At 50.7% G+C, this 144179-nt stretch overlaps 1 protein-coding gene across 1 annotated transcript; it reads right to left on the bottom strand.

Moving 5' to 3' along the window:
* Positions 1 to 36489: 36489 nt before the first annotated feature.
* IGSF3 (immunoglobulin superfamily member 3) lies at positions 36490 to 82185 on the bottom strand. The gene is made up of 11 exons (XM_069760420.1): positions 81969 to 82185; positions 79483 to 79621; positions 57235 to 57612; positions 49553 to 49960; positions 48979 to 49368; positions 46726 to 47127; positions 45478 to 45882; positions 40370 to 40771; positions 38949 to 39359; positions 38454 to 38846; positions 36490 to 37592 (listed from the first exon to the last, which is right to left on the bottom strand). The coding sequence occupies exons 2-11, from the start codon at positions 79529 to 79531 to the stop codon at positions 37342 to 37344; spliced, it is 3489 nt and encodes a 1162-aa protein (XP_069616521.1). The 5' UTR covers positions 79532 to 79621; positions 81969 to 82185; the 3' UTR covers positions 36490 to 37341.
* Between the last annotated feature and the right edge of the window lie 61994 nt (positions 82186 to 144179).

Below are 144179 nucleotides of genomic sequence, written 5' to 3'. Positions count from 1 at the left end.
GTGCAGAGGGCGGGGATAGGCGGGGTTAAGCAATGTATCTAGTATTCAGTCCTTCTGGTTGGCTCTGACATCATCTGATGGATCCTCCTTCCTCCACGTCACTTTAAGTTGCCATTTCTCCAGAAACGATACTTGGCTTCTGGAATGTGTAACTTGTTCCTTCAGCCGAGTGAAAGTGGGGCAAAGGTGAATACTGGCAGCCATCTTAAATACAGTTAAATTTGCATTGGCAAGTATGAAGGGAAAAACTTATTGTTTCACAGCATAAGAATACATAAAAGTACAAAAGAGTATAAAGATATATATTTTTACCTTGACAATCCCCCCTAAACACTAAGTTTTTCCCTAACAAGAAAGATCCTTTGAGACTGTCCATGTGATGGGGAAAGGGGAGGTGGATTTCTTCATCCAGACACCTCAGAAGCTCTCCCCTTGTGAGAGGCCTCCAGGCAGCTGAACCCTTCACTAGCTTCACATGGAGTTCTCCCGCTGTCCCTAAACTAAATCTCTTAGCAACATCTGAGAGTAAAGGGGTTTTGTCTAACATCTTGAGGGGGACATACTTAGGGATCTCCCCTGGATCAGTGCCATCGCACTCTGGTGGGTCTACTTCTTGGTTGAGGAAGGTGCCAGTCGGAGTTGCCTCAGTAATAACCTTTTTATACAGGGGAATAACACAACAGAGGATTATCGATCCAACTACAAGGAGAGCAATCAGTACTAGACAAGCTTGTTGAAGGAATCCTTTGAGTCCATCCAACCAACCGGAAAAGAAAGATGTGTCTACTCCAACATTAGTCTTTAATTCTGCTGCTAACCCATTTAACTTTTTAAGGGCTATCATGGTCTTTCCATTTACCCCAGAGTTCTGAGGGATATAGGTACAACATTCCTCTCCCACCATCCCACAGACTCCTCCTTTTTCTGGTATATTCATCAGGTGTCTCTGGATCCCAAGGTAAAATCTTGAACTGCACGGCTAGTTTAACAAGGGTACATTGACCTATCCAGGCATTAGGCAACCTAGGATGGAGCTTACCATCTCCACATAACCAATAAATATCGTACATATACTGTGTATGATTAACTAGCAAGTCAGTATCCAGGGAACTGTTCTCTTTGCAGAAACCTGTCTCGAAGACCCCTACTGGTGTACCTGTAGTGTCGTGGGAATTATAGCAGGTATAATTATCAGCTAATACGGTTATCCCCCCTGGGACCTTTAGTTTAGGTGCTTCATGAATTAGTGGGACATAATCTGAGCAATCAGTGGGCTTTAAACCCTTCAACAGATTCATAACGCAGGCAGTAGTATTAAGTATATCCAATATATCCCAAATTTGATCATCTGGATAATCTGTGGCCCTAACCAATTTATCCCACATTTATATAACTGACAATTTTATTGGCTATACCCATCTGTACTACTAATCTTTCATGATATTGTACAAACTTATTATTCAAGGATATTGGGGAAGTTAGACTGTCCCATGCAGTTACCAATATTATTATTATATGGAAATACGAAAAACTAAAACATTATGTCCCCTTATTTGCCACTAGTCTGTTTGACCAGCTTGCAGTGCGATACATGGATCCATGTCGGCCTTCCTTCCAGCTTTACTGACATAGGAGTAATGAGGAGGACTTGGTAGGGACCGTCATACAAGGGTTCTAGTCCGTGTCTTCTGACATAGCTTTTCACGACCATAAAACCACCAGACTTCAAATTGTGACCAATATCGGTTTCTGCTGAATCTGGAAGGGAAGAAGAAACTAAAACATGGGTGTTAGCAATATTTTTTACTAAACTGAATAACATATTGAACAGCACGGTCAGTTTCCTCTATAACTACTGAGACTGAAAATTTGCAACTGAGAACCTAGCACCAAACAATATCTCCTATGCGGACAGGCCATGTTTTGCAATAGGGGTAGTACGAATATATAAGAGCCCTGGCCATGGAGCCATAGTCTCCTGCATCATTTTGGTCAATTGTCCCTTCAGTGTGCCGTTCAGCCTCTTAACTTTCCCACTGGATTGTGGAGAGTATGGAGGGCTACAGTGGATCCAAGCATTGTCAGAACCTCCTGATACACATGAGAAGAAAAGTCCGGGCCTTGGTCACTTTCAGCAACTTCTGGAACACCATATCTGCATATAACTTCCATCACCAGTTTCTTTGCTGTGATCTTTGCAGTCACGTTGGTAACGGGGAATACTTCTGGCCAACTGGAGAACATATCGACAACCACCAGACAATATTCATACCTTCAGACTTAGGCAACGTGATGTGGTCCACCTGGAGCTTTTGGAAAGGATAGTCGGGCTTAGCAAGGTGCTTCGGGGGTACACGTTGAAGTTGACTGGGATTGCAGGTCTGACAGATACCTCGATGTGTGGGCCCATGCGCCCACGTGACAATAGCAGGGTACATCCACTTAGGGAGACACACAAGTTGGTCCTTTTTCCAGCGACCATTGTCCATACATGCTCCATCAGCTTTCCACTGCTTCACTTCTTCCTTTGGAGATATTCTCTGCATCGTCATTAAGCGGTCTTGCGGGGTCCGGCAGAAAACCTCAGTCTGTCGTAGATCATCAGGTTCCTGTAGAGTCAGTGTTTCTTGCAACTGTTTACGCTGAGAGCGTGTGGTCACCATAGCTGGTATGGTCTGTTCAACAGGCAGAAGAGCAGCGGCTTTTGCTTGCATATCCGCAAAGGCGTTACCACCAGTCTGTGGTCTGTTCCATGGTACCGTGCTCCTTAACTTTGATAATGGCCACCTGAGTAGGTAATTCGATTGAGTCCATGAGGGCTTTAACAGCTTCAACATTCTTCACTGAGTCCCGGCGGTAGTAACAAATCCTCAATTGGCTCATAGGGCTCCGAAATCATGAGCAATACCAAATGCATACTGTGAGTCCGTGTATTTATTAGCCCGCCTGTCTTTGGCCAGAACACATGCAGTAGACAGATCCTGACGTTCTGCTTCTTGTCCTGACAGGGAGGGAGTGAGTGCAGCTCCGGGCAATACAGTATCTTCTGTAGTAACAGCGTATTCTGTGTGGAGTCTGCCAAAATCATCAGCATATCTTGAACAGTCTTTCAGGGCCTTGTAGAGAAATTGCATTATGCGGGGTGCGTCCGGTATTCACTGACAACAATAAGTACACAGTCCTAGGAAACGTTGGAGCTCAGTCTCATCCTTTGTAGCTGACGGCTATTTCTTTTTTTCTTCTGTGAGGTGTCTGGCACCCTGAAGGAGACAGTGACCCAAAAATATCACTTGACCAAGGCAGAACCGAAGTTTCGAGGCCGAAACCCGACAGTTCAGATCTGCCAGATACTTGTGAAAACTAACAGTGGCAACAATGGCTTCCTGCTCTGTCTGTGCACACAACAAAAAAACAAAAAAAATTACCCACATACTGAAGCAGCGTGACATAAGGATATTCTAACTGCCAGGGTTAGAGACACTATCCCCCCTATTTTTTTTTTTTTTCTACAGGCATTATTGGGGGTGGATCTGGGCCTATCAGGGCCAGCATAACCGTGGAAAGGGCATGTAAGATATACATCTCATTATACTCATCTACATAGGGGTTATATAACGTAAGGACCATCTGACCATCATCTTGGCTCACCAACTCTCTAGGTCTGCTCAGGTGCACTTATACGTCCATCATATTGTCTTTGTCTGTAAAATGGAAAAGGTTTGTTCTCAGGGTCAGCCAATTATTTTAGCGTAGCTAGCTAGTCAGAGGGCTTCCAGGGATAATACTCCTGTATCTGTCTTACACTACCTGATGTGGTTGGTTCTCTGGTGGTGGGGGTGACTAGAAACAAAATTGGGGGTGACATGACATGCTGGTCTACAGCTCCTTCCAAAAGGATTACTGTCAGCTTACTCCCAAAAGTTAATGTCCCCACTACCCACAATCCTGTGTCAGCTTCTTATATCACTACATGTGATCTTATCTGGACAGGAATCAGTGTAATTCACTTAGGTTGGGTTGCAGCACAGATTATACAAGTATTTCTCCAGTCTGGGTTTGTCTGACCGCAATATTTACAAGTCCATCTGTCTTGTCTTGGTCTGAGAATTAACATGGCGAGAGAGATTTCCAGACACAGGGTTAAAATGGATATTGGAATATGAGACTGGATTTGTGTAAGGGAGGGGGGCTGGAGTCTTTCTCTTGGGCCACTGATAAGGAATGGAGCTGCGAGCTGTGTCCTTGCAGCTGTGGCGGGGGGAGGGAGACTAGAGAGCGAGTAAAGATCGCTGCAGCTGCTGATACAGACTGGGTTAAGTTCTTCTGAAAACTTTGGCCCCCCTTTCTCTGGCCCGCAGCACAAAGAGGAAAAATCAAAAAAACAATTCGCGCAAGGGTTCACCCCTCCCATCGGCTATAAACACAGAGATAAGAATTTACAGCATTCCTCAACACAAAAGAAGAAAAACAACAACGCAGCTATTTGACTCCCCCCTCCCATCGGGTGTTTTCACAGATCTACACAGAGTAACGGATTACAGCAGTTCTCAGACTCAATTAATTTCTACAAAACCTTCACATAATTCATATACCAAAACACCTTAGAAAAACCAATGATTGAGGTATTTTATAGCCAAACACGGGCTCTGCATCCTCTCATCCTCCCTCTCCATCAACCTCTTTCCATCCCTCATTCTTTAAACCTCGCGCAACTCGCAGATGAGCTTGCGCTTGTTCTAACAGTCCTTTATCTTTCAATATTCTTGACTGCCTTCTTGCCCTCCCGTGACTCTACTATTGTCTTGACTTCCACAGCATCCTCACTTAACTCGTGGGGCACGGACTTCTTCTGCCATAAGAGACGCAACATGACTCACAGAATACTATGCCCTGCTGCAGCCCAGGATCGCTGACAGCGATAACAACACTGGTTTCCCATCGAAAAAAAACACGGAGCCTCTCGTTCGACGTGCTGTCCCTAACCCCTGAACACCAGTGATTAACAGTCTACCCTGTCACGATATTCTAACCAGTCAGGAGGCGGTCTCCTAGTGAGAGCCCTCCACAGTAAAACAGGTGCTCCCCTCTCGGGACGTCTTAATTACCTAGTTGGTACAATATCACAGAGGCTGCGTCTCCTATCCCTTTCTCAAAGCCGCCCCCAATCCACAACTTCTTCAATCTTTCACTCTATCACTACTAGGCAACAGTCACGGGTAGGGTGGTTGAATGGAGTACAATGACCGGTGGTGGAGGTGTGGTGTACACGAGGACGCGCAGAGTGCGACGTCTCTCAGTTGCTGGTTCGAAGCGTGGCACGGGATCACGCTCGGTCTCACCACTCGACCGGTCACTCCCCAGACCCAAGGAGACCACAGACTAACCAATAATGGCTGAAACACTAGCAAGTGTGACACATACATAGTATGTGATCTCCACTTACCGTGTTTAGAGGGTGATCAGTCCTCGAGGTCAGCCACTACGGGTGTCGTCCACGGACGTCCAGGCATGGGTCCAGGGGGTCTCGGTTCGCCGGCCACGCCCCACGTTGGTTGCGCCAAATTGTCGGGGTCGTCACGACAATACCCTTCATCCACCAGTCATTCCAAATCAGAATAAAAGCATGTTGGTACCGGATAAGAATGAGTCAGACACAATGCTGGTTCAAACTCATTGCATGCTCGTGTGTAACGTCACAGCAACAACTGAACTTTATTTCCTGATACACATTACATGATCTATTGGGGGAAGGTGTGCAGAGGGCGGGGATAGGCGCGGTTAAGCAATGTATCTAGTATTCAGTCCTTCTGGTTGGCTCTGACATCATCTGATGGATCCTCCTTCCTCCACGTCACTTTAAGTTTCCATTTCTCCAGAAACGATACTTGGCTTCTGGAATGTGTAACTTGTTCCTTCAGCCGAGTGAAAGTGGGGCAAAGGTGAATACTGGCAGCCATCTTAAATACAGTTAAATTTGCATTGGCAAGTATGAAGGGAAAAACTTATTGTTTCACAGCATAAGAATACATAAAAGTACAAAAGAGTATAAAGATATATATTTTTACCTTGAAATATATACTCTGAGTAGCCCTCGTCATATCATTACCGAGTGGTGGTTGTGGTCCTGATTGTTTGCCTCTTAGAGGTTTTTTCCTCTTTTTTGTCCATTCCTTGTCATTGTTATTGTGCCATATTTTATGGACATACACTATTTGGCATCTTACATCAAGCATTCGCATATTTTGTAGTGTAACAAGATTGGACCTCATTTAAGTGCTGGGTATTTCTTTGTGGACATATTATTGCATCCAGTATACCCGTATTTGGGTTAAGGTATTTTATTGTACAATACCTGGAGTATACGTTTTCTCTATCACAGCATCTTATTTTGCTACACTGGTATGGTACGGTGCTAGTACACATTTTTTCGTTGTTTATATTTTTTTGCTTAGGTTACTTTTTCTATTTTGTTTTGTTTTTTGCTCTCTTACGGGTATCAGTGGTGTTTGTGGGACAAATTTCTTTGTCTATCCCGAATTATAGGGATTATTTAGGGACCCTAGGGCTAGCCGTCGCTGAGTGGGGGCGCCTACCGCAGAAAATTGGGGTGCCTACCTCCACTGTCAGGCAGGTGACTAGCATAGATACTATGAGCAGGGCTCACTAGCCTTTCTTTGATTATAGGTCCTTATAGGGCTTGTAAGGGCTAGCCGTCGAGGAGTGGGGGCGCCTACCGCAGTAAAGTAGGGTGCCAACCTCCACTGTCAGGCAGGGTTCATTGTAGCTCGATTTAGGGTCCACTAGGTACATTTAATAATGTTTTATTTGTATTGTGGATAAATATAGTCTTTTTAACCCCTTTCTGCCATTAGACGTACTATTCCGTCCATGTGGGGTGGGCTTTACTTCCAAAGGACGGAATAGTACGTCATAGGCGATCGGCCGCGCTCACGGGGGGAACGCGGCCGATCACGGCCGGGTGTCAGCTGCTTATCGCAGCTGACATCCGGCACTATGTGCCAGGAGCAGTCACGGACCGCCCCCGGCACATTAACCCCCGGCACACCGCGATCAAACATGATCGCGATGTGCCGGCGGTGCAGGGAAGCATCGCGCAGGGAGGGGGCTCCCTGCGTGCTTCCCTGAGACCCCCGCAGCAACGCGATGTGATCGCGTTGCTGCGAGGGTCTCCGTACCTCCCTCCTGCAGCAAGTCCCGGATCCAAGATGGCTGCGGATCCGGGTCCTGCAGGGATGGAGGTGGCTTCACAGAGCCTGCTCAGAGCAGGCACTTGGTAACGCTGCAGCGCTGTTTGACAGATTGGTGATCTGTCAGAGTGCTGTGCAAACTGGCAGATCACCGATCTGTATTGTCCCCCCCTGGGACAAAGTAAAAAAGTAAAAAAAAAATTTTACAAGTGTGTAAAAAAAAAAAAAAAAAAAATCCTAAATAATGAAAAAAATATATATATATTATTCCCATAAATACATTTCTTTATCTAAATAAAAAAAACAAAACAATAAAAGTACACATATTTAGTATCGCCGCGTCCGTAACGACCCGACCTATAAAACTGGCCCACTAGTTAACCCCTTCAGTAAACACCGTAAGAAAAAAAATAAAAAAACGAGGCAAAAAACCGCTTTATTATCATACCGCCGAACAAAAAGTGGAATAACACGCGATCAAAAAGACAGATATAAATAACCATGGTACCGCTGAAAGCGTCATCTTGTCCCGCAAAAAACGAGCCGCCATACAGCAACATCAGCAAGAAAAAAAAAAATTATAGTCCTCAGAATAAAGGGATGCAAAAACAATTATTTTTTCTATAAAATAGTTTTTATCATATAAAAGCGCCAAAACATTAAAAAAATGATATAAATGAGGTGTCGCTGTAATCGTACTGACCCGAAGAATAAAACTGCTTGATCAATTTTACCAAACGCGGAACGGTATAAACGCCTCCCCCAAAAGAAATTCATGAATAGCTGGTTTTTGCTAATTCTGCCTCACAAAAATCGGAATAAAAAGCGATCAAAAAATGTCACGTGCCCGAAAGTGTTACCAATAAAAACGTCAACTCGTCCCGCAAAAAACAAGACCTCACATGACTCTGTGGACTCAAATATGGAAAAATTATAGCTCTCAAAATGTGGTAACGCAAAAAATATTTTTTGCAATAAAAAGCATCTTTCAGTGAGTGACGGCTGCCAATCATAAAAATCCGCTAAAAAACCCGCTATAAAAGTAAATCAAACCCCCCTTCATTACCCCCTTAGTTAGGGAAAAATAAAAAAATTTTAAAAAATGTATTTATTTCTATTTTCCCATTAGGGTTAGGGCTAAGGTTAGGGTTAGGGCTAGGGTTAGAGCTAGGGTTAGGGCTAGGGTTAGGGCTAGGGTTAGGGTTAGGGTTAGGACTAGGGTTAGGGTTAGGGCTAGGGTTAGGGCTAGGGTTAGGGCTAGGGTTAGGACTAGGGCTAGGGTTATGGTTAGGGCTAGGGTTATGGCTAGGGTTAGGGCTAGGGTTAAGGCTACAGTTAGGGTTAAGGCTACAGTTAGGGTTGGGGCTAAAGTTAGGGTTAGGGTTTGGATTACATTTGCGGTTGGGAATAGGGTTGGGATTAGGGTTAGGGGTGTGTCTGGGTTAGAGGTGTGGTTAGGGTTACCGTTGGGATTAGGGTTAGAGGTGTGTCAGGGTTAAAGGTGTGGTTAGGATTACCGTTGGAATTAGGGTTAGGGGTGTGTTTGGATTAGGGTTTCAGTTATAATTGGGGGTTTCCACTGTTTAGGCACATCAGGGGCTCTCCAAACGCGACATGGCATCCGATCTCAATTCCAGCCAATTCTGCGTTGAAAATGTAAAACAGTGCTTCTTCCCTTCTGAGCTCTCCCGTGTGCCCAAACAGGAGTTTACCCCAACATATGGGGTATCCACGTACTCAGGACAAATAGGACAACAACTGTTGGGGTCCAATTTCTCCTGTTACCCTTGGGAAAATACAAAACTGGGGGCTAAAAAATAAGTTTTGTGGGAAAAAAAAGATTTTTTAATTTTCACGGCTCTGCGTTATAAACTGTAGTGAAACACTTGGGGGCTCAAAGTTCTCACAACACATCTAGATAAGTTCGTGGGGGGGTCTAGTTTCCAATATGGGGTCACTTGTGGGGGGTTTCTACTGTTTAGGTACATTAGCGGCTCTGCAAACGCAATGTGACGCCTGCAGACCATTCCATCTAAGTCTGTATTCCAAATGGCGCTCCTTCCCTTCCGAGCCCTCCCATGCGCCCAAACGCTGGTTCTCCCCCACATATAGGGTATCAGCGCACTCAGGACAAATTGGGCAACAAATTTTGGGGTCCAATTTCTCCTGTTACCCTCGGGAAAATACAAAACTGGGGGCTAAAAAAATAATATTTGTGGGGAAAAAATTTTGTTTTATTTTTGCGGCTCTGCATTATAAACTTCTGTGAAGCTCTTGGTGGGTCAAAGTGCTCACCACACATCTAGATAAGTTCCTTAGGGGGTCTACTTTCCAAAATGGTGTCACTTGTGGGGGGTTTTAATGTTTAGGCACATCAGTGGCTCTCCAAACGCAACATGGCGTCTTATCTCAATTCCTGTGAATTTTGCATTGAAAAGTCAAACGGCGCTCCTTCCCTTCCGAGCTCTCCCATGCGCCCAAACAGTGGTTTACCCTCACATATGAGGTATCAGCGTACTCAGGACAAATTGTACAACAACTTTTTGGTTCCAATTTCTTCTCTTACCATTGGGAAAATAAAAAATTGGGGGTGAAAAGATCATTTTTTTTTCACAAAAATTATTTTTTATTTTAAACCTGGGGGCTAAAAAATAATTTTTGTGGGAAAATTTTTATTTTTTTATTTTTACAGTTCTGCATTATAAACTTCTGTGAAGCACTTGGTGGGTCAAAGTGCTCACCACACCTCTAGATAAGTTCCTTAGGGGGTCTACTTTCCAAAATGGTGTCACTTGTGGGGGGTTTCAATGTTTAGGCACATCAGTGGCTCTCCAAACGCAACATGGCCCCCCATCTCAATTCCAGTCAATTTTGCATTAAAAAGTCAAATGGCGCTCCTTCGCTTCCAAGCTCTGTCATGCGCCCAAACAGTGGTTTACCTCCACTTATGGGGTATCGGCGTACTCAGGACAAATTGGACAACAAGGTTTGGGGTACATTTTCTCCTGTAACTCTTAGCAAAATAAAACAAATTGGAGCTGAAATAAATTTTTTGTGAAAAAAAGTTAAATGTTCATTTTTATTTAAACATTCAAAAAATTCCTGTGAAACACCTGAAGGGTTAATAAACTTCTTGAATACGGTTTTGAGCACTTTGAGGGGTGCAGTTTTTAGAATGGTGTCACACTTGGGTATTTTCTATCATGTAGACCTCTCAAAATGACTTCAAATGAGATGTGGTCCCTAAAAAAATGGTGTTGTAAAAATGAGAAATTGCTGGTCAACTTTTAACCCTTATAACTCCCTAACAAAAAAAAATGTTGGTTCCAAAATTGTGCTGATGTAATGTAGACATGTGGGAAATGTTACTTATTAAGTATTTTGTGTGACATATCTCTGTGATTTAATTGCATAAAAATTCAAAGTTGGAAAATTGAAGCGTTCCAGAGTTATAACCTCATAAAGGGACAGTGGTCAGAATTGTAAAAATTGGCCCGGTCCATAACGTGCAAACCACCCTTGGGGGTAAAGGGGTTAATCATATTAATAAAAGTTATTTTTTAGGTTAGGGATCTCTGTTTTTTCTTGTTTGGTGTATATTATTTTCTGGGATTCCGTATCATTGTGATTTGGTTTTTTGAAACCTATAGAAAACCAAATCCGCTGTGCCCATGGTGCAGAAAATACCGCGTGGAAACGCTGCGTTGTATTTTCCGCAGTATGTCAATTCTTTGTGCGGATTCTGCAGCGTTTTACACCTTTTCCTCAATAGTAATCAGCAGGTAAAATCCGCACAAAAAAACACTGGAAATCCGCGGTAAATCCGCAGGTAAAACGTAGTGCGTTTTACATGCAGATTTTTCAAAAACTGCGGAAAAATCCTCACACAAATCCGCAACGTGAGCACATAGCCTTAGGGTTAGAATTAGAGTTAGGGTTGGAATTTGGGATAGGGTTGGAAATAGGGTTAGGGGTGTGTTGGGGTTAGGGTTAGGCTTGTGGTTAGGGTTGGGATTAGGGTTAGGGGTGTGTTGGGGTTAGGGTTGTGGTTAGGGGTGTGTTGGAGTTAGGGTTGTGATTAGGGTTATGGCTAGAGTTGGGATTAGGGTAGGGGTGTGTTGGGGTTAGGGTTGTGATTAGGGTTATGGCTAGAGTTGGGATTAGGGTAGGGGTGTGTTGGGGTTAGTGTTGGAGTGAGAATTGAGGGGTTTCCTCTGTTTAGGCACATCATGGATCTCCAAACGCGACATGGTGCCACTATTGATTCCAGCTAATCTTGCGTTTAAAAAATCAAATGGTGCTCCCTTCCTTTTGAGCCCCGACAGTGGTTTACCGAAAAATATGAGGCACAAGCGTACTCAGGAAAAATTGCACAACAACTTTGGGGTTCTAATTTCTCCTGTAAGGCTACTTTCACACTAGCGTTAACTGCAATCCGTCACAATGCGTCGTTTTGCAGAAAAAACGCATCCTGCAAAAGTGCTTGCAGGATGCGTTTTTTCCCCATAGACTTGTATTGACGCATTGCGACGGATTGCCACACGTTGCATACGTCGTGCGACGGATGCGTCGTGCTTTGGCGGACCGTCGGGAGCAAAAAACGCTACATGTAACAATTTTTGCTCCTGACGGACCGCTTTTTCCGACCGCGCATGCGCGTCCGGAACTCCGCCCCCACCTTCCCGCACCTCACAATGGGGCAGCGGATGCGCCGGAGATATGCATCCGCTGCCTCCGTTGTGCAGTGCGTTAAACGCTAGCGTCGGAATCTCTGCCCGACACATTGCGACGGGGAGATACCGACGCTAGTGTGAAAGTAGCCTAAGGGTATGTGCACACGATGCAGATTTAGTGCAGAATTGGTGCAGAACTGCAGCAGATTTTTCTGCTGCAGAAACGCTGCAAAACTGCACTGTGATTTACAGTACAATGTAAATCAATGTGAAAAAAAAAGCTGTGCACATGGTGCAGAAAAATCTGCGCAGAAACGCTGCAGATTTCAAAGAAGTGCACGTCGCTTCTTTTGTGCAGTTCTGCAGCGTTTCTGCGCAGATTTTTCTGCACCATGTGCACAGATTTTTTTTTCACATTGATTTACATTGTACTGCACAGAAACTGCACAGAAACTGCATTAAATCTGCAGATGCAGATTTAGTGCAGAAAATTCTGCACCACATTTCCTACGTGTGCACATAGCCTTACCCTTAAAATAATAATATTTTGAGGAAAGAAATATGATTTTTTATTTTCACGGCTCTGTGTTATAAACTTCTGTGAAGCATTTGGGGGTTCAAAGTGCTCACCACACATCTAGATAAGTTCCTTGGGGGGGTGTAGTTTCCAAAATGGGGTCACATGTGGGGGGTTTCTACTGTTTAGGCACACCAGGGGCTCTGCAAACGCAACGTGACACCCACAGAGCATTCCATCAACGTCTGCTTTTCAAAACGTCACTACTTCCCTTCCGAGCCCTGACGTGCACCAGGGCCGCCACCAGGGCATGACAGCCATCACTACAGTATGGGGCCCGGTGGTCAGAGGCAAAAGGGGGGGCCCGAACACGCTGGCAGGTCAATCCGCTCGGGCTCGGGCCCCCTCCTCTTTGTTTCTGTTCATCGGGCCCCTGGGCATTTTAATCTGTGTTCTGCTTCTGCCGAACGCCCGATGCATAACAACACTGTGGCATTTAAAGATACACCTACAGTGTTGTTTAATGCATCGGGCGGACGAAAATGGGTGCTGTACCTTTAAGTTGAGACCGGCGGTGCATCATGGTCCTGAAGTCACGCTGCTCTGCTCGCATTTCCTCATTCATTCTGAGCACTGAGCAGAGCAGCGTGCGGTGTGCCAGATGTCGTCGGATAAAGTAGGAGGAGGAGGGGGAGGCAGCGGGCTGTCAGGCAGGCAGAGTGCACTGCGGCCAGTCTCTCTGAGTCTCATGAGCAGATGAGGCTTCAGGTGGCTGCGCCTGGCAGTGGGTGGCTGATGAGGGAAGGCGAGTGGGGGCTGCATCCTACAGGGTTCAGTGGGAGAATAGTGGGGAGTGGGACTGTCAGCCCCCACTAGCCCCCCCCCTGGGCCCTGCATCCCCCACTAGCCTCCCCCCTGGGCCCTGCATCCCCCACTAGCCTCCCCCCTGGGCCCTGCATCCCCCACTAGCCTCCCCCCTGGGCCCTGCAGCCCCCAGTCCCCACCAGTCTCCCCTCAGGGCCCTGCAGCCCCCACTAGCCTCCCCCCTGGACCATGCAACCTCCAGTCCCCACCAGCCTCCCCTCTGGGCCCTGCAGCCCCCACTAGCCTCCCTCCTGGGCCCTGCAGCCCCCACTAGCCGCTGCCTCCCCCTGGACCATGCAACCTCCAGTCCCCACCAGCCTCCCCTCTGGGCCCTGCAGCCCCCAGTCCCACTAGCCTCCCCCTGGACCATGCAGCCCCCTGCCCCCACCAGTCTCCCCTCGGGGTCCTGCAGCCCCCACTAGCCTCCCCACTGGGCCCTGCAGCCCCCACTAGCCACTGCCTCCCCCTGGACCCTGCAGCCCCCACTAGCCGCTGCCTCCCCCTGGACCCTGCAGCCCGCCAGTTCCCACTAGCCTCCCCCTGGACCATGCAGTCCCACAGTCCCCACTATCCTCCCCCTTTGCCCTGCAGCCCTCTAGCCTTGCCTGGGCCCTGTTGGATGTGGCAGCTAGTCATGGACTGGAGCCACATCCAACAGGGGCCAGGGCGAGGCTAGTGGAAACTGGGGGCCACGTCCAACAGAGTGAGGGGAGGCTAGTAGGGTAAGGGTGCTAAGGGGAGTGTGCATCCAGCAGGTGGAGATTGCTAGGGGGAGTCTGCGTCCTGCAGGGGGAATCTGTTGCGGGGAGTCTGCGTCCCATTGGTGGAGGCTGCTAGGGTGAATCTGCATTCCGCAGGAGGAATCTGCTGTGGGGAGGCTGTGGAGATGGCGAGGACAGCCAGGGCTAGTCGACGATGCGTTTCAAGAGGGTGCCAACCTCTGCGAACAGGTAGCAAACAAGAATAGTTGACAATTGTAAAGAGTTGTGGAATTAATGGTGCTATAAAAGTAAGTAAAATAAATAATAATAATTTTATTTATATAGCGCCAACATATTCCGCAGCGCTTTACAAATTATAGAGGGGACTTGTACAGACAATAGACATTACAGCATAACAGAAATACAGTTCAAAACAGATACCAGGAGGAGTGAGGGCCCTGCTGCTCGCAAGCTACAAACTATGAGGAAAAGGGGAGACACGAGAGGTGGATGGTAACAATTGCTTTAGTTATTCGGACCAGCCATAGCGTAAGGCTCAGGTGTTCATGTAAAGCTGCATGAACCAGTTACCTGCCTAAGTATGTAGCAGTACAGACACAGAGGGCTAATACTGCATAAAGTGTATGAGAACATGATGCGAGGAACCTGATTATGGTTTGTTTTTTGAATGGGCCACACAGGGATAGTTGGGTTAATGCATTGAGGCGGTAGGCCAGTCTGAACAAATGTGTTTTTTAGGGCACGCTTAAAACTGTGGGGATTGGGGATTAATCGTATTAACCTGGGTAGTAAATAAATGGGGTGATCTCCCCTTTACTGTTGACTACTTTTTATTTTTCATACGATCACTTTGAGTTAAGTTTTGAGGTGTATTTATGTTCTACGCTTTATAGATTTTTAATAAATACCAATAAAGATATTTTTTAGTTTTGCATAATAAGTGATTATATATGCAATAATATACACTGTTTCCATTTATTTGGTGGGCAGGCTGAGGCGACCATTAGATTCTTCTTGACTGGGTGGTGCGCGCTGTGGCCACATCGGCTGTGTGAGTAAATAACAAGTCCATGTATTCGTTTGTCCACCATTTCAGTATGTGATTGTATGATACAATCATTCCTTCCCCCTTTCACTCCCCAACAGCAATGTATATTTGTTACTGGATGATCCTGACCTGCTGCAAAACCTAATGACCAATTACAATATCAGGCAGCAGCTCAGGATCATCCAGTAACTTATAACTTTTGGTTGGGAAGTGGGGTGGAGAATAATTCATGCAAGTGAGTATATATGATTGGGAAGCATCTTTATTATTATGGCAGCGTAATGTTCGAAAGGGGAAAGTCGGTGTGCGCTCACACAGCAGTGCATGGATCGGGCGCCGATGTCCTGACCAGCATCCTCATACATGCTGTGAGGCTGCTGAGCTCAGGTCAGGAGACCCGCGGCCTGTCCCAAGTGCAGACCGATATTCACCAACGGTTCCTCTAGTCAGATTCCTCTAGTTAGATCAAGAGTCTACCTTGTCGTGGTTGTGGCGGCTTAAAAACATCTTTTGGTCAAAACAAAAGCTGATGGCTATGTATATGATATGGTGTTAATGTGTGATTGGTGAGGACGTGGTGCAGAAGTGGAGTTTTCCCAAGAGTGGGCGGAGGGACTGTGGAAGGTTCGATGGGTGGAGGTGGAACTGGGGGTGGAGCCTGGGCGGAGTTTGAGGGGGGGCCCCGAAATTTTGACAGTATGGGGCCCTGAAATCCCTAGTGGCAGCCCTGACGTGCACCCAAATAGTGGTTTACCCCCCACATATGGGGTATCAGCGTACTCAGGAGAAACTGGACAACAACTTTTGGGGTCCAATTTCTCCTGTTACTCTTGTGAAAATAAAAAATTGTGGGCTTAAAATAATTTTTGAGGAAAGAAAAATGATTTTTTTTATTTGCACGGCTCTGCGTTATAAACTTCTGTGAATCACTTGGAGGTTCAAAGTTCTCACCACACATCTAGATAAGTTCCTTGGGAGGTTTAGTTTCCAAAATGGGGTCACATGTGGGGGAGCTCCAATGTTTAGGCACACAGGGGCTCTCCAAACGCGACATGGCGTCCGCTAACGATTGGAGCTAATTTTTCATTTAAAAAGTCAAATGGCGCTCCTTCCCTTCGGAGCTCTGCTGTGCGCCCAAACAGTGGTTTCTGACCACATACAAGGTATCAATGTACTTAGGAGAAATTGCCCAACACATTTTAGGATCCATTTTATCCTGTTGCCCATGTAAAAATGAAAAAATTGAGGCTAAAATACATTTTTTGTGGAAAAAAAGTGCTCACTGTGCATCTAGATAAGTTCCTTGGGGGGTCTAGTTTCCAAAATGGGGTCACTTGTGTGGGAGCTCCAATGTTTAGGCACACAGGGGCTCTCCAAACGCAACATGGTGTCCGCTAAAGATTGGAGCCAATTTTTCATTTAAAAAGTAAAATGGCGCGCCTTCCCTTCCGAGCCCTGTCGTGCGCCCAAACAGTGGTTCCCCCCCACATATGGGGTATCGGAGTACTCAGGACAAATTGTACAATAACGTTCGGGGTCCACTTTCTCCTTTTACCCTTGGGAAAATAAAAAAATGTTGCTAAAAATCATTTTTGTGACCATGAAGTTAAATGTTCATTTTTTCCTTCCATGTTGCTTCTGCTGCTGTGAAGCACCTGAAGGGTTAATAAACTTCTTGAATATGGTTTTGAGTACCTTGAGGGGTGCAGTTTTTAGAATGGTGTCACTTTTGGGTATTTTCAGCCATATAGACCCCTCAAACTAACTTTAAACGTGAGGTGGTCCCTAAAAAATTGGTTTTGTAAATTTTGTTGTAAAATTAGAAATCGCTGGTCAAATTTTAACCCTTATAACTTCCTAGCAAAAAAAAATTTTGGTTCCAAAATTGTGCTGATGTAAAGTATACATGTGGGAAATGTTATTTATTAACTATTTTGTGTCACATATCTCTCTGGTTTAACAGAATGAAAATTCAAAATGTGAAAATTGCGAAATTTTCTTTTATTTAATAGATTTTTATTGAAAGCGAACATGAACAATACATTTTATGCATTTTCCAGTATATTACAAAATTTTAACATTTTCCAAACCCCCAACAATCCCAACAAATCCGAGACCTCCCCCTCCCCTGACAGCTCCTTCCCAGTTATACTTTTGTTACCAGTATTGATGGCTCTTTGAGCCATTTGACTCACTTATGTCCGCTTGTTCCTTTGGCACTCTCTTCCTTTCAGAGGCCCTCATCCTCCCATTTCCCATAACTACTCATCCCAGCTCGAGCCACGGAGACCACATTTTTTCAAACGTTTCTATTTTCCCACGTCTTTTGTAGACCCCTTTTCCAGATTGAGACCATGTTTAACATATTTCAGAAATTCCCCCCTTGTAGGCGGCACCTCCTTGATCCAGTTCCTTGCTATTACCTTCCTTGCCATATATAATAGCCTAGCTATTGCTATCTTCCAGGTGTTATCCACTCTAATTTCCTCTACATATCCCAGTAGACACACTATCGGATCTCTCGGCACTCTGCATTTATACGCCCCTTCCACACGGCTCATTACCACCAACCAGAAAGCAACCAGTCTTGGACATGTCCACATCATGTGATATATTCCTGCATTCTCAGTCCTACATCTCGGCATTCAGAGTCAGCACGCAACCTCGCTCTGCACAACACTTCCGGTGATTTATAGACTCTGTGCAAGATGTACAGCTGCGATAGTCTATACGGCTCGCTTAGTGACACTCGTGGAACCCACTTCAGCACCGACTCCCAGGTTTCATCCTCCATTGGGCCTAAATCTCTTTCCCATTTCGCTCTCGCTTTTAAGGGGAAGTCTAGCAAATATGCATGCAGAAGGTCCTTATAAAGGGTGGTAATGACTCCCCTTGTGGACCCTTCCCCACACACGTATTCCAGAACTATGTCCTCCTGGATCTCAATACCACCGCCCTTGTTTTGAGCTTTAAAAGCATGTTTCATCTGAGCATATTGATACTCCCCAGTCGGTCTCAATCCAAACTCCCCTGCAGCTGCGAAAAGGACTTTAACCCTCGTTGTTGAACTATCTGAGCCACCAAGTGGATTCCTTTGGCCTGCCACTCCGCCAGCACTCCAAGGGCCTCAAACTCTACCAAATTATTATTAAGCCATATCGGTGTAAATTTAGTCAGTCCCGTAACCCCCCGAATCTGTCGCAGTCTGGTCCATAATTTATGTATCAAAAACATAGTTGGGTACAATTTCCCCAAAACTCCCAAGGATCCATCCTCCAGACACTGCGCCACCGGTCGTCGGTTTGTCATCCCCTCCATCAAGTGCTGTACCGCACTGGTAGACGCCTCCCGCGCCCAGCCCTTCAAATGCTGGCTCTGGGCTGCAAGAAAATATAGCTCAGGATTGGGTAAAGCCAATCCTCCATCATCCTTGGGTCGCTGAAGCGTCTCCAGGCGAATACGTGGGTACCGCCTCCCCCATATCATAATAATAATCATATCATAATCATAATAATAATAATAATATCAGGCTTCTAAAAAGAGCATCAATCTGCCGGAATTTCCCCCGTGGAATCCAAACTGGCGCATTATGTAGGACGTAAAGTATTTTGGGCAACAGAACCATTTTAATGAGATTAACCCTACCCACCACCGATAGGTGCAATTTATTCCACGCATCTACTTTTGCTTTAAGGGCGCCCATGAGAGGAGTCAAATTCCTATACAAAAACTCTGTAACTGGCATCGAGATCCATATTCCCAGGTATTTGAAAAGGGATGCCACCTTAAGCCGCCCCTCTCCCAATGGCTCACTTCTGCTCTCCTCCACCCCATCCACCTCAAAGAGGACCGATTTATCCCAATTTATCCTCACTCCCGACAAGCCTCCAAATTTCCCAATGATCTCGATAGCCCCTTTCAAGGCGTCATCCGGATCCGCCAGGAACAGTAAGATGTCGTCTGCATATAACGCAATCTTCTCCTCAACACTCCCATATCTGAACCCAGGGACCTCATCCGACTGTCGGATCTTGGCGGCCAGTGGCTCCACAGCTAGGGCAAACAAGGGGCGACAGTGGGCACCCCTGCCTCGTACCTCTGGCCAGCTTTATAGGCTGAGAAAGTTCCCCATTCACTCTAATTCTAGCTGTTGGTAGTGAATATAACAGTTGAGTCCACGCCACAAATTGCGGTCCAATACCCATACACTTCAACACCCGCCATAGATATCCCCACTCCACACTGTCAAACGCCTTATGGGCATCCAGGGATGCAATGACCCTTCGGCCACAGTTGTCAGACTTCAGCTGTAGGTTCATATGCAGCCTCCGCAGATTAACCGCTGTAGACTTGTCAGGCATAAAACCAGACTGATCCGGATGCACAAGGTTAGCAATGACGCTGGACAAACGGGCAGCCAACACCTTGGCCAAGAGTTTGACATCGATGGTTAACAGAGAGATTAGCCGATATGACTCAGGTTTCCCCAGATCCTTATCCTCCTTCGGAATAACCACTATAGTGGCCTCCCTCATAGATGCTGGGAGATACCCTTTACATCCAGCCTCCTCCAGTACTAACTTTAATCTGGGAATCAGCACTTCCTCCAAACTTTTATAGATTTCGGCTGGTAACCCATCAACCCCAGGTGCCTTCCCATTGGCCATAGACTTCAGCGCTCGACTCAGTTCCTCCTCGGTGATAGGGGCATCGAGGCTCACCCTATCCTCCTCACTCAATTTCGGAAGACCCAGACTCTCAAGGAAAGTCTCCGTATCTCCGACTGACTCATTGACCCTGGAGGAATATAAGTCCGTGTAAAAGTCCGCAAAGACCTTTATAATTTCAGGTGTTTCAGATACCCTTCTCCCCCCATCTGAAACCAACGAGTGCACATACGAGGTACTACGCTGAGCCGCGACTACCACCGATAGCATGTGTCCCACTGTTTCTCCCTCCTGAAAATAAGTCACCCTTTGAAACTCCCGCTTCCTTTCAGCTTTTCCCAGCAGAATCTTCTCCATATGAGTTTGCGCTGTTCTCAACCTTTTCTCTGCCTCGGAAGTCCTCAGCACTACCATCTCATCCTCTGCGGCTTTCAGCTCCTCCATCGCCACTCTCTCCGCCTCCCTTGTCCTCCTCTTACACCTACTAATGTCTCTAAATAGTAACCCTCTCAGGTACGCTTTCATTGCATCCCAAACAGTTAGAGCATCTGTACTCCCATCATTTAAAGCAAAGAATTCCGTCACCTCCTTCCCTATACCGTCCAAGTCAATGCTCTGTAACCAGTTAGGATAGATCTTCCATTCTCTCCCGCTTGCGGTCCGTGTCCCCAATAACCTAACCTCCACCTCAATTGGACTGTGATCCGAAAGGGCCCTCGACAGATAACGCACCTCTCCCACCATTGTGTCCATCAGACAGTTACCCAGCGCCATATCAATTCTGGATAACGTAGCATGAGCCGGCGAGTAGCACGAGTACCCTCTCTCCCCAACATGTCTAACTCTCCATAGATCAATCATGCCTATTTCACGCACATAGGTACCAAATGTTGTAGTGTGCCCCTCCGACCTATTCTGGGTGTTCTTATTTTTATCCCAAAAGTCATCGCATATATTGTTCAAATCCCCAATAATTAAGAGTGGTAGTGGTTCCCATCGTTCCACCTTCTCCAACACCTCCCTGATCTTCTTACTTGAATATGGAGGTGGAATATACATTGCCGCAACACACAATCTCACTCCATACAATATACATTGTATCACCACATACTGACCCTCAGCATCCACGCATACCTTCACCTCTTCATACTGCACTCCCATCGGCACCAACACTGACACACCTCTTGAGTACGTCGAAAAGGTAGAATGATACCCCTTCTGTATCCATCGTCTATTCAGTACGTCCACTTTCTCCTGTATCAAGTGCGTCTCTAACAAGCATATCATAGAGGCCCGTTGATCCTTCGCATACTGCAAACTCGCAGCTCTTCTAGACTTATCCGCCAGACCTCTCACATTCCAACTCAATATCTTAAAGCGGTCCCCTATTATGTGACTCATCATCTTTAGTTATGTCGTTACTCTCGGTTCTGAGCTGTCTAACTTCCCTCCCCACCCCCCCTCCCCCACACCCCCCAATACTATACATTCTGCCTCTTATCAAGAGTGGGGCACCATCACCCATTGCGAACACTCTTATTAACATAACCTTCTCCTTCCACCTCCCGCTACCGTTTATAATAGAATTTGGCGCAATTCTTAGAAGAACAAAATAATTCAACCTGTATTACATTACAACTACAAGAAACTAAATAAACTTTTTAGTACGCTGCACCCCCTTCCTCCCTCGTACTTCTCCGCCGTATCAGCACTCCCAGTGCATTCCCTGAATAATACCCAGCTCCACCCTCCAACCTTCACATTTCAATTACCAATGTACTGTCAGTCAAACTCTTTTTCTCCTTTTTGAGAGAAGTAAAATACCTCCCGACTAACCCACCCCACATTTTCAATCTCCTTTCCCTTTAAGCCTTTTAGCATTGATATCTATCCACTGGGTAGCGTCCTCCGGCGTCTGGAAAAAATGAATCTTATCCAACGCTACCACTCTCAGTCGTGCCGGAAACATCATGGAGTATTGCACTCCCAGTTCTCTCAGCCGTCTCTTGACACCCGTCCGTTGTTTCTGTACCAGGGCGGAATAGTCAGGGTAAATAGCAATTCTTTGACCTCCAATTGTCAGATCCGTCATGTCTCTAGCCTTCCTCAGGATAATGTCTCTGTAGTTTAGGATTTTGGCAAGCATGGTACGGGGATTTGCTCCAGGGACAGGTGGTTTCGGTGGGACCCTGTGGGCTCTTTCTACCGCAAATACTTTTGTCAGCACTGCATCACCAAAAGTCTCAAGGAGCCAGCTTTCAATATACTCCGTGGGATTCCTCCCCTCAGTTTTTTCAGGGACACCCACTATACGAATGTTATTTCTTCTGGACCTATTCTCCAGATCCTCATTTTTTGCAGCCAGCTCCGATATTGTTTGAGCAAACTTCCTCTCCGCTTTCTGCAGCTGCACTATATGGTCTTCTGCCGTGCTCACTCTTTCCTCTACAGCCCCCACACGTTTGTCAATCTTCTGCAGGGCTGCATTTATCTGGGCTGTATCCCCCTTGACCTCCTGTATCTGCTGGGTCAAGGATTGTTTGCATGATGATACCAGTGCAAAGACATCTCTAAGGGTGGGCTCTGCTCCTGACTCCTTATCTTCAGATCCCCCTACTACCACCGCCATGTCACCATCCCTGCTCCCCTGTTGTACCTCCTGCTCCTCTGCTGGGCTTTCCTCCTCTCCTTCTGTGTCTATGTCTGCTCCGGCGTCCTCCTCTGCTTTTCCTGTGTTCCCTGCGGCCTCCACTCTAGCAAACTGCTGGAGCTTTGCCGCCGCCGCCATTCTCTTCTGGCATGCCGCGTTGTCCTTCTCCGCCTTCTCCCTGGCGTCGGTGCCATCTTGGCCGGTCCCAGCCTCGCCGGCTCCTGCATCTCTTTGCCTCCTTCTGGTCATATTTGTTGACCTCGGGGCCGCCTCTATTCACCGCCGCACTCCCGGGACTCTCCTGCAGCCGGTAAGCGCCTCGAATCGCCGCTTAGCTGCGGCTTATCAGGATAAATTCAGCGTTAGCAGCGGGAGCGCTCTGTCACACGTCCGCTCACATGGACGTTCAGGCCACGCCCCCAAATTGCGAAATTTTCAAAATTTTAGCCAAATTTCCGATTTTTTCACAAATAAATGCAAAAATTATCGACCTAAATTTACTACTATTATGAAGCCCAATATGTCACGAAAAACAATCTCAGAACCGCTAGGATCCGTTGAAGTGTTCCTGAGTTATTACCTCATAAAGGGACAGTGGTCAGAATTGCAAAAATGGCAAGGTCTTTAAGGTCAAAATAGGCTGGGTCATGAAGGGGTTAATACACCACCTACCACCATCTTCATCTATTACGCCGGGAGCCCTGGGGACCCAATTTCACCTGTGGGAAGCCATACCATCCCTGCTGCCACAACCTCACCTCAGTACACCCCTTTAAGCAGCGTCGGTCACCCCTGACCGAATACCATAGGTGGTGTCACAAACCTTTATTATTCAACTAACCCGTTTAAAGACCATCCCTTTAATATGGGCACCCAGGGCAATGGACCGGGTCACCGTGACACATCCCTTTAAGTACCGGACCCAATACCGAGTACCCCACGGCCCTGGTGGGCGTTCCAGGTGCATTGGGGGTACTGTTACCTGAAGAGAAGGCGGTGCATTGGGGATCATGTTACCTTAAGGGAAAGTGGTGCATTGAAGTTCCTGTTACGTGAAGGGGACGTGGTTCATGGAGGGTCCTGGTGTAAGGAGGTGAAACACCAGAAGAGTCTGGGGGCGGTTACCTTCTCGGCTCTGTGCCTGCAACCATTGAGCTGTGCTGCGGGTTCCCCTGGGGGCAGACTTAGACACTGGGACAGGAAGGAAGCGGGCAGAGAGCGGGAAAGGCATGGGCGCAAGGGACAGAGCAGCGTGAGCAGCGGTCAGAGCAGGGTGCAGTTGTTCTCCGGGAGAGAGAGAGCTCCCGGTCTGAAGACAAATACAGGGAGACTGCCCAGAAAGACTGCATCTTGTGAGTACTTGAAAGCGGACTCTGTTGTGACTGGAGAGTGGTGCTTTGAGACCCGTGTAGAGACATTGGCCCGTGCAGAGACTTCGACCCCCTGGTTCCCGCGGTATCAGTACAGAGACTGTGATTCCTGTCCTGGTACAGAGACTTAACTGTGCAGAGCCCCTGATTCCTGGTACAGAGACTTAACAGCGCAGAGCCCCTGGTTCCTGGTACAGAGACTTAACAGTGCAGAGCCCCTGATTCCTGGCTGTGCTGTAAAAGCTAAAGACTTAGAACTTGTGCATACTACATTAACTCCCGAAACCCCAGGCAGCAGGCTCCTAGAGACTACTCAGCCCACGGACAACAGAGGGACGACAAGTGCCGCTGTTTCTCGGCGCCTACGTTGGAGAAGACGACCCTTCAAGCAAGTTCTCATCAGACTGATAAGTGTTCTTTTCTCAAGAAATCCTGCTTACTTCTGTTACACTGTTTGACTCCCATATTTTTGCACTGTTTTATTGCTAGTTATTTCCCACTGCTTCCTCCCTGCGAGGAGAACCTGATTCCTGTTATTAAATCCCTCAACTGTTGGTCTGTCTGTTCCGTGGTGACATACTCAGTACCTGCATACTATTACACTGGTACCTGAAGGGGAGGTGGTTCATTGGGGGTCCTGTTACATGAAGCGGAGGCAGTGCATTGGGGGTCCTGTTACCTGAAGGGGAGGTGGTGCTTTGGGGGTCCTGTTACCTGAAGGGGAGGCGATGCCTTGGGGGTCCTGTTACGTGAAGCAGAGGCGGTGCATTGGGGGTCCTGTTACCTGAAGGGGAGGCGGTGCATTGGGGGTCCTGTTACATGAAGCGGAGGCAGTGCATTGGGGGTCCTGTTACCTGAAGGGGAGGTGGTGCTTTGGGGGTCCTGTTACCTGAAGGGGAGGCGATGCCTTGGGGGTCCTGTTACGTGAAGCGGAGGCGGTGCATTGGGGGTACTGTTACGTGAAGCGGGGGGGGGTCCTGTTACCTGAAGGGGAGATGGTACATTGGGGTCCTGTTACTTGAAGCGGAGGCGGTGCATTGGGGGTACTGTTACGTGAAGCGGAGGCGGTGCATTGGGGGTCCTGTTACGTGAAGCGGGGGGGTCCTGTTACCTGAAGGGGAGATGGTACATTGGGGTCCTGTTACCTGAAGCGGAGGCAGTGCATTGGGGGTCCTGTTACCTGAAGGGGAGGTGGTGCATTGGGGTCCTGTTACTTGAAGCGGAGATGGTGCATTGGGGGTCCTGTTACATGAAGGGGAGGCGGTGCTTTCGGGTTCCTGTTACCTAAAGTGGAAGTGGCTCATTGGGGGTCCTGTTACCTGATGGGGAGGTGGTGCATTGGGGGTCCTGTTACCTGAATCGGAGGCGGTGCATTGGGGTCCTGTTACCTGAAGGGGAGGCAGTGCATTGGGGGTCCTGTTACGTGAAGAGGAGGTGGTGCATTGGGGGTCCTGTTACCTGAAGGGGAGGCGGTGCATTGGAGGTCCTCTTGCCTGAAGGGGAGGCGGTGCATTGGGGGTCCTCTTGCCTGTAGGGGAGGCGGTGCATTGGGGGTCCTGTTACCTGAAGGGGAGGCGGTGCATTGAGGGTCCTCTTGCCTGAAGGGGAGGTGGTGCATTGGGGGTTCTGTTACGTGAAGCAGGGATGGTGCATTGGGGTCCTGTTACCTGAAGGGGAGGTGGTGCATTGGGGGTCCTGTTACCTGAAGGGGAGGCGGTGCATTGGAGGTCCTCTTGCCTGAAGGGGAGGCGGTGCATTGGGGGTCCTCTTGCCTGAAGGGGAGGCGGTGCATTGGGGGTCCTCTTGCCTGAAGGGGAGGCGGTGCATTGGGGGTCCTGTTACCTGAAGGGGAGGCGGTGCATTGAGGGTCCTCTTGCCTGAAGGGGAGGTGGTGCATTGGGGGTCCTGTTACCTGAAGGGGAGGCGGTGCATTGGGGGTCCTCTTGCCTGAAGGGGAGGCGGTGCATTGGGGGTCCTGTTACATGAAGCGGAGATGGTGCTTTGGGGTTTTGTTACCTGATGGGGAGGTGGTGCATTGTGGGTCTTGTTACCTGAAGGGGAGGTGGTGCCTTGGGGTCCTGTTACCTAAAGGGGAGGCAGTGCATAGGGTGTCCTGTTACGTGAACCGGAGTTGGTGCATTGGGGGTCCTGTTACCTGAAGCGGAGGCGGTGCATTGGGGGTCGTGTTACTTGAAGGGGAGGCGGTGCATTGGGGGTCGTGTTACCTGAAGGGGCGGCGGTGCATTGGGGGTCCTGTTACATGAAGCGGAGGCAGTGCATTGGGGGTCGTGTTACGTGAAGCGGAGGCGGTGCATTGGGGGTCGTGTTACCTGAAGGGGAGGCGGTGCATTGGGGGTCGTGTTACCTGAAGGGGAGGCGGTGCATTGGGGGTCCTGTTACATGAAGCGGAGGCGGTGCATTGGGGTTCTGTTACGTGAAGGGGAGGCAATGCATTGGGGGTCGTTACCTGAAGGGGAGGTGGTGCATTGAGGGTCGTTACCTGAAGGGGAGGCAATGCATTGGGGGTCGTTAACTGAAGGGGAGGTGGTGCATTGGGGGTCGTTACCTGATGGGGAGGTGGTGCATTGGGGGTCGTTACCTGAAGGGGAGGTGGTGTATTGGGGGTCGTTACCTGAAGGGGAGGTGGTGCATTGGGGGTCGTTACCTGATGGGGAGGCGGTGCATTGGGAGTCCCGTTACATGAAGCAGAGGCGGTGCATTGGGGATCCTGTTACATGAAGCGGGGGCGGTGCATTGGGAGTCCTGTTACCTGAAGGGGAGGTGCTGCATTGGGGGTCCTGTTACTTGAAGTGGCTCATTGGGAGTCCTGTTACGTGAAGGGGAGGTGGTGCACTGGGGGTCCAGTTAAGTGAAGCGGAGGTGGTGCATTGGCGTCCTGTTACCTGAAGGGGAGGCGATGCATTGGGGGTTCTGTTACGTGAAGCGGAGATGGTGCATTAGGGTCCCGTTTCGTGAAGGGGAGGTGGTGCATTGGGGCTCCTGTTACCTGAAGGGGAGGTGGTGCATTGGGGGTCCTGTTACCTGAAGTGGCTCATTGGGGGTCCTGTTACTTGAAGGGGAGATGATGAATTGGGGTTCCTGTTACCTGAAGTGGAAGTGGCGCATTGGGGGTCCCATTACCAGAAGGGGAGGCGGTGCATTGGGAGCTGTGTTACCTTAAGTGGAAGTGGCTCATTGGGGGTCCCGTCACCAGAATGGGAGGTGGTGTATTGATGGTCCTGTTACATGAAGGGGAGGTGGCGCATTGGGGTTCCCATTACCAGACGGGGTGGCGGTGCATTGGGGGTCCTGTTACCTGAAGGGGAGGTGGTGCTTTGGGGTTCCTGTTACCTAAAGTGGAAGTGGCTCATTGGGGGTCCTGTTACCAGAAGGGGAGGTGGTGTATTGGGGGTCCTGTTACCTGAAGGGGAGGCGGTGCTTTGGGGTTCCTGTAACCTAAAGTGGAAGTGGCTCATTGGGGGTCCCATTACCAGACGGGGTGGCAGTGCATTGGGGGTCCTGTTACATGAAGGGAAGGCGGTGCATTGGGGGTCCTGTTACCTGAAGGGGAGGTGGTGCTTTGGGGTTCCTGTTACCTAAAGTGGAAGTGGCTCATTGGGGGTCCTGTTACCTGAAGGGGAGGTGGTGCATTGGGGGTCCTGTTGCCTGAAGTGGAAGTGGCTCATTGGGGGTCCTGTTACCAGAAGGGGAGGTGGTGCATTGGGGGTCCTGTTACCTGAAGGGGAGGTGGTGAATTGGGGTTCCTGTTACCTAAAGTGGAAGTGGCTCATTGGGGGTCCCGTTACCAGAAGGGGAGGTGGTGCATTGGGGGTCCTGTTACCTGAAGGGGAGGTGGTGCTTTGGGGTTCCTGTTACCTAAAGTGGAAGTGGCTCATTGGGGGTCCCGTTACCAGAAGGGGAGGTGGTGTATTGGGGGTCCTGTTACATGAAGGGGAGGTGGTACATTGGCAGCTGTTATCTGAAGGGGAGGTGGCACATTGGGGGTCCTTTTACCTTAGACTCTGACCCATTCCTTTCCTTAGGGGGAAGGGCGCCATCGTCTTCATCTGCCCAGGGCACCAAAATACCTTGTCCCAGCTCTGACTGCAGAGCAGGGGTTCCTCTCCAGATGACATCATTGATGACCTCAGGGGTGTTTGACAGTGAGACGCCGACCTCCGGGCCTGAAATTACAGAGTCTGGCATCTCATCAAGGCTCAGATCCCTGTCACACCCACAGAGACCGATCGCACACAGAGGCCCGAGACGGTGTGTCAACCACACAGAGGGTCAGTCAAGATCCCCTCCCGAACAGAAGCCTCCATGGACCATCCTGATACAAGCATTGTGGATGCAGTTGACCCCCCACCATGCCTGCCGATGACGAAGCCCCATGAAGGCCGGAATACTTGCGCATAAATCCTCTTTGTTTCTGCAGTTGAATATTTCATCAGCAGGGAGTGGCGGCCCCCGAGGGCCGTTATCTGCACTGATCACGTCTCCTCTTAATTACTTGTATTTTTCTTCAAGGTTATGAGGGAAAGGACTGGAACGGCCGGTATTTTATATTCCGCAGATCTCGCACTGTGATCATTATCTATTTATAACGCAGCATCGCGCTCTACAACACGCCCGCGGGCGACGCACTGACTGATCCCAGGAGGTCCGGAGGCGCTGATTGGCCTGAGGGATCGGTGGTGGCACCGGTCCACTATTCTAGGACGCTGTATGTTGCAGTGACTGGTGTATTGGGACACCCTTCAGATTCCTGCAGGCAGGTGCCGATCCCCCATCCATTTTACCGCTGCGCCCCTTGGTGCCGACCGCTGTCAGGTTGTAAAATGTGCCAACATCATAGAGCCTCAGCAGAAAACCCATCTGTATGTGTCTCCTGGATCACTAGAGGTCTCTCCTCCACCAGCCTGCGGCCAGCATTTATGGTCGCGGCCTATCTCCAACCTTATTGTGGACGGTTACTTACAACTCTGGAGATAAGCGACAGCCGGGACGAGCAGCGTCACAATACTGGTAAAAAGGGATGTATACCCAGATCTCAGGTACAAGGACGGAAAAGATCACGGACATGTTAAGAGTCAGTGCACGCTCGATATCTGAAACCACTGACATACAGAAAAAGGGCTGTAAAACACGACTGAGCGTGGAGAGGTAATAATCAGGAGCAGCTATCTTCCGTATGAAAACAAGAGGCCAAACAAGATACATGGTGAGCAGCTACATGAAATCGGAGGCCAAGCTTAATTCAAGGCAGCAGCAACATGGAAACCAGAGGCCATACATGATACAAGAGCAGCCACATGAAAATCGGAGGCCATACATCATACAAGAGCAGTCGCATGAAAACCAGAAGTCATACATGATACAAGAGCAGCCACATGAAAATCGGAGGCCATACATCATGCAAGAGCAGTCGCATGAAAACCAGAAGTCATACATGATACAAGAGCAGCCACATGAAAATCGGAGGCCATACATCATGCAAGAGCAGTCGCATGAAAAACGGAAGTCATACATGATGCAAGAGCAGCCGCATGAAAACCGGAAGTCATACATGATGCAAGAGCAGCCGCATGAAAATCGGAGGCCATACATGATACAAGAGCAGTCACATGAAAACCGGAAGTCATACATGATGCAAGAGCAGCCGCATGAAAACCGGAAGTCATACATGATGCAAGAGCAGCCGCATGAAAATCGGAGGCCATACATGATGCAAGAGCAGCCGCATGAAAATCGGAGGCCATACATGATACAAGAGCAGTCGCATGAAAATCGGAGGCCATACATGATACAAGAGCAGTCGCATGAAAATCGGAGGCCATACATGATGCAAGAGCAGTCACATGAAAACCGGAAGTCATACATGATGCAAGAGCAGCCGCATGAAAACCGGAAGTCATACATGATGCAAGAGCAACCGCATGAAAATCGGAGGCCATACATGATACAAGAGCAGTCGCATGAAAATCGGAGGCCATACATGATACAAGAGCAGTCGCATGAAAATCGGAGGCCATACATGATGCAAGAGCAGTCACATGAAAACCGGAAGTCATACATAATGCAAGAGCAGCCGCATGAAAACCGGAAGTCATACATGATGCAAGAGCAGCCGCATGAAAACCGGAAGTCATACATGATGCAAGAGCAGCCGCATGAAAACCGGAAGTCATACATGATGCAAGAGCAGCCGCATGAAAACCGGAAGTCATACATGATACAAGAGCAGCCGCATGAAAACCAGAAGTCATACATGATGCAAGAGCAGTCGCATGAAAACCAGAAGTCATACATGATACAAGAGCAGCCGCATGAAAATCGGAAGTCATACATGATACAAGAGCAGCCGCATGAAAACCGGAAGTCATACATGATGCAAGAGCAGTCGCATGAAAATCGGAGGCCATACATGATACAAGAGCAGTCGCATGAAAACCGGAAGTCATACATGATGCAAGAGCAGCCGCATGAAAACCGGAAGTCATACATGATACAAGAGCAGCCGCATGAAAACCGGAAGATATACATGATGCAAGAGCAGCCGCATGAAAACCGGAAGTCATACATGATGCAAGAGCAGTCGCATGAAAACCAGAAGTCATACATGATACAAGAGCAGCCGCATGAAAATCGGAAGTCATACATGATGCAAGAGCAGTCGCATGAAAAGTAGTGATGTAGTATATTGCCCAGCCACGTAGTATATTGCCCAGCTACGTAGTATATTACACAGACATGTATTATACAGCACAGACACGTAGTATATTGCCCAGCCACATAGTATATTGCCCAGCCACGTAGTATATTGCCCAGTCACGTAGTATATTGCCCAGCCACGTAGTATATTGCCCAGCCACGTAGTATATTGCCCAGCCACGTAGTATATTGCCCAGCCACGTAGTAGATTGCCCAGTCACGTAGTAGATTGCCCAGCCACGTAGTATATTGCCCAGCCACGTAGTATATTGCCCAGCCACGTAGTATATTGCCCAGCCACGTAGTATATTGCCCAGCCACGTAGTATATTGCCCAGCCACATAGTATACAGCACAGAGCCACGTAGTATATTGCACAGCTACGAAGTATATTGCCCAGCCACGTAGTATATTGCACAGCTACGAAGTATATTGCCCAGCCACGTAGTATATTGCCCAGCCACGTAGTATATTGCCCAGCCACATAGTATACAGCAGAGCCACGTAGTATATTGCACAGCTACGAAGTATATTGCCCAGTCACGTAGTATATTGCACAGCTACGAAGTATATTGCCCAGCCACGTAGTATATTGCAGTCACGTAGTATATTGCCCAGTCACGTAGTATATTGCACAGCCACGTAGTATATTGCACAGCTACAAAGTATATTGCCCAGTCACGTAGTATATTGCACAGCTACGAAGTATATTGCCCAGCCACGTTATATATGGCAGTCACGTAGTATATTGCCGAGCCACGTAGTATATTGCCCAGCCACATAGTATACAGCACAGAGCCACGTAGTATATTGCACAGCCACGTAGTATATTGCCCAGTGACGTAGTATATTGCACAGCTACGAAGTATATTGCCCAGCCACGTTTGTAACAGGTTAAAAAAGAAACATATTCACCCTCCGAAGGCCCCTTGTAGTCCTGTCGCCTGTGTGTGGTGCACGCGGCAGCTTCCGGTCCCAAGGTTGGTATGAGCGCAGGACCTGTGATGACGTCGCGGTCACATGACCGTGACGTCATGAAAGGTCCTTCTCGCAGAGCATCTTTGGAACCGAAACCTGCCGCTTGCACTGCCGAGCACAGGGCGCGACGTCGGAGGGTGAGAATAACCTTTTTTTTATCATTATTATTATTTTTAACATTAGATCGTTTTACTATTGATGCTGCATACACAGTATTAATAGTAAAAAGTTGGTCACACAGGGTTAATAGCTGCGTAACCGGAGTGCGTTACACCGTGCTCGAGTAACGCTGGCATTAAAGGGAACCTGTCACTTGAATTTGGAAGGACTGGTTTTCGGTCATATGGGCAGAGTTTTCGGGTGTTTGATTCACCCTTTCCTTACCCGCTGGCTGCATGCTGGCCTCAAATTGGATTGAAGTTCATTTTATGTCCTCCGTAGTACACGCCTGCGCAAGGCAATCTTCGAAAACCGGTCCCGCCAAATTCAGGTGACAGGTTCCCTTTAACCCTGGGTGGGGGCTGACTGGATGGGAGTATGGAGCGGGCACTGACTGCGGGGAGGAAAGAGTGGCCATTTTACCGCCGGACTGTGCCCGTCGCTGATTGGTCGTGGGCGTTTTGCCGCGACCAGTCAGCGACTTGGATTCCATGACAGAGGCCGCGACCAATGAATATCCGTGACAGAAAGAAAGACAGGACAGACAGATAGACGGAAGTGACCCTTAGACAATTATATAGTAGATATGCACAGCCGGTATAACCTGGATATCTTCTGTATATAATTATATATGTATAGCTGGTATAACCTGGGTGTGGTGGAAAAAAAAATAAAATAAATATATATATACATATATATATATATATATATATATATATATATATATATATGTGTGTGTGTGTGTGTAGGGACATATGTCTAGGGTTATATATGTGACTAGTGATAATGTAACATCTGTCCTGAAGTCAAGTCGCACCTAGGTGTTAATAGGTATTTCCTTGGGATTAGTAGAAATTCTGTCTCCATATCTCACCAGGGGGTCTAGCTAGGGCCGAGAAGAAAAGAAACATTTGGCACCTTCTAGGTCTTGGAGGGGAGATGCTAATTGCGGCCTGAGGGAATCTTTCCATGAGAACCTTTCCACAAGAGAAAATAATATATTCATTAGTAGCGCGGCCGTGGCCCAATCAAACAGGCAGCAGTTATGATATTGGCCTTAGGGGCGGTCTAGAAACCTGACCTCAGACAAAAGTTATAAATTTAGGCTGAAGACAGAGAAGTGTGTTCACATGTGAGGGCAGCCTGAGAAGCTGATGTGATCCAATCTACATTCTTCCTTCCCTCAGGGAGCAGAAAGCAACTACCAGTTAGGTAACTTCTGTAAGTTTTCTCCTGTTTATTTTGACACTGTTTGCATAAGTTGTATGTCTTTTTATTATTATATTTTTATACCTTTTTCTTATTGTAAGCATTGAACGTTTTGTTATTAAAGTATAAAACTTTAACAAGTTGAACCTTGAATGTTCTATAAGAATCCATAGCCTAAAGGTGTGTGAGCCCTGAGTGATAGACATATTTTTATTAGTATTATTAGTCCGGGACTCATCGCCTGTGTATTCGATGAGTGGTGGCAGCGCGTATGAGCGGGTGTGTGGCATGGGTCGGTGTGTGATTTATGCTCCCATTACAGCATAGGACAGAGGTTGAATGCTGGACTGAGAGTGGGGAGATAGATTAACCCTTGCAGGCACAACCCCAAGTCACGTGTGACAGCAGGCACGTGACGAATAAGTGACACCACGGAGAAGGGATCCGTGACACTGGGCATCTCCTGTATATAATTATACATGTACAGCCGGCATAACCTGGGCATCTCCTATATAATTAGATATGCACAGCCGGTATAACTTGGGTGAATTATTTTATACAGATATAAACAGAGGGGGCGCTGAAGCTGTAGTTATTCTTTCTTTGCAGTGTGAGACTCATCCTGGGTAAAGAAAAAGAATGGAAGACATCACAGTGATCACCCGAGGAGGAGCAGCACTACATATGGCGGTCACACATCACCCCGACCCTGCCCGCTCACACACCGATCACCCGCAGATGAGGAGGAGCAGCGCTACATATAGCGGTCACACATCACCCTGACACTGCCCGCTCACACACCGATCACCCCAGACGAGGAGGAGCAGCGCTACATATAGCGGTCACACATCACCCTGACACTGCCCGCTCACACACCGATCACCCCAGACGAGGAGGAGCAGCGCTACATATAGCGGTCACACATCACCCTGACACTGCCCGCTCACACACCGATCACCCCAGACGAGGAGGAGCAGCGCTACATATAGCGGTCACACATCACCCTGACACTGCCCGCTCACACACCGATCACCCCAGACGAGGAGGAGCAGCGCTACATATAGCGGTCACACATCACCCTGACACTGCCCGCTCACACACCGATCACCCGCAGATGAGGAGGAGCAGCACTATATATGGCGGTCACACATCACCCTGACACTGCCAGCTCACACACCGATCACCCGCAGATGAGGAGGAGCAGCACTACATATGGCGGTCACACATCACCCCGACACTGCTCGCTCACACACCGATCACCCCAGACGAGGAGGAGCAGCACTACATATGGCAGTCACACATCACCCCGACACTGCTCGCTCACACACCGATCACCCCAGACGAGGAGGAGCAGCACTACATATGGCAGTCACACATCACCCCGACACTGCTCGCTCACACACCGATCACCCCAAGCGAGGAGCAGCGCTACATATGGCGGTCACACATCACCCTGACACTGGCCGCTCACACACCGATCACCCGCAGATGAGGAGGAGCAGCGCTACATATAGTGGTCACACATCACCCTGACACTGCCCGCTCACACACCGATCACCCCAGACGAGGAGGAGCAGCGCTACATATAGCGGTCACACATCACCCTGACACTGCCCGCTCACACACCGATCACCCCAGACGAGGAGGAGCAGCGCTACATATAGCGGTCACACATCACCCTGACACTGCCCGCTCACACACCGATCACCCGCAGATGAGGAGGAGCAGCGCTACATATGGCGGTCAAACATCACCCTGACACTGCCCGCTCACACACCGATCACCCCAGACGAGGAGGAGCAGCGCTACATATAGCGGTCACACATCACCCTGACACTGCCCGCTCACACACCGATCACCCCAGACGAGGAGGAGCAGCGCTACATATAGCGGTCACACATCACCCTGACACTGCCCGCTCACACACCGATCACCCGCAGATGAGGAGGAGCAGCACTACATATAGCGGTCAAACATCACCCTGACACTGCTCGCTCACACACCGATCACCCCAGACGAGGAGGAGCAGCGCTACATATAGCGGTCACACATCACCCTGACACTGCCCGCTCACACACCGATCACCCGCAGATGAGGAGGAGCAGCGCTATATATGGCGGTCACACATCACCCCGACACTGCTCGCTCACACACCGATCACCCGCAGACGAGGAGGAGCAGCACTACATATGGCGGTCAAACATCACCCTGACACTGCCCGCTCACACACCGATCACCCCAGACGAGGAGGAGCAGCAGCGCTACATATAGCAGTCACACATCACCCTGACACTGCCCGCTCACACACCGATCACCCGCAGATGAGGAGGAGCAGCACTATATATGGCGGTCACACATCACCCCGACACTGCCCGCTCACACACCGATCACCCCGAGCGAGGAGCAGCGCTACATATGGCTGTCACACATCACCCTGACACTGCCCGCTCACCCGCAGACGAGGAGGAGCAGCACTACATATGGCGGTCACACATCACCCTGACACTGCCCGATCACCCGCAGACGAGGAGGAGTAGCACTACATATGGCGGTCAAACATCACCCTGACACTGCCCGATCACCCGCAGACGAGGAGGAGCAGCACTACATATGGCGGTCACACATCACCCTGACACTGCCCGCTCACACATCACCCCGGCGCTGCCCTCACACACACACTGATCACCCGCAGACAAGGAGGGAGGATATGGAGGACCCCGTCTCAGAATCCTTTCCCAACGGGAATTTGGCAGGATGTACAAGATCATATGAGAGAAGCTGGAGATGTCTGCTGTACTGATGTGCATGAAGATGGCAAATATATTGTTCTGAAGGAAGACATGGAAACTGAGGACACTGGAAGGTACAAAGTTTCTTTTTCACGAAGGTGAAACCTCTTACATTCGTGTCTCTGCTTAAAGACATGCTGATGGACTGTCCCCAATAAGTGGAGAAGGATGATAAGCAAGCCTATCAGGTCCTCCTAATTAGGATGGGGGAGATATGTGGCGACACAGCATTGTATCTAAACTATCCAGACATTTATTTATTATTATAGTAGGCCAGGAGAAATAGCCTATTGTTTCAATGTTGACTCTTGAGTAGTTGTTGGCTGCAGATTATTGTCTGCTGTCTTTGGAGGACAGGGACACAGCGTAATTCAACAATAGATGTTTGCTAATAAGTTGATTACCTATTGTACAAGTCATAATAGTTTGCTGACCTGCAAAACAGAGAAAGACGAACTATGCAAATTGACTAAATACTCAACAATGAGAGTTAAACTCATCCCACCTCCCCCTGACCTGTGGATGATGAGCTGAACCACAGATGTCAGTATAAAAAGGGATTTCTATTCTTCTGCAAGAGGACACACTTTATAGAACCAGAGCCAGGAACACTCTACGTGACCGTAGGTATGGCATCATGGCTCCAACTGAAGGAATACAGAGCTGCTCCACTGACCGTCACTGAACCATGGAGGTGTTCGGAGAATCCAGGTTTTGACAATCTGGTCACCTGGCCTCGTACATCAACAGACTGTCCACTTCCTAAGCTTGTTGTTACCTCCTCACTTTGGGGGCCACAAAATTCGGGGTGCCTCAGATGAGGAGGAGCAGCTCTACATATGGTGGTCACACGTTACCCACCGCTCACTCCTTGATCGCCCCGGCACTGCCCGCTCACACCGTGATCACGAAGACGAGAAAATAACAGAACACGGACTTTACTGTCAATTAAAGATCATAAAAAACAAGCTCAGTGCAACGTATCACAAGTTGGCAGAGACGGGCGGCAGTGGCAGCGGGTGGCGGTGGCAGCGTGCAGTAGTCGCTCTCAGGTTTTGGTTCCAGTCCTTTAGGAAGCAGAATTTTATAAAAAGGAAGACGGAGTCCAGCAGGGGGCGCCTCTGTACACGATCCAACCGCTGCATTCCATTCCTGAGTCATCCTGCACCACCAGATTCAAGATGGCTGCCCCACGGGCTCGCAGAGAGGAAGACTGGGCTACCTGACCGCCGGATGCCCACCAATAACACTTTCACTCCTGGAGTGCAATATTACAAGTTCGGTCCTTCCGTGGCGCCGAGGTCCAGCGCCGACCCATAATCCAACAGTGCAACATAGAAACATACAGAAATATCAAGGGTTAAAAACGAGACGTATAAAATACCATCCACGGGCAGAGCGGGCACATACAATGGCATCATGTCTGTACCCACCCAGAGGCAGGAAGAGCAGCGCGTCCCGGGGCCCTCGGGGTCCACAGACCGGTCCTGGTGGGTGAAATGCATATAGAAATGATACAATCTCCTGCTGCTGGAGTCCGTGCCCACCCTCCCCCCACTGCCAGAGCAGGGGGCAGTGCCAGCGCCCCCTCCCAGAAAGTGGCACAAGCCCTGTGGGCAGCAGCGGGCATCGTCCCATCGTCGGCGGAGCAGATATACAAAGCTGCGGTGCAGTCCAGGGGAGCAGTCCGGTGCCGGCACAGATGCCCCCGGCTCGCCGTGCCTACGTTCCCCTTGGCTGAGATGAGCGTGGCTGCAGGAGCCGGACCGCGGCTCTAGTCAATGGTGCCCGGGTGGATGCTGAGCACCGGCGGCTCCAGGCAGGTGGGCGAGTAGTTCAGGTGCGGCTCCTTGATCCACAGCAGCGGCACGCCGTTCTTGCCCTCGCCCGTCTTACCGGACGGTCGGCTGCGGAACCTGACGAGGAGGATGGTGATGATGAGGATGCCGAAGATGGGGAAGGGGTAGAAGAAGACCAGGTAGAAGAGCGCGTCATTGGCGCAGATGAAGGACTGCAGCGTGGACTCTGCGGGAGAGAGAGCACGGGTCAGACAGCAGCGCCACGCGGAGGAGGCGTGCTGCACTCCAGCCACACCCAGAGCTGCAAGCACACAGGTCAGACAGCAGCGCAGCGCCACGCGGAGGAGGCGTGCTGTACTCCAGTCACACCCAGAGCTGCAAGCACAGGGGTCAGACAGCAGCGCCACGCAGAGGAGGCGTGCTGTACTCCAGTCACACCCAGAGCTGCAAGCACACAGGTCAGACCGCAGCGCCACGCGGAGGAGGCGTGCTGTACTGTAGCCACACCCAGAGCTGCAAGCACACAGGTCAGACAGCAGCGCAGCGCCACGCGGAGGAGGCATGCTGTACTCCAGTCACACCCAGAGCTGCAAGCACAGGGGTCAGACAGCAGCACAGCGCCACGCGGAGGAGGCGTGCTGTACTCCAGTCACACCCAGAGCTGCAAGCACACAGGTCAGACAACAGCGCGGCGCCACACAGAGGAGGCGTACTGTACTCCAGTCACACCCAGAGCTGACAACCCTTGTCCACCGCCGAAAGTCAGCACATAGCAACCCAGCTATAAATGTACACTCGCAGGACGGCGTCCAGAATACATACGGGGCAGCTTGGAAGGTGACTGGAGGATAAGACATGATGTAACAGCAGAGTAGTGACTGCAGCTCTGGAGGTGACTGGAGCATAGGCCCTGAGTGCAGCTCTGGAGGTGACTGGAGCATAGGCCCAGAGTGCAGCTCTGGAGGTGACTGGAGCATAGGCCCTGAGTGCAGCTCTGGAGGTGACTGGAGCATAGGCCCTGAGTGCAGCTCTGGAGGTGACTGGAGCTCCGCCGGACCCGTGCCCTCCCTCGGTGGCCGGCACTTACCCTTGCTCTGCACGGTGACCCATCCCACCAGGCTTTCGTCCTGTGCCAGCAGGTACCAGTCCCCGCGGGGCCCCATCATCCATTCCTGGATGGAGCAGGTGTAGTTGCCGGTGTCGGCCGCGCCGGCCTGCGGGACCCTCAGTTTGTACATGGTGGGTGACAGCTGGATCTGCTGCAGGCGGCCCTCCCAGCGGGGGGTGAGGGGGCTCCACACCCCGGAGCGGTCGGTGGTCAGGACGGCCTCTTGTCCCCGGCTGCTGCTGAGGAATGACCAGGACACGGCCAGCTGCGAACCGGGCACTGAGCGCGACAGGATGGTGCAGTCCAGGGAGAAATGGCCGCCGTCCGGCACAGAGACGTTTTGGGGCGCAGTGTCCAGCTGCAGGTCGGCGTCTGTGGGAGACAACACGGGGTTAATCACCGATAATGGATGGCGGCTGTCAGTGATCTCACAGCTGAGGGGCTGCTACAATGTAACAGATGGGGCGGCCTCACCTGGGCGCCGCACACTGACGTAGGTGGCGGCTGAGCGCTCGTCTGCCCGCTTGTACCAGTGTCCCCGAGGGTCCTGCAGCCATTCCTGCACCCGGCAGCTGTAGGCCCCGCTGTCCTGCTCCTCGGCCCGCTGCAGGGTGAGCGCGTAGAGCCCGGGCGATGGCTGCGACAGATGGAGGCGGCTGGGCAGCTCCCAGCGCCCCTCATCCTCATCGGGGGGCAGAGTCGTCCCATCCGGGGAGAACCGCGCCACCGTCCTCCTCTCCGGCTCCCCGGCCCGCCACACCAGCCACTCCAGGGACAGGCGTGACTGCGGACAGCTGCGGTTCAGCACCTGGCACGTCACCGCGAAGCTGTCCCCCTCCAGGGACGAGAGATTCCGGGGAAGCGGGTCCACCTGCAGGTTGTCATCTGCGGAGGAGAGGAGCAGGCGAGTCAGACGCCCCCATATCATACACATCGCCGACTGCCATCCCCCCACATCGTCGACTGCCATCCCCCCACATCGTACACATCGCCGACTGCCATCCCCCCACATCGTACACATCGCCAACTGCCATCCCCCCACATCGTACACATCGCCGACTGCCATCCCCCCACATCGTACACATCGCCGACTGCCATCCCCCACATCGTACACATCGCCGACTGCCATCCCCCCACATCGTACACATCGCCGACTGCCATCCCCCCACATCGTACACATCGCCGACTGCCATCCCCCCACATCGTACACATCGCCGACTGCCATCCCCCCACATCGTACACATCGCCGACTGCCATCCCCCACATCGTACACATCGCCGACTGCCATCCCCCCACATCGTACACATCGCCGACTGCCATCCCCCCACATCGTACACATCGCCAACTGCCATCCCCCCACATCGTACACATCGCCGACTGCCATCCCCCCACATTGTACACATCGCCGACTGCCATCCCCCCACATCGTACACATCGCCAACTGCCATCCCCCCGCATCGTACACATCGCCAACTGCCATCCCCCCGCATCGTATGCTGCTGACCTCGTACCTCTCTGACTGGCGCCCCCCCACCTCGTACCTCTATGACTGGCGCCCCCCCCCACCTCGTACCTCCCTGACTGGCGCCCCCCCACCTCGTACCTCTATGACTGGCGCTCCCCCCACCTCGTACCTCCCTGACTGGCGCCCCCCCACCTCGTACCTCCCTGACTGGCGCCCCACCCCACCTCGTACCTCTCCACTGGCGCCCCCCCACCTCGTACCTCTCTGACTGGCGCACCACCAACTCGTACCTCTCTGATGATCCCCCACCTCGTACCTCTCTGATGATCCCCCACCTCGTACCCCTCTGACTGGAGCCACTGCCTGGTGCCAGTTCCCCTGATTAGCATGCATCCTTCCCCATACACCTCTGCCCACACCTGTGTCTCACCTGGCATTTTCACGTTGACCTCCGTCAGTCCGGACGCGTCCTTGGTCAGCTGGTACCAGGCCTGGTTGGGGTCCAGAACCCACTCCTCCACCTGGCAGTAGTAGTCTCCGCTGTCCTCCCGTCGTGCCCCCAGCAGGGTGAGGGTGTAGTGACCGGGAGTCAGTTCCTCCAGCTGCAGCCGATCCTTCAGATCTGCCTCCTCGGCGTAAGTGCCGTATTCCATGCCCGTACCGCTCCGCACAATCAGTTTTCCATCTGTCCCCGAAGGCTCCTGAGCGAACCAGAGCACTGAAAAGCGGGCATCGGGGCTGCTCTGGGCCCGCACTGTACAGGAAAGGGTCACCGCCGATCCCTCCAGCACCGCCACCGAGCGTTGCCCCTTACTGACCTGCAGTCGTGACACTGAAAGAAAAGAGACAGCGGTGAGGACCCCACATCTGCATATGCGACCCACTGACCCTCACTGCACTACAGACTCATGTGGCGGCATCCACAGGGCCGGGGCGACCTTGTGGTGGGGAGCAGGCAGGGCCGAGGCGACCTTGTGGTGGGGAGCAGGTAGGGCCGAGGCGACCTCGGGGTGGGCAGCAGACAGGGCCGGGGTGACCTCGGGGTGGGGAGCAGGCAGGGGCAGGGCGACATCGTGGTGGGGAGCAGGATGATCGGTGCAATCTCGAGGCGTTGGAGGGCAGGCAGGACTGGTGTGACCCAACTGTGGGGGGTGGTCGCAGGCAGGGTCAGGGCGATCTTGAGGAGTGGGGGGCAGGCAGGGCCAGGATGACCATGCTGAAGTCGCCCTTCCTCATCCGCTCCTGGCGCCCATTCATCACTCCGTCTTCCCGACTCTTCACTCCCGTTATCCCGATTATTCTTTTCCCGACAGATACCGGGACACACAGACTGCCATCACCTCCCTCCTAGGCAATGGTAACTAAGGAGATACACGTTTCCAGGGAAACCACAGGCACAGAGTCCCGAGGAGTGGGCGTACGGGCAGCGTGGAAATAGAGAGATCAGAAGATACAGAGAACTGAACTGCGCCTGATGTTACGGAGAGTCAGCGGGACCAGAATGCAACAAGAGAGAATATGCAAATGAGGCAGTAAGCAATATATATTCTTACCCCACCCACCACGAGAGCCCCCCCATCATGAGACCCCACAGAAGCAGGGACCCATAGAGGCGATGTATAGACACCCACTGCTGAGTTTGGAGTGCATGTAACCATCCTCCTGGGTGGGGCTTACCCATCAGGGTGGGACTTCTCCTCCATATCTGTAATAATCATGAACGTCTCCTCGGGGGCAGAGCAGCAAATACATAATGGGGCAGAATCGCGACATTCAGGGGGAACACGATTGCTGGCTGCCTGTGCACTGACTGCCGAGAGGGGGAGACGCAAGGTGCGGTGCAGAAAAGGGGGAGACCAAAGGGTTGGCACAGAGAAGGGGGAGGGAGACACAATAGGCAGCATCGTGAACGGGAGGGAGACTCAAAGGGCTGCACCAAGAGGGGGGGATGCAAGGGGCAGCACAGAGAAGGGGGAGATGTAGTAGCATGGCAGAGAGGGGGTGAGAGGTCAGTAGGGCGGCACAGAGAGGGGGAGAGATGCTTGTGCAGCGCCCCAGAGTCCTGGTCGTTGCAGTAATGTCGCTCTGCCACTAAGGGGAGTGATGTTATGTCTGATTGCACTAAAAGAGTTCACCTGACCAGGTATCACAGTCACACATTACACTTCACACTCCGGCCACCAGGGGGAGCAAAAGGCACTATGTATTAGGCCACTCCTCACACTGGTAAAACTGGGGGTTGGATAGGAAGTTAGAACAGAACGCAGCCTGGGAGAGCTCCAGGGAGGACCTGTCAGGGGTGTGTTCCTGGCAGGTGCCTAGCAGAAAGGACAGAACGTGACGGAGCCGCGCCTGCACTACCTTGCGGCGGCATCCTAAGGAAGGACACGAAGTGAAGGATATTGTGGAGAAGTGAGAAACGAGATCAGCACAAAGGAGATCCAGTAGGAGTCGTGCCCCGAGATCGGCAACATCCTACAGAGGCGCGTAGCCGGTGGCCGGAACGCCGAGGAAGTAACTGACTCCAAGCATTACTTCAAATACCGCAGGACAGTTAATTACAGGTTGGCTGTCTACCATACATCACCTAAGCAGACATAGGGGGCAATGTGTGGAGAGGGGCGTCTCTAGTGTCGCAGAATAGCTCCAAGCCTTCCCGTCAAACGGGTGCGTCCTAGCCATAACAAACTGGGGGGACGGAGAGAGCGAGAGAGAGAGAAAGAAAGAACGAACACGAGAGTTGTGAGGACTATCCCGAAGGCTCAGCTGGGAAGGACTACAACACACAGGCGCTAGTGGTAGGCACTGATTCCCACCTGCAAAGGGAACTCTGGATGTGCCCATCGGACCGGCCGGACTCAGACAGCCCTGTTAGCAGTGCTCTGGATTGCGGATCCCGAGACCTTCAGTAAAAGGTAAAGAGACTGCAACCCTGTGTCCTCGTTATTGTCTGCACCTCACACCATCGCCACCTACACTACTGGGAAGCCCTGGGGACATACTTCACCTGTGGGAAGGTATACCATCCAGCTGCCATCACATCACCCCAGTGGACCCCACAGCAGCGTCGGTCGACCTGACCAAATACCACAGGTGGCGTCACGAAACCTTGACAGACTCCCATCACCTTTTATTGGACGCCCCTTAGCAGGGTCACGGACCGGGTCCAGCCACCGTGATGACCCCAGCACCGAGACAGAGAGGACCGGTACAGAGTAACCCGCGGCCCTGTGTCTGGGGGCGCTCCACTAGAGGCAGCACAGAGGGGGAGATGCTAGGGGTGAGAGGTCAGTAGATTGGCACAGCGGTGAGAAGGGTCAGTGGGGTGACACAAAGATGGGGGAGAAGTCAGTAGGGAAACAGAGCGAGAAGTCAGTAGGGAGGCACAGAGAGGGGGAGAGGATAGTAGGGCGGCAGAGAGAGGGAGAGGATAGTAGAGCAGCACAGAGAGGAGGAGAGGATAGTAGGGCAGCACAGAGAGGGGGAGAGGATAGTAGGGCGGCACAGAGAGGGGGAGAGGATAGTAGGGCGGCAGCGAAGGGGAGAGGATAGTAGGGCAGCAGAGAAGGGGAGAGGATAGTAGGGCGGCAGAGAGGATAGTAGGGCGGCAGAGAGGGAGAGAGGATAGTAGGGTGGCAGAGAGGGGGAGAGGATAGTAGGGCGGCAGAGAGGGGGAGAGGATAGTAGGGCGGCAGAGAGGGGGAGAGGATAGTAGGGTGGCACAGAGAGGGGGAGAGGATAGTTGGGCGGCACAGAGGGGGAGAGGATTGTAGGATGGCACAGAGGGGGAGAGGATTGTAGGATGGCACAGAGGGGGAGAGGATAGTAGGGCGGCACAGAGAGGGGGAGAGGATAGTTGGGCGGCACAGAGGGGGAGAGGATTGTAGGATGGCACAGAGGGGGAGAGGATAGTAGGGGGGCAGAGAGGGGGAGAGGATAGTAGGGCGGCAGAGAGGGGGAGAGGATAGTAGGGCGGCAGAGAGGGGGAGAGGATAGTAGGGCGGCAGAGAGGGGGAGAGGATAGTAGGGCGGCACAGAGAGGGGGAGAGGATAGTTGGGCGGCACAGAGGGGGAGAGGATTGTAGGATGGCACAGAGGGGGAGAGGATTGTAGGATGGCACAGAGGGGGAGAGGATAGTAGGGCGGCACAGAGAGGGGGAGAGGATAGTTGGGCGGCACAGAGGGGGAGAGGATTGTAGGATGGCACAGAGGGGGAGAGGATAGTAGGGCGGCACAGAGAGGGGGAGAGGATAGTTGGGCGGCACAGAGGGGGAGAGGATAGTAGAGTCTGCACAGAGAGGGGGAGAGGATAGTAGGGCGGCACAGAGAAGGTGGAGAGGTCAGTAGGGTGGCACAGAGAGGTCAGTAGGGTGGCACAGAGAGGTCAGTAGGGTGGCACAGAGAAGGTGGAGAGGTCAATAGGGTGGCACAGAGAGGTCAGTAGGGTGGCACAGAGAAGGTGGAGAGGTCAGTAGGGCGGCACAGAGAAGGTGGAGAGGTCAGTAGGGCGGCACAGAGAGGGGGAGAGAATAGTAGGGCGGCACAGAGAGGAGGAGAGGTCAGTAGGGCGGCACAGAGAGGTGGAGAGGTCAGTAGGGTGGCACAGAGAGGAGGAGAGGTCAGTAGGGCGGCACAGAGAGGTGGAGAGGTCAGTAGGGTGGTACAGAGAGGAGGAGAGGTCAGTAGGGCGGCACAGAGAGGAGGAGAGGTCAGTAGGGCGGCACAGAGAGGAGGAGAGGTCAGTAGGGCGGCACAGAGAGAAGGAGAGGTCAGTAGGGCGGCACAGAGAGGTGGAGAGGTCAGTAGGGCGGCACAGAGAGGTGGAGAGGTCAGTAGGGCGGCACAGAGAGGAGGAGAGGTCAGTAGGGCGGCACAGAGAGGTGGAGAGGTCAGTAGGGTGGCACAGAGAGGTGGAGAGGTCAGTAGGGCGGCACAGAGAGGTGGAGAGGTCAGTAGGGCGGCACAGAGAGGTGGAGAGGTCAGTAGGGCGGCACAGAGAGGTGGAGAGGTCAGTAGGGTGGCACAGAGAGGAGGAGAGGTCAGTAGGGCGGCACAGAGAGGTGGAGAGGTCAGTAGGGCGGCACAGAGAGGTGGAGAGGTCAGTAGGGCGGCACAGAGAGGTGGAGAGGTCAGTAGGGCGGCACAGAGAGGTGGAGAGGTCAGTAGGGCGGCACAGAGAGGTGGAGAGGTCAGTAGGGCGGCACAGAGAGGTGGAGAGGTCAGTAGGGCGGCACAGAGAGGTGGAGAGGTCAGTAGGGTGGCACAGAGAAGGTGGAGAGGTCAGTAGGGTGGCACAGAGAGGGGGAGAGGTCATTCGCCCAGCTGGTTGCTGTGGGGCAGTGTACATTGCACGGTGTACATGGAGGGCAGGATACCTGTGTGTGGTTACAGGCAGCAGAGCGAGTGACGTCACCCCCTGCATTGTGCGCTTGGCTTCTCTCCCATCACCGGAGGCAGTATATCTGGATTTACCAGTCTGACGGTGAAGGCCGCGCCCGGCTCCCTCTCCCCCTTGCTGTGTGATGGCGGAGGTCTCACCTGGCCGCTGGACTCGGATCTCCAGCAGGTTGGACGCCCTCTCTGCCAGGCGGCTCCAGCTGGCATTGTAGTCTCTCCTCCACAGCTCGGCCACGCACTGGTACTTGCCGGCCTCGGACTCGCTGGCCCGGCTCACGCTCAGGCGCACGTTGTGGCTGGAATCCGCTTTCTCCACAATGCTCCGACCCCGGAAGGTTCCAGCCCGCTCTCCCCACTGCACCCCGCCGGAGCGGCTGAATGTCACCAGGTCGTGGGTCTCCCCGCCACTGGCCGGTTGGAATCGCCAGGTCACAGAGATGCCCACCCAGGGCGGATAGTGAGGCTTGAGGATACACTGAAGGTCAAAGGAATCATAGTAGCTGATGCCTGGGGTGCGGGAGATGGCCGTGACCGAAAAACCAGTCTCTGGAGGAAGAGGAAGGTGAAAATCAGGAAAAGGCAGCGGTGTGCTGAAATACTCTGTGCTGCAGTGGCCACATGCACCTTTCATGGTTTAACTCTTAGGCTATGTGCACACGTTGCGGATTAGGCTTAGGAATTTCTGGTGCGGATTCTGCCTCTCCTGGCAGAAAACGCACCTGTGGTTCCGCAGCGTTTTTTGTGCGTTTTTGCTGCGTTTTTACTCCTGTGGTTTTCTATAATGGAATGGGTACAAAAACGCTGCAGATTCACAAAATAGAAGTGACATGCTACTTCTTTTAAACCGCAGCGTTTCCGCAGCGGATTTTCCGCAAAGTGTGCACAGCATTTTTTTTTCTCACTAACTTACATTGTACTGTAAATCAATTGCGGATCTGCAGCGTTTCTGCACCGCAAAAAACGCTGCGGATCCGCAACGTGTGCACATAGCCTTAGTCTTCGACTTCCTATGAGAGCAGCACACTCCTCTCCTGAAATACTCTGTACCGCTGACACTAGTGCCCCATCACCATAAGTCACACGATTGGCGGTCACATGGCGGTGGTGACAAGCGTCGTTGAAGTTCGTGGGCCGTCATCGCTCGCAGTTACTCCGCCGCGTCTGTCACTTACACTCATTGTCCTCTGTCAGATTGCGGCACATTCCACGCAGCACACGCCATGGAGCCACACTAGTAACTACGAGGATGCGCCGTCATTTGTCATTGCGCCAGGAGACATCGCCAGCGCTGCAGTCCAAACTCCTATCCACTTCGGGATGTCAGCTGTGAGGGTGTGCGGAGTAGCCGCAGCTCTGGCTCTGACTGGAGGAGAGGCTGCAGTGACTCACCCAGGGCGGTGACATCCACGCCGGTCTTGGCGGACCGCTCGCCCAGCCGCTGCCAGTCTCCGTCATAACTCGGCAGCCATTCCGTCACGCGGCACTCATACGAGCCGGCGTCCTGGCGCAGGCTGCTCTCCAGCTCTAGGGTGAAGGTGTCGGAGCCGGACCTCACCATCCGCAGACCTCCAGTCGCGGCCCGCTCTCTGTACACCTGGCTGGCCCAGGTCACGCCGTCCCGATCCTGCTGGATCACCTCTCTCTGGCGGCTCTGCGAGTCCTGGAGGTGCCAAGAAGCGGAGATGCGGCTCTGCGGCCCATACAGCGAGGCCACCAGGCAAGTCAGAAAGATGCGAGAGCCCTCCAGGACCGAGCTGGAATTCGCCACCACTGTTACCGTCACCGAAGTCTCTGCAAGAGAGGAGAACCGTGAGGAACTGGGCTAAAATACTGAGAGCACTGGCCTCGAATCACACCAGGCACAGGAGAGCGGGGCCACGAGCCAGGGGCTTACTCGCAGGGGGCAGTGGCAGGGGCTCGCTCGCAGGGGGCCATGGCAGGGGCTCGCTCGCAGGGGGCCATGGCAGGGGCTCGCTCGCAGGGGTCGTGGCAGGGGCTCGCTCGCAGGGGTCGTGGCAGGGGCTCGCTCGCAGGGGTCGTGGCAGGGGCTCGATCACAGGGGTCATGGCAGGGGCTCGCTCGCAGGGGTCGTGGCAGGGGCTCGCTCGCAGGGGGCCATGGCAGGGGCTCGCTCGCAGGGGTCGTGGCAGGGGCTCGCTCGCAGGGGTCGTGGCAGGGGCTCGCTCGCAGGGGGCAGTGGCATGGGCTCGATCACAGGGGTCATGGCAGGGGCTCGCTCGCAGGGGCCGTGGCAGGGGCTCGCTCGCAGGGGCCATGTCAGGATCTCGCTCGCAGGGGTCATGGCAGGGGCACGCTCGCAGGGGCCATGTCAGGATCTCGCTCGCAGGGGTCATTGCAGGGGCTCGCTCGCAGGGGCCATGTCAGGATCTTGCTCGCAGGGGTCATGGCAGGGGCTCGCTCGCAGCGGTCGTGGCAGGGGCTCGCTCGCAGGGGTCGTGGCAGGGGCTCGCTCGCAGGGGTCGTGGCAGGGGCTCGCTCGCAGGGGGCAGTGGCAGGGGCTCGATCACAGGGGTCATGGCAGGGGCTCGCTCGCAGGGGCCGTGGCAGGGGCTCGCTCGCAGGGGCCATGTCAGGATCTCGCTCGCAGGGGTCATGGCAGGGGCACGCTCGCAGGGGCCATGTCAGGATCTCGCTCGCAGGGGTCATTGCAGGGGCTCGCTCGCAGGGGCCATGTCAGGATCTTGCTCGCAGGGGTCATGGCAGGGGCTCGCTCGCAGAGGTCGTGGCAGGGGCTCGCTCGCAGGGGCTCGCTCGCAGGGGCCATGTCAGGATCTCGCTCACAGGGGTCATGGCAGGGGCTCGCTCGCAGGGGCCATGTCAGGATCTCGCTCACAGGGGTCATGGCAGGGGTTCGCTCGCAGGGGCCATGGCAGGGGCTCGCTCGCAGGGGCCATGTCAGGATCTCGCTCACAGGGGTCATGGCAGGGGTTCGCTCGCAGGGGCCATGTCAGGATCTCGCTCACAGGGGTCATGGCAGGGGTTCGCTCGCAGGGGCCATGTCAGGATCTCGCTCGCAGGGGTCATGGCAGGGGCTCGCTCGCAGGGGCCATGTCAGGATCTCGCTCACAGGGGTCATGGCAGGGGTTCGCTCGCAGGGGCCATGGCAGGGGCTCGCTCGCAGGGGCTCGCTCGCAGGGGCTGATGCCATGGCAGGGGCTCGCTCGCAGGGGTCATGGCAGGGGCTCGCTCGCAGGGGCTGATGCCATGGCAGGGGCTCGCTCGCAGGGGCTGATGCCATGGCAGGGGCTCGCTCGCAGGGGTCATGGCAGGGGCTCGCTCGCAGGGGTCATGGCAGGGGCTCGCTCGCAGGGGCCATGTCAGGATCTCGCTCGCAGGGGTCATGGCAGGGGCTCGCTCGCAGAGGCTGATGCCATGGCAGGGGCTCGCTCGCAGAGGCTGATGCCATGGCAGGGGCTCGCTCGCAGAGGCTGATGCCATGGCAGGGGCTCGCTCGCAGAGGCTGATGCCATGGCAGGGGATTCCTCGCAGAGGCTGATGCCATGGCAGGGGCTCGCTCGCAGGGGTCATGGCAGGGGCTCGCTCGCAGGGGCTGATGGCTGTGGCAGCGGTTCGCTCGCAGGGGCTGCGTCAGGATAGAGGTGGACTGTTGCGGTAACTTACTCAGGAGGGACACAGTGATGGGGATGTTCTTGGGCCTCTTGCTGTCGCGGTCCACCATCTCTCCAGACGCCGACCTCTCTCTCTCGGTCACTCTGCAGTTGTATTTGCCGCTGTCTTCGGGGCGAAGCCGGTAGATGCGCAGTGAGAAGACGCTGTCACTGTCCCGGGCCACGCGCAGCTCTCCTTGACCCTCTCGCTGGCTGTAGTCTCCCGTGAGCGTGGCCACTCCGCCGGGGCTCAGACTGGCGATTAATGAGCTGTTGAAGGCCCAGGACACCGCAAATATCCGATCCGCTGCGTTCTGAGCCTCAATGACGCAGCGCAGCTCCGCGCTCTCTCCCGCACTGTACGAACGGCGGTCCGTCTCCAGCCGCACATTGAAATCCTTATCTACAGCACAGAGATGGATCATGTGATGGATATATCCTGTATACCACCGCGCCTACTGCTGCTGACAACCAGCCTGTGTACAGGTGACAGGTTGTCAGCCCCGCCCGTTATTTTGAGCGGAGCATTATTACGGATGGCGTTCTCTCCAGATACTGGATGTGCTGCAGGGTTTAGCAGTTCTTACCTGTCGCCTGGATGATGACCTCTGACCCCTCGGAGCGCTTGCGGGTCATAGCGTACCAGGATCCGTCGGGGTCCTCTATCCACTCGGTTCCTTGGCAGTAGAACTCGCCCTGGTCTGTCGGCTGCAGGTTGTGCACGGTGAGGCGGAAGGTGCTGTTCCCCACCTTGTCCAGCCGGACGTCCCCCACCGAGAAGCGCTGGGTGTAGGATGAGCCGGGGTCCAGGGCGAAGTCCCGGCTCAGAGAGATGACCTCTTCTGCTTGCTCGCTGGTTTTGCGGTACCAGGACACTGAGAGATGGGCATGCTGGACCGTGCTGTGCGACACCTCACACGAGAGCTGCAGAGAGCCGCCCTCCACCTTCTGGAGGGTCTGAGCCGAGGACAAGACGAGCAGCGAGTCAGGAATCACTGCGAACAGAAGCAGCGAGGTCAGTAGGGAGAGCGACACCTACCCGGAAATAATGGGGACCACCAGAACCGCCCCAAAACTGGAAGAATGACCCACAAAACCATCCACCCTATGAAACACAGTGAAGACCTTCAACGATCACTGCCCAGTAATAGGAGGACCGCGAGGGGTCCTGAGGAGGAGATGACAGAGGACCGCGAGGGGTCCCGAGGAGGAAAAGATGACAGAGGACAGCGAGGGGTCCCGAGGAGGAGATGACAGAGGACCGCGAGGGGTCCCGAGGAGGAAAAGATGACAGAGGACAGCGAGGGGTCCCGAGGAGGAGATGACAGATGACAGCGAGGGGTCCCGAGGAGGAGGAGATGACAGAGGACAGCGAGGGGTCCCGAGGAGGAGGAGATGACAGCGAGGGGTCCCGAGAGGAGATGACAGCGAGGGGTCCCGAGGAGGAGGAGATGACAGAGGACAGCGAGGGGTCCCGAGGAAGAGATGACAGAGGACAGCGAGGGGTCCCGAGGAGGAGGAGATGACAGAGGACAGCGAGGGGTCCCGAGGAAGAGATGACAGAGGACAGCGAGGGGTCCTGAGGAGGAGGAGATGACAGAGGACAGCGAGGGGTCCCGAGGAAGAGATGACAGAGGACAGCGAGGGGTCCTGAGGAGGAGATGACAGGACAGTGAGGGGTCCTGAGGAGGAGATGACAGGACAGCGAGGGGTCCCGAGGAGGAGGAGATGACGACAGAGGACAGCGAGGGGTCCCGAGGAGGAGATGACAGCGAGGGGTCCGGAGGAGGAGGAGATGACAGAGGACAGCGAGGGGTCCCGAGGAGGAGATGACAGCGAGGGGTCCGGAGGAGGAGAAGATGACAGAGGACAGCGAGAGGTCCCGAGGAGGAGGAGATGACAGCGAGGGGTCCGGAGGAGGAGGAGATGACAGAGGACAGAAAGGGGTCCCAAGGAGGAAAAGATGACAGAGGACAGCGAGGGGTGCCGAGGAGGAGAAGAAGACAGCGAGGGGTCCCGAGGAGGAGAAGAAGACAGCGAGGGGTCCCGAGGAGGAGGAGATGACAGAGGACAGAAAGGGGTCCCAAGGAGGAGAAGATGACAGAGGACAGCGAGGGGTGCCGAGGAGGAGGAGATGACAGCGAGGGGTCCCGAGGAGGAGAAGAAGACAGCGAGGGGTCCCGAGGAGGAGATGACAGCGAGGGGTCCCGAGGAGGAGAAGATGACAGAGGACAGCGAGGGGTCCCGAGGAGGAGGAGATGACAGAGGACAGCGAGGGGTCCCGAGGAGGAGATGACAGCGAGGGGTCCCAAGGAGGAGATGACAGAGGACAGCGAGGGGTCCCGAGGAGGAGGAGATGACAGTGAGGGGTCCCGAGGAGGAGATAACAGAGGACAGCGAGGGGTCCCGAGGAGGAGATGACAGCGAGGGGTCCGGAGGAGGAGGAGATGACAGAGGACAGCGAGGGGTCCCGAGGAGGAGAAGATGACAGAGGACAGCGAGGGGTCCCGAGGAGGAGATGACAGCGAGGGGTCCCGAGGAGGAGAAGATGACAGAGGACAGCGAGGGGTCCCGAGGAGGAGGAGATGACAGAGGACAGCGAGGGGTCCCGAGGAGGAGATGACAGAGGACATCAAGGGGTCCCAAGGAGGAGGAGATGACAGAGGACAGCGAGGGGTCCCGAGGAGGAGGAGGAGGAGATGACAGAGGACATCGAGGGGTCCCGAGGAGGAGGAGATGACAGAGGACATCAAGGGGTCCCGAGGAGGAGATGACAGAGGACAGCGAGGGGTCCCGAGGAGGAGGAGATGACAGAGGACAGCGAGGGGTCCCGAGGAGGAGGAGATGACAGAGGACAGCGAGGGGTCCCGAGGAGGAGGAGATGACAGAGGACAGCGAGGGGTCCCGAGGAGGAGATGACAGCGAGGGGTCCCGAGGAGGAGAAGAAGACAGCGAGGGGTCCCGAGGAGGAGATGACAGCGAGGGGTCCCGAGGAGGAGATGACAGCGAGGGGTCCCGAGGAGGAGAAGATGACAGAGGACAGCGAGGGGTCCCGAGGAGGAGATGACAGCGAGGGGTCCCGAGGAGGAGAAGAAGACAGCGAGGGGTCCCGAGGAGGAGATGACAGCGAGGGGTCCCGAGGAGGAGAAGATGACAGAGGACAGCGAGGGGTCCCGAGGAGGAAGAGATGACAGAGGACAGCGAGGGGTCCCGAAGAGGAGATGACAGCGAGGGGTCCCGAGGAGGAGAAGATGACAGAGGACAGCGAGGGGTCCCGAGGAGGAGAAGATGACAGAGGACAGCGAGGGGTCCCGAGGAGGAGATGACAGCGAGGGGTCCCGAGGAGGAGGAGATGACAGAGGACATCAAGGGGTCCCGAGGAGGAGATGACAGAGGACAGCGAGGGGTCCCGAGGAGGAGAAGATGACAGAGGACAGCGAGGGGTCCCGAGGAGGAGAAGATGACAGAGGACAGCGAGGGGTCCCGAGGAGGAGAAGATGACAGAGGACAGCGAGGGGTCCCGAGGAAGAGATGACAGCGAGGGGTCCCGAGGAGGAGAAGATGACAGAGGACAGCGAGGGGTCCCGAGGAGGAGGAGATGACAGCGAGGGGTCCCGAGGAGGAGATAACAGAGGACAGCGAGGGGTCCCGAGGAGGAGATGACAGCGAGGGGTCCGGAGGAGGAGGAGATGACAGAGGACAGCAAGGGGTCCAGAGGAGGAAAAGATGACAGAGGACAGCGAGGGGTCCCGAGGAGGAGATGACAGCGAGGGGTCCCGAGGAGGAGAAGATGACAGAGGACAGCGAGGGGTCCCGAGGAGGAGGAGATGACAGAGGACAGCGAGGGGTCCCGAGGAGGAGATGACAGAGGACATCAAGGGGTCCCAAGGAGGAGGAGATGACAGAGGACAGCGAGGGGTCCCGAGGAGGAGGAGGAGGAGGAGATGACAGAGGACATCGAGGGGTCCCGAGGAGGAGGAGATGACAGAGGACATCAAGGGGTCCCGAGGAGGAGATGACAGAGGACAGCGAGGGGTCCCGAGGAGGAGGAGATGACAGAGGACAGCGAGGGGTCCCGAGGAGGAGATGACAGCGAGGGGTCCCGAGGAGGAGAAGAAGACAGCGAGGGGTCCCGAGGAGGAGATGACAGCGAGGGGTCCCGAGGAGGAGATGACAGCGAGGGGTCCCGAGGAGGAGATGACAGCGAGGGGTCCCGAGGAGGAGAAGATGACAGAGGACAGCGAGGGGTCCCGAGGAGGAGATGACAGCGAGGGGTCCCGAGGAGGAGAAGAAGACAGCGAGGGGTCCCGAGGAGGAGATGACAGCGAGGGGTCCCGAGGAGGAGAAGATGACAGAGGACAGCGAGGGGTCCCGAGGAGGAAGAGATGACAGAGGACAGCGAGGGGTCCCGAAGAGGAGATGACAGCGAGGGGTCCCGAGGAGGAGAAGATGACAGAGGACAGCGAGGGGTCCCGAGGAGGAGAAGATGACAGAGGACAGCGAGGGGTCCCGAGGAGGAGATGACAGCGAGGGGTCCCGAGGAGGAGGAGATGACAGAGGACATCAAGGGGTCCCGAGGAGGAGATGACAGAGGACAGCGAGGGGTCCCGAGGAGGAGAAGATGACAGAGGACAGCGAGGGGTCCCGAAGAGGAGATGACAGCGAGGGGTCCCGAGGAGGAGAAGATGACAGAGGACAGCGAGGGGTCCCGAGGAGGAGAAGATGACAGAGGACAGCGAGGGGTCCCGAGGAGGAGATGACAGCGAGGGGTCCCGAGGAGGAGAAGATGACAGAGGACAGCGAGGGGTCCCGAGGAGGAGGAGATGACAGCGAGGGGTCCCAAGGAGGAGATGACAGAGGACAGCGAGGGGTCCCGAGGAGGAGGAGATGACAGTGAGGGGTCCCGAGGAGGAGATGACAGCGAGGGGTCCCGAGGAGGAGAAGATGACAGAGGACAGCGAGGGGTCCCGAGGAGGAGGAGATGACAGCGAGGGGTCCCAAGGAGGAGATGACAGAGGACAGCGAAGGGTCCCGAGGAGGAGGAGATGACAGTGAGGGGTCCCGAGGAGGAGATAACAGAGGACAGCGAGGGGTCCCGAGGAGGAGATGACAGCGAGGGGTCCGGAGGAGGAGGAGATGACAGAGGACAGCGAGGGGTCCCGAGGAGGAGAAGATGACAGAGGACAGCGAGGGGTCCCGAGGAGGAGATGACAGCGAGGGGTCCCGAGGAGGAGAAGATGACAGAGGACAGCGAGGGGTCCCGAGGAGGAGGAGATGACAGCGAGGGGTCCCAAGGAGGAGATGACAGAGGACAGCGAGGGGTCCCGAGGAGATGACAGCGAGGGGTCCGGAGGAGGAGGAGATGACAGAGGACAGAAAGGGGTCCCAAGGAGGAGGAGATGACAGAGGACAGCGAGGGGTCCCGAGGAGGAGAAGATGACAGAGGACATCGAGGGGTCCCGAGGAGGAGGAGATGACAGAGGACATCAAGGGGTCCCGAGGAAGAGAAGATGACAGAGGACAGCGAGGGGTCCGGAGGAGGAGGAGATGACAGAGGACAGAAAGGGGTCCCAAGGAGGAGGAGATGACAGAGGACAGCGAGGGGTCCCGAGGAGGAGGAGATGACAGAGGACAGCGAGGGGTCCCGAGGAGGAGGAGATGACAGAGGACAGCGAGGGGTCCCGAGGAGGAGGAGATGACAGAGGACAGCGAGGGGTCCCGAGGAGGAGGAAGATACAAGGTGTCTGGGATAATCTTATGTCCTTCTCCTCATTGAGAACACTTCAGTTGGGTCGTGCTACACAGACAAGTACCGAAGATCAGGAATAACAATGGACGGTGAGTAGCAGATGGGGAACATCGTTGGACACTCACTCGCCTGTATGGGCCTGGACTATGGCGGGGGAGGGAGGAGGACTGCAGCGGAGGATAAGACGACGTAATCTCATGTTCCAGCCTCGCCGATCCATCTTCATTTAATAAAGCTGAGCGTTTGTGTGTGGGGGCGGGTGATGTGGGTGAAGAAATAACTGGAGGAGGGAAGGTGATGGGGGAGAGGGCACGGAGGAGGGAAGGTGATGGGGGAGAGGGCACGGAGGAGGGGAGGTGATTGGGGAGAGGGTACGGAGGAGGGGAGGTGATGGGGAGAGGGCACGGAGGAGGGGAGGTGATGGGGGAGAGGGTACAGAGGAGGGGAGGTGATGGGGAGAGGGCACGGAGGAGGGGAGGTGATGGGGGAGAGGGCACAGAGGAGGGGAGGTGATGGGGGAGAGGGCACGGAGGAGGGGAGGTGATGGGGAGAGGGCACGGAGGAGGGGAGGTGATGGGGGAGAGGGCACAGAGGAGGGGAGGTGATGGGGGAGAGGGCACAGAGGAGGGGAGGTGATGGGGGAGAGGGTACGGAGGAGGGGAGGTGATGGGGAGAGGGCACGGAGGAGGGGAGGTGATGGGGGAGAGGGCACGGAGGAGGGGAGGTGATGGGGGAGAGGGCACGGAGGAGGGGAGGTGATGGGGGAGGTGGCACAGAGGAGGGGAGGTGATGGGGGAGAGGGCACGGAGGAGGGGAGGTGATGGGGGAGAGGGCACAGAGGAGGGAAGGTGATGGGGGAGAGGGCACAGAGGAGGGAAGGTGATGGGGGAGAGGGCTCAGAGAAGGGGAGGTGATGGGGGAGAGGGCACAGAGGAGGGGAGGTGATGGGGGAGAGGGCACGGAGGAGGGGAGGTGATGGGGAGAGGGCACGGAGGAGGGAAGGTGATGGGGGAGAGGGCTCAGAGGAGGGGAGGTGATGGGGGAGAGGGCACGGAGGAGGGGAGGTGATGGGGAGAGGGCACGGAGGAGGGGAGGTGATGGGGGAGAGGGCACAGAGGAGGGGAGGTGATGGGGGAGAGGGTACGGAGGAGGGGAGGTGATGGGGAGAGGGCACGGAGGAGGGGAGGTGATGGGGGAGAGGGCACGGAGGAGGGGAGGTGATGGGGGAGAGGGCTCAGAGGAGGGGAGGTGATGGGGGAGAGGGCACAGAGGAGGGGAGGTGATGGGGGAGAGGGCACGGAGGAGGGGAGGTGATGGGGGAGAGGGCACAGAGGAGGGAAGGTGATGGGGGAGAGGGCACGGAGGAGGGGAGGTGATGGGGGAGAGGGCACAGAGGAGGGGAGGTGATGGGGGAGAGGGCACGGAGGAGGGGAGGTGATGGGGGAGGTGGCACAGAGGAGGGGAGGTGATGGGGGAGAGGGCACGGAGGAGGGGAGGTGATGGGGGAGGTGGCACAGAGGAGGGGAGGTGATGGGGGAGAGGGCACGGAGGAGGGGAGGTGATGGGGGAGGTGGCACAGAGGAGGGGAGGTGATGGGGGAGAGGGCACGGAGGAGGGGAGGTGATGGGGGAGGTGGCACAGAGGAGGGGAGGTGATGGGGAGAGGGCACGGAGGAGGGAGGGTTCCGTGGAGGGGTCTTGGAGGAGACACTATCAGCCTGGATACATTGCAGCATTATCTTGGCTCGCAGAGGATTGTGCAGAGCAGCCACCATTGTGAACCCTCTGCTGTGTGAGCAGGACGAGGTCGGGGCCGGTTTCCATCCTCTGGGTATAAACAATGACTGACATCAATGATAGATCTCGAGCTGGTGATGAACGGAGGTTGAGTAATAGAATATTCCAGAACCTTCCATGATACAGTTATTAATATTGCATGCCCCTGTAATGGCTGCAGAGATCTCGGCGTCCTGGTGTAAGAGCAGCAGTCGTGGGCACATTATCCTGAAGGGTCTCTTCCGTCTGGTCGGCTCCAGCTGTCGGCCGTCTGCCCCCCGCGGCTCCTACCTTACACCAGCGTCCCCCTGAGCTTGTCGGTAAAAGCCGCTGCCGGGGTGGGAAGTGTTCCAGAAAATGTCCCATTAACTATTCATGTGGCAGCTGGGAAAGCGGAGGCAGCGGGAGCAGAGGGGTCCCCACGTGCAGCCTGCGGGATGGGGGAGCGACACTTACACAGCTCATATTTACTGGATGACACCCCAACTAATGGACCCTAATTACTTCTGCTGGGATTACGCCTCCTGCGCCCGGTGGTCCGGCCGCTCCGCGCCTTATGATTAGTTAAGGAGAAATGTATTTGTGTGGAGCGAGCGGAGGATGGAGGACACCGCAATCAATAGCCGGACGTCAGGAGACACAGCTGCCATTAGCGGTACGCCAGGCAGGCGGCGCGGAGCCCCTGATGCAGGCGGACGGCAGAGCCCATGACTACCCGGTACTGAGCACCGCCACCAGTCCTTACCCTTCAGGTTGACTTTGGCGCTGTAGCTGCCGTAGAACTGTGGGTCGGTGTTGGGCGTGTGACACTCGTACTCTCCCGCGTCCCGTTCCTGCAGCTGGCGGATGTGGAGGACGGTGTGATCGCCCGCCAGCCTCTCTATGTAGATGTCCCCACGGCTGACGCGCGAGCTGTAGATGGCATAGGAGAAGCCGGGGTCTTTGGTGCTCACCATCTGGACCTCCCTGTCCGGGGAAGTCGGCAGGTAGATGGAGAACTGGAAGTTCTGCTCGGAGGGGCCCTGGTAGCCACTGACCTTACACCAGATGGTAACGTCGGAGCCCACGGTGCGGTACAGGGGCCCCTGCTGGACGGTCACCTCCCGCTGAGCCCAGGAGACACCTGTCAGGAAGACACAACATGGAGAATTACATCCGGTGCCAATCATTTACAGTAAATATTCCGCCACCCCGCTCTCCACTCTCCATTTCCTGGCACATTAATACTCTGCCCACACAACAGACAGATCCGCAGTGCCAGGATGCCAGCAAGTGCCAGAAGGAAGGGTGGAGCCAAGAGGGGGCCAGGGGTCACACATGAGCCTCTATAGGCAGTGTGTGGGGTCATGGATCATATATGACCCTGTATGGGGTCACAGATCATATGACCCTGTATACACTGTAGGTGGGGGTCACACATCATACTGTATATGACCCTGTATACACTGTGTATGGAGTCACAGATCATATATGACCCTGTATACACCATGTATGGGGTCACAAATCATACATGACCCTGTATATGCCATGTATGGTGTTACGGCTCATATGACCCTGTATATGCCGTAGGTGGGGTCACGGATCACACATGAGCCTGTATATGCCATAGGTGGGGTCACGGATCATATGACCCTGTATATGCCGTAGGTGGGGTCACGGACTATACATGAGCCTGTATATGCCGTAGGTGGGGTAACGGATCACACATGAGCCTGTATATGCCGTAGGTGGGGTAACAGATCACACATGACCCTGTATATGCCGTAGGTGGGGTCATGGACTATACATGACCCTGTATATGCCGTAGGTGGGGTCCCAGATCATACTGTATATGACCTTGTATACGCCGTGTATGGAGTCACAGATCATATGGACCTGTATATGCAATTTGTGGGGTCATGGATCATATATGACCCTGTATACGCCGTGTATGGTGTTACGGATCATATGACCCTGTATATGCCGTAGGTGGGGTCATGGATCATATATGACCCTGTATACGCCATGTATGGGGTCACGGATCATATCAGCCTTTATATGCCGTAGGTGGGGTCACGGACTATACATGAGCCTGTATATGCCGTAGGTGGGGTCACGGACTATACATGAGCCTGTATATGCCGTAGGTGGGGTCACGGACTATACATGAGCCTGTATATGCCGTAGGTGGAGTCACGGATCACACATGCCCCTGTATATGCCGTAGGTGGGGTCACGGATCACACATGCCCCTGTATATGCCGTAGGTGGGGTCACGGACTATACATGAGCCTGTATATGCCATAGGTGGGGTCACGGACTATACATGAGCCTGTATATGCCGTAGGTGGAGTCACGGATCACACATGACCCTGTATATGCCGTAGGTGGGGTCACGGACTATACATGAGCCTGTATATGCCGTAGGTGGGGTCACGGACTATACATGAGCCTGTATATGCCGTAGGTGGGGTCACGGACTATACATGAGCCTGTATATGCCGTAGGTGGAGTCACGGAACACACATGACCCTGTATATGCCGTAGGTGGGGTCCCAGATTATACATGACCCTACATAGGCTGTGTATGGGGTAACGGATCACACATGAGCCTGTATATGCCGTAGGTGGAGTCACAGATCACACATGGCCCTGTATATGCCGTAGGTGGGGTCATGGACTATACATGTAGATAGGCGGTGTATGGAGTCACAGATCATATGGACCTGTATATGCAGTTTGTGGGGTCATGGATCATATATGACCCTATATACACCCTGTATGGGGTAACGGATCATACATGACCCTGTATATGCCGTAGGTGGAGTCACGGATCATACATGGCCCTGTATATGCCGTAGGTGGGGTCATGGACTATACATGTAGATAGGCGGTGTATGGGGTAACGGATCATACATGAGCCTGTATATGCCGTAGGTGGGGTCACGGATCATATATGACCTTGTATAGACCGTGTATGGGGTCATAGATCATATATGATCCTGTATGTACTCACACAGCATTGCCTCTTAGTTAACCAGACGTCTATTTTCAGTGATCCAGGAGGCACAGACTTATCTACATGTTGACTTTTGAATTTATGCATTTGTTCTTTATTTGGTCAAGAACCATACACTGTTGTCATAGGGGCCTTAAACATTGATTTTGATATTTTTGCATGGCTAACGTTTGCCTCTTATATCCGCTCCTACAGCTTATTGTCTGCTCTCTTTGCAAGACAGTGATGCAGGGTCATTGAACAATGGATGTTTGCTTGATATGTTGAATGACCATTGTGTGGGTCCTGTGGCTTATTGACTTGCAAAACAGAGGAGTAAAAACTATGCAAATTGATTAAACAGTCAAACAATGCCAGTTAACCTCATCACATTTTCTTCTTGACCTCTGAATGCTGGTTTGAAGGACAACAGTTGTGAGCTATATAACTGGGATATGCTTCTAACAATATACATCCAGACATCCAAGAGATCCAGAGATCCAAAGAACCAAAGACTCTTTACAAAACCACAGACAGGAACACTCTACAGGATAGCTGCCAGATCATTGCTCCATCATGAGAGACACAGATTTGACATTCTACAGGATGCCAGCTTAGGGGACCTCGGCCCCAGCTAAAAAAAATACAGATCTGCTCCATTGACCATCACTGATCACCATCATTCATGGATACGTTTGGAGTAGTCAGGATTTGGACCCATCGGTCACCTAGCTCCATAGAGATGATCGGAGAAGCCAGGTTGTGACCCTCCGGTCACCTGGCCTTATACCTCAATGTACTGTCACCTTCCTATACTTGTTGTTACCTCCTCTGTGTGTGTATCACAGGTGGGATAGTTGGCCCTGGAAGCTCTGAAGTAAGAGCTGCCATTATCCCGGAGAGTCAGCGGAAGGATGAGACCCTAATGTGCACCATTTCGGGGTATCCTGAAGAATGTAAGCCCGCAAGGGCAGGGTCCTCGCCCCTCTGTATCAGTCCATCATTGTCAGTTTGTTTACTGTAAGTGATATCTGTAACTTGTATGTAACCCCTTCTCATGTAAAGCACCATGGAATCAATGGTGCTATATAAATAATAATAATAATAATAATAATTTTGCTGGGACTGTTCTATGTGTTATTTGCCATTTTGTGGTTCAATAAAGCATTGCCAAACTGTTTTACCCTCACCCTGAGGTGTCTGAGTAGTGTTACGTCCACGGGGAAAGGAGAGCCGGCGTTCGGTGGGACAATCCCTAGTCCATGTGGTTTGGGCCAGTGGACTAGTGCACCCACTGGCCTCGTGTCACCACACTGTATATGCTGTGTGGGCAGTGATGATCATATGACCCTGTACTCATTGTGTGTGGGTCACAGATCATACATGACCCCGGTATATGCGGTGTGTGGGGTCACTGATCATACATGACCCCTGTATATGAAGTGTGTGGTCACAGATCATACAAACATGACCCCTCTATATGCGATGTGTGGGGTTACTGATCATACATGACCCTTTAAAATCCGAGTGTGATCATATTTGACCCCTGTATATGCCGTGTGGGCAGCGATGATCATATATGACCCTGTACTCATTGTGTGTGGGTCACAGATCATACATGACCCTTGTATATGAAGTGTGTGGGGTCACGGATCATACATGACCCCTGTATATGAAGTGTGTGGGGTCACTGATCATACATGACCCCTGTATATGCGGTGTGTGGTCACAGATCATACAAACATGACCCCTGTATATGAAGTGTGTGGGGTCACGGATCATATTTGACCCCTGTATATGCGATGTGTGGGGGTTACTGATCATACATGACCCTTTAAAATCCGAGTGTGATCATATTTGACCCCTGTATATGCCGTGTGTGGGGGTTACTGATCATACATGACCCTTTATAATCCGAGTGTGATCATACATGACCCCTGTATATGCCGTGTGTGGGGTCACGGATCATACATGACCCCTGTATATGCCGTGTGTGGGGTCACGGATCATACATAGGCCTTTATAAGCTGAGTGTGGAGTGATCATATTAGACTCCTGACTCCTGTATATGCCGTGTGTGGGGTCACGGATCATACATAGGCCTTTATATGCTGTGTGTGGAGTGATGATCATATATGATCCTGTAAACACTGTGTGTGGGGTCACGGATCATACATGACCCTGTATATCAGGGGTGTCAAACTGCATTCCTCGAGGGCCGCAAACCATGCATGTTTTCAAGATTTCCTTAGCATTACACAAGGTGCTGCAATCATGATGTGTTTAGGTGATTAAATTATCACCTGTGCAATGCAAGGAAATCCTGAAAACATGACCTGTTTGCAGCCCTCGAGGAATGCAGTTTGACACCCCTGCAGTATATGCAATGTGTGGCGTGATGATCATACATGACCCTGGATATGCCGTGTGTGGCGTGATGATCATACATGACCCTGTATATGCCGTGTGTGGGGTTACTGATCATACATGACCCTTTATAAGCTGAGTGTGGAGTGATCATATCAGACTCCTGTATATGCCGTGTGTGGGGTCACGGATCATACATAGGCCTTTATATGCTGTGTGTGGAGTGATGATCATATATGATCCTGCAAACACCGTGTGTGGGGTCACGGATCATACATGACCTTGTATATGCCGTGTGTGGCGTGGTGATCATACATGACCCTGTATATGTCGTGTGTGGTGTGGTGATCATACATGACCCTGTATATGCCGTGTGTGTGCGGTCAGAGATCATACAGGACCCTGTATATGCAGTGTGTGGCGTGATGATCATACATGACCCTGTATATGCCGTGTGTGCGGTCAGAGATCATACATGACGCTGTATATGCCGTGTGTGCGGTCAGAGATCATACATGACGATGTATATAGTGTGTGGCGTGATGATCATATATGACCCTGTATATGCCGTGTGTGGCGTGGTGATCATACATGACCCTGTATATGTCGTGTGTGGCGTGGTGATCATACAGGACCCTGGATATGCCGTGTGTGCGGTCAGAGATCATACATGACGCTGTATATAGTGTGTGCAGTGGTGATCATACAGGACCCTGGATATGCCGTGTGTGTGCGGTCAGAGATCATACAGGACCCTGTATATGCAGTGTGTGGCGTGATGATCATACATGACCCTGTATATGCAGTGTGTGCGGTCAGAGATCATACATGACGCTGTATATAGTGTGTGGCGTGATGATCATACAGGACCCTGGATATGCAGTGTGTGGCGTGGTGATCATACAGGACCCTGGATATGCCGTGTGTGTGCGGTCAGAGATCATACAGGACCCTGTATATGCAGTGTGTGGCGTGATGATCATACATGACCCTGTATATGCAGTGTGTGCGGTCAGAGATCATACATGACGCTGTATATAGTGTGTGGCGTGATGATCATACAGGACCCTGGATATGCAGTGTGTGGCGTGATGATCATACATGACCCTGTATATGCAGTGTGTGTGCGGTCAGAGATCATACATGACCCTGTATATGCCATGTGTGGCGTGATGATCATACAGGACCCTGGATATGCCATGTGTGTGCGGTCAGAGATCATACATGACCCTGTATATGCCGTGTGTGGCGTGATGATCATACATGACCCTGGATATGCCGTGTGTGGCGTGGTGATCATACAGGACCCTGTATATGCCGTGTGTGTGCGGTCAGAGATCATACATGACCCTGTATATGCCGTGTGTGCGGTCAGAGATCATACACGACGCTGTATATAGTGTGTGCAGTGATGATCATACAGGACCCTGGATATGCCGTGTGTGGCGTGGTGATCATACATGACCCTGGATATGCCATGTGTGGCATGATGATCATACAGGACCCTGGATATGCCATGTGTGTGCGGTCAGAGATCATACATGACCCTGTATATGCCGTGTGTGGCGTGATGATCATACAGGACCCTGGATATGCCGTGTGTGTGCGGTCAGAGATCATACATGACCCTGTATATGCCATGTGTGGCGTGATGATCATACATGACCCTGTATAAGCCATGTGTGTGCGGTCAGAGATCATACATGACCCTGTATATGCCGTGTGTGGCGTGATGATCATACAGGACCCTGGATATGCCGTGTGTGGCGTGGTGATCATACAGGACCCTGTATATGCCGTGTGTGTGCGGTCAGAGATCATACATGACCCTGTATATGCAGTGTGTGTGCGGTCAGAGATCATACATGACCCTGTATATGCCGTGTGTGGCGTGATGATCATACAGGACCCTGGATATGCCGTGTGTGGCGTGGTGATCATACAGGACCCTGTATATGCCGTGTGTGTGCGGTCAGAGATCATACATGACCCTGTATATGCCGTGTGTGCGGTCAGAGATCATACATGACGCTGTATATAGTGTGTGCAGTGATGATCATAAATGACCCTGTATATGCCGTGTGTGGCGTGGTGATCATACAGGACCCTGTATATGCCGTGTGTGGCGTGGTGATCATACATGACCCTGTATATGCCGTGTGTGGGGTGATGATCATACAAGACCCTGTATATGCCGTGTGTGGCGTGGTGATCATACAGGACCCTGGATATGCCGTGTGTGTGGTCAGAGATCATACATGACGCTGTATATAGTGTGTGCAGTGATGATCATACATGACCCTGTATATGCCGTGTGTGGCGTGGTGATCATACAGGACCCTGGATATGCCGTGTGTGGCGTGATGATCATACATGACCCTGTATATGCCGTGTGTGGGGTTACTGATCATACATGACCCTTTATAAGCTGAGTGTGGAGTGATCATATCAGACTCCTGTATATGCCGTGTGTGGGGTCACGGATCATACATAGGCCTTTATATGCTGTGTGTGGAGTGATGATCATATATGATCCTGCAAACACCGTGTGTGGGGTCACGGATCATACATGACCTTGTATATGCCGTGTGTGGCGTGGTGATCATACATGACCCTGTATATGTCGTGTGTGGCGTGGTGATCATACATGACCCTGTATATGCCGTGTGTGTGCGGTCAGAGATCATACAGGACCCTGTATATGCAGTGTGTGGCGTGATGATCATACATGACCCTGTATATGCCGTGTGTGCGGTCAGAGATCATACATGACGCTGTATATGCCGTGTGTGCGGTCAGAGATCATACATGACGATGTATATAGTGTGTGGCGTGATGATCATACATGACCCTGTATATGCCGTGTGTGGCGTGGTGATCATACATGACCCTGTATATGTCGTGTGTGGCGTGGTGATCATACATGACCCTGTATATGCCGTGTGTGTGCGGTCAGAGATCATACAGGACCCTGTATATGCAGTGTGTGGCGTGATGATCATAGATGACCCTGTATATGCCGTGTGTGCGGTCAGAGATCATACATGACGCTGTATATGCCGTGTGTGCGGTCAGAGATCATACATGACGATGTATATAGTGTGTGGCGTGATGATCATACATGACCCTGTATATGCCGTGTGTGGCGTGGTGATCATACATGACCCTGTATATGTCGTGTGTGGCGTGGTGATCATACATGACCCTGTATATGCCGTGTGTGTGCGGTCAGAGATCATACAGGACCCTGTATATGCAGTGTGTGGCGTGATGATCATACATGACCCTGGATATGCCGTGTGTGGCGTGGTGATCATACAGGACCCTGTATATGCCGTGTGTGTGCGGTCAGAGATCATACATGACCCTGTATATGCCGTGTGTGCGGTCAGAGATCATACATGACGCTGTATATAGTGTGTGCAGTGATGATCATACAGGACCCTGGATATGCCGTGTGTGGCGTGGTGATCATACATGACCCTGGATATGCCATGTGTGGCGTGATGATCATACAGGACCCTGGATATGCCATGTGTGTGCGGTCAGAGATCATACATGACCCTGTATATGCCGTGTGTGGCGTGATGATCATACATGACCCTGTATATGCAGTGTGTGTGCGGTCAGAGATCATACAGGACCCTGTATATGCCATGTGTGGCGTGATGATCATACAGGACCCTGGATATGCCGTGTGTGTGCGGTCAGAGATCATACATGACCCTGTATATGCCATGTGTGGCGTGATGATCATACATGACCCTGTATAAGCCATGTGTGTGCGGTCAGAGATCATACATGACCCTGTATATGCCGTGTGTGGCGTGATGATCATACAGGACCCTGGATATGCCGTGTGTGGCGTGGTGATCATACAGGACCCTGTATATGCCGTGTGTGTGCGGTCAGAGATCATACATGACCCTGTATATGCAGTGTGTGTGCGGTCAGAGATCATACATGACCCTGTATATGCCGTGTGTGGCGTGATGATCATACAGGACCCTGGATATGCCGTGTGTGGCGTGGTGATCATACAGGACCCTGTATATGCCGTGTGTGTGCGGTCAGAGATCATACATGACCCTGTATATGCCGTGTGTGCGGTCAGAGATCATACATGACGCTGTATATAGTGTGTGCAGTGATGATCATAAATGACCCTGTATATGCCGTGTGTGGCGTGATGATCATACAGGACCCTGTATATGCCGTGTGTGGCGTGGTGATCATACATGACCCTGTATATGCCGTGTGTGTGCGGTCAGAGATCATACATGACGCTGTATATAGTGTGTGGAGTGATGATCATAAATGACCCTGTATATGCCGTGTGTGGCGTGGTGATCATACAGGACCCTGTATATGCCGTGTGTGGCGTGGTGATCATACATGACCCTGTATATGCCGTGTGTGGGGTGATGATCATACAAGACCCTGTATATGCCGTGTGTGGCGTGGTGATCATACAGGACCCTGGATATGCCGTGTGTGTGGTCAGAGATCATACATGACGCTGTATATAGTGTGTGCAGTGATGATCATACATGACCCTGTATATGCCGTGTGTGGCGTGGTGATCATACAGGACCCTGGATATGCCGTGTGTGGCGTGATGATCATACATGACCCTGTATATGCCGTGTGTGGGGTTACTGATCATACATGACCCTTTATAAGCTGAGTGTGGAGTGATCATATCAGACTCCTGTATATGCCGTGTGTGGGGTGACGGATCATACATAGGCCTTTATATGCCGTGTGTGGCGTGGTGATCATACAGGACCCTGTATATGAAGTGTGTGGCGTGGTGATCATACATGACCCTGTATATGACGTGTGTGGGGTGATGATCATACAAGACCCTGTATATGCCGTGTGTGGCGTGGTGATCATACAGGACCCTGTATATGCCGTGTGTGGCGTGGTGATCATACAGGACCCTGGATATGCCGTGTGTGGCGTGATGATCATACAGGACCCTGTATATGCCGTGTGTGGCGTGGTGATCATACAGGACCCTGGATATGCCGTGTGTGGCGTGGTGATCATACAGGACCCTGGATATGCAGTGTGTGGCGTGGTGATCATACAGGACCCTGTATATGCCGTGTGTGGCGTGATGATCATACATGACCCTGTATATGCCGTGTGTGGCGTGGTGATCATACAGGACCCTGTATATGCCGTGTGTGGCGTGGTGATCATACAGGACCCTGGATATGCCGTGTGTGGCGTGGTGATCATACAGGACCCTGTATATGCCGTGTGTGGCGTGGTGATCATACATGACCCTGGATATGCCGTGTGTGTGCGGTCAGAGATCATACAGGACCCTGGATATGCCGTGTGTGGCGTGATGATCATACAGGACCCTGTATATAGTGTGTGGGGTGATGATCATACAGGACCCTGGATATGCCGTGTGTGGCGTGGTGATCATACAGGACCCTGGATATGCCGTGTGTGGCGTGGTGATCATACAGGACCCTGGATATGCCGTGTGTGGCGTGGTGATCATACATGACCCTGGATATGCCGTGTGTGTGCGGTCAGAGATCATACAGGACCCTGGATATGCCGTGTGTGGCGTGGTGATCATACAGGACCCTGGATATGCCGTGTGTGGCGTGGTGATCATACAGGACCCTGGATATGCCGTGTGTGTGCGGTCAGAGATCATACAGGACCCTGTATATGCCGTGTGTGGCGTGGTGATCATACATGACCCTGGATATGCCGTGTGTGTGCGGTCAGAGATCATACATGACGCTGTATATAGTGTGTGCAGTGACGGCCCTATATGGCATAGCATACACCTCAGACGCAGAAGGACATGGATTCTTTGGAGATTGGCGATGTTCCCCCCCCATGCACCTCCCCCACCCTGACAGCTGGATGTGAGAGGCCGGGAGGAGGGGGCAACAATACATCAAGGTCAAGGACCAGCGTCTCCAGGAGGAGCTGAGGCCACCATGTCCCACCGCGCTGTACTGAAGTGACAACACAGACACTGCTCAGATTTTAGTCCAGGACCCAGAGGCCACATTTCTGACCACTGAGCAACCATACAGCCCGTCACACAGAGACATGTCCATTGTATCATGTGCCAATTACCAAAAATCTGTCCTTACAGTGCACGTGGTAAACTCCATTCACAAGATCCTCCATGTATGCCGCTTATCATTATTATCTGTACTACCCACAGTCACGGTCCTGGTACCCTCAAAGCGGACACAGAGAACCAGAACCCGAGAGGGCGAGAAATGACAGAAAGAACCAGAACCCATGACGGCGAGATATGACAGAAAGAACCAGAACCCATGAGGGCGAGATATGACAGAAAGAACCAGAACCCGAGCGGGCGAGATATGACAGAAAAAGCCAGAACCCGAGAGGTCGAGAAATGACAGAAAGGACCAGAACCCATGACGGCGAGATATGACAGAAAGAACCAGAACCCATGAGGGCGAGAAATGACAGAAAGAACCAGAACCCATGAGGGCGAGATATGACAGAAAGAACCACAACCCGAGAGGTCGAGATATGACAGAAAGAACCAGAACCCATAAGGGAGAGATATGACAGAAAGAACCAGAACCCATGAGGGCGAGATATGACAGAAAGGACCAGAACCCGAGAGGGCGAGAAATGACAGAAAGAACCAGAACCCATGAGGGCGAGATATGACAGAAAGAACCAGAACCCATGAGGGCGAGATATGACAGAAAGAACCAGAACCCATGAGAGAGAGATATGACAGAAACTACCAGAACCCATGAGGGCGAGAAATGACAGAAAGAACCAGAACCCGAGCGGGCGAGATATGACAGAAAGAGCCAGAACCCGAGAGGTCGAGAAATGACAGAAAGAACCAGAACCCATGAGGGCGAGATATACAGAAAGAACCACAACCCGAGAGGGCGAGATATGACAGAAAGAACCAGAACCCATGAGGGCGAGATATGACAGAAAGAACCAGAACCCATGAGGGCGAGATATGACAGAAAGAACCAGAACCCATGAGGGCGAGAAATGACAGAAAGAACCACAACCCGAGAGGGCGAGATATGACAGAAAGAACCAGAACCCATGAGGGCGAGATATGACAGAAAGAACCAGAACCCATGAGGGCGAGATATGACAGAAAGAACCAGAACCCATGAGGGCGAGATATGACAGAAAGAACCAGAACCCATGAGGGCGAGATATGACAAAGAACCAGAACCCATGAGGGCGAGAAATGACAGAAAGAACCAGAACCCATGAGGGCGAGAAATGACAGAAAGAACCAGAACCCATGAGGGCGAGAAATGACAGAAAGAACCAGAACCCATGAGGGCGAGATATGACAGAAAGAACCAGAACCCATGAGGGCGAGATATGACAGAAAGAACCAGAACCCATGAGAGAGAGATATGACAGAAAGAACCAGAACCCGAGAGGGCGAGATATGCTACAAGGAGCCAGAATGTAAGGGGGGGTGAGACATGACCGAGAACAGAAACCTGAGGAGGGGGAATTGAGATATGATATGAGGAGCCATAATCTGAAGGGGAGGAGGCAAGATAGGACAGAGAACACACAAATCTCTGGGGGTGAGAAATGTTACAAGGAGCCAGAACCTGAGGTGAACGAAATATAACTTGAGGAGCAAGAACTTTAAGAGGATTAAGATATGATACGGGAAACCAGAACCTGAGGGATGAGATAGGATATGAAGAACCAGAACCTGAGAGGAGCGATGAGATGTGACAGAACCAGAACCTGTGGGGTGAGACAGGACACAGAACCAGAACCTGTGGGGTGAGACAGGACACAGAACCAGAACCTGTGGGGTGAGACAGGACACAGAACCAGAACCTGTGGGGTGAGACAGGACACAGAACCAGAACCTGTGGGGTGAGACAGGACACAGAACCAGAACCTGTGGGGTGAGACAGGACACAGAACCAGAACCTGTGGGGTGAGACAGGACACAGAACCAGAACCTGTGGGGTGAGACAGGACACAGAACCAGAACCTGTGGGGTGAGACAGGACACAGAACCAGAACCTGTGGGGTGAGACAGGACACAGAACCAGAACCTGTGGGGTGAGACAGGACACAGAACCAGAACCTGTGGGGTGAGACAGGACACAGAACCAGAACCTGTGGGGTGAGACAGGACACAGAACCAGAACCTGTGGGGTGAGACAGGACACAGAACCAGAACCTGTGGGGAGAGACAGGACACAGAACCAGAACCTGTGGGGTGAGACAGGACACAGAACCAGAACCTGTGGGGTGAGACAGGACACAGAACCAGAACCTGTGGGGTGAGACAGGACACAGAACCAGAACCTGTGGGGTGAGACAGGACACAGAACCAGAACCTGTGGGGTGAGACAGGACACAGAACCAGAACCTGTGGGGTGAGACAGGACACAGAACCAGAACCTGTGGGGTGAGACAGGACACAGAACCAGAACCTGTGGGGAGAGACAGGACACAGAACCAGAACCTGTGGGGTGAGACAGGACACAGAACCAGAACCTGTGGGGTGAGACAGGACACAGAACCAGAACCTGTGGGGTGAGACAGGACACAGAACCAGAACCTGTGGGGTGAGACAGGACACAGAACCAGAACCTGTGGGGTGAGACAGGACACAGAACCAGAACCTGTGGGGTGAGACAGGACACAGAACCAGAACCTGTGGGGTGAGACAGGACACAGAACCAGAACCTGTGGGGTGAGACAGGACACAGAACCAGAACCTGTGGGGTGAGACAGGACACAGAACCAGAACCTGTGGGGTGAGACAGGACACAGAACCAGAACCTGTGGGGTGAGACAGGACACAGAACCAGAACCTGTGGGGTGAGACAGGACACAGAACCAGAACCTGTGGGGTGAGACAGGACACAGAACCAGAACCTGTGGGGTGAGACAGGACACAGAACCAGAACCTGTGGGGTGAGACAGGACACAGAACCAGAACCTGTGGGGTGAGACAGGACACAGAACCAGAACCTGTGGGGTGAGACAGGACACAGAACCAGAACCTGTGGGGTGAGACAGGACACAGAACCAGAACCTGTGGGGTGAGACAGGACACAGAACCAGAACCTGTGGGGTGAGATAGGACACAGAACCAGAACCTGTGGGGTGAGATAGGACACAGAACCAGAACCTGTGGTTTTAAAAAAACAAGTATTGTACACTGGTATATTGCTGATAACAAAGTATTCCTTTTATTGTTTATGTGCAATATTTATGGTTTAATTAAAAATATCTGATTTAAAAAAAAAAACAGAACCTGTGGGGTGAGATAGGACACAGAACCAGAACCTGTGGGGTGAGATAGGACACAGAACCAGAACCTGTGGGGTGAGATAGGACACAGAACCAGAACCTGTGGGGTGAGATTTGACAGAGAACCAGAACCTGTGGGGTGATATAGGACACAGAACCTGTGGGGTGAGATAGGACACAGAACCAGAACCTGTGGGGTGAGATAGGACACAGAACCAGAACCTGTGGGGTGAGATAGGACACAGAACCAGAACCTGTGGGGTGAGATAGGACACAGAACCAGAACCTGTGGGGTGAGATAGGACACAGAACCAGAACCTGTGGGGTGAGATAGGACACAGAACCAGAACCTGTGGGGTGAGATAGGACACAGAACCAGAACCTGTGGGGTGAGATAGGACACAGAACCAGAACCTGTGGGGTGAGATAGGACACAGAACCAGAACCTGTGGGGTGAGATAGGACACAGAACCAGAACCTGTGGGGTGAGATAGGACACAGAACCAGAACCTGTGGGGTGAGACAGGACACAGAACCAGTAGCTGAGAGGGATAAGTTAGGACACAGAACCAGTAGCTGAGAGGGATGAGTTAGGACACAGAACCAGTAGCTGAGAGGGATAAGTTAGGACACAGAACCAGTAGCTGAGAGGGATGAGTTAGGACACAGAACCAGTAGCTGAGAGGGATAAGTTAGGACACAGAACCAGTAGCTGAGAGGGATAAGTTAGGACACAGAACCAGTAGCTGAGAGGGATAAGTTAGGACACAGAACCAGTAGCTGAGAGGGATAAGTTAGGACACAGAACCAGTAGCTGAGAGGGATAAGTTAGGACACAGAACCAGTAGCTGAGAGGGATAAGTTAGGACACAGAACCAGTAGCTGAGAGGGATAAGTTAGGACACAGAACCAGTAGCTGAGAGGGATAAGTTAGGACACAGAACCAGTAGCTGAGAGGGATAAGTTAGGACACAGAACCAGTAGCTGAGAGGGATAAGTTAGGACACAGAACCAGTAGCTGAGAGGGATAAGTTAGGACACAGAACCAGTAGCTGAGAGGGATAAGTTAGGACACAGAACCAGTAGCTGAGAGGGATAAGTTAGGACACAGAACCAGTAGCTGAGAGGGATAAGTTAGGACACAGAACCAGTAGCTGAGAGGGATAAGTTAGGACACAGAACCAGTAGCTGAGAGGGATAAGTTAGGACACAGAACCAGTAGCTGAGAGGGATAAGTTAGGACACAGAACCAGTAGCTGAGAGGGATAAGTTAGGACACAGAACCAGTAGCTGAGAGGGATAAGTTAGGACACAGAACCAGTAGCTGAGAAGGATAAGTTAGGACGCAGAACCAGAACGTGACAGGTGAGATCTGGCATGGAGAACCTGAACATATGAGGGAGCACAGCACTGCGGATATGAGGGATCTCGGTAGTCACAGGTCACCGGATACTTCCAGTTACTCAGCAGTTAGACCAGTTCTACCACAAATGAGTAAACCAGCGACTCATTGGCCATCCTCGCCCCAGGGTCAGAGTGCTCACACTGCCATCACTGAGACTACACACCCATGTCCTGGAGATACACTCAGATGCACACCGTCCCCATGTGGGAACTTTCACTGAATCCTCACACTTTGGACTTTCCACAGCATCTCCTCGTGGGCTGCTGTTAGAGCCTCAGAGCTGTAATCACTCAGCTTCAGTCCACGCAGCAGGGGATTGTGGGAGGACATGAATATCAATAGCTGCCTGTGCGATATAAGCCCTGTGATTATCGCCAGTCACACCGCTGCGCCTCCACCGTACGGGGGTCCGTGGGGTAATATTAGGCGCAGTTACGTAACGCCATACGAGGAGTCAGCACACCAGACCCCGCGGCGAGCGCGGCTTTAATCCACAACTTCTGAGTGTTATTATTAAACATCTCGCACAACAAACACGGATCAGAACCCGGTGCCGGGGGAACCGTCAGCCGTCACCATGGTAACACCGAGCGCCCGCGTCATAGCAGCGAGGATCTCAGACACTAATAGGTAATGTGATTTTATCCGAAAGATTGAGGGTGGAGGAGGGGATGGTGGCAGCCACCATAGCACCGCTGCCACTGCGCAGCCAAACCTTCCTCTGGTGGATTGTTCTGGTGCCGCGCTCACTAGAACAATCCAAGAGCGGCGGTGCTTGCGCTCTGGCAGGATGTCGAGCCAGGATCAGATTACAGGTGGAGGCGGCTGCATGGCGGCAGGCAGAGGCGGCAGCATTGTAGCAGGTGAGGGTGGGCAGGCAGAGGCGGCAACATGGTGGCAGGTGAGGGTGGGCAGGCAGAGGCGGCAGCATCGTGGCAGGTGAGGGTGGGGAGGCAGAGGCGGCAGCATCGTGGCAGGTGAGGGTGGGGAGGCAGAGGCGGCTTCATGGCGGCAGGTAAGGGTGGGCAGGCAGAGGCGGCAGCATCGTGGCAGGTGAGGGTGGGCAGGCAGAGGTGGCCGCATGGGGGTGGGAAGGCAGAAGTGGCAGGTGATGGTGGGCACGGAAAGACAGCAACATGACAGCAGCCAAGGTGGGCGCCGTGGGAATCAGAGTAAGACATTAATTTACATACAGCCATATCACGCTCCGGAGCCGCGGACATCCGCCAACAATCACACACATGCAATTGTTACCATCCACCTCTCGTGTCTCCCCTTTTCCTATAGATTGTATCTTGCGAGCAGCAGAGCCCTCACTCCTCTTGGTATCTGGTGGTCGGGGCCCTCACTCCTCTTGGTATCTTGCGAGCAGCAGAGCCCTCACTCCTCTTGGTATCTTGCGAGCAGCAGAGCCCTCACTCCTCCTGGTATCTGGTGGTCGGGGCCCTCACTCCTCCTGGTATCTGGTGGTCGGGGCCCTCACTCCTCCTGGTATCTGGTGGTCGGGGCCCTCACTCCTCCTGGTATCTGGTGGTCGGGGCCCTCACTCCTCCTGGTATCTGGTGGTCGGGGCCCTCACTCCTCCTGGTATCTGGTGGTCGGGGCCCTCACTCCTCCTGGTATCTGGTGGTCGGGGCCCTCACTCCTCCTGGTATCTGGTGGTCGGGGCCCTCACTCCTCCTGGTATCTGGTGGTCGGGGCCCTCACTCCTCCTGGTATCTGGTGGTCGGGGCCCTCACTCCTCCTGGTATCTGGTGGTCGGGGCCCTCACTCCTCCTGGTATCTGGTGGTCGGGGCCCTCACTCCTCCTGGTATCTGGTGGTCGGGGCCCTCACTCCTCCTGGTATCTGGTGGTCGGGGCCCTCACTCCTCCTGGTATCTGGTGGTCGGGGCCCTCACTCCTCCTGGTATCTGGTGGTCGGGGCCCTCACTCCTCCTGGTATCTGGTGGTCGGGGCCCTCACTCCTCCTGGTATCTGGTGGTCGGGGCCCTCACTCCTCCTGGTATCTGGTGGTCGGGGCCCTCACTCCTCCTGGTATCTGGTGGTCGGGGCCCTCACTCCTCCTGGTATCTGGTGGTCGGGGCCCTCACTCCTCCTGGTATCTGGTGGTCGGGGCCCTCACTCCTCCTGGTATCTGGTGGTCGGGGCCCTCACTCCTCCTGGTATCTGGTGGTCGGGGCCCTCACTCCTCCTGGTATCTGGTGGTCGGGGCCCTCACTCCTCCTGGTATCTGGTGGTCGGGGCCCTCACTCCTCCTGGTATCTGGTGGTCGGGGCCCTCACTCCTCTTGGTATCTGGTGGTCGGGGCCCTCACTCCTCTTGGTATCTGGTGGTCGGGGCCCTCACTCCTCTTGGTATCTGGTGGTCGGGGCCCTCACTCCTCTTGGTATCTGGTGGTCGGGGCCCTCACTCCTCTTGGTATCTGGTGGTCGGGGCCCTCACTCCTCTTGGTATCTGGTGGTCGGGGCCCTCACTCCTCTTGGTATCTGGTGGTCGGGGCCCTCACTCCTCTTGGTATCTGGTGGTCGGGGCCCTCACTCCTCTTGGTATCTGGTGGTCGGGGCCCTCACTCCTCTTGGTATCTGGTGGTCGGGGCCCTCACTCCTCTTGGTATCTGGTGGTCGGGGCCCTCACTCCTCTTGGTATCTGGTGGTCGGGGCCCTCACTCCTCTTGGTATCTGGTGGTCGGGGCCCTCACTCCTCTTGGTATCTGGTGGTCGGGGCCCTCACTCCTCTTGGTATCTGGTGGTCGGGGCCCTCACTCCTCTTGGTATCTGGTGGTCGGGGCCCTCACTCCTCTTGGTATCTGGTGGTCGGGGCCCTCACTCCTCTTGGTATCTGGTGGTCGGGGCCCTCACTCCTCTTGGTATCTGGTGGTCGGGGCCCTCACTCCTCTTGGTATCTGGTGGTCGGGGCCCTCACTCCTCTTGGTATCTGGTGGTCGGGGCCCTCACTCCTCTTGGTATCTGGTGGTCGGGGCCCTCACTCCTCTTGGTATCTGGTGGTCGGGGCCCTCACTCCTCTTGGTATCTGGTGGTCGGGGCCCTCACTCCTCTTGGTATCTGGTGGTCGGGGCCCTCACTCCTCTTGGTATCTGGTGGTCGGGGCCCTCACTCCTCTTGGTATCTGGTGGTCGGGGCCCTCACTCCTCTTGGTATCTGGTGGTCGGGGCCCTCACTCCTCTTGGTATCTGGTGGTCGGGGCCCTCACTCCTCTTGGTATCTGGTGGTCGGGGCCCTCACCCCTCTTGGTATCTGGTGGTCGGGGCCCTCACTCCTCTTGGTATCTGGTGGTCGGGGCCCTCACCCCTCCTGTATCTGGTGGTCGGGGCCCTCACTCCTCTTGGTATCTATTTTGAACTGTATTTCTGTTATGCTGTAATGTCTATTGTCCGTACAAATCCCCTCTATAATTTGTAAAGCGCTGCGGAATATGTTGGCGCTATAGAAATAAAATTATTATTATTATTATCATCATCTCCGCCAGCCTGTTACATGGATGTTCCCGCTGCCTCTGCTATACATTAGGACACATTAAATATTTATCACCAACTGCAGCTGCTCAATCCAGCACTCAGCGATGGAGGAGAGCAGCAAAACCGAGGGAAGCTCCGCACCAACACCCTCCACAGGTCACGTGGCCAAACATCCACCACCATCTTCTACAACGCTGCAATCATGGGAATATGAAAGATAAAGCCCAGGTTATACCAGCTGTACATGTATAGTTATATACAGGAGATGCCCAGGTTATACCAGCTGTACATATATGCAGGAGATGCCCAGGTTATACCGGCTGTACATATATGCAGGAGATGCCCAGGTTATACCGGCTGTACATATATGCAAGAGATGCCCAGGTTATACCGGCTGTACATATATGCAAGAGATGCCCAGGTTATACCGGCTGTACATATATAATTATATGCAGGAGATGCCCAGGTTATACCGGCTGTACATATATAATTATGTGCAGGAGATGCCCAGGTTATACCGGCTGTACATATTTAATTATGTGCAGGAGATGCCCAGGTTATACCGGCTGTACATATATAATTATGTGCAGGAGATGCCCAGGTTATACCGGCTGTACATCTATATATATAATTGCCTAAGGGTTTTTCCGTCTGTCCGTCTGTCTTTCTGTCTGTCCTGGAAATCCCGCGTCTCTGATTGGTCGAGGCCGCCAGGCCTCGACCAATCAGAGACGGGCACAGCGACGATGATGTCATAATGGTTGCCATGGCGACGATTATGTCATAAAGGTTGCCTCGACCAATCAGCGACGGGAACAGTCTGCCGCGAATTCTGGAATCATCATTGTCCATATACTACGGGGACATGCATATTCTAGAATACCCGATGCGTTAGAATCGGGCCACAGTCTAGTCTATATATATATAATTGTCTAAGGGTTTGTCTGTCTGTCTGTCCATCTGTCTGTCTGTCTGTCCTGGAAATCCCGGCTCTCTGATTGGTCGAGGCCGCCAGGCCTCGACCAATCAGAGACCGGCACAGCATCGACGTAGAAATCCCGCGTCTCTGATTGGTCGAGGCTGCCAGGCCTCGACCAATCAGCAACAGGCACAGCGACGATGATGTCATAAAGGACGTAGACATCTCACGTTTCTGATTCAGCGACGGGCACAGTATCGACGTAGATGTCATAATGGTTGCCATGGCGACGATGATGTCATAAAGGTTGCCTCGACCAATCAGCGACGGGCACAGTGTGCCGCGAATTCTGGAATCATCATTGTCCATATACTACGGGGACATGCATATTCTAGAATACCCGATGCTTTAGAATCGGGCCACAGTCTAGTTTAATTATATACAGGAGATATATACAGTGAGGGGGTCACACGGGCACCAGGCTATCCCACCAGAGATGGGGTCACATAGGCACCAGGTTATCCCACAAGTGAGGGGGTCACATAGGCACCTGGCTATCCCGCCACTGAGGGGGTCACATAGGCACCAGGCTATCCCACCAGTGAGGGGGTCACATAGGCACCAGGCTATCCCACCAGTGCGGGGGTCACATAGGCACCAGGCTATCCCACCAGTGAGGGGGTCATATAGGCACCAGGCTATCCCACCAGTGAGGGGGGTCACATAGGCACCAGGCTATCCCACCAGTGAGGGGGGTCACATAGGCACCAGGCTATCCCACCAGTGAGGGGGGGTCACATAGGCACCAGGCTATCCCACCAGTGAGGGGGTCACATAGGCACCAGGCTATGCCACTAGTGCGGGGGTCACACAGGCACCAGGCTATGCCACCAGTGCGGGGGTCACATAGGCACCAGGCTATCCCGTTGTGGTCACATGGCCATAAGGTTATCCCGCCAGTGGGGGGAGGGGGGGTGGAGAGGGTCAAATCGCCACCAGGCTATCCCTCTAGTGGGGGTACACATCCACAAGGCTATCCCGCCAGTGAGGGAGGGGTCACATGAGCAGCAGGCTATCCCAGCAGCAAGGGAGGGGTCGTATGAGCCCCAGGCTATCCCACCAGTGAGGGGTCACATAGGCACCAGGCTATCCCGCCAGTGAGGGGTCACATGGGCACCAGGCTATCCCACCACTGAGGGGGTCACATAGGCACCAGGCTATCCCACCAGTGAAGGGTCACACAGGCACCAGGCTATCCCACCAGTGAGGGGGTCACATAGGCACCAGGCTATGCCACTAGTGCGGGGGTCACACAGGCACCAGGCTATGCCACCAGTGCGGGGGTCACACAGGCACCAGGCTATGCCACCAGTGCGGGGGTCACATAGGCACCAGGCTATCCCGTTAGTAAAGGAGGGGGGGGTCACATGGCCATAAGGTTATCCCGCCAGTGGGGGGAGGGGGGCTGGAGAGGGTCAAATCGCCACCAGGCTATCCCTCTAGTGGGGGTACACATCCACAAGGCTATCCCGCCAGTGAGGGAGGGGTCACATGAGCAGCAGGCTATCCCAGCAGCAAGGGAGGGGTCGTATGAGCCCCAGGCTATCCCACCAGTGAGGGGTCACATAGGCACCAGGCTATCCCGCAAGTGAGGGGTCACATGGGCACCAGGCTATCCCACCACTGAGGGGGTCACATAGGCACCAGGCTATCCCACCAGTGAAGGGTCACACAGGCACCAGGCTATCCCGCCACTGAGGGGTCACACAGGCACCAGGCTATCCCGCCAGTGAGGGGTCACATGGGCACCAGGCTATCCCACCACTGAGGGGGGTCACATAGGCACCAGGCTATCCCACCAGTGAAGGGTCACACAGGCACCAGGCTATCCCACCAGTGAGGAGTCACACAGGCACCAGGCTATCCCACCAGTGAGGGGTCACACAGGCACCAGGCTATCCCATCAGTGAGGGGTCACACAGTCACCAGGCTATCCCATCAGTGAGGGGTCACATAGGCACCAGGCTATCCCGCCAGTGAGGGGTCACATAGGCACCAGGCTATCCCGCCAGTGAGGGGTCATGTATCAGGATAGGTGAAGCCTCAGAATGATCAGTTGGGCTGCTGTGGGGATATGGTGGGTATATACAGGATTGGCACAGAAGGCCCCCCAGGTGATGCCCCCCCCCCCCAGGTGATGCCCTCAGTATGGGGGATGTGACAGAACCAATGCTGTGTGCCACATTAACCCCTTCTCTTCCATGCCAACCAGTAATGGCAGTGTCAGGCACGTACACAGAATACCACTGGGACCCCTATTGAGACCAGTCTATGCCAGGTACCTAGACAGCACTCGACCCTCTGCCAGGAACATGGGCACCCCCGTGTTAACCCCTTCTATGCTAGAATCTCATCATCCAGTCCTGGGCTATGCCATCCCAGTAAGCACATGTCCAACCAGTAGAGGATTAACTCTGTCAGTGCTGGCATCTAAGCAAGCCCAGCCCTTAACCCCATAATGCCCAGCTTACCCCAGAAGTAGGACTTACCTGCGAGCAGAAGCCCAGTGAGAAGAAACCAGCTGTCCCGGGCGCCCATGGTGGGTACGGTCACTGCGCCATGCGTGTCCTGTAACCTCTGAATCAAAGCCCAGGTGGTCACCACAAAGGCTGGCGGAGCCCCTCAGTCCTGTGAGCAAGAAGGGGGCACATGGTGAATGGGGGCCGGACACAGGCGACACTGACACAAGCAGACACGTGACCTGGCATTGCCCGTGTGCAGCACAAGTCTGCAACCGTCCCCTCGCAAGATACACACACACAGTATACACAACACGATGCACCGACATCACACACAGTATATACACGATGCACCGACATCACACACAGTATATACACGATAGTGACATCACACACACAGTATATACACGATAGTGACATCACACACACACACAGTATATACACGATAGTGACATCACACACACACACACACACAATAGAGTGACATCACACACAGTATATACACGATAGTGACATCACACACACAGTATATACACGATAGTGACATCACACACACACACAGTATATACACGATAGTGACATCACACACACACACAGTATATACACGATAGTGACATCACACACACACACAGTATATACACGATAGTGACATCACACACACAGTATATACACGATAGTGACATCACACACACACACACACACACTATATACACACAATAGAGTGACATCACACACAGTATATACACGATAGTGACATCACACACACAGTATATACACGATAGTGACATCACACACACACACACAGTATATACACACAATAGAGTGACATCACACACAGTATATACACGATAGTGACATCACACACCACACACACGATGCACCGACATCACACACACAGTATATACACGATAGTGACATCACACACACAGTATATACACACAATAGAGTGACATCACACACACAGTATATACACGATAGTGACATCACACACCACACACACGATGCACCGACATCACACACACAGTATATACACGATAGTGACATCACACACACAGTATATACACGATAGTGACATCACACACACAGTATATACACGATAGTGACATCACACACCACACACACGATGCACCGACATCACACACACAGTATATACACGATAGTGACATCACACACACAGTATATACACGATAGTGACATCACACACACACACAGTATATACACGATAGTGACATCACACACACAGTATATACACACAATAGAGTGACATCACACACACAGTATATACACACAATAGAGTGACATCACACACACAGTATATACACGATAGTGACATCACACACACACACAGTATATACACGATAGTGACATCACACACCACACACACGATGCACCGACATCACACACACAGTATATACACGATAGTGACATCACACACACACACAGTATATACACGATAGTGACATCACACACACAGTATATACACGATAGTGACATCACACACACACACAGTATATACACGATAGTGACATCACACACACACACAGTATATACACGATAGTGACATCACACACACACACAGTATATACACGATAGTGACATCACACACACACACAGTATATACACGATAGTGACATCACACACACACAGTATATACACGATAGTGACATCACACGCACACACAGTATATACACGATAGTGACATCACACACACAGTATATACACGATAGTGACATCACACACCACACACACGATGCACCGACATCACACACACAGTATATACACGATAGTGACATCACACACCACACACACGATGCAGCGACATCACACACACAGTATATACACGATAGTGACATCACACACCACACACACGATGCACCGACATCACACACACAGTATATACACGATAGTGACATCACACACCACACACACGATGCAGCGACATCACACACACAGTATATACACGATAGTGACATCACACACCACACACACGATGCACCGACATCACACACAGTATATACACGATAGTGACATCACACACACAGTATATACACGATAGTGACATCACACACCACACACACACGATGCAGCGACAACACACACAGTATATACACGATAGTGACATCACACACCACACACACGATGCAGCGACAACACACACAGTATATACACGATAGTGACATCACACACCACACACACGATGCACCGACATCACACACAGTATATACACACAATAGAGTGACATCACACACACAGTATACACACAACATACAGTATATATGCACACGATGCAGTGACATCACACACAGTATATAAACACCATGGATACATTGCTCATTGATTCCACGCAGACAACAAGATAAATATTTACAATCAAAATGGTAACAAAGTGTCCAACAATGAGCAGAATCCACAGATCTCCTGTATCTGATCCCTCCGCTGATGAACACACAATATCCGCCCCTCTCTGGACACAATGTATATACACACACTGTAAATACACACAATGTAGCACTCACCTATACACAGCGCTGCTCCTCCACCCACAAAGACTGAAAACCAACTGACAATGAAATCCCAGCCAAACACAGCCCCACCTCTAGACAGCCCAGCAAGAGACAGCCCACACCAAGAGACAGCCCCACCTCTAGACAGCCCAGCAAGAGACAGCCCCACCTCTAGACAGCCCAGCAAGAGAGGAAGCACACCTCTAGACACCTCATGCAAAAAGAAAGCACAGCCCATTATAAAAGACAGCCCAGATCTTTCCACACTCACAAGAGACAGCCCACACCTTTCACAATACATATCCCTCACTAATCCCAGAGACAGCTCAGCTCCAGATACAACTGAAATGACAGCACAAATCCCCAACAGCCCCTCACCTGTAGAAAGCTCATCCCCTCCCCAGAAACAGGGTCTGCAGGGAAGAGTCAATATTTACACAACAGACAGACTGCTGCTCAGTGTCATCATGATGTGTGGTCAACACAGAGACATCCACCCCTGAGACCCCTGTAACAATGAGACATCCACCCCAGAGAGACCCCTGTAACAATGAGACATCCACCCCAGAGAAACCCCTGTAACAATGAGACATCCACCCCAGAGAGACACCTGTAACAATGAGACATCCACACCAGAGAAACCCCTGTAACAATGAGACATCCACCCCAGAGAGACCCCTGTAACAATGAGACATCCACACCAGAGAAACCCCTGTAACAATGAGACATCCACCCCAGAGAGACCCCTGTAACAATGAGACATCCACCCCAGAGAGACCCCTGTAACAATGAGACATCCACCCCAGAGAGACCCCTGTAACAATGAGACATCCACCCCAGAGAGACCCCTGTAACAATGAGACATCCACCCCAGAGAGACCCCTGTAACAATGAGACATCCACCCAAGAGACCCCTGTAACAATAAGACATCCACCCCAGAGAGACCCCTGTAACAATGAGACATCCACCCCAGAGAGACCCCTGTAACAATGAGACATCCACCCCAGAGAGACCCCTGTAACAATGAGACATCCACCCCAGAGAGACCCCTGTAACAATGAGACATCCACCCCAGAGAGACCCCTGTAACAATGAGACATCCACCCAAGAGACCCCTGTAACAATAAGACATCCACCCCAGAGAGACCCCTGTAACAATGAGACATCCACACCAGAGACCCCTGTAACAATGAGACATCCACCCCAGAGAGACCCCTGTAACAATGAGACATCCACCCCAGAGAGACCCCTGTAACAATGAGACATCCACCCCAGAGAAACCCCTGTAACAATGAGACATCCACCCCAGAGAGACCCCTGTAACAATGAGACATCCACCCCAGAGAGACCCCTGTAACAATGAGACATCCACCCCAGAGAGACCCCTGTAACAATGAGACATCCACCCCAGAGACCCCTGTAACAATGAGACATCCACCCCAGAGAAACCCCTGTAACAATGAGACATCGACCCCAGAGAGACCCCTGTAACACAGAGACATCCACACCAGAGAAACCCCTGTAACAATGAGACATCACCCCAGAGACCCCTATAACAATGAGACACCCACCCCAGAGAGACCCCTGTAACAATGAGACATCCACCCCAGAGAGACCCCTGTAACAATGAGACATCACCCCAGAGAGACCCCTGTAACAATGAGACATCCACCCCAGAGAGACCCCTGTAACAATGAGACATCCACCCCAGAGAGACCCCTGTAACAATGAGACATCCACCTCAGAGAGACCCCTGTAACAATGAGACATCCACCCCAAAGAGACCCCTGTAACAATGAGACATCCACCCCAGAGAGACCCCTGTAACAATGAGACATCCACCCCAGAGAGACCCCTGTAACAATGAGACATCCACCCCAGAGAGACCCCTGTAACAATGAGACATCCACCCCAGAGAGACCCCTGTAACAATGAGACATCCACCCCAGAGAGACCCCTGTAACAATGAGACATCCACCCCAGAGAGACCCCTGTAACAATGAGACATCCACCCCAGAGAGACCCCTGTAACAATGAGACATCCACCCCAGAGAGACCCCTGTAACAATGAGACATCCACCCCAGAGAGACCCCTGTAACAATGAGACATCCACCCCAGAGAGACCCCTGTAACAATGAGACATCCACCCCAGAGAGACCCCTGTAACAATGAGACATCCACCCCAGAGAGACCCCTGTAACAATGAGACATCCACCCCAGACAGACCCCTGTAACAATGAGACATCCACCCTAGAGAGACCCCTGTAACAATGAGACATCCACCCTAGAGAGACCCCTGTAACACAGAGACATCCACACCAGAGAAACCCCTGTAACAATGAGACATCCACCCCAGAGAGACCCCTGTAACACAGAGACATCCACACCAGAGAAACCCCTGTAACAATGAGACATCCACCCCAGAGAGACCCCTGTAACAATGAGACACCCACCCCAGAGAGAGACCCCTGTAACAATGATACATCCACCCCAGAGAGACCCCTGTAACAATGAGACATCCACCCCAGAGAGACCCCTGTAACAATGAGACATCACCCCAGAGAGACCCCTGTAACAATGAGACATCCACCACCAACAGACCCCTATAACAATGAGACATCCACCCCAGAGAGACCCCTGTAACAATGAGACATCCACCCCAAAGAGACCCCTGTAACAATGAGACATCCACCCCAGAGAGACCCCTGTAACAATGAGACGTCCACCCCAGAGAGACCCCTGTAACAATGAGCCATCCACCCCAGAGACCCCTGTAACAATGAGACATCCACCCCTGAGAGACCCCTGTAACAATGAGACATCCACCCCAGAGAGACCCCTGTAACAATGAGCCATCCACCCCAGAGACCCCTGTAACAATGAGACATCCACCCCAGAGAGACCCCTGTAACAATGAGACATCCACCCCAGAGAGACCCCTGTAACAATGAGACATCCACCCCAGAGAGACCCCTGTAACAATGAGACATCCACCCCAGAGAGACCCCTGTAACAATGAGACATCCACCCCAGAGAGACCCCTGTAACAATGAGACATCCACCCCAGAGAGACCCCTGTAACAATGAGACATCCACCCCAGAGAGACCCCTGTAACAATGAGACATCCACCCCAGACAGACCCCTGTAACAATGAGACATCCACCCTAGAGAGACCCCTGTAACAATGAGACATCCACCCTAGAGAGACCCCTGTAACACAGAGACATCCACACCAGAGAAACCCCTGTAACAATGAGACATCCACCCCAGAGAGACCCCTGTAACACAGAGACATCCACACCAGAGAAACCCCTGTAACAATGAGACATCCACCCCAGAGAGACCCCTGTAACAATGAGACACCCACCCCAGAGAGAGACCCCTGTAACAATGATACATCCACCCCAGAGAGACCCCTGTAACAATGAGACATCCACCCCAGAGAGACCCCTGTAACAATGAGACATCACCCCAGAGAGACCCCTGTAACAATGAGACATCCATCACCAACAGACCCCTATAACAATGAGACATCCACCCCAGAGAGACCCCTGTAACAATGAGACATCCACCCCAAAGAGACCCCTGTAACAATGAGACATCCACCCCAGAGAGACCCCTGTAACAATGAGACGTCCACCCCAGAGAGACTAGATCATAAATATACTGCACAGATAACAGAGAGCAGAAATGTACACAGATGTGAGACAGCCGAATGGATGCATGAAAAGATCGATACATTCAAAGATGCATGATACATTGATAGAGCTCTGTGCTCTATACAGAGGTCTTTGTGCAGGGAGCGGCGGAGGTGAGCTGTGACATCACCTATTATCCTCTACAAGAGAGTTGTGGGCATGCTCTGTGCTCTATACAGAGGCCTTTGTGCAGGGAGCGGAGGAGGTGAGCTGTGACATTACCTATTATCCTCTACAAGAGAGTTGTGGGCATGCTCTGTGCTCTATACAGAGGTCTTTGTGCAGGGAGCGGAGGAGGTGAGCTGTGACATCACCTATTATCCTCTACAAGAGAGTTGTGGGCATGCTCTGTGCTCTATACAGAGGCCTTTGTGCAGGGAGCGGAGGAGATGAGCTGTGACATTACCTATTATCCTCTACAAGAGAGTTGTGGGCATGCTCTGTGCTCTATACAGAGGTCTTTGTGCAGGGAGCAGAGGAGGTGAGCTGTGGCATCATCTATTATCCTCTACAAGAGAGTTGTGGGCATGCTCTGTGATCTGTACAGAGGACATTGTGCAGGGAGCATAGGACGTGAGCTGTGACATCACCTATTATCCTATTCAAGAGAGTTGTGGGCATGCTCTGTGCTGTGTAGAGAGGTCATTGTGCATGGAGGGGAGTAGGCGAGCTGTGACATCACCTATTATCCTATATAAGATAGTTGTGGGCATGCTCTGTGCTCTGTACAGAGGACATTGTGCAGGGAGCATAGGAGGTGAGCTGTGACATCACCTATTATCCTATTCAAGAGAGTTGTGGGCATGCTCTGTGCTGTATAGAGAGGTCATTGTGCATGGAGGGGAGTAGGCGAGCTGTGACATCACCTATTATCCTATATAAGATAGTTGTGGGCATGCTCTGTGCTCTGTACAGAGGACATTGTGTAGAGAGCAGAGGAGGTGAGCTGTGACATCACCTATTATCCTATTCAAGAGAGTTGTGGGCATGCTCTGTGCTCTATACAGAGGTCATTGTGTAGAGAGCAGAGGAGGTGAGCTGTGACAATCTATTATCATCTACAAGAGAGTTGTGGGCATGCTCTGTGCTGTATAGAGAGGTCATTGTGCATGGAGGGGAGTAGGCGAGCTGTGACATCACCTATTATTCTATTCAAGAGAGTTGTGGGCATGCTCTGAACTGTATAGAGAGGTCATTGTGCATGGAGGGGAGTAGGCGAGCTGTGACATCAACTATTATACTCTACAAGAGAGTTGTGGGTATGCTCTGTACTCTATACAGAGGTCATTGTGCAGGGAGCAGAGGAGGTGAGCTGTAACATCACCTATTATCCTCTACAAGAGAGTTGTGGACATGCTCTGTGCTCTATTCAGAGGTCATTGTGCAGGGATCGGAGTAGGCGAGCTGTGACATCACCTTTCATACTCTACAAGAGAGTTGTGGGTATGCTCTGTGCTCTATACAGAGGTCATTGTGCAGGGAGCAGAGGAGGTGAGCTGTAACATCACCTATTATCCTCTACAAGAGAGTTGTGGACATGCTCCATGCTCTATGTGGGATGGCTTTTATTTTTATGTTTTTTGATCTTCTGTGTAATTTACATGCACTCTTACTATTTTCTCACAGCAGAGCATATCCTCATTTTGTTTCTTAGGTTTTGGCTGGTTAATGGCCACAGTGTGAACATGCTCCTGCACATTGCATGTATACCAACTTGTATTCCGGCTCATTCCTTTACATATTTCAGTTAGTGCATTTATGATAAACACGTGATCTAAACTGTCAAGAGATCGCAGCCTGGAAGGTCCTGCACATCCCCCCGCTGTGATCTTTGGAGCGAGCAGCCCTGTGCTGCCCCTATCAACCGGACAATTATGCGATGGACCGACGATTTACAGAGGAGGCGCAGGCTATTTCCACTAATTGTCCGGTTCTCGGGAAACTAATAGTGAGTGTATGGGATATACAGTGGGGCAAAAAAGTATTTAGTCAGTCAGCAATAGTGCAAGTTCCACCACTTAAAAAGATGAGAGGCGTCTGTAATTTACATCATAGGTAGACCTCAACTATGGGAGACAAACTGAGAAAAAAAAATCCAGAAAATCACATTGTCTGTTTTTTTAACATTTTATTTGCATATTATGGTGGAAAATAAGTATTTGGTCAGAAACAAAATTTCATCTCAATACTTTGTAATATATCCTTTGTTGGCAATGACAGAGGTCAAACGTTTTCTGTAAGTCTTCACAAGGTTGCCACACACTGTTGTTGGTATGTTGGCCCATTCCTCCATGCAGATCTCCTCTAGAGCAGTGATGTGTTTGGCTTTTCGCTTGGCAACACGGACTTTCAACTCCCTCCAAAGGTTTTCTATAGGGTTGAGATCTGGAGACTGGCTAGGCCACTCCAGGACCTTGAAATGCTTCTTACGAAGCCACTCCTTTGTTGCCCTGGCGGTGTGCTTTGGATCATTGTCATGTTGAAAGACCCAGCCACGTTTCCTCTTCAATGCCCTTGCTGATGGAAGGAGGTTTGCACTCAAAATCTCACGATACATGGCCTCATTCATTCTTTCATGTGCCCGGATCAGTCGTCCTGGCCCCTTTGCAGAGAAACAGCCCCAAAGCATGATGTTTCCACCACCATGCTTTACAGTAGGTATGGTGTTTGATGGATGCAACTCAGTATTCTTTTTCCTCCAAACACGACAAGTTGTGTTTCTACCAAACAGTTCCAGTTTGGTTTCATCAGACCATAGGACATTCTCCCAAAACTCCTCTGGATCGTCCAAATGCTCTCTAGCAAACTTCAGACGGGCCCGGACATGTACTGGCTTAAGCAGTGGGACACGTCTGGCACTGCAGGATCTGAGTCCATGGTGGCGTAGTGTGTTACTTATGGTAGGCCTTGTTACATTGGTCCCAGCTCTCTGCAGTTCATTCACTAGGTCCCCCCGCGTGGTTCTGGGATTTTTGCTCACCGTTCTTGTGATCATTCTGACCCCACGGGGTGGGATTTTGCGTGGAGCCCCAGATCGAGGGAGATTATCAGTGGTCTTGTATGTCTTCCATTTTCTAATTATTGCTCCCACTGTTGATTTCTTCCCTCCAAGCTGGTTGGCTATTGCAGAATCAGTCTTCCCAGCCTGGTGCAGGGCTACAATTTTGTTTCTGGTGTCCTTTGACAGCTCTTTGGTCTTCACCATAGTGGAGTTTGGAGTCAGACTGTTTGAGGTTGTGCACAGGTGTCTTTTTATACTGATAACAAGTTTAAACAGGTGCCATTACTACAGGTAATGAGTGGAGGAAAGAGGAGACTCATAAAGAAGAAGTTACAGGTCTGTGAGAGCCAGAAATCTTGATTGTGTGTTTCTGACCAAATACTTATTTTCCACCATAATATGCAAAAAAAATGATAAAAAAAAACAGACAATGTGATTTTCTGGGTTTTTGTTTTCTCAGTTTGTCTCCCATAGTTGAGGTCTACCTATGATGTAAATTACAGACGCCTCTCATCTTTTTAAGTGGTGGAACTTGCACTACTGCTGACTGACTAAATACTTTTTTGCCCCACTGTATACCTCCGATTCCAACACATGGAGTATGTATATACCCCCGATAGAGTCACTACAATCTGTACGATAACCTCAGACTACTCACTGCCACCACCAGTCGCTAACAATGGCTGAATGGAGGCCTGGTTCTGGTGGCATAAGGCTTCGGGTGCGGATTACAGAACAAAAAGAACAGAACTATTACATTTTCTATTTAATCCAGAACAAGGCAGGATTTGTAAAAAAACATATAATATATTTTACAAAAGGGACAAAACAGCATATACAATGACATATAAGAAAAGAAACTTACTATGTTGATCACAGAGATAATTTGACCTAGTGAAGGAGAGCAGTTCAATTAGAAAACATCCAGCGAAAGGGAATCATGCATACTGTCAGGACTCAAACCCTGCAGCTCTTTCCTCTGAGCTGTTCAGCTCTCTGGACAGTTCAGTGCTAATTCAGACACTTGTACCTGTGTGGTTCCTGATTGTCTCCATCCTGAGTTCCTGATTGTCTCCACCCTGATTGAACACCCTATTTAAACCTAGCATTGCACTCCATTCCTTGTGAGATTATTGAGCTGCCATCCTCTAGTGAAGCTTCCTTTCACCTCCTCCTTCATTCTCAGATTACATTGCTGCTCCTGTGTACAGACTCCTTAGCTATCTCCGATTATGCTACATGCTGTTCCTCTAAACTACATTGCTGCTCCTGTCTATCCCTGACTATGCTTCCTGCTGGTGCTGCCCCTAGTGGCTGCAAGACTGCTACTCCGATCCCGATCAGTCCATAACACATACACTTACAGCATATGTGACTCTCTACATGAAGCCAGATCATAATTTGGCTTGATCTTTTATCAGCACCTGTTGTGGGATTTCGTCAACCCTTTAGGATTTTATAAAATTCTCAATTTATGCAATATCTTTGCTCATAATAATCGCAGAGGTTCGAGATTGCTGCCATATTTTTTTATCTGGATTTTACCTTTCCCCAGACACCAAACATGACATGGCTGTTGTCAGTTATCTGCCCACTTCTGATTTGTGGCTTATAGGCAGGTGAAAAAACATCAGATCTATACAAGCTACAATATTCGTAATTTTCCTTTGGAGACCCTAAGTCTGGGGGGTACAATAGCTTCTTGCACTTCTAGATCTACAGTGGGGAAAATAAGAATTTGATACAATTCCAATTTTGCAAGTTTTCCCACCTACAAATAATGGAGAGGTCTGAAATTGTTATCGTAGATACATTTCACCTATGAGCGACAGAGTCTAACAATAAAATCCAGAAAATCACATTGTGGGATTTTTAAATAAATAAATTGCATTTTATTACATGAAATATGTATTTGATCACCGACCAACCAGTGAGAATTCAGCTCTCACAGACCTGTTAGTTGTTCTGTAAGAAGCCTCCTACTCTGCACTCATTACCTGGATTAATTGCACCTGTTTGAACCCGTTACCTATAGAGATGGGCGGACACCTGGTTGTTTGGGTCCGGCCGAACAGGTACAAAATGTTTGTGTTTGGGAACCAGGACAGTACCCAGTCCCAAACTCGAACCCCATTCACTTGAATGGGGGGCCTGAACAACCAGTGTTTGCCACGCTTCTGATGGGCGGTGAAATCATTTCTGCCAGTCAGACAGCCGCGATGTCAAAAGACAGCATGACCGCGCAGCTGTGATCGGAGGTATACAGTTTACCTTCAGTCACTGGTGTCAGCTGATGGGACTGCTATTCAGCTACTACTACTACTCCCATCAGCCGATGCCTGCTGCAGCTAATAACAGTGAGAGCAGGAGCAGCTGATGGGAGTATTCATCAGCCAGCGCCTGCTATGTAAATACAGAACTCAGAGCTGGGGGCTGCAAACCTCGGCTGTCAGCTTCAGCAAGTCTGGTTATCAAGAATAGAGGGGTCCCCGCGCCGTATTTTTTAATTATATAAATAATGAAAAAAATGTCGTGGGGTCACCCCCGTTTTTGACCACCAGCCTGTCATAACTCTGGATGGGCTGTTCTGGGTTAAATTATTCCGCCTCTCTTTTTTTTTTTTTTAATCACATAGTTTTTATTAACCCCTTAATTAACGGCGCTGTGGAAAAAGTAAATAGCGCCCCCCAGAGTCGGATTTTCTCCGGGGTCTCGGCTGCCGGGGGTAGCCGAGACCCCAGAGAACATGATTCGGGGGTTTTTTTACCGACCCCGCTTTTGCGATCGCCGGTAATTAACCGTTTACCGGCGATCGCAAAAAAAAAAGAAACACGATTTCTTTTTAATTTCTCTGTCATTTGATGTGATCGCACATCATAGGACAGAGAAAAGGGGTCCCAGATAGCCCCCCGATACTCACCTATCTCCCCCGGTGCTCCTCGTGGCTCCCGGTGGGCGCCGCCATCTTCAAAATGGTGGGCGCATGCGCAGTGCGCCCGCCGGCCAGCCCCGGGAGAATCTTTGGGGTCTCAGCTGCCGGGGGTAGCCGAGACCCCAAAGAGCATGATCGGGGTCGGTTTTACCGACCCCCGTTTTGCGATCGCCGGTAATTAACTGTTTACCGGCGACCGCAAAAAAAAAAAAAAAAGCAAAGTGTAAATCTCTGTCCTCTGATGTGATGTGCGATCACATCAGAGGACAGAGAATTACACTTTGCTTTTTTTTTTTTTTGCGGAGAAATAGGGGGATTCGGGGACCCTATTATACTCACCGGTGTCCCTGGGTCCTCCTGCTGCTCCTCCTGGCCGCCGGCGTCTTCTGGGGAAAAGAAAATGGCGGGCGCATGCGCAGTGCGCCCGCCATCTGTCTCCATCTGCCGGCCGGCAGGAGAAGAGCAGTTGGGGCTAAAATTAGGGTTAGGGTTAGGGCTAGGGCTAGGGTTAGGGTTAGGGCTAGGATTATGGTTAGTGCTAGGGTTAGGGCTAAATTTAGGGTTAGGGTTGGGGCTAAATTTAGGGTTAGGGTTGGGGCTAAATTTAGGGTTAGGGTTAGCGCTAAATTTAGGGTTAGGCTTCTTTCACACTTACGTCGATACGGGGCCGTCGCAATGCATCGGCCCGATATTCCGACGCACGTTGTGAAAATTGTGCACAACGTGGGCAGTGGATGTAGTTTTTCAACGCATCCGCTGCCCAATCTATGTCCTGGGGAGGAGGGGGCGGAGTTACGGCCACGCATGCGCGGTCAGAAATGGCAGGTGCGACGTACAAAAAAACGTTACATTGAACTTTTTTTGTGCTGACGGTCCGCCAAAACACTGATCCAGTGCACGACGGACGCGACGTGTGGCCATCCGTCACGATCCATCGGCAATACAAGTCTATGGGCAAAAAACGCATCCTGCGGGCACATTTGCAGGATCCATTTCTTGTCCAAAACGATGGATTGCGATGGATGCCAAACGATGCAAGTGTGAAAGTAGCCTTAGGGTTAGGGTTGGGGCTAAAGTTAGGGTTAGAGTTAGGGTTAGGGTTTGGATTAGGGTTGGTATTAGGGTTAGGGTTGGCATTAGGGTTACGCTTGGGATTAGGGTTAGGTTTGGGATTAGGGTTAAGGTTAGGGTTGTGATTAGGGGTGTATTGGGATTGGGGTTAGGTTTGAGGTTAGGGTTGAGATTAGGATTAGGGGTGTGTTGGATTTAGGGTTTTGATTAGGGTTATGGTTAGGGTTGACATTAGGGTTGTTTTGGGGTAAGGGTTGTGATTATCGTTAGGGTTAATGATTAGGATTATGGATCAGGTTGGGATTAGGGTTAGGGGTGTGTTGGGGTTAGGGTTGGAGCTAGAATTGGGGGGTGTCCACTGTTTAGGTACATCAGGGGGTCTCCAAACACAACAGCCAATTTTGCGCTCAAAAAGTCAAATGGTGCTCCCTCCCTTCTGAGCTCTGCCGTGCGCCCAAACAGTGGGTTACCCCCACATATGGGGCATCAGCGTACTCGGGATAAATTGAACAACAACTTTAGTGGTCCAATTTCTCCTGTTACCCTTGTGAAAATAAAAAACTTGTGGGCTACAATATCTTTTTTGTGGAAAAAAAAATATTTTTTATTTTCACAACTTTGCATTCTAAACTTCTGTGAAGCACTTGGGCATTCAAAGTTCTCACCACACATCTAGATAAGTTCCTTGTGGGGTCTAGTTTCCAAAATGGGGTCACTTGTGGGGGGGTTACTACTGTTTAGGCACATCAGGGGCTCTGCAATCGCAACATAACGCCCACAGACCATTCTATCAAAGTCTGCATTCCAAAACGGCGCTCCTTCCCTTCCGAGCTCTGCCGTGCGCCCAAACAGTGGTTCACCCCCACATATGGTGCATCAGTGTACTCGGGATAAATTGGACAACAACTGTTGCAGTCCAATTTCTCCTGTTACCCTTGTGAAAATAAAAACTTGGGGGCTACAATATCTTTTTTGTGGAAAAAAAAAAATTTATTTTCACGACTGCATTCTAAACTTCTGTGAAGCACTTGGGCATTCAAAGTTCTCACCACACATCTAGATAAGTTCCTTGGGGGGTCTAGTTTCCAAAATGGGGTCACTTGTGGAGGGTTTCTACTGGTTAGGTACATCAGGGGCTCTGCAAACGCAACATAACGCCCGCAGACCATTCTATCAAAGTCTGCATTCCAAAACAGTGCTCCTTCCTTCTGAGCTCTGCCGTGCGCCCAAACAGTGGTTTACCCCCACATATGGGGTACCAGCATACTAAGGACAAATTGGACAACAACTTTTGGGGTCCAACTTCTCTTGTTACCCTTGTGAAAATAAAAATTTGGGGGCAAAAAGATCATTTTTGTAGAAAAAATGCGATTTTTTTTTTCACGGCTCTACGTTATAAACGTCTGTGAAGCACATGGGGGTTCAAAGTGCTCACCACACATCTAGATAAGTTCCTTAAGGGGTCTAGTTTCCAAAACGGTGTCATTGTGGGGGGTTTCCACTGTTTAGGCACATCAGGGGCTCCCCAAACGCGACATGGTGTCCAATCTCAATTCCAGCCAATTTTACATTGAAAAAGTAAAACGGCACTCCTTCTCTTCCAAGCTCTGCGGTGCGCCCAAACAGTGGTTTACCCCCACATATTGGGTATCGACATACTCAGGAGAAATCGCACAACAACTTTTGTGGTCTAATTTCTCCTGTTACCCTTGTGAAAATAAGAATTTGTGGGCGAAAAGATCATTTTTGTGTATTTTCACGGCTCTACGTTATAAACTTCTGTGAAGCACTTGGGGGTTCAAAGTGCTCACCACACATCTAGATAAGTTCCTTAAGGGGTCTAGTTTCCAAAATGGTGTCACTTGTGGGGGGTTTCCACTGTTTAGGCACATCAGGGGCTCTCTAAACGTGACATGGCGTCCGATCTCAATTCCAGCCAATTCTGCATTGAAAAAGTCAAACGGCGCTCCTTCACTTCTAAGTTCTGCGGTGCGCCCAAAAAGCGGTTTACCCCCACATATGGGGTATTGGCGTATTCAGGAGAAATTGCATAACAAAATTTATGGTTACATTTCTGTTTTTACACATGTGAAAATAAAAAAAATGGTTCTGAATTAAGATGTTTGCAAAAAAAAGTTAAATGTTCATTTTTTCCTTCCACATTGTTTCAGTTCCTGTGAAGCACGTAAAGGGTTAATAAACTTCTTGAATGTGGTTTTGAGCACCTTGAGGGGTGCAGTTTTTAGAATGGTGTCACACTTCGTTATTTTCTATCATATAGACCCCTCAAAATGACTTCAAATGTGATGTGGTCCCTAAAAAAAATGGTGTTGTAAAAATGAGAAATTGCTGGTCAACTTTTAACCCTTATAACTCCCTAACAAAAAAAAATTTTGTTTCCAAAATTGTGCTGATGTAAAGTAGAGATGTGGGAAATGTTACTTATTAACTATTTTTCGTGACATATCTCTCTGATTTAAGGGCATAGAAATACAAAGTTTGAAAATTGCAAAATTTTAAAAATTTTCGCCATATTTCCGTTTTTTTCATAAATAATCGCAAGTAATATCGAAGAAATGTTACCACTAACATGAAGTACAATATGTCACGAAAAAACTTTCTCAGAATCAGCGGGATCCGTTGAAGCGTTCCAGAGTTATAACCTCATAAAGTGACAGTGGTCAGAATTGCAAAAATTGGCCTGGTCATTAAGTACCAAATTGGCTCTGTCACTAAGGGGTTAAAGCATATAACACGCCAGTAACACAGTCTGACACAATTTCCAGACAGGTACAATGAATACAAGACCTATTAATACATCTTCATTTTGTGAAAACAACACCCTTACCCCCTAACCAACCCCCCATCTCCCCTCACTCCCCCAATCCCTCGCCCAATATCCAATAAAACCATCTGACAACATCACCTCTTGAAAGATGGTACCTATCGTTAGAAAAGCACAACAGTGCATGTAGAAGTCCCCCTAGAAGCAATCACCGACCCCCACTGTACTGCAGTAACTCAGCAGACGCCGTGCCTGGTGATCCATCCATCCATCCATCCACCCCACACATTTCCAAATTTTGTATTCTGACCTCTCTTGATGTAGATATTCCGTTCCATGAGGACAATAAAATGTATTTTGTTTATTAATTCCCTTTTCCCTGGCGGTTTTTCATCCAACCAGTGCATCGTAATAAGCTTTCTCGCAGCGTACAACAATCTTGCAATCATCAACCTTCCACATTCATCCGTAGCAATATCATCCATACAGCCCAGAAGGCCGGTCAGCGGGTTACGCACCACATTTACCCCTGTCACCTCCTGGATCAAGCTAAGCACCTTCACCCAGAAGGGCTGGAGGCGAGCGCACAACCACATCATATGTATGAAATCTGCATCCTCCTCTCCGCACCTTGGGCATTCCGAGTCACCTCTCAGTCCTGCCCTCCTCATCCGTGCCGGGGTCCTGTACACCCTGTACACCAGGTATAACTCCGACACCTTCTTAGCCTCACTTAGGGAAGCCCTGGGGATGTATTGAAATATAGACTCCCACTGGGACTCCGACAAAGGACCCACGTCCGCCACCCATGTTTCCTTTATCCTTAATGGATCCAGTCCACCTCTCTTTGGTTCTGGGGCGGCTATTTAATACTGGTAGTTCCTGGGTTCTGAGTCGGTTATACTTCCATCTACTCAGTCTCAGATAGCTGACCCAGGTTATTCATCTGTAATCGTTTGCCCCCTGACTTCTGCCCTTGTTTTCGGCTTGGTACTTCTCTGTTTGTCCTGGCTTTCTGACCCCTTGGCTTGTCTCTGACTAATCTGCTGTTTTGCCCATTGGTACCTCCCTCCCGTCTGGCTCCCGACCCTCGGCTTGTCCTTTGACTATGTCTCTCTGTGTCCTGCTTTTTTTGGTAGATCCTCTGTCCCCCAACGTCCCTGCAGTGATCACGTGACCTGCCAAGTGCAGGTCCTGTGTGCACTGCATGCCTCATACCTCCGTCTCCCGCTAGCGCCCCCTTAGGTTGCCTCTCTACGACACCAGGCAGCGTCATTACATTTTAACCGACCCAAAGCATTAAAGGAGATTCTGCACTTTTATTTTCCTTTTTCCTTCTGATATTGATCCGCTCCATGCTCTGTCAGATAAGGTAGCTAACCTGACCAAAATGATGCAGAATCTGTCAGTGGAGCAAAGAGCTTTGGTTGCTTCTCATCGACAGGTGCAGAGGGAGTTGGCGGATACGGTTAGTGCGGTCCGGGGTGCCTCCTCTCCGTCTGGCAGTATGGATGGCGATGTCTCAGATGTTTCCCTTTCTTCTCCTGAACCCTCTGTAAAATGACCTGTTACCTTTTCTGGGGATGAAAGTAAATTCCGGGTCTTTGGGGAGAGTTGCAAGTTGTTTTCCCTGCGTCCTAGGTCTTCAGGGGATGAGAGTCAAAGGGTAGGGATAGTGATATCTTTGTTACGTGAGGGCCCACTGTCCTGGGCTTTCTCCCTGCCCCCTACCTCCCCTGAGAGATTGTGGATCGGTTCTTTGAGGAATTGGGTCTCATTTATGATGAACCCGATCAGGACACGATTATGGGTCTCACTCAGGGCAAGCTCTCTGCCGAGTGGTACTGTTTTGCTACAGGCGGTGGGCCCCAAGTACAACATACAACCCTGTCTCATAGTGAGGGCACAACATACAACCCTGTCTCATAGTGAGGGCACAACATACAACCCTGTCTCATAGTGAGGGCACAACATACAACCCTGTCTCATACTGAGGGCACAACATACAACCCTGTTTCATGGTGAGGGCACAACATACAACCCTGTCTCATGGTGAGGGCACAACATACAACCCTGTCTCATGGTGAGGGCACAACATACAACCCTGTCTCATGGTGAGGGCACAACATACAACCCTGTCTCATGGTGAGGGCACAACATACAACCCTGTCTCATGGTGAGGGCACAACATACAACCCTGTCTCATGGTGAGGGCACAACATACAACCCTGTCTCATAGTGAGGGCACAACATACAACCCTGTCTCATAGTGAGGGCACAACATACAACCCTGTTTCATGGTGAGGGCACAACATACAACCCTGTCTCATGGTGAGGGCACAACATACAACCCTGTTTCATGGTGAGGGCACAACATACAACCCTGTCTCATGGTGAGGGCACAACATACGACCCTGTCTCATGGTGAGGGTACAATGCACAACCCTAATGGCTAGTGCCCCGCGCCACATTACACAGGCACAACACACAACCCCTTCCCGTGGTACAGGCACAACACACAACTCGCCTTGCGGTGTGGGCATAGGTTAGAGGCTTGCCAGTGTCCCTTGGCTTGTCACCATTGGAAGCGCTTTTGTGACTTCTGATTTCCCTCACACAGGCACATTGTACTCTCCAGAAGTCTGAGTCAGGCCTTACCATAAGGCTTATGTGGAATGAGCGGCAGATAGATCGGACTTGGCGATGGAGGAATGGGGAGAGGTGGAGGACATGTGTTACTACTCAGTGATGAGGACAGTTTCATCCAGACAAAGCATCTACATAGGGTTTGTTCTACCCAAGAGGGTTGGGGAGGTCTGATATGCCACAAGCTAGAAATATCCGGATCACCAGCCCTGATACGCTGCGTGCTAGAAGTATCCGGATCATCAGCCCTGATACTCTGCGTGCTAGAAGTATCCGGATCATCAGCCCTGATATGCTGCGTGCTAGAAGTATCCGGATCACCAGCCCCGATACGCTGCGTGCTAGAAGTATCCGGATCATCAGCCCCGATATGCCACAAGCTAGAAGTATCCGGATCACCAGCCCCGATACGCTGCGTGCTAGAAGTATTCGGATCATCAGCCCCGATATGCCACAAGCTAGAAGTATCCGGATCACCAGCCCTGATACGCTGCGTGCTAGAAGTAATCGGATCATCAGCCCCGATATGCCACAAGCTAGAAGTATCCGGATCACCAGCCCCGATACGCTGCATGCTAGAAGTATCCGGATCACCAGCCCCGATACGCTGCGTGCTAGAAGTATCCGGATCACCAGCCCCGATACGCTGCATGCTAGAAGTATCCGGATCACCAGCCCCGATACGCTGCGTGCTAGAAGTATCCAGATCATCAGCCCTGATACGCTGCGTGCTAGAAGTAATCGGATCATCAGCCCCGATATGCCACAAGCTAGAAGTATCCGGATCACCAGCCCTGATACGCTGCGTGCTAGAAGTAATCGGATCATCAGCCCCGATATGCCACAAGCTAGAAGTATCCGGATCACCAGCCCCGATACGCTGCATGCTAGAAGTATCCGGATCACCAGCCCCGATACGCTGCGTGCTAGAAGTATCCGGATCACCAGCCCCGATACGCTGCATGCTAGAAGTATCCGGATCACCAGCCCCGATACGCTGCGTGCTAGAAGTATCCGGATCACCAGCCCTGATACGCTGCGTGCTAGAAGTAATCGGATCATCAGCCCCGATATGCCACAAGCTAGAAGTATCCGGATCACCAGCCCCGATACGCTGCATGCTAGAAGTATCCGGATCACCAGCCCTGATACGCTGCGTGCTAGAAGTATCCGGATCACCAGCCCCGATACGCTGCATGCTAGAAGTATCCGGATCACCAGCCCCGATACGCTGCGTGCTAGAAGTATCCGGATCACCAGCCCCGATATGCTGCGTGCTAGAAGTATCCGGATCATCAGCCCTGATACGCTGCGTGCTAGAAGTATCCGGATCACCAGCCCTGATACGCTGCATGCTAGAAGTATCCGGATCATCAGCCCTGATATGCTGCGTGCTAGAAGTATCCGGATCATCAGCCCCGATACGCTGCGTGCTAGAAGTATTCGGATCATCAGCCCCGATATGCCACAAGCTAGAAGTATCCGGATCACCAGCCCCGATACGCTGCGTGCTAGAAGTATTCGGATCATCAGCCCCGATATGCCACAAGCTAGAAGTATCCGGATCATCAGCCCTGATACGCTGCGTGCTAGAAGTATTCGGATCATCAGCCCCGATATGCCACAAGCTAGAAGTATCCGGATCACCAGCCCTGATACGCTGCGTGCTAGAAGTATTCGGATCATCAGCCCCGATATGCCACAAGCTAGAAGTATCCGGATCACCAGCCCTGATACGCTGCATGCTAGAAGTATCCGGATCACCAGCCCCGATACGCTGCATGCTAGAAGTATCCGGATCACCAGCCCCGATACGCTGCATGCTAGAAGTATCCGGATCACCAGCCCCGATACGCTGCGTGCTAGAAGTATCCGGATCACCAGCCCCGATACGCTGCGTGCTAGAAGTAATCGGATCATCAGCCCCGATATGCCACAAGCTAGAAGTATCCGGATCACCAGCCCCGATACGCTGCATGCTAGAAGTATCCGGATCACCAGCCCCGATACGCTGCGTGCTAGAAGTATCCGGATCACCAGCCCTGAAACGCTGCATGCTAGAAGTATCCGGATCACCAGCCCCGATACGCTGCGTGCTAGAAGTATCCGGATCACCAGCCCCGATATGCTGCGTGCTAGAAGTATCCGGATCATCAGCCCTGATACGCTGCGTGCTAGAAGTATCCGGATCACCAGCCCTGATACGCTGCGTGCTAGAAGTATCCGGATCATCAGCCCTGATATGCTGCGTGCTAGAAGTATCCGGATCATCAGCCCCGATACGCTGCGTGCTAGAAGTATTCGGATCATCAGCCCCGATATGCCACAAGCTAGAAGTATCCGGATCACCAGCCCCGATACGCTGCGTGCTAGAAGTATTCGGATCATCAGCCCCGATATGCCACAAGCTAGAAGTATCCGGATCATCAGCCCTGATACGCTGCGTGCTAGAAGTATTCGGATCATCAGCCCCGATATGCCACAAGCTAGAAGTATCCGGATCACCAGCCCTGATACGCTGCATGCTAGAAGTATCCGGATCACCAGCCCCGATACGCTGCATGCTAGAAGTATCCGGATCACCAGCCCCGATACGCTGCGTGCTAGAAGTATCCGGATCACCAGCCCCGATACGCTGCGTGCTAGAAGTATCCGGATCACCAGCCCCGATACGCTGCGTGCTAGAAGTATCCGGATCACCAGCCCTGATACGCTGCATGCTAGAAGTATCCGGATCACCAGCCCCGATACGCTGCGTGCTAGAAGTATCCGGATCACCAGCCCCGATACGCTGCGTGCTAGAAGTATCCGGATCACCAGCCCTGATACGCTGCGTGCTAGAAGTATCCGGATCACCAGCCCCGATATGCTGCGTGCTAGAAGTATCCGGATCATCAGCCCTGATACGCTGCGTGCTACAAGTATCCGGATCACCAGCCCTGATACGCTGCGTGCTAGAAGTATCCGGATCACCAGCCCCGATACGCTGCGTGCTAGAAGTATCCGGATCATCAGCCCCGATATGCTGCGTGCCAGAAGTATCCGGATCATCAGCCCCGATATGCTGCGTGCTAGAAGTATCCAGATCATCAGCTCCAATATGCTGCGTGCTAGAAGTATCCGGATCATCAGCTCCGATACGCTGCGTGCTAGAAGTATCCGGATCACCAGCCCCAATATGCTGCGTGCTAGAAGTATCCGGATCACCAGCCCCAATATGCTGCGTGCTAGAAGTATCCAGATCATCAGCCCCGATACGCTGCATGCTAGAAGTATCCGGATCATCAGCCCTGATACGCTGCGTGCTAGAAGTATCCGGATCATCAGCCCCGATACGCTGCGTGCTAGAAGTATCCGGATCATCAGCCCCGATACGCTGCGTGCTAGAAGTAATCAAGATCATCAGAAGTATCAGGATTACAAGAGGCACATTAGAAAGTTGGGATCCGAATATCCCTGGCATTCAGTATATTGGGGAGTGGTGTATCCTGGATATTCCTGGCATGCAGACCTGACGTTATTTCGGTCTGGAGACAGATGGCTTCATGTATGTAGCAGCTGAATCACTGGGTGGTTGAGCATTAAAGTGGAAGATGGGATTTTTTTTCTTAGTATAATTTCTTGAAGAAGGAATGCGATGAGCTTTCCTGGTAGAGGCTGGACATGTCTCCAAGGGAGCAAATTGCTGTACACCCTTATATCTATATCCTGATTTGTTCCCTCTACACCTCCTATATCTACACCCCGACTGCTCCCTCTACATCTCCTATATCTACACTCCTGACTGCTCCCTCTACACCTCCTATATCTACACCCCGACTGTTCCCTCTACACCTCCTATATCTACACCCCGACTGTTCCCTCTACACCTCCTATATCTACACTCCTGACTGCTCCCTCTACACCTCCTATATCTACACCCCGACTGTTCCCTCTACACCTCCTATATCTACACCCCGACTGTTCCCTCTACACCTCCTATATCTACACCCCGACTGTTCCCTCTACACCTCCTATATCTCCACCCTGACTGCTCCCTCTACACCTCCTATATCTACACCCTAACTGCTCCCTCCACACCTCCTATATCTCCACCCCGACTGCTCCCTCTACACCTCCTATATCTACACCCCGACTGCTCCCTCTACACCTCCTATATCTACACCCCGACTGCTCCCTCTACACCTCCTATATCTACACCCCGACTGCTCCCTCTACACCTCCTATATCTCCACCCCGACTGCTCCCTCTACATCTCCTATATCTACACCCCGACTGCTCCCTCTACACCTCCTATATCTACAACCCGACTGCTCCCTCTACACATCCTATATCTACACCCCGACTGCTCCCTCTACACCTTCTATATCTACACCCCGACTGCTCCCTCTACACATCTTATATCTACACCCCGACTGCTCCCTCTACACCTTCTATATCTACACCCCGACTGCTCCCTCTACACATCTTATATCTACACCCCGACTGCTCCCTCTACACCTCCTATATCTACACCCTGACTGCTCCCTCTACACCTCCTATATCTCCACCCCGACTGCTCCCTCTACACCTCCTATATCTACACCCCAACTGCTCCCTCTACACCTCCTATATCCACACCCTGACTGCTCCCTCTACATCTCCTATATCTCCACCCTGACTGCTCCCTCTACACCTTCTATATCTACACCCCGACTGCTCCCTCTACACATCTTATATCTACACCCTGACTGCTCCCTCTACACCTTCTATATCTACACCCCGACTGCTCCCTCTACACATCTTATATCTACACCCCGACTGCTCCCTCTACACCTCCTATATCTACACCCTGACTGCTCCCTCTACACATCTTATATCTACACCCCGACTGCTCCCTCTACACCTTCTATATCTACACCCCGACTGCTCCCTCTACACATCTTATATCTACACCCTGACTGCTCCCTCTACACCTTCTATATCTACACCCCATCTGCTCCCTCTACACCTCCTATATCTACACTCCTGACTGCTCCCTCTACACCTCCTATATCTACACCCCGACTGCTCCCTCAGTGCAGCGCCCCATAGATCTGGTCGTTGCAATATTGTATCATACAATTATTAGGTTCTGTAGAAGGACGTAGATCTGGGTATTTATTATGATGGAATATAGGCTGAACTGGATGGACAAATGTCTTTTTTCGGCCTTACTAACTATGTTACTATGTTACTATGTTGCAGTATGACACTCTGCCGCTAAGGGGAGTGATGGTACGTCTGATGGCTAGTGTTGAGCGATACCGTCCGATACTTGAAAGTATCGGTATCGGATAGTATCGGCCGATACCCGAAAAATATCGGATATCGCCGATACCGATATCCGATACCAATACAAGTCAATGGGACATCAAGTATCGGAATGTATCCTCATGGATCCCAGGGTCTGAAGGAGAGGAAACTCTCCTTCAGGCCCTGGGATCCATATTAAAGTGTAAAATAAAGAATTAAAATAAAAAATATTGTTATATTCACCTCTCCGGCGGCCCCTGGACATCAGCGGGAGGATCCGGCGTCCGGCACGGCTTCTTTCTTCAAAATGCGCGCCTTCAGGACCTGTGGAATGACGTCCCGGCTTCTGATTGGTCGCGTGCCGCCCATGTGACCGCCACGCGACCAATCAGAAGCCGCGACGTCATTCCTCAGGTCCTAGAAGGCGCTCATTCTAGGACTTTAGCTGAGGAATGACGTCGCGGCTTCTGATTGGTCGCGTGGCGGTCACATGGGCGGCACGCGACCAATCAGAAGCCGGGACGTCATTCCACAGGTCCTGAAGGCGCGCATTTTGAAGAAAGAAGCCGTGCCGGACGCCGGATCCTCCCGCTGATGTCCAGGGGCCGCCGGAGAGGTGAATATAACAATATTTTTTATTTTAATTCTTTATTTTACACTTCCGATACCGATACCCGATATCACAAAAATATCGGATCTCGGTATCGGAATTCCGATACCGCAAGTATCGGCCGATACCCGATACTTGCGGTATCGGAATGCTCAACACTACTGATGGCACTGAAGGAATTCTACTGACCACGTATCACCAGCACACATTACACTTCACACTCCGGCCACTAGGGGGAGAAAAAGGCTTTATTTATTGGGCCTCTCCTCACATTGGTAAAACTAGGGGTTGGATAGGAAGTTAGTCAGAAGCTGACTGGGTTGGATTCAAGCAACATCCCGTGGCAGGGGGTGTTGCAGGGAGAAGATTCAGGGGGGTCCCTGTCAGGCGTGGGAACCTGGCAGGCACCTAGCGACCAGAACAGAACATTACGGAACCTGCACTACCTTGCGGCGTTATCCTAAGAAAGAGACGCGAAGCGAAGGATATTGTGGAACAGTGAGAAACGAGATCAAGCACAAAGGAGAGCCAGTAGGAGTCGTGCCGTGAGACCGAGGCAACATCCTACTGAGGCGCGTAGCCGGTGGCCGGAACACCGAGGAAGTAACTGACTCTATGCCTTACTTCAAACTCCGCAGGACAGCTAATTATAGGTTGGCTGTCTACCTTAAATTTCCTACGCAGACATATGGGGCAACGCGTGGAGAGGGGCGTCTCTAGGGTCCCGGAAGAGCTCCGAGCCTTCCCGTCATACGGGAGCGTCCTAGCCATAACATACCTGGGGGACGAGAAACTAGTAACATCTGGAACTAAAGAGAGAGAGAGCTGTAGAGAATGAATGAACGAGAACAGCAGTTGTGAGGACTATGCCGAATGCTCAGCAGGGTAGGACTACAACACACAGGCGCTAGTGGTAGGCAACGATTTCCACCTGCAAAGGGAACTCTGGATGTGCCCATCGGACCGGCCGGTCTCTGACAGCCCTGTTAAACGTGCTCTGGATTGAGGATCCTGAAGTCTTCGGTAAAGAGACTGCAACCTTGTGTCCTCGTTATTGTCTGCACCTCACACTATCTCCATCCACCCTACTGGGAAGCCCTGGGGACATACTTCACCTGTGGGAAGGTATACCATCTAGCTGCCATTTCATCACCCCAGCGGACCCCAAGCAGCGCCGGTCATCCTGACTGAATACCACACGTGGCGTCACGAAACCTTGACAGCCTCCTATCACCTTTTATTGGACGCCCCTTAGCAGGGTCACGGACCGGGTCCAGCCACCGTGACAACCCCAGAACTGAGACAGAAAGGAGTAACCTGTGGCCCTGTGTATGGGGGCGCTCCATCTACACCTCCTATATCTACACCCCGACTGCTCCCTCTACACCTCCTATATCTACACCCTGACTGCTCCCTCTACACATCTTATATCTACACCCCAAAAGCTCCCTCTACACATCTTATATCTACACCCTGACAGAGCAGGCCGGAGCGAGCCGTCCCCTCCCCCACAGATGGCGTACGTGCAGGCAAGACATCAGCACAATGTCGGGTGTTGATAGCGTGCTGCAGCAGCTGCAGGCGGCGGAGCACCAGCCTCCTGGCTGGCTGGAAGCCCAAGTGGCCGGAATCCAGGGTAGCGGCAGCGGGGACGTACAGGCGGCGTCAGGTGGTGAGCAGCGCTCCCAGCGCGTACGGCCTCCGGAGTGGCTGTCCCCGGATGCCCTCCAACCCCAGTGCAGGCGCAAGAGCCCCTCCAGGGACCCTCCGGACCGAGCGCCCGCCCGCAAGCGCCCTAGCAGGGCCCGGTCCGGGAGGAATCCGCCTGCCGCGCTGGGGCCTGCGGCGGTGCAGAGGCCGGCTTCCCCCACACTTCAGGGGCGGGGCCTCCACACGCCAGATCTTCAACTGCTGGTGATGTCACGGCGGGTCGCCGCGGTGCAGCTCCTGTCGGGCGACCTGCTTCTGCCACAGTACAGCGACAGTGGGGGAGAGCCACTACTGCAGCGGCCGTCAGCGCCGCCGGTTCCTCGGGGCTGCCGGGCCCGTTCTGCGAGCCGAGATCGTCGCCAGGGTCATCAGCCGAATCCGGAAGGAGCTGTGGTCAGGGGACCCTGCATCCTACGGTGGGCCTGCGCTGGGTGTCCTTTCCCACCGGGTCGCATCGGGATCGTCAGTAGCGGGCCTGGACGGGGCCGGATCTTCACGTCCCCCATCACGCGGTGAGACGCAGCCTCGCGGAATTCCATGGAGCGGATCGGGAGAAGATGACGGCTGGATGAGCGGGACATCTGCGGCTGGGGGGACCCCGGCTCCCCTGCAGCCTGGTGAGCAAGACTCTTTGTCTGTTTTGTTACCGGCGCTATCTTTCTCCCCGGCGGTTGGGGTTAGTCAGGCGAGTGGGGCAGCAGTTATGGGGGAGCAGGGGGGGATTCGGTTGGTTTCGGGGAACGAAGGGGTGGGCGAGTTGTTGTCTAGTGTCCGTGAGTTGCTCGCACGATTGGGAGGCGTTAGGTCTGTGCCGTCCTCTTTGGCTGCATGGGTTGGTCCTACGGATTTGGGTTTGGGGGTGTCGGGAGGGGGTGCGTTGGCGCCCAGTAGCTCATCTGAGCCTGTGTCTGTGTCTATGCAAACCGAAAAGGAGAAGGAAGGCGGGATTCGTTTGGACGATAAAGCGCAGGGTAAGGTTTATGTCTGTTTTGAAGGGCCGCTTGGGGCTCATTTGAAAAAGGAAGTGAGGGAGAAGATCTGGAAAGATGAATACGTGGAAATTTTTTCGCTTCTTCCTTTAGAAAAATTTAATTTGGACAAGAGCAAAAAGGAGGACAGTAAGAAAGAGGATGAGGAAAAGCGGAGGTGGCATCTTATCCCGCAGACTTTTGTGAACTGGTTGCAAGCGTTTGCGATTCTGGCGAGCGTAGTTGGCGAAAAGGCGCCTGAGAATTGTTCGGCACTATTCTGTTACATGGATTCGATAGGCGAGGCGCACAGGGCGTTCGGGGGTCAGGCTTGGCTCCGGTACGACGAACAGTTTAGGCAGCGGAAGGCGGTTCGTCCGGCGATTCGGTGGGATCAGAAGGACATTGGTTTGTGGTTGCGCGTAATGGCGCCGACGGAATTTGGTCATTCCTTTCAAGGCGGGGCCGGAAATGCCGGCCAAACCGCAGCGCAAGGAAGTTCTTCGGGATCAGGAAGTCAGTCTGGACAATCGGTGGGCCAGAAGCACGATTTGTGTTGGCACTTTAACGACGGCCAGTGCAAATTCGGGGCCACTTGTAAGTTCAAGCACGCATGCTCGCATTGCAGTGGATCCTCCCATGGTGCCCATAAGTGCTTCAAGAAAAAGGGAAAGCCCAACGGCAATTCAAAAGGGGGTGACGCCGGTGAGGCTGGACGCGATGGTCCCCTATCTAAATAGGTGGAAAGCGGAGTTGATGTTTTTGGGTTTTCGTGATGGTTTTCGGATACCCGCCCCTCCTTTTGCTATCACTCAAGTTTTGAGGAATTTGAGATCCGCAGTGTTGCACGTGGCAGTGGTGTCTGAAAAGTTGAACAAGGAAGTGGCGTTGGGGAGGATGTCCGGCCCTTTCCCCGTTCCACCCCTTGAAGATTTGGTTGTTTTACCGTTGGGTGTGGTTCCGGAGAAGGAGCCTAACAAGTTTAGGCTAATTCAGCATTTGTCATACCCTAGGGGGCTGTCCGTGAATGACGGGATAGATCCGGAGCTTTGCTCCGTGGTTTATACGTCTTTTGACGAGGCAACACGCTTGGTGCGTAGCTGCGGCAGGGGCGCGTTGTTGGCTAAAACAGATATCGAGTCGGCTTTTCGGTTACTTCCCGTTCATCCGGATAGCGTGAGACTGTTGGGTTGTTATTGGGACCGGGGGTTCTATGATGATAGATGTTTGCCGATGGGTTGTTCGTTGTCTTGCGCATACTTTGAGGCTTTTAGTTCCTTTCTTGAGTGGGTTGTTCGGGATGTGTCTGGTTTGGACTCGGTGATACATTATTTGGACGACTTCTTGTGCATCGGGCCTGCTCAGTCCGGCTGTTGTGACGTGGCATTACAGACAGTGTTTTGGGTGGCAGAACGGTTCGGCGTTCCGTTGGTGCCTGGAATAACCGAAGGGCCCAGTACATGTATTTCATTTTTGGGCATTGTCATTGATTCCGTTGAATGGGAGGGTGTTTTCTCACAGGCTGGCGGGTGCTACGGCGGGGGTTAAGGCCCCCATCATTTTGTCCGCTTGTCTAGCGAGCACAAAGCCGATTTAGAGGTGTGGGACAGTTTTTTGGCACGGTACAATGGCCGATCGCTGCTGATGGAGGAAGTGGTGCGCAACTCTGATTTGGACTTGTTCACCGACGCCTCGGGTGGTGTTGGTTTTGGCGCCTTTTTTGGTGGCCGGTGGTGTGCCTCCAGACGACTGGTTCGGTTCCGGGTTGGTAAAAAACGTGACTTTATTGGAAATTTTTCCTATTTTGGTTGCCGTTTATTTGTGGAAGGAGGATTTGCGTGGATCGCCCCCAAGACACAGGGCCACGCGTTTCGGTACCGGGCCTCTCTGGTTCGGTTCTGAGGTTGTCACGGTGGCTAGACCCGGTCCGCGACCCTGCTAATGGGCGTCTAATGAAGGTGGTGGTACAGTCTGTCAGGGGTTCGTGACGCCACCTGTGGTGTTCGGTCAGGGTGACCGACGCTGCTATGGGGTCCGCTGGGGTGATGGAATGGCAGCTGGATGGTATACCTTCCCACAGGTGAAGTATATCCCCAGGGCTTCCCAGTAAGGTGGATGGTGATGGTGTGAGGTGCAGCCAATAACGAGGACACAAGATTGCAGTCTCTTTACCTCCTTACTGAAGACTTCAAGATCCTAAATCCAGAGCACGTTTAACAGGGCTATCAGAGACAGGCCGGTCTGATGGGCACTTCCAGAGTTTCCCTCGCAGATGGAAATCGTTGCCTACCACTAGCGCCTGTGTGTTGTAGTCCTACCCTGCTGAGCATTCGGAATAGTCCCCACAACTGCTGTTCTCGTTCGTTGTTCTCTACAGCTCTCTATCTTTTGTTCCAGATGTTACTAGTTTCTCGTCCCCCAGATATGTTTTGGCTAGGACGCACCCATATGACGGGAAGGCTTGGAGGTCTTCCGGGACCCTAGAGACGCCCCTCTCCCAATGTTGCCCCCTATGTCTTCTTAGGAAATTTAAGGTAGACAGCCAACCTATAATTAACTCTCCAGCAGAGTTCGAAGTAAGGCGTGAAGTCAGTTACTCCCGCGGTGTACCGGCCACCAGCTACACGCCTCAGTAGGATGTTGCCTCGGTCTCGCGGCACGACTCCTACTGGTACTCCTTTTTGCTTGATCTCGTTTACACTGTTCCACAATATCCTTCCCTTTCTTATCTCTTTCTTAGGAAACCGCCGCAAGGAAGTGCAGGCGCGGTTCCGTAACGTTCTGTTCGCTAGGCTCCTGCCAGGTTCCCATGCCTGACAGGGACCCCCCTGTGTCTTCTCCCCGCAACACCCCCTGCCACGGGATGTTGCCTGAATCCAACCCAGTCAGCTTCTGTCTAACTTCCTCCCCAGCCCCTAGTTTTACCAGTGTGAGCAGTGGCCCAATAAATAAAGCCTTTTTCTCCCCCTAGTGGCCGGAGTGTGAAGTGTAATGTGTTCTGGTGATACCTGGTCAGGAGAACTCCTTCAGTGCCATCAGACGTACCATCACTCCCCTTAGTGGCAGAGCGTCATACTGCAACAACCAGATCTCTGGGGCGCTGCATGCGCAATCGCAGGGTTCGGTTTAATTGTGATAACATGGCAGTCGTTTGCGTTATTAACAGTCTAACGGCATCTTCTCCCCAGTCAGTTGGTGTTTTGCGTGTTGATTAATTCATATGTTACGGCGTCTCATGTGCCTGGGGTTGAGAACTCCATTGCTGACTCTTTATCTCGATTCCAGTGGGAACAACGTTTTCGTGCTTTGGCCCCGGATGCGGAGGAGGCGGGGCAGGAATGCCTGCAGGAACTCTGGAGTGTGGTATCCGGGCTTCAGGACCTTTGATTCATGCTTCTTTGGCACCCAGCACATGGGCAGCGTACCGGTCGGTATGGTGTGATTGGGAGTCCTGGTTGGTGTCTTGCGGGGCTGCTAACGTGGGTGACGATCATGTGGGGGTGTCACGATTTACACTGTGACCGTCACCCCTACGTCACGGATCGGGGTGACTTTAGGCCAACAGACGACTATCACATGTGCAGGGGGGCTTATCTTAGTTATCCCTCCACTTCACAATGTGATGAAAAACCACACACAAGGCTATTGACCTCTTAGTTTACAGCAGGGGCTTATTCTAGGTATCCCAGTGCTCTGCAATATACCACGAAGTGCAGGGATTTATGTATATCCCGCTTACAGTTCCACTTAAAACTTGCAGCTCTCTGGCGCCCACCTTACTCTCAGGTCAGATGTGGTACTGCACCTGGGGTAATTCGTCGCCAGAAAGGCTGCCTGCTATGTACTGGCTATTGGGCACGCTGCAGCGACGCAATAAACTACTCCCACTCAGGCAGGAACAATAATTATCAACGCCGCAGTCGCTACAGCATCACCCAAAAGTCTGCACACGGTCGCTGCCACCAGCTTCGATTAAACAGGTCCGAAGCTAACAACAGTAGCGTAATTCCCTTCAGGAGACTTAGGGTACAGTTTAGAACAGGAGAACGAACTAGTATTAAATAATATACCCCATCAAAAGTTTCAAGCAGTGTTTTATCAAAATATTTTACAAATGATGTTACAAATGAGACAATTGCAAATATGTACAAGGTAATTATAACATAAAGGGATTACAGGAGAAAAGATAACACTCACATGTTCAAAGCATTGCAGGCACCCAGGCTAGTGGAGCTTCCATACGTCTCAGTTCATGGGACGTGCTCAGGGCTCTCCAGGAAAAAGACAAGAAGACTGAGCAGGGATCTGGGTCAGACAGTTATAGCTGCAGCCTGTAACATCCCAGAAAGGGTTTGGATCACCTCGTCCCTCCTACCTCTTCAGTTAACTAACTTTGCCCTAACCTATATCTAATTTCTATAACTCCGCTACAAAACATGTCATAGTCATAACAAACCCAGCATTCATCTCGGATTAACGTGGGCATTCTAATGAGATCAAATATGTCCTATCAGGGATACATATTTACAGAGAACTCCCAGATGGAGTTAGAAGCCCGTGTTTAGAGGGATGGGCAGATCCACAGAGGGAGATTAAGAATATATATTTTCGTGTTCTTAACATACACGGTTTACGTAATATCTTACAAAAACAAAACAAAGAACTTCCATGTATTCTAGAGACTTAGAATCCAGTTCTTGCTGGAGGAAGATTCTAACCTGGTCGTAAAAATTCCTTTGGGCAATAAAACGCTCTTCCCCCATGTACATTGGCAAGGCAGCTCTTGGCTGAGTGAAAGGGAAGGGGGGCTTTTTAGCCCACAGCCTGCTAACAAGAGAAACTACTTGTATGATATTTCATACCATATCGTGACAGGGGGGCCTTATTGTTGTGGTTGAGACATGGTGCCGATGAAGTGTGGTTGGCGTCGAAGGTGGAGAGAGTTAGGTCGGCTTTGGCTTTTGGTTTCCAGCTTAGAGGATTACGGGATTTGACGAAGTTGTTTCTGGTAAGGCAGGCGGTGAAAGGTTTTAGAAGGAAGGTGGGACGGGGGGATCAGAGATGCCCGATTTCTTTTGGCTTGCTGGAATGAGTTGGTGCGAAGCTAGATGAGATTAGTATATCCGACTTCGAGGTGGCTCTTTTCCGTTTAGCATTTTCCCTGGCGTTTTTTGGTGCTTTGCGGGTTGGGGAGATCGTGTCTTCTAACACGTACAGGCAAGGGGGGCTTTTGGCTAGGGACGTGGTGCTTACCGAAGGTTGTTTACAATTTTGGTTGCGTAGGTCAAAGACGGACCAGGATGGTAGAGGTAAACGGGTAGTTTTGGGTGCTGTTGTGGGTTCGCTCATGTGTCCCGTCAGTTGTTGGCAAGTTTTTAATAGTTTTCAGCCTTCTAGGGCTGGACCTTTGTTGTGTCATGAGAATGGGTCTTTTCTGTCTAAATTTCAGTTTGTGGTGTTTCTTAGGTGGGCGTTGTCGGGGATGGGGCTGGATGCTTCCCGTTTTGCGTCTCACTCTTTCCGTATTGGGGCAGCGACCGAGTCGGCTTTGGGAGGTTTGGCACCTGAGGTTGTTCAGAGGATCGGGAGATGGGAGTCGGGGCGTTACAGGAGCTATGTTAGACCCTGAAAGCTTGGGGGGGGGGTCCACATTGCTTTTGTATTTGTGGTAAATTTTGCGGAATCTAAGTTGTCTGTATTTTCCAGGTCCCCATCCCCTGTTGGTTTGGATCGTCGGCCACTCCTACATGTATTGGGGAGCGAGGCGTGCGGACGTTCGGTTTTTCCAAGGATGTGGCTGTGGTCAGGTGGTTGGGTTTTCGGGGATTGTGTTGGAACGGGGTTATGCAGGAAGTGCATAATGGTGCTTGTCTGGACAGACCTCCTGACATTTTGGTTTTACATGTTGGAGGAAATGATTTGGGGATCCGCCCATCTCGGGAGCTGATCCAGGATATTAAGCACGACCTTCTCAGGTTATGGGTGTCCTTTCGGGATTTACTCATGGTATGGTCAGATACCTTCCTGAGGAGATGTTGGCGGCACGCCAGATCTGTGGATAAGGTTAATAAGGTCAGAATTAAAGTTAATCGGGCAGTATCTAATTTTGTTGTCAGGAACGGAGGCTTGTTTGCCCGTCACTTTGAACTTGAAAATGGTGGGGATGATTTTCTCCTTGGTGATGGTGTTCACCTGAATGCGGTGGGCATCGATTTGTGGGCCCTGGGTTTGCAAAACGGTATCGAAAGGGCCATATATTATGACCTGGTGGTTAGGAGCACCCGGAATGACCTGATAGTTAAACCTCATACAGGACGAGCTCTGGGATGTGGGAGCTCTGCTGACCGAAAGCCCTAATCCTATCACACACACTAGAAATAGCCGTGGAGCGCTCCTGACCAGACCTAGGCGCCTCGTCACAGCCTAAGAACTATCTAGCCCTAGAGATAGAAAATAAAGCCTACCTTGCCTCAGAGAAATTCCCCAAAGGTAAAGGAAGCCCCCCACATATATTGACTGTGAGTAAGATGAAAGTCACAAACGCAGAAATGAAACAGGTTTCAGCAAAGGGAGGCCAGACTTACTAAATAGACAGAGGATAGGAAAGGTAACTTTGCGATCAGCACAAAAACCTACAAAAGACCACGCAGAGTGTGCAAAAAAGACCTCCGCACCGACTCACGGTGCGGAGGGGCCACTCTGCATCCCAGAGCTTCCAGCTAATCCTATCACACACACTAGAAATAGCCGTGGAGCGTTCCTGACCAGACCTAGGCGCCTCGTCACAGCCTAAGAGCTATCTAGCCCTAGAGATAGAAAATAAAGCCTACCTTGCCTCAGAGAAATTCCCCAAAGGTAAAGGAAGCCCCCCACATATATTGACTGTGAGTAAAGATGAAAGTCACAAACGCAGAAATGAAACAGGTTTCAGCAAAGGGAGGCCAGACTTACTAAATAGACAGAGGATAGGAAAGGTAACTTTGCGATCAGCACAAAAACCTACAAAGGACCACCCAGAGTGTGCAAAAAAGACCTCTGCACCGACTCACGGTGCGGAGGGGCCACTCTGCATCCCAGAGCTTCCAGCTAGCAAGACAAAATCATGATAACCAGCTGGACAAGAAAACAGTGAACAAATAATGACTATCAGGAACTTAGCTTCTACAGGAGAAGGCAGGTCACCAGAGAGATCCAGGAGCGAACTGAACCAATGCAAAAACATTGACAGCTGGCATGGAGTAACGATCTGAGAGGATTTAAATAGAGCAGCCAACCAAAGGATAAACCACGTCACCTGTGTAAGGAACCTCAGAAGCAGCAGCTTCACTCATAGCCACCAGAGGGAGCCCATAGACAGAACTCGCCGAAGTACCATTCACGACCACAGGAGAGAGTTCGACAACAGAATTCACAACAGTACCCCCCCCTTGAGGAGGGGTCACCGAACCCTCACCAGAGCCCCCAGGCCGATCAGGATGAGCCAAATGAAAGGCACGAACAAGATCGGCAGCATGAACATCAGAGGCAAAAACCCAGGAATTATCTTCCTGACCATAACCCTTCCACTTGACCAGGTACTGGAGTTTCCGTCTCGAAACACGAGAATCCAAAATCTTCTCCACCACACAGGATTAAGAACTTCAGAAATCTTATATGGTCCAATGAAACGAGGCTTAAACTTAGGAGAGGAAACCTTCATAGGAACGTGACGAGATGACAACCAAACCAAATCCCCAACACGAAGTCGGGGACCAACACAACGCCGGCGGTTAGCGAAACGTTGAGCCTTCTCCTGGGACAATGTCAAATTGTCCACCACATGAGTCCAAATCTGCTGCAACCTGTCCACCACCGCATCCACATCAGGACAGTCCAAAGGCTCAACCTGCCCTGAAGAGAAACGAGGATGGAAACCAGAATTACAGAAAAAAGGAGAAACTAAAGTAGCCGAGCTGGCCCGATTATTAAGAGCAAACTCAGCCAAAGGCAAGAAGGACACCCAATCATCCTGATCAGCAGAAACAAAGCATCTCAGATATGTCTCCAAAGTCTGATTAGTTTGTTCGGTTTGGCCATTAGTCTGAGGATGGAAAGCCGAAGAAAAAGACAAATCAATGCCCATTTTAGCGCAAAAGGACCGCCAAAACCTCGAAACAAACTGGGAACCTCTGCCCGAGACGATGTTCTCTGGAATGCCATGTAAACGAACCACATGCTGGAAAAACAATGGCACCAAATCAGAGGAGGAAGGCAGTTTAGATAAGGGTACCAAATGGACCATCTTAGAGAAGCGATCACAAACCACCCAAATGACCGACATCTTTTGAGAAACAGGGAGATCATAAATAAAATCCATGGAAATATGCGTCCAGGGCCTCTTCGGGATCGGCAAGGGCAAAAGCAACCCACTGGCACGAGAACAGCAGGGCTTAGCCCGAGCACAAACCCCACAGGACTGCACAAAAGAACGCACATCCTGTGACAAAGAAGGCCACCAAAAGGATCTAGCCACCAAATCTCTAGTACCAAAGATTCCAGGATGACCAGCCAACACTGAACAATGAATCTCAGAGATAACTCTACTAGTCCATCTATCAGGGACAAACAGTTTCTCCGTAGGACAACGGTCAGGTCTATCAGCCTGAAATTTTTGCAGCACCCGCCGCAAATCAGGGGAAATGGCAGACAAAATTACCCCTTATTTATTTATTTATTATTATTTATTTATATAGCACCATTGATTCCATGGTGCTGTACATGAGAAGGGGTTACATACAAGTTACAAATATCACATACAGTAAACAAACTAACAATGACGGACTGATACAGAGGGGCGAGGACCCCTTGCGGGCTTACATTCTACAGGATTATGGGGAAGGAGACGGTAGGTTGAGGGTTGCAGGAGCTCCGGTGTTGGTGAGGCGGTAGCTTCGATAGTGATGAGGCAGCAGTGGTGTCAGTGCAGGCTGTAGGCTTTCCTGAAGAGATGAGTTTTCAGGTTCCGTCTGAAGGATCCGACTGTGGTTGATAGTCGGACGTGTTGGGGCAGAGAGTTCCAGAGGATGGGGGATATTCGGGAGAAGTCTTGGAGGCGATTGGATGAGGAGCGAATAAGTGTGGAGGAGAGAAGGAGGTCTTGGGAGGACCGGAGGTCACGTGAGGGAAGATATCGAGAGATTAGTTCAGAGATATATGAAGGAGACAGGTTATGGATGGCTTTGTAGGTCAGTATTAGCAATTTGAACTGGATACGCTGAGGGAATGGGAGCCAGTGAAGAGATTTGCAGAGGGGGGAAGCGGAGGAGTAGCGAGGAGAGAGATGGATTAGTCGGGCAGCAGAGTTAAGGATGGACTGGAGAGGTGCAAGGGTGTTAGCAGGGAGGCCACAGAAAAGGATGTTGCAGTAGTCAAGGCGGGAAATGATGAGGGCGTGCACAAGCATTTTAGTAGATTGGGGGTTGAGGAAGGGACGGATCCTGGAGATATTTTTGAGCTGGAGGCGACAGGAGGTGGAAAGAACTTGGATGTGTGGTTTGAAGGACAGGGCAGAGTCGAAGGTTACTCCGAGGCAGCGGACTTCGGGTACAGGGGAAAGCATGATGTCATTGACTGCGATAGATAGGTCAGGTAAGGAAGATTTGTGGGATGGAGGAAAGATGATGAGTTCAGATTTGTCCACATTGAGTTTGAGGAAGCGAGAGGAGAAGAAGGAGGATATGGCTGATAGGCACTCTGGGATTCTGGACAGCAGAGCGGTGACGTCTGGGCCAGAGAGGTAGATCTGAGTGTCATCAGCATAGAGGTGGTACTGGAATCCATGGGACTTTATGAGTTGTCCCAAGCCAAGTGTTTAGATTGAGAAGAGTAGGGGTCCTAGAACAGAGCCTTGGGGGACTCCAACAGAGAGAGGGTGGGATGAGGAGGTAGTATGGGAGTGGGAGACGCTGAATGTGCGGTTGGAAAGGTACGAGGCGATCCAGGATAGGGCGAGGTCTTTGATGCCAAAGGAGGAGAGCATCTGCAGTAGGAGGCAGTGGTCAACTGTGTCGAAAGCAGAGGACAGGTCTAGAAGGAGGAGTACAGAGTATTGTCCAGTAGCTTTGGCGGTAAGTAGGTCGTTAGTGATTTTGGTCAGGGCAGTCTCAGTTGAGTGATGGGGGCGGAAACCAGATTGTAGATTGTCGTACAACAAGTTAGATGAGAGGTGGGAGGAGAGATCAGCATGGACGTGCTGCTCCAGGAGTTTGGAAGCAAATGGGAGCAGCGATATTGGGCGATAGCTGGACATAGCAGTTGGATCGAGGGTTGGCTTTTTAAGGATAGGCGTGATTGTGGCATGTTTGAACGCAGAGGGGAAGGTGCCAGAAGTTAGTGATAGGTTGAAGAGGTGGGTTAGGAATGGGATAAGTGTGGTGGTGAGGTTGGGGAGGAGGTGGGATGGGATGGGGTCGAGCGCACAGGTGGTGAGGTGGGATTTGGAGAGGAGACAATTAAGTCCCCCTTCAGTGATGTTGGAAAGGGAGGTTATGGGGTTTGGGCATTGGTCTGGTATACAAAGGGGTTGTGGTGGTTGAACAATAAAGACTTGCCTTGTCTGGTCGATCTTATTTTTAAAGTGTGTGGCAAAGTCCTCAGCAGAGATGAGGGAGGTTGGAGGGGGCAGTGGGGGGCGGAGGAGGGAGTTAAATGTTTTGAATAACTGTTTGGGGTTGTGGGATAGGGAAGATACGAGGGTTGTGAAGTAGGCCTGTTTAGCAGAGGTGAGTGAAGATTTAAAAGCGAGTGTTGCTTGTTGGAATACAGTGAAGTCGTCTTGCGAGTGTGTTTTCTTCCAACGCCGCTCCGCAACCCTGGACACTTGCCTTAGCTTTTTGGTGGTGTTATTATGCCAAGGTTGTCTATTGATACGTCGCGTTCTGCCATGGACGAGAGGGGCAACCGTGTCAATAGCTGATGCGAGAGTGGCATTGTAGAAAGCAGCGGCACTGTCTGTGTCGTGGAGTGAGGATATGGATGCCAGTGGTAGGATGGAGTCAGAGAGTGTGTGGGCGTCTAGGTGTGCAAGGTTTCTGCGTGGGTGCGCATGTTGCTGGATATGGATGATTGGTGAGGAGGATAGGGATGAGAAGGTGAGCAGATGGTGGTCGGATAGAGGGAGAGGGGAGGTGGTGAAGTTAGATAGAGAGCAGAGACGGGTGAATATCAGGTCTAGTGTATGCCCATCCGTGTGGGTGGCTGCGGAGGACCACTGAGTGAGTCCAAAGGATGAGGTAAGGGACAGAAGTTTGGAGGCTGTTGACTGAAGGGTATCAATGGGGATGTTGAAGTCACCCATGATGATGGTGGGAGTGTCAGCAGAGAGAAAGTGAAGAAGCCAGGTGGAGAATTGGTCAATAAAGGCAGTGGCCGGGCCCGGAGGTCGGTATATGACGGCCACTTGGAGGTTGGAGGGAGAGTAGATGCGGACAGAATGGACTTCAAAAGAGGGGAGGATAAGGGAGGGAAGAGGTGGGATTGGGTTAAAGGTGCAGTTTGAAGAAAGGAGAAGACCCACTCCTCCACCATGTTTGTTGCCGGGTCGAGGGGTGTGGGTGAAGTGGAGGCCTCCGTAACACAGCGCAGCAGGGGAGGCGGTGTCAGAGGGTGTTAGCCATGTTTCTGTGAGGCCAAGGAAGGCAAGATTGCGGGAGAGAAAAAGGTCGTGAATCACATGAAGCTTATTGCAGATTGAACGGGCATTCCAGAGTGCTCCAGAGAGAGGGAGCAGGGGGGTGGGCATCAGGGGCACGGGTTTTATGTTGGAAAGATTGCGGAAGTTCATGTTGGATAGGGAGTGATAGGGGGAGTAGTAATGGGAGGTATGAGATGTGGGGGTCCAGGGATGGGAGATATGTCTCCAGCAGTGAGGAGAAGGAGAGAGAGAGAGAGCAGGTGGGAGAAAGAGAGTGGCCGACTTGTTTTATGTGTTTGTTGGACAGATTTGAGGTTGAGGAGCAGATCAGCAGGGGAGGACAGGTGGGGAGGTAAGAGGGAAGGGGAGATGATTATTAGGTTAGAGAGTGCTGGGATTTGTGATAGCGAAGGAGAGAGAGGACTAGTGGAGCAAACACTGTAGGGGCATAGGTAAACATGGCGAAGAAGTAAGATGGGTTAATAGAAAAGCTAGATTCAAGTAATAAGAAGTGCTTACTCGGAAGACACACCCAGAAGAAACAGAACATAGAGTGGGGTCCTGACTCCTGCCGTGACTAACTGCCGTTAAAAATAACTGCGGCGTCTGTATGCTTAGCTGCCGTGATGCTTTGCTGCGGGGATGCGCGTGCCTGACCCCACACGCGTGCACCCCTTAAGATGCTACTAAATTTATAGGACTGACTAAAGGATCAGGTGAGAGGGATTGTGGGTCCTTATTTGGGATAAATTAGCAATTGGCCAACACCCCGGGGGAGGTTACAAGATCAAAGGCACTGAGCCTGGCTGCAACCATATGCTCTAACACCTTGAACACAATAATATCTCCTGTGACCCCAGCATGGATGGACAGCAGTAAGTAATACAAAGCAACAAATGCATTTAGCATACATTCAACAGGCACATTAAAGGGGAAGGTGCAGGATTAGAGGCGGCAGATAACAACGAGCAGCAGAGATGTTTGTACCATTAAAGGGGAAGGTGCAGGATTAGAGGCGGCAGATAACAGCGAGCAGCAGAGATGTTTGTACCTGTATGAAGAGAGGAGATGGATGTTAATTCCTGGCCATTGAAATAACTGCGGCGTCTGTATGCTTAGCTGCCGTGATGCTTTGCTGCAGGGATGCGCGTGCCTGACCCCACACGCGTGCACCCCTTAAGATGCTACTAAATTTATAGGACTGACTAAACCCCTTCTTTAAGAATACCCGCCGGCTCCGGAACACCCGGAGAGTCAAGCACAAAACTCCTTGACAGGGCGTCAGCCTTCACATTCTTAGATCCCGGAAGGTATGAAACCACAAAATCAAAACGGGAGAAAAAGAGCGACCATCGAGCCTGTCTAGGATTCAACCGTTTGGCAGACTCAAGATAAGTCAAATTCTTGTGATCCGTCAAGACCACCACGCGATGTTTAGCTCCTTCAAGCCAATGTCGCCACTCCTCGAATGCCCACTTCATGGCCAACAACTCCCGATTGCCCACATCATAATTGCGCTCAGCAGGTGAGAATTTTCTAGAAAAGAAGGCACAGGGTTTCATCACCGAGCCATCAGAACTTCTTTGCGACAAAACAGCCCCTGCTCCAATTTCAGAAGCATCAACCTCCACCTGAAAAGGGAGCGAAACATCTGGCTGGCACAACACAGGGGCAGAAGCAAAACGACGCTTCAACTCCTGAAAAGCCTCTACAGCCGCAGAGGACCAATTGACCACATCAGCACCTTTCTTGGTCAAATCAGTCAACGGTTTAGCAATACTGGAAAAGTTAGCGATGAAGCAACGATAAAAATTAGCAAAGCCCAGGAACTTCTGCAGACTCTTCACAGATATCGGCTGAGTCCAATCGTAAATGGCCTGAACTTTAACAGGGTCCATCTCGATAGTAGAAGGGGAAAAAATGAAACCCAAAAATGAAACCTTCTGAACTCCAAAGAGACACTTTGACCCCTTCACAAACAAGGAATTTGCACGAAGGACCTGGAACACCATTCTGACCTGCTTCACATGAGACTCCCAATCATCCGAAAAGACCAAAATGTCATCCAAATTTACAATCATAAATCTATCCAGGTACTCTCGGAAGATGTCATGCATAAAGGACTGAAATACAGATGGAGCATTAGAAAGCCCGAATGGCATAACCAGGTACTCAAAATGGCCCTCGGGCGTATTAAATGCTGTTTTCCATTCATCGCCCTGTTTAATTCGCACAAGATTAAACGCCCCTCGAAGATCTATCTTGGTGAACCAACTAGCCCCCTTAATCCGAGCAAACAGATCAGACAGCAGCGGCAAGGGATACTGAAATTTGACTGTGATCTTATTAAGAAGGCGGTAATCAATACAAGGTCTCAAAGAACCATCCTTCTTGGCCACAAAAAAGAACCCTGCTCCCAATGGTGACGACGACGGACGAATATGACCCTTCTCCAAGGATTCCTTTATATAACTCCGCATAGCGGCGTGCTCTGGCACAGATAAATTAAACAGTCGGCCCTTAGGAAACTTACTACCAGGAATCAAATTAATAGCACAATCGCAATCCCTATGAGGAGGTAGGGCACCGGATTTGGGCTCATCAAATACATCCCGATAATCCGACAAAAACTCCGGGACTTCAGAAGGGGTGGAAGGCGAAATAGACAACAATGGAACATCACCATGTACCCCCTGACAACCCCAGCTGGACACAGACATAGATTTCCAATCCAACACTGGATTATGGACCTGTAACCATGGCAACCCCAAAACGACCACATCATGCAGATTATGCAACACCAAAAAGCGAATATCTTCCTGATGTGCAGGAGCCATGCACATGGTCAGCTGGGTCCAGTACTGGGGCTTATTCTTGGCCAAAGGCGTAGCATCAATTCCTCTCAATGGAATAGGATACTGCAAGGGCTCCAAGAAAAACCCACAGCGCCTGGCATACTCCAAGTCCATCAAATTCAGGGCAGCGCCTGAATCCACAAATGCCATAACAGAATAGGACGACAGAGAGCAAATCAGAGTAACGGACAAAAGAAATTTAGACTGTACCGTACCAATGGTGGCAGACCTAGCGAACCGCTTAGTGCGCTTAGGACAATCGGAGATAGCATGAGTGGATTCACCACAGTAAAAACACAGCCCATTCCGACGTCTGTGTTCTTGCCGTTCAGCTCTGGTCAAAGTCCTATTATACTGCATAGGCTCAGGCCTATGCTCAGAGAATATCGCCAGATGGTGCACAGCTTTGCGCTCACGCATGCGCCGATCGATCTGAATGGCCAAAGACATAGACTCATTCAGACCAGCAGGCGTGGGAAATCCCACCATGACATCCTTAAGGGCTTCAGAAAGACCCTTTCTGAAAATTGCCGCCAGGGCACATTCATTCCACTGAGTAAGCACAGACCACTTTCTAAACTTCTGACAGTACACCTCCGCCTCATCCTGACCCTGACACAAAGCCAGCAAGATTTTCTCTGCCTGATCCACTGAATTTGGTTCATCATAAAGCAATTCAAGCGCCAGGAAAAACGCATCAACATCACGCAATGCCGGATCTCCTGGCGCAAGGGAAAATGCCCAGTCTTGAGGGTCACCACGACACAAAGAAATAATGATTTTTACCTGTTGAACGGGGTCACCAGAGGAACAAGGTTTCAAAGCAAGAAACAATTTACAATTATTTTTGAAATTCAAGAACCTAGATCTATCCCCAGAAAATAAGTCAGGAATAGGAATTCTAGGCTCTAACATAGGATTCTGAACTACAAAATCTTGAATGTTTTGTACCCTTGCAGTGAGATGATCCACACAAGAGGACAGACCTTGAATGTCCATATCTACACCTGTGTCCTGAACCACCCAAAGGTCTAGGGGAAAAGAAAGACAAAACACAGTGCAAAGAAAAAAAAAATGGTCTCAGAAGTTCTCTTATCCTTCTATTGAGATGCATTAATACTTTGGTCCAGCTGTACTGTTATGACCTGGTGGTTAGGAGCACCCGGAATGACCTGATAGTTAAACCTCATACAGGACGAGCTCTGGGATGTGGGAGCTCTGCTGACCGCAGGCCCTAATCCTATCACACACACTAGAAATAGCCGGGAGCGCTCCTGACCAGACCTAGGCGCCTCGTCACAGCCTAAGAGCTATCTAGCCCTAGAGATAGAAAATAAAGCCTACCTTGCCTCAGAGAAATTCCCCAAAGGTAAAGGAAGCCCCCCACATATATTGACTGTGAGTAAAGATGAAAGTCACAAACGCAGAAATGAAACAGGTTTCAGCAAAGGGAGGCCAGACTTACTAAATAGACAGAGGATAGGAAAGGTAACTTTGCGATCAGCACAAAAACCTACAAAAGACCACGCAGAGTGTGCAAAAAAGACCTCCGCACCGACTCACGGTGCAGAGGGGCCACTCTGCATCCTAGAGCTTCCAGCTAGCAAGGCAAAATCATGATAACCAGCTGGACAAGAAAACAAAGAACAAATAATGACTATCAGGAACTTAGCTTCTGCAGGAGAAGGCAGGTCACCAGAGAGATCCAGGAGCGAACTGAACCAATGCAAAAACATTGACAGCTGGCATGGAGTAACGATCTGAGAGGATTTAAATAGAGCAGCCAACCAAAGGACAACCCACGTCACCTGTGTAAGGAACCTCAGAAGCAGCAGCTTCACTAATAGCCACGAGAGGGAGCCCATAGACAGAACTCGCCGAAGTACCATTCACGACCACAGGAGGGAGTTCGACAACAGAATTCACAACACAGGGGTCCTTGGAGTTGGTGCTGAATTGGCCTGGGGGATCCGTCGGGGTACGGATTCTTCAGTTGGTGTAAACCTTGGTTTTGGGTCTGGTGGTTCGGGGGGGGGGGGGGGGTTGGGAGGGGATCTTGGCAACGGTGGGCCGGATACCCAGGTTTTAAGTGGACATGGTTAACCCTTCGGGGTATTTTGGTGCTCCCGAGCCTGGGTGGTAATGGCTGGGAGTAAATTTATGGTATGTTTTTGTCCACTCTCTATTATGGTTGACCACCAGTTTGGAGCTTCAAGGACTCCTCCCTACGTTATTTTTCTGTTATTGTATGTTTATAATAAAGGCCACTGTGGTCAATTATTATCCAAGTTTAGAGTCTGTTGCTACTTGGAGTGGGTAATTCGGCGACAAATATGGGGATGTTAAGGTAAAAGAAGGGGAAAATTCCTTCTGGGTATCGACCAATAGCAATGTCATGCTTCCTCTACACATCTTATATCTACACCCTGACTGCTCCCTCTACACCTCCTATATCTACACCCGACTGCTCCCTCTACACCTCTTATATCTACACCCGACTGCTCCCTCTACACCTCTTATATCTACACCCGACTGCTCCCTCTACATCTCCTATATCTACACCCGACTGCTCCCTCTACATCTCCTATATCTACACCCGACTGCTCCCTCTACATCTCCTATATCTACACCCGACTGCTCCCTCTACACCTCCTATATCTACACCCGACTGCTCCCTCTACACCTCCTATATCTCCACCCGACTGCTACACTTCCTACATCCTGCTCGCTCTACCCTCCTATACCCACAATTCGACTGCTCCTTTTACACCTATTATATCTACAATTTCCTTATATATGTTATATCAATAAAGTTATGGCTTTTGTCTTCCATTAATGAGAAGAATGATAAATTTCCAGGAAAGAACTAGACTGATAATATTACAACCAAGACAGAGGAAGAGGATAAACTAAAGATAAGACCCTGCTGTTAAGTCCACTAACATGGCAGAAATACACATTACACCAACCCATATCAGTTGCAGTATTATAGTAGTTATATTCTTGTACATAGGGGCAGTATAATCTATATATATAATTGTCTAAGGGTTTTTCCGTCTGTCTGTCTGTCTGTCCTGGAAATCCCGCGTCTCTGATTGGTCGAGGCCGCTAGGCCTCGACCAATCAGCAACGGGCACAGCGACGATGATGTCATAATGGTTGCCATGGCGACGATGATGTCATAAAGGTTGCCTCGACCAATCAGCAACGGGCACAGTCTGCCGCGAATTCTGGAATCATCATTGTCCATATACTACGGGGACATGCATATTCTAGAATACCCGATGCGTTAGAATCGGGCCACAATCTAGTAGTAGTTATATTCTTGTACATAGGAGCAGTATTATAGTAGTTATATTCTTGTACATAGGGGCGGTATTATAGTAGTTATATTCTTGTACATAGGGGCAGTATTATAGTAGTTATATTCTTGTACATAGGAGCAGTATTATAGTAGTTATATTCTTGTACATAGGGGCAGTATTATAGTAGTTACATTCTTGTACATAGGAGCAGTATTATAGTAGTTATATTCTTGTACATAGGGGCAGTATTATAGTAGTTATATTCTTGTACATAGGGGCAGTATTATAGTAGTTACATTCTTGTACATAGGAGCAGTATTATAGTAGTTATATTCCTGTACATAGGAGCAGTATTATAGTAGTTATATTCTTGTATATAGGGACAGTAATATAGTAGTTATATTCTTGTACATAGGAGCAGTATTATAGTAGTTATAATCTTGTACATAGGGGCAGTATTATAGTAGTTATATTCTTGTACATAGGGAGCAGTATTATAGTAGTTATATTCTTGTACATAGGAGCAGTATTATAGTAGTTATATTCTTGTACATAGGAGCAGTATTATAGTAGTTATATTCTTTTTTATCACAATGAGTAAGGCGGCACGACCGTTGAAACGCGTATGATTTTAATGCACTTTAAGCCTGTGACTGTCACTGGTATGAATCACCCGTTTTTGTGTCTATGGATATGAAGATGGACTTTGGATTTATGTGCTTTTAACGAATATGGAATAAAAGGTATTTTTTACGGACATCACCCGCGCTGGACTTCTGCTTTTTCTTCAAACTACTTGCTGCACTGCATGATCCGTGCGCTGGGCCTGAGAGGAGGTGAGCTGATCTTCGTTGCTTTTTCTTTTCCAGTATTATAGTAGTTATAGTCTTGTACATAGGGGGCAGTATTATAGTAGTTATAGTCTTGTACATAGGGGGCAGTATTATAGTAGTTATATTCTTGTACATAGCGGCAGTATTATAGTAGTTATATTCTTGTACATAGGAGCAGTATTATAGTAGTTATATTCTTGTACATAGGAGCAGTATTATAGTAGTTATATTCTTGTACATAGGAGCAGTATTATAGTAGTTATATTCTTGTACATAGGAGCAGTATTATAGTAGTTATATTCTTGTACATAGGAGCAGTATTATAGTACTTATAGTCTTGTACATAGGGGGCAGTATTATAGTAGTTATATTCTTGTACATAACGGCAGTATTATAGTAGTTATATTCTTGTACATAGGAGCAGTATTATAGTAGTTATATTCTTGTACATAGGAGCAGTATTATAGTAGTTATATTCTTGTACATAGGGGCAGTATTATAGTAGTTATATTCTTGTACATAGGAGCAGTATTATAGTAGTTATATTCTTGTACATAGGAGCAGTATTATAGTACTTATAGTCTTGTACATAGGGGGCAGTATTATAGTAGTTATATTCTTGTACATAACGGCAGTATTATAGTAGTTATATTCTTGTACATAGGAGCAGTATTATAGTAGTTATATTCTTGTACATAGGAGCAGTATTATAGTAGTTATATTCTTGTACATAGGGGCAGTATTTTAGTAGTTATATTCTTGTACATAGGAGCAGTATTATAGTAGTTATATTCTTGTACATAGGGGCAGTATTATAGTAGTTATAGTCTTGTACATAGGAGCAGTATTATAGTAGTTATATTCTTGTACATAGGGGCAGTATTATATTAGTTATATTCTTGTACATAACGGCAGTATTATAGTAGTTATATTCTTGTACATAGGAGCAGTATTATAGTAGTTATATTCTTGTACATAGGAGCAGTATTATAGTAGTTATATTCTTGTACATAGGAGCAGTATTATAGTAGTTATATTCTTGTACATAGGGGCAGTATTATAGTAGTTATAGTCTTGTACATAGGAGCAGTATTATAGTAGTTATATTCTTGTACATAGGGGGCAGTATTATAGTAGTTATATTCTTGTACATAACGGCAGTATTATAGTAGTTATATTCTTGTACATAGGAGCAGTATTATAGTAGTTATATTCTTGTACATAGGAGCAGTATTATAGTAGTTATATTCTTGTACATAGGGGCAGTATTTTAGTAGTTATATTCTTGTACATAGGAGCAGTATTATAGTAGTTATATTCTTGTACATAGGAGCAGTATTATAGTAGTTATATTCTTGTACATAGGAGCAGTATTATAGTAGTTATATTCTTGTACATAGGGGCAGTATTATATTAGTTATATTCTTGTACATAGGAGCAGTATTATAGTAGTTATATTCTTGTACATAGGAGCAGTATTATAGTAGTTATATTCTTGTACATAGGAGCAGTATTATAGTAGTTATATTCTTGTACATAGGGGCAGTATTATAGTAGTTATATTCTTGTACATAGGAGCAGTATTATAGTAGTTATATTCTTGTACATAGGAGCAGTATTATAGTAGTTATATTCTTGTACATAGGAGCAGTATTATAGTAGTTATATTCTTGTACATAGGAGCAGTATTATAGTAGTTATATTCTTGTACATAGGAGCAGTATTATAGTAGTTATATTCTTGTACATAGGAGCAGTATTATAGTAGTTATATTCTTGTACATAGGGGCAGTATTATAGTAATTATATTCTTGTACATAGGGAGCAGTATTATAGTAGTCATATTCTTGTACATAGGAGCAGTATTATAGTAGTTATATTCTTGTACATAGGAGCAGTATTATAGTAGTTATATTCTTGTACATAGGAGCAGTATTATAGTAGTTATATTCTTGTACATAGGAGGAGTATTATAGTAGTTATATTCTTGTACATAGGAGCAGTATTATAGTAGTTATATTCTTGTACATAGGAGCAGTATTATAGTAGTTATATTCTTGTACATAGGAGGAGTATTATAGTAGTTATATTCTTGTACATAGGAGCAGTATTATAGTAGTTATATTCTTGTACATAGGAGCAGTATTATAGTAGTTATATTCTTGTACATAGGAGCAGTATTATAGTACTTATAGTCTTGTACATAGAGGGCAGTATTATAGTAGTTATATTCTTGTACATGGGGCAGTATTATAGTAGTTATATTCTTGTACATAGGGGCAGTATTATACTAGTTATATTCTTGTACATAGGAGTAGTATTATAGTAGTTATATTCCTGTACATAGGAGCAGTATTATAGTAGTTATATTCTTGTATATAGGAGCAGTATTATAGTACTTATATTCCTGTACATAGGGGCAGTATTATAGCAGTTATATTCTTGTACATAGGAGCAGTATTATAGTAGTTATATTCTTGTACATAGGAGCAGTATTATAGTAATTATATTCTTGCACATAGGGGCAGTATTATAGTAGTTATATTCTTGTACATAGGGGCAGTATTATAGCAGTTATATTCTTGTACATAGGAGCAGTATTATAGTAGTTATATTCTTGTACATAGGGGCAGTATTATAGCAGTTATATTCTTGTACATAGGAGCAGTATTATAGTAGTTATATTCTTGTTCATAGGAGCAGTATTATAGTAGTTATATTCTTGTACATAGGAGCAGTATTATAGTAATTATATTCTTGTACATAGGAGCAGTATTATAGTAGTTATATTCTTGTACATAGGGCAGTATTATAGTAGTTATATCATTTGCTTTGCTTCCGTCTTTTCCATTGTCCATTAGTCGCTAGTTCTCTCCTATATGTGCTGCCTCCTTTCCTCCATTGACTTTTAACCATTTCAGTTCCTGGACTTGTCTGAGGGTCCTTGGGGTCCGTGCAGTCATTAGATGTGAGAAGTGCAGGATGAGGCTTGTTAGTCTTAGGAGACACTTTCACACTTTGATTCTATATAGAGATGTGAAAGTTTCTCCATTGTGTTTCACACCTTTATCATTGGCAGGGGGGCTCGTGGAATCTGCCGCTGGTCTTTGTGATGTTATGTTTCCTGACATTGAGAAGAAACTGCTTTCTAATCCAGAAATCTCAATGCCTGTGGCCAAAGTTATTCCTCTTCTGAAATAATCTGTTCTGGTGGCGATTTGTATGTGTTCAGGCTGGAGAGCAACATACAGTGTACAGACCACATAACGTTACAGAGGGTGGGGCGGAAAGAAGTAAGAAATTTGAACAAGGAGTAGGAGTACCTGTGGGGTTTGTGATTGGAGGTAGGATGTTTGGGGGCACAATTAGGAGGAGATAAAAGGAGGTGTTTGGGTTGGTTACCTCCTCTTGCTTCTTGGGACACAGCTGGACACATCAGGACCACAGATGGAAAAGCCATGGTGGACCTTGCAGCCTTGATGGATGTAGTCAGGGCTGCCACGGCGATCCATAGGACCAGGTTGGTGCAGGAGCAGCTCCAGACGTCCTTTGCGTCCCCATCTGCCACAGAGACATGCTCTCCTGTACCAACAGCACGTGCCGCCGGAGCATTACTCACAGGTAGGTGAGAGACAAAGCAGGAGACACTCTAGGAGCCCCCTTAAGGACTCTAAGGGGCCGGGGGAGTAGCGCGAGTCTGTCACTCCTTTTCCAGTCCGAAGAAGAATCATCGATGGAGCTGTAGGCTACCGGAAGTAGACATGCTGGAGTTGCGGCCTACTTCCGGTTCGCGCCCAACCTGCACCTGGACCAGCGTAGCGTTTACCACTGGTGCATGCCGGCTGGGGGTTCAACCCAGCGGTGGGCAGATGAGCAGTTCCAGGAGTTTGGTGGGAGGTGAGCGGACTTCCTGCGATTGGTAGGGTGGGCTGGAGGGTGCTAATGGACTGGATGTGGGGGAAGAATTATAGTGGTCCCGGGATACTGCAAGGGCTCATGGGAACAGATTGTCCTGGGGGCCCTTCACCGGCCATTGGTCAGGGAATAAAAGTGGTCAAAGGAAGATGACATGGGCGAGATGCCCATGTAGTTGGAGCATAGGCGTCAACAGACAACCCTTTCTGCCACGTTGTCAAGGTCTGACTACATCATGGGGAGCCGTGAATCCAATTAAGAAGAAGGAAAGATATCACCTGGACTGGAGCATCTGAAAATGATCAAGTTCCATCTGGAGATGTTGCAGCTAATCTGAGAATCTCTCTGAGGCAGCCTGCTGGTGAGTAGATGTCGATTTTTGATCATTTACCTGTTGTGGGTGCTTCTTGGGTTGTTGAGGGTTAGTAATACTGGGTTTGTCGCAAGAGAAAGTCAGGGGTTACGAATGGGGGGCCCGATATATGGGGTCAGCTGTTGAGGGCATTAGAGGTGTTACGCTGCTGCAATTGTTGTGAGTTCTGTTTTTGGGCTCCCTCTGGTGGTTACTGATGGTACTGGGTGACTTGTCTTTCCTGGGTTTCTGGGTTCCACCTGTTCCATCAGCATATGGGAGTTTCCTATTTAACCTGGCCTTGCTGGCATTTCCTCGCCGGTTATCAATGTATCCAGTGTGTCTTGTTACCTCTGCTCCCTGCTCCTAGAACCTTCTGGTCAAGCTAAGTTTGGATTTTCCTGTTTTGGTGTTTTGCTTTATTTGGTTTTTAGTCCAGCCTGCAGATATGTGATTCTTGCTGCTGGTTGCTCTAGTGGGCTGAAATTGCTCCTCATGTACCATGAGTTGGCACATGAGTTCAAGTAATTTCAGGATGGTTTTTTGAAGGGTTTTTCGCTGACCGCGCAGTTCACTTTTGTATCCTCTGCTATCTAGCTTTAGCGGGCCTCATTTTGCTGAAACTGTTTTCATACTGCGTATGTGCTTTCCTCTCATTTCACCGTCATTATATGTGGGGGGCTGCTATTTCTGTGGGGGATTTCTCTGGAGGCAAGAGAGGTCTGTGTTTCTACTAATAGGGGAAGTTAGATCTTCGGCTGGAGCGAGACGTCTAGGATCATCGTAGGCACGTTCCCCGGCCACTTTTATTTGTGTGTTAGGTTCAGGGTCGCGGTCAGCTCAGGTTCCATCGCCCTAGAGCTTGTTTCTATCTGTGCTTGTCCTTTAGTGATCCCCTGCCATTGGGATCATGACAGTATAACCGGCCCACAAAGTGTTAATTGTATTGGCTGAAGTAGGAGGATAAGTAGTCTGAGGAAGTTTTTTTTTTTTTTGTTTTTTTTCCTCAGAGTTTGCTGCCTAGCCTTATTGCAGCCTGGCTACTTCCTCCTCCTCTTAATCTTTGAATGGCTCTGATCCCAGCTGTTTATCATGGACGTCCAGAGTTTGGCTTCCAGCCTGAATAATCTTGCCACTAAGGTTCAAAATATACAGGATTTTGTTGTACATGCTCCTATGTCTGAACCTAGAATTCCTGTCCCAGAGTTTTTTTCTGGAGATAGATCTCGTTTTCTGAATTTTAGGAACAATTGCAAGTTGTTTCTTTCTCTGAAATCTCGCTCCTCTGGAGACCCTGCTCAGCAAGTCAAGATAATTATATCTTTCCTGCGGGGTGACCCTCAGGATTGGGCATTTGCATTGGCACCAGGGGACCCTGCGTTGCTTAATGCGGATGCGTTTTTTCTGGCATTGGGTTTGCTCTATGAGGAACCTAACCAAGAGATTCAGGCTGAAAAAGCTTTGTTGGCCCTCTCTCAGGGGCAAGATGAAGCAGAAATTTATTGTCAAAAATTTCGGAAGTGGTCGGTGCTTACTCAGTGGAATGAGTGCGCTCTGGCTGCAAAGTTCAGAGATGGCCTTTCTGAGGCCATTAAAGATGTTATGGTGGGGTTCCCTGCGCCTACGGGTCTGAATGAGTCTATGACTATGGCTGTTCAGATTGATCGGCGTTTACGGGAGCGCAAACCTGTGCATCATTTGGCGATGTCGTCTAAACCGTCACCTGAGATAATGCAATGTGATAGAATTCAGTCCAGAAGTGAACGGCAAAAGTATAGGCGGAAAAAAGGGTTGTGTTTTTATTGTGGTGATTCAGCTCATGTTATATCAGCATGCTCTAAACGCACAAAAAAGGTTGATAAGTCTGTTGCCATTAGTACTTTACAGTCTAAGTTCATTCTGTCTGTGACTCTGATTTGTTAATTATCATCCATTTCCGTCGATGCCTATGTGGATTCAGGCGCTGCCCTGAGTCTTATGGATTGGTCATTTGCCAATCGCTGTGGGTTTAGTCTGGAGCCTCTGGAAGTCCCTATTCCTTTGAAGGGAATTGACTCTACACCTTTGGCTATGAATAAACCTCAGTACTGGACACAAGTGACCATGCGTATGATTCCCGTTCATCAGGAGGTGATTCGCTTCCTGGTACTGTATAATTTGCATGATGTTCTAGTACTTGGTCTGCCATGGTTACAAACTCATAATCCAGTCCTTGACTGGAAATCAATGTCTGTGTTAAGCTGGGGTTGTCAGGGGGTTCATGATGATGCACCTCCGATTTCTATCGCTTCATCTACTCCTTCTGAGATTCCTGTGTTTTTGTCTGACTATCGGGATGTTTTTGAGGAGCCTAAGCTCAGTTCGCTTCCTCCTCACAGGGATTGCGATTGTGCTATAAATTTAATTCCAGGCAGTAAATTTCCTAAAGGTCGTTTGTTCAATCTGTCAGTGCCAGAGCATACTGCTATGCGGGATTATGTTAAGGAGTCCTTGTAAAAGGGACATATTCGTCCATCTTTGTCCCCTTTGGGAGCAGGTTTTTTTTTCGTGGCCAAAAAAGATGGTTCCTTGAGGCCTTGTATAGATTATCGTCTTTTGAATAAGATTACCGTAAAATATCAGTATCCTTTGCCATTGTTGACTGATTTGTTTGCTCGCATTAAGGGGGCTAAATGGTTCACTAAGATTTATCTTCGGGGTGCGTATAATCTTATACGAATAAAGCAAGGTGATGAGTGGAAAACCGCATTTAATACGCCTGAGAGCCATTTTGAGTATTTGGTAATGCCTTTTGGACTTTCTAATGCTCCTTCAGTCTTCCAGTCCTTTATGCACGATATTTTCCGTGAATATCTGGATAAATTTATGATTGTGTATTTGGATGATATTTTGGTTTTTTCTGATGACTGGGAGTCTCATGTTCAGCAGGTCAGGAAGGTGTTTCAGGTCCTGCGGGCCAATTCCTTGTTTGTAAAAGGCTCAAAGTGTCTCTTTGGAGTCCAGAAGATTTCTTTCTTGGGGTATATTTTTTTCCCCTTCTACTATTGAGATGGATCCCGTCAAGGTTCAGGCTATTTGTGACTGGACGCAGCCTACATCTCTTAAGAGTCTACAGAAGTTCTTGGGCTTTGCTAATTTCTATCGTCGTTTTATAACTAATTTTTCTAGTGTTGTTAAGCCTTTGACGGATTTGACTAAGAAGGGTGCTGATGTTGCTAATTGGTCTCCTGCGGCTGTGGAGGCCTTTCAGGAACTTAAGCGCCGGTTTTCTTTTGCTCCTGTGTTGCGTCAGCCAGATGTTTCGCTCCCTTTTCAGGTTGAGGTTGATGCTTCCGAGATTGGAGCGGGGGTGGTTTTGTCACAGAGAAGCTCCGATGGCTCAGTGATGAAGCCATGCGCGTTTTTTTCTAGAAAGTTTTCGCCGGCTGAGCGGAATTATGATGTTGGTAATCGGGAACTTTTGGCCATGAAGTGGGCATTTGAGGAGTGGCGTCATTGGCTAGAGGGTGCTAGACATCGTGTGGTGGTCTTGACTGATCACAAAAATTTGATTTACCTTGAGTCTGCCAGGCGTCTGAATCCTAGACAGGCTCGTTGGTCACTGTTTTTCTCTCGTTTAAATTTTGTGGTTTCATACCTGCCAGGTTCAAAGAATGTGAAGGCGGATGCTCTTTCTAAGAGTTTTGTGCCTGACTCCCTTGGAAATTCTGAGCCCTCTGGTATCCTTAGGGATGGGGTGATTTTGTCTGCTGTCTCCCCAGACTTGCGACGTGCTTTGCAGGAGTTTCAGGCGGGTAAACCTGATCGTTGTCCGCCTGAGAGACTGTTTGTTCCGGATAATTGGACCAGTAGAGTCATCTCCGAGGTCCATTCTTCTACGTTGGCAGGTCATCCTGGAATATTTGGTACTAGAGACTTGGTGGCCAGGTCTTTTTGGTGGCCTTCCTTGTCGAGGGATGTGCGTTCTTTTGTGCAGTCTTGTGAGGTTTGTGCTCGGGCTAAGCCTTGCTGTTCTCGGGCCAGTGGATTGTTGTCACCTTTGCCTATCCCGAAGAGGCCTTGGACGCACATTTCCATGGACTTTATTTCGGATCTCCCTGTCTCTCAAAAAATGTCCGTCATCTGGGTTGTGTGTGATCGCTTTTCTAAAATGGTTCATCTGGTACCCTTGCCTAAGTTGCCTTCCTCCTCTGAGTTGGTCCCTCTGTTTTTTCAGAATGTGGTTCGTTTGCATGGGATTCCTGAGAACATCGTTTCTGACAGGGGATCCCAGATTGTGTCTAGATTTTGGCGGACGTTCTGTGCTAAGATGGGCATTGATTTGTCCTTTTCGTCTGCATTCCATCCTCAGACGAATGGCCAGACTGAACGAACTAATCAGACCTTGGAAACTTATTTAAGGTGTTTTGTTTCTGCTGATCAGGATGACTGGGTTACCTTTTTGCCGCTGGCCGAGTTTGCCCTTAATAATCGGGCTAGTTCTGCTACCTTGGTTTCTCCTTTCTTTTGTAATTCGGGGTTTCATCCTCGTTTTTCCTCTGGTCAGGTGGAACCTTCTGATTGTCCTGGAGTGGACATGGTGGTGGATAGGTTGCACCGGATTTGGAGTCATGTGGTGGACAATTTGAAGTTGTCCCAGGAGAAGGCTCAGCAGTTTGCTAATCGCCGTCGCCGCGTGGGTCCTCGACTTCTTGTTGGTGACTTGGTGTGGTTGTCTTCTCGTTTTGTTCCTATGAAGGTCTCTTCTCCTAAGTTCAAGCCTCGGTTCATCGGTCCCTATAGGATCTTGGAAATTCTTAACCCTGTGTCGTTTCGTTTGGATCTCCCGGCATCGTTTGCTATTCATAATGTGTTCCATCGGTCGTTGTTGCGGAAGTATGAGGTACCTGTTGTTCCTTCGCTTGAGCCTCCTGCTCCAGTGCTGGTGGAGGGAGAATTGGAGTATGTTGTGGAGAAGATCTTGGATTCTCGTGTTTCCAGACGGAAACTCCAGTATTTGGTCAAGTGGAAGGGTTATGGTCAGGAGGATAATTCTTGGGTGGTTGCCTCGGATGTTCATGCTGATGATTTGGTTCGCGCTTTTCATAGGGCTCATCCTGGTCGCCCTGGTGGTTCTCGTGAGGGTTCGGTGACCCCTCCTCAAGGGGGGGGTACTGTTGTGAGTTCTGTTTTTGGGCTCCCTCTGGTGGTTACTGATGGTACTGGGTGACTTGTCTTTCCTGGGTTTCTGGGTTCCACCTGTTCCATCAGCATATGGGAGTTTCCTATTTAACCTGGCCTTGCTGGCATTTCCTCGCCGGTTATCAATGTATCCAGTGTGTCTTGTTACCTCTGCTCCCTGCTCCTAGAACCTTCTGGTCAAGCTAAGTTTGGATTTTCCTGTTTTGGTGTTTTGCTTTATTTGGTTTTTAGTCCAGCCTGCAGATATGTGATTCTTGCTGCTGGTTGCTCTAGTGGGCTGAAATTGCTCCTCATGTACCATGAGTTGGCACATGAGTTCAAGTAATTTCAGGATGGTTTTTTGAAGGGTTTTTCGCTGACCGCGCAGTTCACTTTTGTATCCTCTGCTATCTAGCTTTAGCGGGCCTCATTTTGCTGAAACTGTTTTCATACTGCGTATGTGCTTTCCTCTCATTTCACTGTCATTATATGTGGGGGGCTGCTATTTCTGTGGGGTATTTCTCTGGAGGCAAGAGAGGTCTGTGTTTCTACTAATAGGGGAAGTTAGATCTTCGGCTGGAGCGAGACGTCTAGGATCATCGTAGGCACGTTCCCCGGCCACTTTTATTTGTGTGTTAGGTTCAGGGTCGCGGTCAGCTCAGGTTCCATCGCCCTAGAGCTTGTTTGTATCTGTGCTTGTCCTTTAGTGATCCCCTGCCATTGGGATCATGACATGCAATGCAGTTAGGTGCAGGCTCCACTAGATGACAGTAGAGTGGAAGCAGGACTGCACCTAAACAGAGCTGCCCTACAGTGCAGCAGTGAGGCTAGCATGAGAGGCAGCAGAATAGTTAAACAAGCCGGGTCACATCCTACACTGTAGTGCAGTACCAAATGAATAGGTCAGGAGCGGATAAGCCAGAAGACAAAAGACAGACACAAGTCAGGATACAAGCCATGTCAAAACCAGGGAGTCAGCACCCTGAAGGGAAACATGGAGTCAAGACACAAATAGGGGAAAACAGAGACACGGGTTCAGACAGCAAACGCAGCAGGACAAATCAGAGCAATCAGAGTCAGCTACAGCAGCCCTAGGCAAAAACTATAACTGACATCGCCTGCAGGAAGTAGTGGCGATAAATAGCCATCCTGAACCCAGACAGAGGCTGGGAAAGGTTAACTCTTGACAAGACCAGACTGGGAAAAAGGGAAAACAGGACTCAAAGCCCGGTCTGGATCATGACAGTACCCTCCTCTCAAGGTGGCCACCGGGCCCCCAGGTTTCTCAGGATACCGCGCATAAAATGCCCGAACCAATCGATCAGCATGAACTGCTTGTGCTGGGACCCAGGATCGATCCTCAGGACCGTAATCGCTCCAATGGATGAAGTACTGCAGAGAACTGCGAACGATGCACAAATCCACAATCCGTTCCACCTCATACTCCATCTGCCCGTCCACAGAAACTGGAGGCGGAGGGGATGGAGACCCATCAGAGGAAGGTACAAATGACTTCAGGAGAGACTTATGGAACACATTAGGGATCCGAAGCAATGAAGATAGGCGTAAGCGAAAGGCACCTGGATTGATAACCTCAATTACCTCATAAGGACCTATAAACCTGAGACATAGCTTAGCGGAAGGAACTTTCAGCCGAATGTTCTTGGTAGACAACCATACTTTATCTCCCACCAGGAAAATAGGTCCTGTAGATCGTCGCGTATCCGCAAACTGTTTATGTTTGCCCTGAGTTTCCCCAATGTCCCTCTGGACCTCCCTCCACACGTCCCTCAACCATTGAATTGCCGAATCAGCCCCCGGACACCCCAAGTCCATCCTGGAAAACTCACCAAAATGGGGGTAAAAGCCATAATTACAAAAGAACGGAGAGATGCCCGTGGACTGGTTAATACGATTACTAAAGGCAAACACAGCCACTGGTAACAAAGAACACCAATCATCCTGCTGGGATGTGGAAGACACCACAAAATTTGTTCAAGAGACTGATTGGTCCTCTCCGTCTGACCATTGGTTTCGGGATGATAGGCTGAGGAGAAGGCCAAACTAATACCTAACCTTTTATAAAAATCCCTCCAGAATTTGGATACAAATTGTACCCCTCTGTCACGATAATGTGAATATGCCATGTTTGAGTCTCTTCCTAACTCTATAACACACGCTGCCGACCCCTCTCTTTTCACTCTGCCTGTGTGTGTGTGTGTGTGAAGAAGAATTTTTATTGCTTTTCCCTGCAAATACCAGGCTCTGTGCAGGCTGCTCATCCCTCCTCCCACCTAGTACTAGTTGGAACTGGTGTGAAAGCCCAGAGTTTCTTTGTTCAATTAAAGTTATATATCGTGGCACCGATTTGGGCTAGACCACTAAGAATTGCAGTACAGACCAAAAGTTTGGACACACCTTCTCATTTAAAGACTTTTCTGTATTTTCATGACTATGAAAATTGTACATTCGTACCTGAGGCATCAAAACTATGAATTAACACATGTGGAATTATATACTTAACAAAAAAGTGTGAAACAACTGAAATTATGTCTTATATTCTAGGTTTTAAATCATATAAAACCCCATAGAAATTCTTTATTTAAAAAAATGTTAAAAAACCACCAACCTGTGGTCTTCCCAAAACATCACAAAAAACACACCGTGAAAAAACTGGTTGGAAGAACTAGTAACCCTACAGTAATATCTGAACTGGTACCTGCCTACCTGCGGGGGTTGGCGCCCTAGGGGAAACGTTGTGGCGCCCCCACTCCACGGCGGCTGGCCCTACGGTCCCTGTTGAACCCTAAATAGTCCAGGGTCCCACTACCCAATCGTATGTCTAAAGGAACCACTAACGACTATACATAAACACTCCTATAGCTAAGGGTTAACTAGACCCCAAACCGTGCCATAAAAACAATAAGGAACATGAGAGAGGAGATAAATAGAGGCAGCCTTGGAGCAATTGATATCTACTCCACTACGCATATAATAATACCGTCAGTACGCTGCACACATGCTTTAGACTGATATACATAAATGCGCTGGTGAGCATGCCTTCAGATTTCAACATGGCTATTAGTATACTCATCCAGCTTCAGCATGTAGCGCACCTCTCCCCAGTACCGCCTCAACGCGTTTCGCCTCGTCGGCTCATCAGGAGGCCCTGATCACCAAACATGTGTCCCGATGATATCAGATAAGGTTAAAGAACCGATGCAGTTACCTCTGATTTAAAGGATCGGCCCGGGGTGTAAAGACATCCCATTTCCGGTCCGCCTACGTCACATCCTCGATCGCTGTGAGGCCTATTGCGCAGAATCATGATGAAGCGCATACATGGGCAAGCGTACTGCACAGAATCCCTGTGGTACGCAGAGACATCTCACGACATCAAATGAAATTGCCGCACACGTACGTGTTACGTACGCTGCGCATACTTACCCGGCTTCTCCCATCCCTCGGCGCACTCGCGATCCTGTCCAGCGCCGCTCTGCTTCCTCCTTCTCCTGCTCACGGCGTCCGGTCCCTCTGCGCATGCGCGGTCGCGTCTCCTCCATCGCAGAGCCTACTGGGAGGTCGCGACCCGGTGGCTCCGCCCCAACATGGCGGCGCCCATCGGGTATTTCTTCCCGGCGTCTCCCTAGGTAAGACGCCTTTGCTTTGTAGGTGCACTGCCTGTTGTCAGTGTCCCTATGCCCTAGGCTCCCCTGCTCCAGAGTCTTCTCTCAGCCCAGTCTTTACTTTGTCTTAGTGTCCGTGTTCCTGCTGTGTCTTGCCTGTCCGTGTTCCTGCTGTGTCCTGCCTGTCCGTGTTCCTGCTGTATCCTGCCAGTCCGTGTTCCTGCTGTATCCTGCCAGTCCGTGTTCCTGCTGTATCCTGCCAGCCCGTGTTCCTGCTGTGTTCTGCCAGTCCGTGATTCCCGCTGAGTCCTACCGGTCCGTGTTCCTGCTGAGTCCTGCCAGTCCGTGTTCCTGCTGTGTTCTGCCATTCCGTGTTCCAGTCATTTTCAGTTAAGTCTTGTTTTCCTATTATTCCCTGCCATCCCCGTAGCCTGTGGTTTCCTTCTTTGTCTTGGGTCGCCCCTTTGGCTCTAGCTGTCGTGTCTCCATTCCCCCGAGGTCCTGCTCTTAACGCTCCCTGTATAGGGGGTGATTCCATCTGGTCCGCTCGACCCCGGGGGCTCTAGAGTCACGACCCAGAGGGTCCACTCTCGGATTTCTTCCCGAGTACTTACAGTAAGCAAAGGCCATGGACCCCGCTGGGGCCTCTGCTGCGCAGAAAGAGCTACTCTTTTTGCGAGAGAATCAGTCCCGCATGATGTCTTTCATGAAAGCTATGGATTCCCGTTTGTCCACGCTCCAGTCCTCCGATCCTGGCAACGCCGCTCTACTTGTTGGCTTACAGCAAGAGTTAGCGCAGCAGCGTGACACCCAGGCCCATATACTTAGTTATATGTCTTCTATTGACGATCGGCTGCTCTCCATCCAGACAGCCGCTTCTACGTCTGCTCCTGCGTCCCATCCTCCACCCCGCTTGGCTAAACCGCCTCGGTACAATGGGGATCCTAAATCCTGCCGAGGATTTCTAAACCAATGCCGTCTTCACTTTGAGCTTCTGCCTCAGCATTACCCGACGGATCGGTCCAAAATTGCGTTTTTGATTTCCCATCTGGAGGGTGACGCCTTGGCATGGGTTAATCCACTCTGGGAGCGAGACGATCCCCTAGTCTCCCGGTTGTCTGAATTTTTGGAGACTTTCCGTCTTGTCTTTGACGAACCTGGACGTCTGGCCTCTACAACTGAAGCTCTATTTTCTCTCCATCAGGGGTCGTTATCCGTAGGCCAGTACACTATTCAGTTCCGCACACTCTCCTCTGACTTAGGTTGGAACAATGAGGCGTTGGTGGGTGCTTTTTGGCGGGGTCTCTCTGGGCGCATAAAAGATGAGTTAGCCGGTCGGGACACCCCTACTGTTTTGGAGGAATTAATTTCCTTAGCTACCCGTATTGACCTTCGGTTCCAAGAACGCGCCCGTGAGCGGAGGTCTCTCCGTCCTTCTTCTGCCACCCGTAAGCCACTCAGTCCTCAGCCTAGAACCTCCTCTCAGGCATCCGCACCGGAACCTATGCAGGTGGACCGTCTTAAGATGTCTGAACAACGTCGTAAAGAGAGGCGCACTCAGGGGTTATGCTTTTACTGCGGGAGTGCTGCTCATTTATTACGCTCTTGCCCTGAGCGTCCGGAAAACTCCTCCGCCTAGGTCAGGTAAGAGAGGCCTCCCTAGGTGTGTGTGATCCCTCTCAACCCCTTACTTTGTCCGTTCTTTTGCACATTGCGGGCAAAGGCATTTCTCTGGATGCGTATGTGGATTCGGGCGCAGCAGGGAATTTTATTAGGTTGGAGGAGGTTTTGAAATTCTCCGTTCCAGTCAAAACCTTAGAGGCTCCTGTGATTCTTGCATCTGTGGATGGTAAACCGTTACAGGAGACCATTACTCAAGTAACACTTGAGGTGGAACTTCAGGTTGGGGCTCTACACAAGGAGAGAATCGCATTTTATGTTTTAGCGGGTCTGTCTCATCCTATACTCTTAGGTCTTCCTTGGTTACGGAACCACGAGCCCATTTTAGATTGGCGCAATGGTAATATCTTGCGCTGGGGTGAGTTTTGTCGGGAACGTTGTCTGCTGCCGGTGCGTCCTGTGGGATCTTCTTCTAATTCTTCTCCTTCCTCTTCTTTTCCTGCCTTACCCTGTGTCTACAGCGCTTATTCTGATGTCTTCAACAAGAAGGAGGCTGAGGGTCTTCCGCCTCACCGGCTCTATGATTGTCCCATAGATCTCGTGCCTGGAACAAACCCGCCCAGGGGCAGGATCTATCCTCTCTCTCCTGCCGAGACTCAAGCTATGTCTGAGTACATTCAAGAAAATCTTGCTAAAGGATTCATTCGCAAGTCTTCTTCTCCGGCCGGAGCAGGGTTTTTTTTCGTGAAGAAGAGAGACGGTTCTCTTCGTCCCTGCATTGATTATCGAGGCCTAAACAATATCACGGTGAAGAACAAATATCCTTTACCACTCATTCCGGAACTCTTCGACCGTCTTCGGGGTGCGCAAATTTTTACCAAATTAGATCTACGTGGCGCATATAATCTGGTTCGTATTCGTGCAGGCGATGAGTGGAAGACTGCCTTCAATACTCGTGACGGTCACTACGAGTACTTGGTTATGCCGTTTGGTCTCTGCAACGCCCCCGCGGTTTTCCAGGAATTTGTGAATGACGTATTTCGGGATCTTCTCTACTCCTCGGTTGTGGTTTACCTTGACGACATTCTCATCTTTTCTCCGAATCTCTCCACTCACAGGCGAGATGTCCGTCGTGTTCTGCAAAGGCTAAGAGAGAATCATCTGTTCGCTAAGATTGAGAAGTGCGTCTTTGAACAATCTTCTCTTCCCTTCCTGGGATATATTGTCTCAAGGTCTGGCTTAGAGATGGATCCAGAGAAGGTTTCTGCTGTCCTGAATTGGCCTCGTCCTCTTGGAACAAAAGCAATCCAACGATTTCTTGGCTTTGCCAACTACTATAGACAATTTATTCCTCATTTTTCTTCCATGACCAAGCCTATCTCTGCTCTAGTTCGCAAGGGAGTCAACTCCAGTCTTTGGACCCCTGAGGCTGAAGAGTCCTTTCTGTCTCTTAAACAAAGCTTCGCTACGGCCCCTGTGCTTCATCGTCCTGATGCCAATAGACCGTTTGTCCTTGAGGTCGACGCATCCTCTATTGGAGCTGGTGCTGTACTTTTGCAAAGATCCTCGTCCGGACGTTTGGTGACCTGTGGTTTTTTTTCTAAAACCTTTTCCGCTCCTGAGCATAACTACTCTATTGGAGATAAAGAACTTTTGGCTATCAAGCTAGCTTTGGAGGAATGGCGTTATCTCCTTGAGGGGGCTCTTCATCCATTCACCATTTACACAGACCACAAGAATCTGGCCTATATCCAGTCTGCCCAAAGACTAAATCCACGACAGGCCAGATGGTCTTTATTCTTCGGACGATTTGAATTTGAACTTCATTTCCGACCCGGAAATAAGAATGTCAAAGCTGATGCTCTTTCAAGATCCTTTCAGCCTCTGGACCTAGAGGATTCTCCGGCTCACATCATTGATCCTGCGAAGATCGTCACTCTTGCTCCTTTAAGAGTGATTTCAACTCCTCCTGGCAAGACTCTTGTGGCTAACCAAGACAAGGAGAGAGTTTTGCGTTGGGGTCACTCCTCCAAAATTGCAGGTCACGTAGGAGTCAAGAAGACACTTTCTCTTATCTCTCGGCATTATTGGTGGCCATCTCTCCGACAAGACGTTACCAAATTCATCGCTTCTTGTCCTTCTTGTGCAAAAAATAAAGTCCCTAGGCAGCTTCCTTCCGGTCTCATGCATCCTCTGCCTGTGCCTTCCATTCCTTGGAGTCATATAGCTATGGACTTCATCACTGATCTACCTTGTTCCTCGAATTGTTCTGTCATCTTGGTTGTTGTAGATCGGTTCTCTAAAATGGCTCACTTCATCGCATTGCCTGGTCTGCCTTCCGCTCCTGAGTTGGCAAAGATCTGTCTACACCAAGTCTTCCGTTTTCATGGTTTTCCTCATCATATCGTCTCAGACCGTGGAGTACAATTTACCTCACGTTTTTGGAGAGCTCTCTGCAGTCTATTAAAGGTTGACCTGGACTTTTCTTCCGCCTATCACCCTCAGTCCAACGGACAAGTGGAGCGAGTTAATCAAGTTCTGACTACATATCTGCGACATTTCTCCAATGCACACCAAGATGACTGGGTCTCTCTTCTCCCTTGGGCTGAATTCTCTTACAACAATCTTCCCAGCGAGTCTTCCTCCAAATCTCCCTTTTTTGTAGTCTATGGTCAACATCCGAACATTCCTCTTCCTGTTTCTCTTTCCTCGGGGGTACCGGCAGCAGATTTCTTGTCCCGGGAATTCTCTACGATTTGGAGTGAGACCAAAGTGGCGCTTGAGAGAGCTAGCCTTAATATGAAAAAGTTTGCTGACAAAAGGCGTTTGGATGCTCCGCCATATTCTCCGGGTGATAAAGTTTGGCTTTCCTCTCGCTATATCAAGCTTAAAATTCCCTCTTGCAAACTGGGTCCCCGCTATATTGGTCCTTTTCCTATCTTGAGTCGCATTAATGATGTTTCTTATAAGTTGAAGTTGCCTGCCTCTTTACGCATTCCCAATGCCTTCCATGTGTCTCTTCTCAAACCTGCAGTCTTTAATCGTTTTCACTCCGCTACCTCTCCCTCTCATCAGCTCTGTTCTTCTGATGGAATCTTTAATGTTAAAGACATTCTTGCCAAAAGGGTAGTTAGGGGTAAAACCTATTTTTTGATTGATTGGGAGGGATTTGGTCCTGAGGAGAGGTCCTGGGAGCCCCAAGAGAACATCAATGCTCCTCTTATCATGAAAAGATTCCTTTCTAGTCTTAATAAGAGGGGGACTAAGGAGGGGGGTACTGTTACGTACGCTGCGCATACTTACCCGGCTTCTCCCATCCCTCGGCGCACTCGCGATCCTGTCCAGCGCCGCTCTGCTTCCTCCTTCTCCTGCTCACGGCGTCCGGTCCCTCTGCGCATGCGCGGTCGCGTCTCCTCCATCGCAGAGCCTTCTGGGAGGTCGCGACCCGGTGGCTCCGCCCCAACATGGCGGCGCCCATCGGGTATTTCTTCCCGGCGTCTCCCTAGGTAAGACGCCTTTGCTTTGTAGGTGCACTGCCTGTTGTCAGTGTCCCTATGCCCTAGGCTCCCCTGCTCCAGAGTCTTCTCTCAGCCCAGTCTTTACTTTGTCTTGGTGTCCGTGTTCCTGCTGTGTCTTGCCTGTCCGTGTTCCTGCTGTGTCCTGCCTGTCCGTGTTCCTGCTGTATCCTGCCAGTCCGTGTTCCTGCTGTATCCTGCCAGTCCGTGTTCCTGCTGTGTCCTGCCTGTCCGTGTTCCTGCTGTATCCTGCCAGTCCGTGTTCCTGCTGTATCCTGCCAGTCCGTGTTCCTGCTGTATCCTGCCAGTCCGTGTTCCTGCTGTATCCTGCCAGTCCGTGTTCCTGCTGTATCCTGCCAGTCCGTGTTCCTGCTGTATCCTGCCAGCCCGTGTTCCTGCTGTATCCTGCCAGTCCGTGTTCCTGCTGTATCCTGCCAGCCCGTGTTCCTGCTGTGTTCTGCCAGCCCGTGTTCCTGCTGTATCCTGCCAGTCCGTGTTCCTGCTGTATCCTGCCAGTCCGTGTTCCTGCTGTATCCTGCCAGTCCGTGTTCCTGCTGTATCCTGCCTGTCCGTGTTCCTGCTGTATCCTGCCAGTCCGTGTTCCTGCTGTATCCTGCCAGCCCGTGTTCCTGCTGTGTTCTGCCAGTCCGTGATTCCCGCTGAGTCCTACCGGT

This window comes from Ranitomeya imitator, chromosome 3 (assembly GCF_032444005.1).
Source record: "Ranitomeya imitator isolate aRanImi1 chromosome 3, aRanImi1.pri, whole genome shotgun sequence".
Lineage (NCBI taxonomy): Eukaryota > Metazoa > Chordata > Amphibia > Anura > Dendrobatidae > Ranitomeya > Ranitomeya imitator.
Note: the sequence above shows the minus strand (reverse complement) of the source record. Positions and strands in the feature narration are given on the sequence as shown.

What these genes read in the sequence shown, in the direction of transcription:
- IGSF3 (XM_069760420.1), bottom strand. Translation starts at nt 79,531, where the DNA reads ATGGGCGCCCGGGACAGCTGGTTTCTTCTCACTGGGCTTCTGCTCGCA. An exon ending in CGCCAAAGTCAACCTGAAGG is followed by an intron (nt 49,961 to 57,234) that starts GTAAGGACTGGT and finishes TTCTGTTCGCAG; the next exon opens with TGATTCCTGACTCGCTGCTC. An exon ending in GGTCACCGTGCAGAGCAAGG is followed by an intron (nt 37,593 to 38,453) that starts GTAAGTGCCGGC and finishes TCTCTCCCGCAG; the next exon opens with AGTCCACGCTGCAGTCCTTC.